We start from the raw sequence: 144,179 nt of genomic DNA, 5'->3' as shown, positions 1-144,179 counted from the left end.
CGTTTATTATGTTCATAAACGAGACCGCATATTTTTTTATATTAATATAAAAAGAATTTACTTATTTACTGTTGTTATAAAAGGGTAAAATGGATTTGGGTTTGTATTACTGTACACATAGATTCGAAAAAATTGTCAAAAAACAAATATATAACAAATAAATGTTATCAAAGGCAAGATAAGTTACTTTCCTACCAAACTGGATATATTTTTCGTGTTTTTATTCAATGTAACATGTTTATTCAGCTCGAAAAACATACAGTGTTTACCGATGTATTGGACAATTCAAAATAGCGGCCGACTCTCTCTTAAACACAGTAAGTTCGGGAATAGGTGTTATAAATAATAAACTAGACAAAATACTATTAAAAAAACACCGAATATATGTCAACCTATGTCACGGTAATATATATTGAGCGAATTTCTAACAGTATTTTGTCTAGTTTATTATTTTTCGAATCTATGTGTACAGTAATACAAACCAAAATTTTAATATTTTTTGAAATATAATTTAGAGAGGGGGGGTTATATCTCCCTCGGAAAAACAACCAACAAAAAATGAAATTAAAAAGATTCTTGATAAATGATAGCGGAGTTTTCAATAAAATTGATTAATAAATTTATTTAGTGATTACTTTTTCTCTGAATGATTAGCAGTGTCAGAAATTTCGTGAAAATAGTGAATAATTCCACCCCATCTTTCCAAGCTTATAACTCCTCGAAAAATGTAATTCAAGCCCTAATTTTTTTTTCAATTAAAGGAGCAAGGACCAAGGTTTTATTAAAAAAAAAACAAAACAAAACAATGTGTGTTTTTTTTTTTAAAAAGGTTTTAAACTTCGGACTTTACAGGTAAATTTCTAAAAAAGCGATTTGTTTTTTTGTTTTAAATTTGAATATATTATTTATTGACCTTTTCTCTTCAATTTGTGATATATAAAACTCCACGACATAAATTAATTATTTACTTTTTAATAGACATTTCAAAATGAGAGGCGTGAATTATTCGACCCCCTATCTTTCTAAGCTTATAACTCCTCGAAAAATGTAATTCAAGCCCTAATTTTTTTTTCAATTAAAGGAGCAAGGACCAAGGTTTCATTAAAAAAAAAAAAAAGACAAAAAGAAACAATGTGTTCTTATAAAATAAGGTTTTAAACTTCGGACTTTACAGGTAAATTTCTAAAAAAGCGATTTTTTTTTTGTTTTAAATTTGAATATATTATTTATTGACCTTTTCTCTTCAATTTGTGATATATAAAACTCCACGACATAAATTAATTATTTACTTTTTAAGAGAAAGTTGAAAATGGGTGACACTTGGGGGGGCGTGAATTTAAAAAAAACGTTTGTCTAAAATATTATATTCAGTTTATTGGAAAGAACATAAAATTTCACATTGACCCTGAAAATATCGTAAAAATAGAATCAATAGAAAAATTTTGATAGATTTTTAAAATTTAAAAATTTTAAAATATTGAGTTTAAAAATTGAAAAATATTGAGTTCGGAAAATTCATTACTGTTTAAAAAAAAAAAAATTATTACTTTTAAAACAACTGTAATAGTTTATTTTGGAAGTATAATCCATAAAGAAAATAAATAACCCACTTTTAACAGAGAAATTACGAGATTTTTATATTGTATTCGCAGTTTCGTGTTAGGGGTGTCAAAAATTCCTACAAAAATTCTGATACTGCTACTGAATGATTGATTTTAGAATTTTGAAGTAAAAATTAAAAAAATTAAAAATGAGTTAACGAGAGATTGTTAGCACATTGCATCTCTCGCGCCAAAAAATATTTCGCTTTTGATTTATTAGTTAATTTTTGCAAAATTTGACAGGACGACAATAAATGTTGATAATTGATAGAATTATAATTTTAAATAACGCATGAGTGCATTGCATTTGGTATGAGAGAAAACGAAAACATAACAACAAAAAACTATCATAATTAAAAAAAACAAAACAAAAAAGTAACGCTCCCATTTTTTAATTTTTTTGTTTTGTTTTTTATTATTGTTTTTATGACTCCAAAAAACATCGTTAAAATAAGAACCAAAAATTTTTTTAATTAACTTTGTATGAACATAATAAACGCTTTAAAATAAGTGAAACCATTAATAACTTAGCCAGTTAGGTAGAAAAAAAAACAAAAAAAAACATTAAACAAATAAAAATATTTTTTTAAAATATTATGGGGGGGGGGGGCTATAGTCTATTTTAAAAAGCAATATCTCCTTCAGGAACGATCATAAAATGTGTTTTCAATCGATATTTATTCAATACGGGACCAGTTTTCCTACCTAGCGAAAGGGGACGAGTTTTCCGGAGACGAGTTTTCCGGAGACGAGTTTTCCGGAGACGAGTTTTCCCGAGACGAGTTTTCCCGGGACGAGTTTTCCTAAATTCATTAATATAGATTGAACTTTATCGATTTTTTCTAAAAGTTGCAAAAAGAGAGAGAAGGCGGGGAATCAAATTACAGACACGTTTCTGCAACTTATCAAGAACCCTGAAATGAGACAGAGATATCCGAAATGTGTTTCACATTATAAATAATCCGGGATGAAAAAAAAGGACAAACGACTGACTTTTTGTGTTTTGTTATATTCTAATGTACCACTTATCGCAATAACTCATCATTAAAAAGTTTAAAAAGCAAACAAAAAAAAAAGCATGTTTCGCTCCCCAGCTTTCTATATCATCTCCGTTTGACAAAGTTTTAACATTCAATACATTAAATCAACAGCTATAATTTATATGAATTGTCCTTGTATTTAGCTTGACTTTCTCAATTCAAATTGAGATTCGCCATTTTGATCTCAGGCAAAGAACAATTTTATTAGCGTAATGGTGCGCAGATCGGGGTGGCGACAAAAAGTCGACTGTCGGCATTCTTGTCCCTTTGAAGAAGAACTAAGTTTTGAAAAAGTTCAGTTTGAAATGGATTTCTGTTTTCAACGCACGTGCAAGGCTGGCCGATAAGAATAACAATACAAATAATAACAATGATTATTATCTTCTACAACTAGTTTATCGACAGTAGACACTTTCACTGAGTTTATGTGTGTGTGTATGTGTGTATTTGTGTGTGTGTGTGTGTGTGTGTGTGTGTGTGTGTGTATGTGCTTCGTTAACATTCGAAAAGTCGATTTTAAAATCGTTCGGGTATGCTGAAAACGAATAACGCAAGGAAAACTAGCACAGACAAATAGTTTTCGAGATATTAATGCATGTATTTTGAAATGTAAATCACTGGCGACTATGTTTGAACAAGCGGTATATGAAAGGGGCTATGGCAACCAGGGAGATAGAGACGGAGTGAGAAAAAAAGAAGAGAGAGAGAGACACACAGACAGGGGGGGGGGGAATATGTGTTACTACGCTCTTCCCACCCTGCTTCCACGTCAACGAGAGGAGGGAGAATAAACAGACAGAAGAAGCGCACACACTAACACACTCGCATAAACACACACAGTTTCATAAACACACACACACACACACACTCGCATAAACACACATACTTTCATAAACACACACACACACACACTCGCATAAACACACATATACACAAATACACACGTACTCACAAATACTCAAACACACCAACACAAATCAACTTTCCGTTAAAAGGGGTGAGAGGTGGGTGTATAAGTGTCAATCGAATTTGAAAGTTTGTTAACGAAATGGATTTCATTTCAACTTCGTTTGACCGTGGCAGGCACGTGCCATTCTCCTTCCCTTTACCACCCCGCCTCTCTCTTTACTAAGACATTTCAGGTTGGGGTGTTTATACTACGCTGGGGTAGGTCGTAAAAATAACAGGTTCTTTTCTTCGTTATTAAATTGTAATGTTTCAAGAAAAGATAAGAAAGCCATTCTTAATGTAGGGAGTGGCATGTTAACTATTCTGTACTTTCATCCAATAATATGATAATCAAAAGATATGATAAAAATTGAAGGTACTGGTCGCGGTAAGAGTTCCCTGCCGAACACCCTCCAAAAACAACGATGTCTCCCGTTTCTCGCGCAGCCGCAAAGGACATGTTTTAGTTGCCATAGTAACAACACTTTTTATCGACATTGTTTTACTGTTTAAAGACAGTACTACACAATTATTAATAATATCTCACTTTTAATCACTTTTATCGACTTTTTAAAACTTTTTTTTTACTCTTTTTAAATGACAACGTTAATGTTTATGAATATTGAAATAAAACATTATGTTTATGAATATTGAAATAAAACATTACTACACATTTATTAATAATATCTTTTTTTTTTTTACTGTTTTACTGTTTGTGTCACTTTTATCGACTTTTTCTTTTATGAAACTTATCGGCGGTTCTTGAAATTTACTTACCACAAAACTTGTCGGCGGTTCTTGAAATTTACTTACCACAAAACTTGTCGGCGGTTCTTGAAATTTACTTACCACAAAATGATGATAGAATAATAAATTTACTTACGTTTAATCAATGTTATTTTCTTTTTTAAATAGCATTTTCTTTTTAAATGACGACGTTTTTACTGTTTATGAATATTAAAAGAAAAATAATTACTAAACATTTATTAATAAGAAAATGGGTGCTAGTGCACTTATGATCCGCGCTATATTTTAAATCGTATTTCTAAGCTTAAAGTTTAATGTTTTTTTATTCAATTGTAAGGTTAAAGTAGAGAATAGGTACAAAACACCCTCCCCGTGTTAAGAATGGCTTTTTAAATAATAACGTTATTTCAACACGGATCAATAAGTGCACTAGTACCACAAAATGGTGATAGAATAATACATTTAGGGTTTGTATTACTGTACACATAGATTCGAAAAAGTTGTCAAAAAACAAATATATAACAGATAAATGTTATCAAAGGCAAGATAATTTACTTTTCTGCCAAACTGGATATATTTTTTGTGTTTTTATTCAATGTAACATATTTATTCAGCTCGAAAAACATAATCTTTACCGATGTATTCGAAAATTATTATTGATCCGTGCTGAAATAACGTTATTATTTAAAAAGCTATTCTTAACACGGGGAGGGTGTTTTGTACCTATTCTCTACTTTAACCTTACAATTGAATAAAAAAACATTAAACTTTAAGCTTAGAAATACGATTTAAAATATAGCGCGGATCATAAGTGCACTAGCACCCATTTTCTTATTAATAAATGTTTAGTAATTATTTTTCTTTTAATATTCATAAACAGTAAAAACGTCGTCATTTAAAAAGAAAATGCTATTTAAAAAAGAAAATAACATTGATTAAACGTAAGTAAATTTATTATTCTATCATCATTTTGTGGTAAGTAAATTTCAAGAACCGCCGACAAGTTTTGTGGTAAGTAAATTTCAAGAACCGCCGACAAGTTTTGTGGTAAGTAAATTTCAAGAACCGCCGACAAGTTTTGTGGTAAGTAAATTTCAAGAACCGCCGACAAGTTTTGTGGAAAGTAAATTTCAAGAACCGCCGACAAGTTTTGTGGTAAGTAAATTTCAAGAACCGCCGATAAGTTTCATAAAAGAAAAAGTCGATAAAAGTGACACAAACAGTAAAACAGTAAAAAAAAAAAAAAAAAAGATATTATTAATAAATGTGTAGTAATGTTTTATTTCAATATTCATAAACATAATGTTTTATTTCAATATTCATAAACATTAACGTTGTCATTTAAAAAGAGTAAAAAAAAAAGTTTTAAAAAGTCGATAAAAGTGATTAAAAGTGAGATATTATTAATAAATGTGTAGTACTGTCTTTAAACAGTAAAACAATGTCGATAAAAAGTGTTGTTACTATGGCAACTAAAACATGTCCTTTGCGGCTGCGCGAGAAACGGGAGGCATCGTTGTTTTTGGAGGGTGTTCGGTAGGGAACTCTTACCGCGACCAGTACCAAAATTGAATTTAACTTGAAAATTTCATCCAAAAATATCATAGAAGTTTTCTTTGATATTTTTTTTTTACAAGCTGCTCCAGCGTAGTATTAACACCTCCAATTCTCCATGATAAGAACGGCTTTCTGAAAAAAACAAAAACAAATAAAAGCAACCTAAAAACCAGTTCTTAACATGGAGAGATTTGGGGGGGGGGGACAGCATTCCGAAATTTGTTCTTGAAATGGGTAGAGGAGGCCTTTTTGTAGATATTCCGTACTTTCACCTAACAATTTAATAAAAAACATCAAATGTTAAATATAAATAAATAAAAATAAGATAAATAAAAATAAAAAACATCAAATCAAATAAAAAAAAACGATCAATGTATAGTATCTGTTAACGAAAATATTTTTTTAGAATTATTAGCAAATAATTCAAAGTGTAGTATCTGTTTTATTCTATCGCAGTATAATAAAAAAAAAAAAGAGGCGGAGCAGAAATCGTTTTTATTTTTGTTCCAATTCAAAATACCCCTTTGTTGGGTTTTTTTTTTCACATGAAAAAAAAAAAAGGCTGTGTTTTATTTAACTCTTCCCTCGAGAAGAGGCAAGAAAACATTAACAATCAAGTAAACCTGACGATCAATCAGCACTTTTATCCGTTACGCCTCGGACTCCAAACTATTTTCTACTTTTTGACTCCGTAGAAGTGCCGACTGTCAATTATATGGTTGTAGATTCGGTTCCTAGCGCGGATTGCTGTTAGTTTTTTTTTTTTTTTTTTTCAAGTTCATTATTCCTTTTCGATCCGTCCCCTCCCCCGTGACGCAGGTAGGTCCCGTTTGTTGTACAAATGTATATGTGTGTTTCTGTGTTTTATAAATTAAAGTTTCAAATGCAGAAGCCAATCATTATGGCCCCTTCGTGCTCGTCAACCGCGGGGACGATGACGATGGAAACCGTAAAGGATGTCTTCCTTCACCGCCGGCGCCGCCGACGACGACGCCAACACGTGTGTTTCTCTGACACTTTAAAATAATTCGTTTTAACTAAAGGGACCCGCGGAAATTCCACGGCGAATATTTCGCAGCAGTTAACAACAACAAAACGAAAACGGACCCAGCAAAGGTAAATTACTCTTCTACCTACCTACTTAAGTTTTTTGTTGTGTCATCTGATTTCAACAGTTTATTTACTTTGTAATAAAATTAGTGTCGAGTCTTAAGTTGGAAGAAGAAAAAACCGCCTGACAGTCATATGGTGTGCTCTATCATAGCTCAAAATTAGAAAGTCGAGCAAAATGCGGTTAGAAAATCACCTGATAAATGTCACGGTAACAAGGGTATGTTTCTAACAGAATTTTGTTTTATTGTCTATTTTTGACACATTATCGAGACTCCAATGATGTTAACTGCATCGTCATCATTTTCAATCCACTCATGTCGAACGCACGTGAGAAGTAAAATAGATGGCCCATCAAGCCAGAAATAAATTAACGACAGTTTAAAGGCTTCAAAATCACGTTCGAATTGTCTATGACATGATCGTGCTTTTCTACTCCCTCCTCATAACATTCAACATCAACTGTCGATTTATCCGTCGCATTAACTCGCATCCCAGACTTGATTTAACCCGGTGCTCGGTAAAAATGGCACCGGTAGAAATGGCACCGGTAAAAATGGCACCGGTAAAAATGGCACCGGTAAAAATGGCACCGGTAAAATTGGCACCGGTAAAAATGGCACAAGTGAATAACTAGGTAAAAATGGCACCAAAAGGTGCTACTGAAGCTATGGGGTCCCAAATTCTAACCTCATTTTGGGTTTTGTAAAAGTTCTTATTTTCTTGCCGTCAACGAGGGCAGAGTTAGACACAAGGTCGATTTTTAATATCCAGCCCCCCCCCCAAAAAAGGGACAGTTTTCATCGGAACAAAAGATTACAATTACCTCAGTTTAGAAGCATTGTTTATCTAAAGGTTCTTATTTAATTGCACCCCGCTAGGGCAAAGTTAGACACAAGGTTGGTTTTAAATCTGGGGAATATCCAGCTCCCCAAAAAGGGGCATTTTCGGTCGGAACAAAAAATTGCAATTACCTCAGTTTAGAAGCATTGTTTATCTAAAGGTTCTTATTTAATTGCACCCCGCGAGGGCAAAGTTAGACATAATGTCGGTTTTTAATCTGGTGACTATCTAGCTCCCCAAAATGGGGTACTTAGGACTAATGAATCGCAACTTATCAAGGATAAAACACACTCGAGGATATGGGTTAATGTGGAAGTTTTTAATTACACTAAACAAAATGCATCTTTTCTGGACAAGTTGTAGTTGTATTTTTGGGTTCTTTTTTCATAATGAATCGCTAGTTATCAAGGATAAAACACACACGGGGATAAGTTTTTTTCCCTAAAACAAAACAAAATAAAAATGATCCAGAAAAGATGCACTTTGTTTAGTGTAATTAAAAGCTCCCTGGTTGACACTTATCCTCGACTGGCTTTTATCTTTGATAAAAGAAAAAACTAATTTTGGTGCACTCTAAATTTATTTTATCATTGAATGTATTTTATCGTTGATAAGTTGGGCTTTGCCATTTTTTCTTATTTATCCAAAATTGCTATTATTGAAGAAATATTGAACTCTGGAATGTTTCTGTTGAACTCGAGAATCTGCACAGAATATCTGTCGGAGGTTGCATCGACTGATACGTTAACAAAGTGTAGTATCACTTCTGATGCTACACTCCACCTATTATCACCCCGTTCAATGAAGAATTAATAAATCCTTTCAGACAATTTAAATTAATAATAATTAATAAATCCTTTCAGAGACAATTTTAATTTTTGTTCTGATCCAGAGTTCCTCTTGTAGGAGAGCTGGATATTGCCCACATAAAAAAACGACCTTGTGTCTAACTTTGCCCTCTTGGGGAAGCAAGTAAATAGGAATACTCAAGATGAGAATAGTAGTCCAAAGCTGGAATGGGAACAATAACACAAAATTCTCAAACCTAACTGTATCAATGTTGTTAATTACCAAAAATAGTTTTATTGCCTTATTAACAAATTCAACAGACACATAAACTAAAGTGAAAGATAACACGTGTTGTCGCGTATACGTGCGAAAAGGTTTTATGACCTATTCATCTCACAGTTTCATGCTCACAGTTGAGTATGAAACCGTTCTGGGGACATTTCTGGGGTCAATCGGTCACTGAGTATATTTCTGACATAAAGTTATAAACTGATTCCAATATAAATAACAGTAAAATAGGTACTTATACATGTTTGACACCCCGAGAGCACAAACAACGTTGAAATAATAACTATTTAGAAAGCCATTCTTAACATGGAGGTGGGGTGAACTATTTTGCACTTTCACCTAACAATTTAATGAAATAAAAGTAACATTATTTTTTAAAGTTCATATTTCTTTCGGTATCAAACATCCATAAGTACAATACGTTCGTTTGTTTACAAAATAAAAAAGTTTATTTCCGCACCAAGGGGAGAGGTCATTGAATATTTAGGCTGAATATTGACTATTTAGGTTGAATATTAAGACTCAACGCACAAGGAGTACTTAATTTTAAAGTATAAAAATGTATCGAACTATAATTTTAAAGTTTTAATATTTCTTTTTATGAGTGATTCATAATTGAAAAAAAAAATATGCTAAAAACATTTATAGATTGTTTTTAGTATTTTTTTTTTTTTTTGGTTTTTACATTAAGGTTGTATAAAATGTATCAAAATATAATTTTAATTCATCAATGTAGTAATTTAAAAAACATGAAATATTTATGAAGAAACTTCTTTATATTTGAGTTTCATAAAGGGGTCGATAACTCGTCTCCATTGCCGACATGTTGCAATGCAGGAGTTCCATAAAAAAGGAACAACACTAAGTGTACATAAATTACGAGGAACGAATAACATAATGTTGATTTCTGATTTCAATATCAGAAGCCGTGTATTTTTGAAAAATATATAAACTGCTTATTTTTATTTTATTTTTACTTTTAGCATATCTTGCGTTTGGTAGCATTTATTTGTTGTATATTTTACTTTTTCATTTTGTTGTCTATAGTAATAAATGTTCGATAATTCTTATTTTTAAGGCATTTATTAGTATAGACATCGAATCGAATATATGGTAAAGAAACAAATAAATAGAAGTAACTAATTAAAATAAAAGGAACTTGTTTGTAAATAAGGGAGATTTTTTAAAATTTATTTCTGCCCAGAGTTCAACTTATAATAGGGGAGAAGAGGTGAATGAATTACCACACAGATGAAAAAAGTTATTTCTGACACCTGTGACGTAATAGCACTTTGGGAAATCTCAAAAACGAGATTCGCATTTAGGATCTATTTAAATTTGACAAACTTCTCATTATTTTCTGTAACACCGGTGACGTCGCAGTACATGACCTAACTTTTGGAAAACTCAAAACGAGGGTAAAATTTGAGACCAAATCGGTCGTCTAGCACCCTTTTTAATTCGACAAATTTCGCACATTTTCCCATTTTAATATACTGTGAGATATTCATGCATGTTCTCGTTTTGTCATTTTTCTCATTAATCCATTACGTGCCATTTTTACCGGTGCCATTTTTACCTATTTATTCACTTGTGCCATTTTTACCAGTGCCATTTTTACCAGTGCCATTTTTACCGGTGCCATTTTTACCGGTGCTATTTTTACCTAAATTCTGATGTCCTTCCAACAAAATGCAATTTGAAATAGGCCGGGGACGAAAAAAATTTTTTTCAAGTTCATTAATCATTTTCGCTCCCTCTCTTGGGACACAGGTAGGTCCAGTTTGTTGTACAAATGTATATGTGTGTGTCTGTGTTTTATAAATTAAAGTTTCAAATGTAGAAGCCAATCATTATGGCTCCTTTGTGCTCGTCAACCAAAGGCAAAAAGCAGGGACGACGACGAAGACGATGACGGCATTTTTATGCTGAGCCAAAAAAACAAAAAACATGAAAGGAGGATTTATGGGTCCAATTGAATTATTTTATTGGTAAATTATGGCAAACAAAGGAAATAACCAAGAGTTTCCTTACTTTTATTGCCTTAGGATAGCTTTTGAAATGCTCACACTTGTTTTAGTACCTAGGTGATAAAAATCAATAAAAGTTACCCCTCAGAGTTCACAGTTTAATTAAAAGGGATAAGCCTCTCTAAGTTTTATTTAAATTTTTTTCTAGCACTGGCCTGGTCTCATGTTGTCTGGAGCAGTGGAGGGAGCGGTCATCTTTAAAATAATCCTACGTTTTGGAATAAACACCCGTAACCTCCTCATGTTAAGAACGGCTGTCGCAATAAACACCGTCAACCTCTCCATGTTAAAAACGGCTTTCTGAATAAACACCCTAAACCTCCCCATGTTAAAAACGGCTTTTGGAATAAACACCCCAACCCAACCTCTCCCATGTTAAGAACGGCTTTCCAGCTTTCTAAATAAACACCCTCAACCCTCACATGTTAAGAACGGCGTTCGGAATAAACAACCTTTATCTCTACATGTTAAGAACGGCTATTTTCTTGTGGTTCTGTTTGTGTGTGTGTATGTGTATGTGTGTGTGTGCGTGTACTTGCGTGTGTGTTTGTTTGTGTGACTGTATGTGCGTTTTTGAGTACGTGTGTCTGTGTTAGCGCGCGTGAGTTTGTGTAAAGAATTTTTTGCGTGTGTGTGTGTGTGTGTGTGTGTTTCGCTCCCCAGCTTTCTCTATAATCTCCGTTTGACAAAGTTTTAACATTCAATACATTAAATCAACAGCTATAATTTATATGAATTGTCCTTGTATTTAGCTTGACTTTCTCAATTCAAATTGAGATTCGACATTTTGATTCCAGGCAAAGAACAATTTTATTAGTGTAAATGGTGCGCAGATCGGGGTGGCGACAAAAAGTCGAGTGTCGGCATTCTTGTCCCTTTGAAGACGAACTAAGTTTTGAAAAAGTTCAGTTTGAAATGGATTTCCGTTTTCAACGCACGTGCAAGGCTGGCCGATAAGAATAACAATACAAATAATAACAATAATTATTATCTTCAAGTTTCTTCTTAAAGGAGCTTTTCCTTTACGAATTTACAACTAGTTAATCGACAGTCGACACTTTCACTGAGTTTGCCAAACAGACGGACTGTTCCGCTGTATCAAACTTATTAAGTGTGGTTAGAATAAAACTCCTCAGAGCCAGTAATCTAATTTACAACTAGCTTATCGACAGTAGACACTTTCACTGAGTTTACGTGTGTGTTTGTGTTTGTTTGTGTGTGTGTGTGTGTGTGTGTGTGTGTGTGTGTGTGTGTGTGTGTGTGTGTGTGTGCTTCGTTAACATTCGAAAAGTCGATTTTAAAATCGTCCGGGTATGCTGAAAACGAATATCGCAAGGAAAATTAGCACAGACAAATAGCTTTCGAAATATTAATGTCTGCATTTTGAAATGTAAATCACTGGCGACTATGTTTGAGCAGGCGGCATATGAAAGGGGCAAACCATCAGTTTGTTCAAGTATGCTGAAAACGAATAACACAAGGAAAATTAGCACAGCCAAATAGTTTTCGAGATATTAATGCGTGTATTTTGAAATGTAAATCACTGGCGACCATGTTTGAACAGGCGGCATATGAAAGGGGCAAACCCTCAGTTTGTTTAGATATGCTGAAAACGAATATCGCAAGGAAAATCAGCACATACAAATAGTTTTCGAGATATCAATGCGTGTATTTTGAAATGTAAATCACTGGCGACCATGTTTGAACAGGCGGCATATGAAAGGGACAAACCCTCAGTTTGTTCAGGTATGCTGAAAACGAATATCGCAAGGAAAATTAGCAGAGACAAATAGATTTCGAGATAGTTTTATTAGTGCGTGTATTTTGAAATGTAAATCACTGGCGACCATGTTTGAACAGGCGGCATATGAAAGGGGCAAACCCTCAGTCTGTTCAGGTATGTTGAAAACGAATATCGCAAGGAAAATTAGCACAGACAGACAGACAGACAAATAGTTTTCGAGATATTAATGCGTGTATTTTGAAATGTAAATCACTGGCGACCATGTTTGAACAGGCGGCATATGAAAGGGGCAAACCCTCAGTTTGTTCAGGTATGTTGAAAACAAATATCGCAAGGAAAATTAGCACAGACAGACAGACAGACAAATAGTTTTCGAGATATTAATGCGTGTATTTTGAAATGTAAATCACTGGCGACCATGTTTGAACAGGCGGCATATGAAAGGGGCCAATCCTCAGTTTGTTCAGGTATGCTGAAAACGAATATCGCAAGGAAAATTAGCACAGACAAATAGTTTTCGAGATATTATTGTTTGTATTTTTAAATGTAAATATTGCGATATTCGTTTTCAGCATATCTAAACAAACTGAGGGTTTGCCCCTTTCATATGCCGCCTGTTCAAACATGGTCGCCAGTGATTTACATTTCAAAATACACGCATTAATATCTCGAAAACTATTTGGCTGTGCTAATTTTCCTTGTGTTATTCGTTTTCAGCATACTTGAACAAACTGATGGTTTGCCCCTTTCATATGCCGCCTGCTCAAACATAGTCGCCAGTGATTTACATTTCAAAATACAGACATTAATATTTCGAAAGCTATTTGTCTGTGCTAATTTTCCTTGCGATATTCGTTTTCAGCATACCCGAACGATTTTAAAATCGACTTTTCGGATGTTAACGAAGCACACACACACACACACACACACACACACACACACACACACACACACACACGCACACACACACAAACACACACACAAACACAAACACACACGTACACACACACTTTCATAAACACACACATTCGCATAAACACACACAAACACACACGTACTCACAAATACACACCAACACCAACATAAATAAACTTTCCGCTAAAAACTGTCATGAGGTGGGGAGGGGTGGGTGTCATAAGTGTCAAGCGAATTTGAAAGTTAACGAAATGGATTTCATTTCAACTTCGTTTGACCTTGGCACGTGCCAATTCTCTCCCCCCCCCCCCACCTGCATCTCTCTTTCGGGTTGGGGTGTTTGTAGGTCGTAAAAATAACCTTTTTTTTTGTTATTAAATTGTAATTTTTAAGAAATCGTTACCTTAAAAATTAAGAAAGCCATTCTTAATGTAGAGAGGGGCATGTTAACTATTCTGTACTTTCATCCAATAATTTAATAAACAGAAGATATGATAAAAATTCAATTTAAATTGAAAATTTCATCCAAAAATATCGCAGAAGTTTTCTTTGATATTTTTTATTTTACAAGCTGCCCCAGCGTAGTATTAACACCTCCAATCTCTCCATGATAAAAACGGCTTTCTGAAAAAACACCCCAACCTAGAAAGCCGTTCTTAACATGGAGAGATTGGGGGAGGGGCATTCCGAAAGTCGTTCTTAAAATGGGGAGAGGAGGGCGTTTTGTAACTATTCCGTACTTTCAACTAACGATTAAATAAAAAACATCAAATGTTAAATAAAAATAAGATAAATAAAAAATAAATAAAAATGAAAAACACCAAATCAAATAAAAAAACCCATCAATGTATAGTATCTGTTAACGAAAATATTTTTTTAATTATTAGCAAATAATTCAAAGTGTAGTATAAAAAAAAGAGAGAGGTGGAGGAGAAATCATTTTTATTTTTATTCCAATTCAAAATACCCTTTTTTGGAAAGTTGGGGTTTCTTCACATGAAAAAAAACAAAAAACAAAAATTAAAGTTTCAAATCATTATGGCTCCTTTGTGCTCGTCAACGAAAGGAAAAAGCGGGGACGACGACGACGACGACGACGTGCCAATGGAAACAGTAAAAGATGTCCCCACCGCCGCTGCCGACGGCGCCAACAGCACGTCTGTTTCTTTGACCCTTTAAAATAATTCGTTTTAACTAAGGGAACCCGCGGAAATTCCACGTTGAATATTTCGCAGCAGTTAAAGACAACAAAACGAAAACGTGGCCATCAAACAAATATATAACAAATAAATGTTAGCAAAGATAAATTACTCTTCTACCTACCTAATTAAGTTTTTTGTTGTGTCATCTGATTTCAACAGTTTATTTACTTTGTAATAAAATTAATGTCGAGTCTTAAGTTGGAAGAAGAAAAATACGCCTTACAGTCATATGGTGTGCTCGATCATAGCTCAAAACTCGAAAGTCAAGCAAAATACGGTTAGAAAATCACCTGATAAATGTCACAGTAACTTTTAAAGAATACGTTTCTAACAGAATTTTGTTTTGTTGTCTATTTTTTACCGATTATCTAGACTCCAAGTATGTAAGAGTCACAAAAAACCAGGACTGCGTCATCATTTTCAACCCACTCATGTCGAACGCACGTGAGAAGTAAAATAGATGGCCCATCAAGCCAGAAATAAATTAATGACAGTTTAAAGGATTCAAAATCACTTTCGAGTCAACTGTCGCATTAACTCGCATTCTAGATTTCCGAAATCTCGTCCCAATAGTGTAGAAGCGCTCATTTCAACCTAATAACATGGATTTCAAATTGATAAAACAACTATCTAATAAAAAAAATGTAATAATTTTTATGAAAATACAGAAAAAAGAACAGTTACTACGTTTTGATCTTAAGCCAGAAAGAAATAATTAGTAATTATGCATTTATTTTACCGTGTTTTTGTGTTTGAATTTCATTTTTGGTTTTGTTTTTAGTATTTTCATTTAAAATTCAAGTTTCACGACAACTTGATTAAAATGTTAAATGAAAGTACAAAGAATAGATTTCTAAATAATACCGCTTTTATTTCGGCACGGTAGCATAACTGCATAGGATGTATATGTTTTTTTAACGTTTTTGTTTTTTTTTCCTATTATAATTATACGTATATTTTCTTGTGTCTATGACGTAAATGTTCCTTACTTTGTCTTTATCAATGTTACAGCATATTCCAAATATCACATAAATCTATAGAGTGGTTTATTTAAGTGATATTTTAAGTTTTAATTAAAGAAAAAAAAAACAGATACTACAGTTCGATTTTGTCCAAAATGTATGGATAGAAATATTTCTTTCCACGTGGCTGTAGTAAATTTCTTCTCATAATATATATATATATATATATATATATATATATATATAATTTAGGAAAACTCGTCCCGGGAAAACTCGTCTCGAAAAAACTCGTCTCGGGAAAACTCGCCTCCGGAAAACTCGTCTCCGGAAAACTCGTTCCCTTTCGCTAGGTAGGAAAACTGGTCACTTATTGAATAAATGTCGATTGAAAACACATTTTATGATCGTTCTTGAAGGAGATATTGTTTTTTTAAAATAGACTATAACCCCCATAATATTAAAAAAATATATATATATTTTTACTTGTTTAATGTTTGTTTTTTTTTTTAAAATAAAATCGATTTTCTAAGTGTCCGTTTTCTACCTAACTGGTTAAGTTCTTACTGGGGATTTGTATTACTGTACACATAGATTCGAAAAAGTTGTCAAAAAACAAATATATAACAAATAAATGTTATCAAAGGCAAGATAAATTACTTTTCAACCAAACTGGATATAATTTTCGTGTTTTTATTCAATTTAACATGTTTATTCAGCTCGAAAAGCATACAGTGTTTACCGATGTATTGGAAAATTTAAAATGGCGGCCGACTCTCTCTTTAACACGGTAAGTTCGGAAAAAGGTGTAATAAATAATAAACTAGACAAAATACTGTTAGAAATTTTCTCAATATATGTTACCGTGACATAACTTGACATATATTCGGTGGTTTTTTAATAGTATGTCCGGTATATCACATATTAGGGGTCTTGATAATCGCTAAAAATAGAAAATTAAAGAAATTACTGAGGGAGAATTGGTTTTAAAAAGAAAATAATCAATTTTAATATTTTTTAAAATATAATTTACAGAGAGAGAGAGAGAGAGAGAGAGAGAGAGAGTGGGGGGGGGGTAAAAACTATATCTCCCTCCGAAAAACAACCAACAAAAAATGAAATTAAAAAGATTCTTGATATTACAGGAAAACTCGTCCCGGGAAAACTCGTCTCGGGAAAACTCGTCTCCGGAAAACTCGTCTCCGGAAAACTCGACCCCGGAAAACTCGTCCCCTTTCGCTAGGTAGGAAAACTGGTCCCGTATTGAATAAATATCGATTGAAACACATTTTATGATCATTCTTGAAGGAGATATTGTTTTTTAAAATAGACTATAGCTCCCCATAATATTTTTAAAAAATATTTTTTCTTGTTTAATGTTTTTTTTTTTATTTTTTAATAAAATCAATTTTCTAAGTGTCCGCTTTCTACCTAACTGGTGCCGGGAAAACTCGTCCCGGGAAAACTCGTCTCGGGAAAACTCGTCTCCGGAAAACTCGTCTCCGGAAAACTCGTCTCCGGAAAACTCGTCTCGGGAAAACTCGTCCCCTTTCGCTAGGTAGGAAAACTGGTCCCTTATTGAATAAATATCGATTGAAAACACATTTTATGATCGTTCTTGAAGGAGATATTGTTTTTTAAAATAAACTATAGCCCCCCCCCCCCATAATATTTTTTTAAAAATATTTTTACTTGTTTAATGTTTTTTTTTTGTTTTTAATAAAAGCGTTTATTATGTTCATAAACGAGACCGCATATTTTTTTTCATATTAATATAAAAAGAATTTACTTATATACTGTTGTTTATAAAAGGGTAAAATCGATTTTTATACCTCGCTGACTATGTTGTTTATTTAATTTATTTGGAATCGTTTATTTGGTAAAGAAAAAAAAACAGAAAACAAACAAAAAACATGTTGAGTTTTACGGGAGAACGAGAAATAATGCCCGGTATATCACATCTTAGGGGGTCTTGATAATCGCTAAAAAATAGAAAATTAAAGAAATTACTGAGGGAGATTTGGTTTTAAAAAGAAAATAATAAATTTTAATATTTTTTAAAATATAATTTAGAGAGAGAGGGGGGCCATAAAACCTATATCTCGCTTCGAAAAGCCACCAACAAAAAATGAAATTAAAAAGATTCTTGATAAACGATAGCGGAGTTTTCAATAAAATTGATTAATAAATTTATTTAGTGATTACTTTCTCTCTTAATGATTGATTTTAGAATTTTGAAGTAAAAATTAAAAATATTAAAAATGAGTTAACGAGAGATTGTTAGCACATGGCATCTCTCGCGCCAAAAAAATATTTCGCTTTTAATTTACTAGTTAATTTTTGCAAAATTTGACAGGACGACAATAAATGTTGATAATTGATAAAATCATAATTTTAAATAACGCATGAGTGCATTTGGTATGACAGAAAACAAAAACATAACAACAAAAAACTATCATAATTAAAAAACAAAACCAAAAGCGTAACGAAGAATCGAATCGCTCCCTGTTTTTTAATTTTTGGGTTTTGTCTTTTTATTGTTTTTATGACTCCAAAAACATCGTTAAAATAAGAACAAAAAAAAAATTTGTAATTAACTTTGTATGAACATAATAAACGCTTTAAAATAAGTTAAACCACTAAGAACTTAGCCAGTTAGGTAGAAAACGAACACTTAGAAAATCGATTTTATTTAAAAAAAAAAAACAAAAAAACATTAAACAAGTAAAAATATTTTTTTTTAAATATTATGGGGGGCTATAGTTTATTTTAAAAAACAATATCTCCTTCAAGAACGATCATAAAATGTGTTTTCAATCGATATTTATTCAATAAGGGACCAGTTTTCCTACCTAGCGAAAGGGGACGAGTTTTCCCGAGACGAGTTTTCCGGAGACGAGTTTTCCCGAGACGAGTTTTCCCGAGACGAGTTTTCCCGGGACGAGTTTTCCTAAATTCACCTAACTGGCTAAGTTCTTAGTGGTTTCACTTATTTTAAAGCGTTTATTATGTTCATAAACGAGACCGCATATTTTTTTAATATTAATATAAAAAAGAATTTACTTATTTACTGTTGTTTAATTTATTTGGAATCGTTTATTCGGTAAAGAAAAAAAACACAGAAAACAAACAAAAGTGTTACGTGAGAACGAGAAATAATGTCCGGTATGTCACATCTTAGGGGGTCTTGATAATCGCTAAAAAATAGAAAATTAAAGAAATTACTAAGGGAGATTTGGTTTTAAAAAGAAAATTTTAATATTTTTTTAAATATAATTTTGAGACGGGGGGGGGGGGTAAAAACTATATCTCCCTCCGAAAAACAACCAACAAAAAATGAAATTATAAAGATTCTTGATAAATGATAGCGGAGTTTTCAATAAAATTGATGAATAAATTTATTTAGTGATTACTTTTTCTCTTAATGATTGATTTTAGAATTTTGAAGTAAAAATTAAAAATGAGTTAACGAGAGATTGTTAGCACATGGCATCTCTCGCGTCAAAAAAATATTTCGCTTTTAATTTATTAGTTAATTTTTGCAAAATTTGACAGGACGACAATAAATGTTGATAATTGATAAAATCATAATTTTAAATAACGCATGAGTGCATTTGGTATGAGAGAAAACAAAAACATAACAACAAAAAAAACTACTATAATTAAAAAACCAAAACAAAAAAAGTAACGAAAAATCGAATCGCTCCCTGTTTTTAAATTTTTTTTTGTTTTGTTTTTTTTTTATTATTGTTTTTATGACTCTAAAAAACATCGTTAAAATAAGAACAAAAAAATTGTAATTAACTTTGTATGAACATAATAAACGCTTTAAAATAAGTGAAACCACTACCAGTTAGGTAGAAAATGGACACTTAGAAAATCAATTTTATTTAAAAAAAAACATTAAACAAGTAAAAATATTTTTTTTAAATATTATGAGGGGCTATAGTCTATTTTAAAAAACAATATCTCCTTCAAGAACGATCATAAAATGTGTTTTCAATCGATATTTATTCAATAAGGGACCAGTTTTCCTACCTAGCGAAAGGGGACGAGTTTTCCGGAGACGAGTTTTCCCGATGAAAATGAAATTAAAAAGATTCTTGATAAACGATAACGGAGTTTTCAATAAAATTGATTAATAAATTTATTTAGTGATTACTTTCTCTCTTAATGATTGATTTTAGAATTTTGAAGTAAAAATTAAAAATATTAAAAATGAGTTAACGAGAGATTGTTAGCACATGGCATCTCTCGCGCCAAAAAAATATTTCGCTTTTAATTTATTAGTTAATTTTTGCAAAATTTGACAGGACGACAATAAATGTTGATAATTGATAAAATCATAATTTTAAATAACGCATGAGTGCATTTGGTATGACAGAAAACAAAAACATAACAACAAAAAACTATCATAATTAACAAACAAAACCAAAAGCGTAACGAAGAATCGAATCGCTCCCTGTTTTTAAATTTTTTTTTTTTTTTTTTTTATGACTCCAAAAAACATCGTTAAAATAAGAACAAAAAAAATTGTAATTAACTTTGTATGAACATAATAAACGCTTTAAAATAAGTTAAACCACTAAGAACTTAGCCAGTTAGGTAGAAAACGGACACTTAGAAAATCGATTTTATTTAAAAAAAAAAAAAAAAAAAAACATTACACAAGTAAAAATATTTTTTTTTAAATATTATGGGAGGGGGGCTATAGTTTATTTTAAAAAAAACAATATCTCCTTCAAGAACGATCATAAAATGTGTTTTCAATCGATATTTATTCAATTAGGGACCAGTTTTCCTACCTAGCGAAAGGGGACGAGTTTTCCGGAGACGAGTTTTCCGGAGACGAGTTTTCCCGAGACGAGTTTTCCCGAGACGAGTTTTCCCGGGACGAGTTTTCCTAAATTCTAATTTCTGCCTACTTCTCTGATGTCAAACAAATTTAAGGTAACAAATTTTCCTCGTTTTAAAGTAGAAAAGTAGACGACGCATTTATTTCAGTTGTGTTAACTGCACAAGTGTTCAAATGATGTTGTTAGTATGCGCACCACACAGTTCATAAAGACGTCGAATTTCTTTTCAAATTTTGACACTTGTGTAGTTTACACGATTTTCACGTTTAACGTCTGTTTATATTTAATTTTATATTTTATTATACAAAATACTGTTAGAAAGCCAGCCAATAAATATTACCGTGACAATTGTGCAGTTTATAGACCATGCTTTTCTTGGATAAAATATTTTTAGTTTAAATCTAAATTAACGTCTTTTTATTTAATTTGTTAGATGAAAGTATGCATATAATATTATTTAAGGCCTGTCATTAAACTGTAGAATTACCGTTACAATTGTGCAGTTTATAGACCGTGCTTTTCTTGGATAAAATATTTTTTAATTTAAATCTAAATTAACGTCTTTTTATTTAATTTGTTAGATGAAATATGCATATAATATTATTTAAGGCCTGTCCATAAACTGTAGAATTACCGTGACAATTGTGCAGTTTGTAGACCGTGCGTTTCTATGATAAACTAGTTCTAATTTAAATCTAAATTAACGTCTTTTTATTCAATTTGTTAGATGAAAATAGGAATATAATATTATATAGGTAGTCCTCGACGGTCGCACATCTAAACAATATGATATAAATGCGGGAGTGCCCCAGGGTTCTATCCTTGGACCTCTATTGTTCCTGATATTCATAAATGACCTCCCCGACAACATTGCCTCTGAGATGGGTATATATGCTGATGACACTACACTCTATGGCAGACACGACAGGAAGACGAATGAACACATTTCTAAAGAAATGGCAGAAACACTAGAGGAAGACCTCCAATCTGTAGTGGAATGGGGACAAAAGTGGTTGGTCGCGTTCAATGCTGCCAAGACTAAACTAGTTTCATTCAATAATTACAAGAAACCCTCTCTACCACCAATAGCAATGGCCAACGACTCTTTATCTGAGAGTCCATCTTTCAAACTCCTTGGCCTAACGTTCACAGGAAACATGAGTTGGAACAATTACATTGAAGGCATTGCCAGGGCCGCTGCAAGAAAGGTAGGCTCTCTCTACCGTGCTAGAAACACCCGAAAGTATCCTGTACCTCTATAAGGCCACCATTCGCCCATGTATGGAGTATTGCTGCCACATCTGGGCTGGTGCATCTGCTACTAGTCTCTCGCTCCTTGACAAGGTTCAAAAGAGAGTCGCAAATCTGATAGGCCCTGAACTGGCATCTAAGCTTCAGCCTCTGTCCCATCGACGAAATGTTGCATCCCTCTGCCTGTTCTACAAGTATTTTAGTGGTGAATGCTCTGATGAACTGCAATCACTTGTGCCCCCACGACGCGAGCACCCTCGACAAACCCGACAGGCTACTAGATCCCACCCCCACACTGTAGAGGTCCCTAGATGTAAAAGATCTTTTTACTCCAATAGTTTCTTCCCCAGAACCGCAAGACTCTGGAATTCCATTCCAGGTCCCTGCTTCCCCAACAGTACTGACGTGCAGAAGTTCAAGTGTAACGTGAACCGACACCTTGCTGCCCAAATCCCTACATAGTACCCCAGTAGTTGTTGCCCCTGATAGTAGCCCCCTACACCAAAGTGGCAATTTGCCTTGTTTGGGGTGAAAATGTAATAAAAAAAAAAAAAAAATTTAAGCCTGTCCATAAACTGTAGAATTACCGTTACAATTGTGCAGTTTATAGACCGTGCTTTCTTGGATAAAATATTTAAATTTAAATCTAAATTAACGTCTTTTTATTTAATTTGTCAGATGAAAGTAGGCATATAATATTATTGAAGGCCTGTTCATAAACTGTAGAATTACCGTTACAATTGTGCAGTTTATAGACTGCAGACCGCCAAATTTCTCTAACGGTTTTGTTTTTAATTTATTTTTCTGTAACTTTCTTTGAAATGTTTTGTCATATTCCAATCGTCAAGTATTTTACTTATAGATATTTTAATTTACATATATTGGGTGGGTTTCTGGCAGTATTTTGTATAATTTTTTTAGTTTTAACTCCTTTTCCTATCCTTAATGTAAAGCACGCAATAGTAAGATTAGTAATTCTGGATGTGTATTTTCCCCCCTAAAGTCCAACCCTATCCTCACCGTGGTAGGGGGGTGTAACGTTGTAGTTTAACAGTTACACGGCTAAATGGGCTCTGGCAAAAAAAAAAAATCCAGAAAATGTCGGCATGAGGTTGGTGCGTCCGTCATCTAGTCGTCTTTTTATATGCTTGCAATTGGCGAGCAATAAGGCGTGAAGGGGGGAGGCTGAAAGGAGAACAATACCCGAAAGATGTAAACCGAACGAAAGAGAAAAATGGGCCTCCCTCCATGGCCCCGTGTTCTCCCCAGCCTGCTCCCAGTTTCCTCGACTTTGCATGCAACTGGTTTTGAGCTTTTCGAAAGCTCTTTTCTCAGTGTCGGGGTGTTGACTTCACTTCCAAGTTAACAAATAGCTGCAAGTCTGGGTACGGTCCGATTGGTTCTGAAGCTTTTCCGCTGTGAGGTGCGCTTTCGAATCCCTCGAAGGGGGCTACCCTCTACGCAGGCGACACGTGTTCGTGTTACTATGTAATGCATGCTTGCCTCGACTCGACTAAGGACGACTAGAGTTCGACTAGATTGTGTGCTCACAAGCCGCTTTAAGGCCGCTTTTATTATTCCTACTGTCTACGAACTCCGAAACGGTATGATAGTGCAATTATATATGACCGTCTTCCGATACGAAATGGTAGTGCAATTATATATGACGGTCCTCCGATATGATAGTAGGAATGCCAGTTTTGTGAGCGATCATCGCCGTCTTATGAACACAAACTAGTGGTATCTTTATGAATCCTGTTGGGTAGAGAGAACACCTCTGTTTTCTGCTCCACCTGTTATTCTGAGTAGAAACCACTTTTTAGGAGATGTTCGCAGCAAAGCTTATTTTTATATAGTGCCCCTCCTTTCGGGAGTTCATCACCTCGCTGCCCAGACGAGAGATTTCCCGAGCAGAACCTCTTTTTTTCTTTTTTTTTTCTTTTACTTTCCAGTTTAATGGCGAACGAACAGTCACCAGCAAGTGGTCTGCACCGACAGGAAGATGAGTATAGTATCACCCTTTCTTCTTTCTATTTCGATTTCAGTCTTTGTGATTTGAAAATTTAATTTAACTGTTTCCATTGTTCCAGCTTTCACACAGCAGTAGATTATCAACACTATAAATATCATCTCTTTTTTATAGATTGGAACAAGCAACGAAACCTAGCAGCATCACCGTTCCTGTCTGTCACATGTCTTGTGCACTTTGAATCAAGTATTTCTTTCTTTGCGTTCAAGCACATCTGGGTACAATCAAACTGTGTATGATGTATGTCTATCTGTTTCTTCCAACATTAGCATCTCGAAGTCTTGGCAGCAATTATTGTCATAGAAGTAGAGTAAGTATTCTTTTTCTTTCCTTCTGTGTGTATATTTTTGTAATTTCAGGTACCCTCTTGATCATGATAGAATTCTACTATCAGCTATTGTGCGAATTATGCGGATTGGAAAAAACATCTGAATCCAGCAGCATCAGCTATCCTAGCTGCCACATGTTTCCTGTAGTTACAGAAGTCCTCAAGTAAGTGTTTCTTTCTTTGTGTACATGCACATCTTGGTGTGACGTTGCAACGTGACCTTACACGACCTTGAACCTCTGATCGCGGCCCAGTTATGATCTGCACCCTGGTCGGTACAGTTATGATATGTCGAATGGGCAACCAGGTCTGCCAACCGTTAGTACGTCGCGTCACCCAGTGAGTTCTTCGTTAAGGCGTTGGGGATTCTTCTCGGATGCTCAGTCTTCAAGGCCTGTTCTCCGTGGATCGTGTAGTTATTCTGGGTGTTCGTTGACGGATACGGTGTCACAAATGGCAAATAAAGAAATATACACATATAGGGATCAACGCACATCAGCAACAAAACTCCGGAGGTTGGTTAATATTATATATATTTCGGAAATTCATAAAAGAAGTATTTACAGCATATGCATATAGTTGACAATTAATTCAAGCAAGCAGTTAGTTCTACAACTGAGCTTCTGTTGTTGAAATACCTGGTCGGTATCGCGGACTTTGCATAATTCTCGTTAAGTGATCGACACGTTATAAGCGTTGAGTTATCAGGCAACAAGCGAGGGGGAGAGAGAGGAGAGGTGATTCTGCCGAGACGGAACAACTCGACTTAGCTCTCTTTGACTCTGATTCCGGACTCTCTGACTTAATCTCTGATTTTTCATTCCTTTTATAATACAATTATGGAATGATGACGACACCCATGTGCGTCATCGACCAATCAAATTGCTTGATTATAATTCGACGGGGTCTTTTCTCATTGGTTGATTATACTTCGACAGGGCCCTTTTTCATTGGTCCATTTCCAAAATTGGATTGACTCCTCCTTTAATTAACGCCCAACTTACACGTTGTATCATTTAACTCCTCCCTGGCTTACTAATGGAATTTTTCCATATCCAGGAAAATTATTTTTCCTTTGACTTAAAGTAAATCACGCGATTTTATTTGTTTTAAAATTATCTATTGATCTCATTTTTCGCTTTGATAATTCAAAGGAATTTTAGTTTATCTTTGAATTAAGTTCTGGTTGTCGGCCATTCCATTATATAAGACATTTTGTTTACGTCAAAAGACCAAGAATGCATTTGTCGCTTTGAACTTATCGGACAACACATTTTCCCATCCGAGCAAAAATATTTCATAACTTCAATTTTCGTTCGACCTGATTCACCAAATGGCAATTCTCGTTACGTCATAAAAATATGTATTATTGTTTTGAAATTTCGGACAATTCATTTTTTTCCTATTCTTTGTTCTAAAACACAATGCCGAGTCACTGCGTGTGTTTCTCTCAGATCAAAAACAATCCGACTTTTTCAACTTGTCAAACTCCCAGATCAAACTTGGCTCATAGTTTTGCCAATTGCGGGTGTGCAATCCCCAACCCTCCGGCTCCTGCACAACTATGATTTCGGCCATTTCAGATCAAACGCCTGTGTATTTTGGCTAAAATATTTTATACATTCTTCCTCGCTTTTGAAGTTTAGAATGTGATTCAACTTTTCGCCACAAAGGCACCTCCGCCGCCGCCATCTCAACAACAGACCTAGCTCAGAATTTATTGACAAAAAAAAAATTAATAATAATTTTTATTCCTTCAAACCCGATCATCGTCCGGAAACAAAAAAAATACTTTTAACCAAAAGAAACGTCACATCAACCCTACAGGTCTGATGTGGCCTCTCTTTAGTGTTACATTGGTACAATCAAATTCTAAACTATTAGCTTTATTTAAATGAATGCAGTTCTGCTTGTATTTCTTCTCATCAGCTAACTTATGCAACTACAAAAAAAGTAGTACATGGGTGTTTGATCAGAGCCAGAAAGTTAAATATATCATTTTAAAAAAATCCATTAGTTATGTTGTCTCTCTTTATTATATAAATCAAAAAAAGTTTTTAAATAATTAAAAGAAAAAAAATCATCACAGCAAAAATTATATATATGTAACAAAGAACACAAATAAACATGAAATTGCCATGAGTTTCAGCAAGAAGCAGAAAAGAGAAAAAGTGGAGATAACACCTGGGAAGTAACAGGTAAGAATTTTCTTTATTTCTTTTATTTCTTGGATCGAATAGCACATAGATTTTTTTCATGTATCAATTAAAAAAATAACCCAAGTCAAATAATTGATGGAAAAACTAAGCATTAAAGTTCAATTAAGCATTAAAAAATAACTTCTAATAATTATGTGATCTATATACAAATTGTTTCCCTCATATATATAAGGGAGACAATTTGTATATAGATCACATAATTATTAGAAGTTATTTTTTTAATTGAAATAAATATATATATATATATATATATATATATATATATATATATATATATATATATAATGTACTAGCATGGGTTCCCGACGTAGCCCCGGTGTTTGGCGGTGTATGCTGCCCCCCTCCCCAAACCAAAAGAAAGCAAAAAAAAACGGTTAATTTTTAAAAATTTGACCCCCATTATGAACACTTAAAATTTATTGTTTTGAGCTCAAATCGAGATATTAAGTTAGATCCATGTCCAAGGAAACTATATCTAAAATTTCAAGTGTTTAGGCCCATAATTGTTGGAGGAGATTTGTAGAGTTCTCACAGGCCAAATCATTGAACTTTGACCCCTTAATCGCAAAATTTCTGTCCAAATACCAATCGCATAGATTTTCCAAAATCTCAGTACCCTGTATATCAAATTTTGAATCTGTAGACTAAAATTGACAGAGTTATTGTGTAGGGAAATGTACACACAGACAGACATTTTCACTTCTATAGATAGATAGATAGATAGATAGATAGATAGATAGATAGATAGATAGATAATGAGAGACAGAAAGATAAATATATACAATGATTAATGAATTAGTAGAGATAGTTGTTAAATTTTTGGAAATATGTATGGCAATTTAGATGGAAAGACTTACTGCTAGTGTTCAATGCATTAGTAGAGCTAACTGTTAAGATTTAAAATATATACATAGAAATTCAAATGACAGGACTTATATGTAGAGTGCTCAATACATCAGTAGAGCAAGGTAATAAGTTAAAAAATGCATACGTCAATTTAGATGACCACACTTTTTTGTATTCTTGTTTGAATATGACATATTATAATATAAATTTTAATAATTTTATTCAAAATGTTCTGGATTCTCAATGAAAAATCTAAAATGTCAATATTGCCCTATGTATTTTATCATACATAGAGCAATATTGACATTTTAGATTTTTCATTGCATTGGCATATAATTTTCTTTCAATAATATAGACGTTTGATAATATCAGCTCTTTCTAGTGATGAGCACTTATTTAAAGTGTAATTATTAAGTAAATATCTAAATAAAATGTCTTTATTGCTCTATGTCTCATTGAGCACTCTTATATAACTCTGGGTAAATCTTAATGTTTATTTATCCTGTAATAAAATAAACGTTTTATAATATCAGCTCTGTCTAGTTTTGAGCACTTTTTTAAAGTGTAATTATTAACTAAAAATCTAAAAAAATATATTTATTGCTCTATTTCTTATTCAGCACTCTTATATAACTCTAGTTAAATCTTAATATTTATATCTCTTGTAATAAAATAAACGTTTTATAATATCAGCTCTGTCTAGTGTTGAGCACTTATTTAGAGTGTAATCATTAAGTAAAAATCTAAATAAAATGCCTTTATTTCTCTATGTCTCATTGAGCACTTATATAACTCTGGGTGAATCTTAATGTTTATTTATCCTGTAATAAAATAAACGTTTTATAATATCAACTCTGTCTAGTGTGGAGCACTTATTTAGACTTTAATCTATATATCTATAAAAACAGAGATGTGTGTGCCACAGACGATTTCTGGTTGGTTAATCCAATAATCACATCTCCTAAAAAACTATGGTTCCTACGCTCTTAACTTTACCATAAAATATTATGGCCTTATTTATTGTCTATCTTGGAAGGGTTTAATTTTTTCCTAACTTGCTATTTACAAATTACAAAAATACGAAACTTACACAATCTAACAATCCAACCTCCGACACCACGTCCACCATTCTGGCGCTAGCCACACACATGTACACACAACACGAAAACAAATGCTGTCCTACCCAACACATGCGCACACACGCACGCACACACACACACACACACACACACACACACACACACACACACGTTCACTACCGTCTTCTTTAAAACATGTTCTTTTGAAGAGACGTTTTTTTTAAGCTGTTGACACACATGTTTTGAAAATCTAGCAAAAATTAATTTTCCTGAAATTTTTCAATATTTAAAAATAAATTATGCCGGCTGATAAAATTTTAAAACTTTTTTTTAAAGCTAGAAAGATAAAATTTAAAAATACTTATTTATATATATATATATATATATATATATATATATATATATATATATATATATATGAAACTAAACTAAAAAAACGCGCGTTAACTCGTGTTCATTTCGGGTTTGTATTACTGTACACATAGATGCGAAAAAGTTGTCAAAAAACAAATATATAACAAATAAATGTTATCAAAGGCAAGATAATTTACTTTTCTACCAAACTGGATATATTTTTCGTGTTTTTATTCAATGTAACATATTTATTCAGCTCAAAAACGGGTTTGTATTACTGTACACATAGATTCGAAAAAGTTGTCAAAAAACAAATATATAACAAATAAATGTTATCAAAGGCAAGATAAGTTACTTTTCTACCATACTGGATATATTTTTCGTGTTTTCATTCAATGTAACATGTTTATTCAGCTCGAAAACCATACAGTGTTTACCGATGTATTGGAAAATTCAAGATGGCGCCTCACTCCCTCTTTAACATTGTAAGTATGGGAAAAGGTGTTATAAATAAAAAACTAGAAAAAATATTATTAAAAATCCGCCAAATATATGTCAAGCTATGTCACGGTAACATATATTGAGCGAGTTTTTAACAGTATTTTATTTATTTACAAAATAAACGTTTTATAATATCAGCTCTGTCTAGTTTTGAGCACTTATTTAAAGTGTAATTATTAACTAAAAATCTAAAAAAATGTATTTATTGCTTTATTTCTTATTGAGCACTCTTATATAACTCTAGTTAAATCTTTATATTTATATCTCTTGTAATAAAATAAACGTTTTATAATATCAGCTCTGTCTAGTGTTGAGCACTGATTTAGAGTGTAATTATTAAGTAAAAATCTAAATAAAATAGGTTTATTGCTCTATGTCTTATTGAGCACTCTTATATATCTCTGGTTCAATCTTACTGTTTATTTATCCTGTAATAAAATAAATTTTTTATAGTATAAGCTCTGTCTAGTTTTGAGCACTATTTAAAGTGTAATTATTAAGTAAACATCTAAAGTAAATGTCTTTATTGCTCTATTTCTTATTCAGCACTCTTATATAACTCTAGTTAAATCTGAATGTTTATTTACCCTGTAATAAAATAAAGGTTTTATAATATCAGCTCTGTCTAGTGTTGAGCACTTATTTAAAGTGTAATTATTAACTAAAAATCTAAATAAAATGTCTTTATTGCTCTATGTCTCATTAAGCACTCTTATATAACTCTGGGTAAATCTTAAGGTTTATTTATCCTGTAATAAAATAAACGTTTTATAATATCAGCTCTGTCTAGTTTTGAGCACTTATTTAAAGGGTAATTATTAAGTAAAAATCTAAATAAAATGTCTTTATTGTTCTATGTCTCATTGAGCACTCTTATATAACTCTAGTTAAATCTTAATATTTATATCTCTTGTAATAAAATAAACGTTTTATAATATCAGCTCTGTCTAGTGTTGAGCACTTATTTAAAGTGTAATTATTAAGTAATAATCTAAATAAAATGTCTTTATTTCTCTATGTCTTATTGAGCACTCTTATATAACTCTGGTTAAATCTGAATGTTTATTTATCCTGTAATAAAATAAACGTTTTATAATATCAGCTCTGTCTAGTGTTGAGCACTTATTTAAAGTGTAATTATTAAGTAAAAATATAAATAAAATGTCTTTATTGCTCTATGTCTTATATAACGCTCGTTTATAGATATTTGAATAAAAGTAACCTGTAATAATATCAGCTCTTTTTTCGAAGCTTTGCATTTAGTTTTGAAAACATTTGTCATTTATAGCAGAGAAATTTCCCTTAAGAGTACTCAATGTATGAGTTAATATTTGGGGTTATTTGAAAAATATAAATTTCTGTTATGCTATCCAAAATTATCTTTGAGACTGCAAAATAGATAATAACAGCTCTGTAGTGAGTTTTAAAATTGTGTATTGCGAGTATGCTGGAAAAGTAATTACCAGGGTGCTTAATACTGTGGTAGTGTTCTGTGGAAAGATTTGAAAGAATTTTTCTCATTTATGCTAGACAAATTTACTTCGAGTAAAGCTCTTTTGTACGTTTAAACAATATATATATATGCCAATGATGCTTGCATGTGCTCCATAGTTTAATATAGCTGTGTAGTAAATTTAAAAATTGCGTTGTTTAATTATGCAAGACGATTTTACTTTGAGAGTGCTCAATGCATTTATAGAGCTTTGTAGTAAGATTTGGAAACATTTTGGCAATTATTTTAGACAAATCTACTTACAGAGTGCTCAATATATTAGTAGAGCTAAATAAAACATTTGAGAAACAGATATGGCATTTCAACTGCATAAATTTATTTTGACAGAGTTCAATACATTAGTAGAGCTAAATATAGACTTTCAAAAAACACGTATGGCAATTCAGCTACACGAATATACTTTGAGAGTGCTCAATACATTAGTAGACGAAAGCATAAAATTCAGAAAACATGAAGAGCTCTGCAGTATGTTTTGAAAACCTAAATGTCAATACGTAAGTATAGATATACTGTAAGTTTTTAAAATATATATTATATATATATATTTTATGACAAGTATTTGAAACAAGTTTCCTATTTGAGAGCTCTATGGTAACTTCAAAAAACATTTCAAAATTATGTTAGACAAATTGTCTTTGAGAGTGCTCATTTCTAAGTAGAGCTCTGTAGAAAATTTTTGAGACATATTCAGCAATTTAAGTTCATATCAGTTAATAAATAGAGCTATATAGTGAGTTTTGCAAATTTATATGGCACTTATCCTAGACAAGTTAACTCTTGTAGCTTTTGTAGAGTTCTGCATTAGTTTTGGGGTATGGTTCTCACTTTATTAGAGCAATAACTTGGACACCTTTTACTCTGGACAGATCAATTGAGGACAACCAAAGGTACCCTGTTTTTTTCCACTCTGCTGAATAAAACTCATCCGTCTTGGTTCACTCTTGTGACATTAAAACAAAAAAGGTGAAGAATTAAAAAAAAAGAATGCAAAAATGCCTTTGCAAGTCATTCATTTTCACTTTCATAACACAAAAACATCTGTAAGAACTTGATAAAAGAATGCACAAACAATAAAATACAACTTTGCTGTCTTGGAATCTGAAATCAGTAGAAACTTCCCCTACTGAAATTCCCGCACACCTCAAAAAAAAAAAAAGAATCCTTCCCAATGCAATACTTTTCAAGCAATTACAGTGTCAGACTTGGTACTGCAATGACTCTGTAAACTGAAAAAATATATATAAAGAAAAATGTTAAGCAAAATTGATTCATGTTAACACCTCTCCCAACACGACAGATTAACTACAAAAATACTTGACACAGCAAGACACAATTACAAATGTGTATGAAAAAAATAAAAATAAAAAAAATAAAAAAGATCAACCAAGCAATGGATCATGATTTTCTGGTGTTTGATGGAATGTGAGTAGGCATACAGCCTGGATAATTTTCCAAGGTAAGTGATGATATTCATTATTATTGTCTTTTTGGATTAGTTCAGATATATCTCATAACTATAATTGTTTTATGTATATATTTATATGTCTGGATGTTATGTGTGCTATTTGCATGTTCCCTATAGAGAAAGATCTACATAAAATCTAAAAGTGTATTCTGATGTAAAATTAACCAGTAAAAACAATGCCTGTGTTCCTGATACATCAACTATTTCTTATTAGCATATAAGTTGAATCATGAAATTTATCTCCCTTGCCTGTCTCTCTTTATACCTCTGTATTTATCTAGATCTGTCTATCTCTCTTTTCTTATTCTTTATCCCTATTCCCCGTCTTGCCATCCCCTATGTGCGAACTTATACATTTCAACATGTCTAGATGTATAAGCTTCTCATTTACCGGTACCTAACTCCCGTTTTGAAGTTAGAAGTTTTAACTTGAATACACGTTGATATGCCAAGGTAACAGTAGGCATCGATCGGGCACATCCAGACGCCACCCTACACGGTGCAGAGAAAGAACAGAAAAAAAACAAAGTCCCGATGTGCCTAGCAGATTAGAAGGCATTTTGTGACGCCTATATGTACCCAACATGGCAGTAGGGGTCGATCGGGCACTTCCAGACACTTACTTACACTGTTTTGAACTTGGAAATTTTCAATTGAATACACGTTGACATGTGTTGGTCTAGTAGCTCCTCATCTACCTATACCAACGTCCCCTCCTGTTTGGACTTTGAAATTTTCACTTGAATACACGCTGAGATGCCTTGGTCTATAGGATTCTCATCTACCTATACCTACATCCCCTCTTGTTTGGACTTAGAAATTTTCAATTGAATACACGGTGAGATGCCTGTGTCTATAGAATTCAAATCTACCTATTCCTACGTCCCCTCTTGAATGGACTTAGAAATTTTCATTTGAATACACGCTGACATGCCTTGGTCTATAAGAATCTCATCTACCTATACCTACATCCCCTCCTGTTTAGACTTTGAAATTTTCACTTCAATACACGCTGAGATGCCTTGGTCTATAGGATTCTAATCTACCTATACCTACATCCCCTCTTGTTTGGACTTAGAAAATTTCAATTGAATACACGCTGACATGCTTTGGTCTATAGGATTCTAATCTACCTATACCTACATCCCCTCTTGTATAGAGTTAGAAATTTCCATTTGAATACACGCTGACATAACTTGGTCTATAGGATTCTAATCTACCTATTCCTACGTCACCTCTTGTATGGACTTAGAAATGTTCAATTGAATACATGCTGAACTGCGTTGGTCTGTAGGATTCTTATCTACCTATACCTACATCCCCTCTTGTTTGGACTTTGAAATTTTCAATTGAATACAATCTGAGATGCCTTGGTCTATATTATTCTCATCTACCTATACCTACGTCCCCTCTTGTTTGGACTTAGAAATGTTCAATTGAATACACACTTAGATTCCTTGGTCTATAGGATTCTCATCTACCTATACCTACGTCCCCTCTTGTTTGGACTTAGAAATTTTCAATTGAATACACGCTGACATGCCTTGGTCGCTATTGTTCACATCTACCTATACTTACATCCCCTCTTGTTTGGACTTATAAATTTTCAATTGAATACACGCTGACATGCCTTGATCTATAGAATTCTCATCTACCTATACCTACATCCCCTCTTGTTTGGACTTGGAAATTTCATTTGAATACACGCTGACATGTCTTGGTCTATAGGATTCTAATCTACCTATTCCTACGTCCCCTCTTTTATGGACTTAGAAATTTTCAATTGAATACATGCTGACATGCGTTGGTCTATGGGATTCTTATCTACCTATACCTACATCTCCTCTTGTTTGGACTTAGAAATTCTCATTTGAATACACGTTGACTTGCCTTGGTTTATAGGTAGGTGTATCAGAAATTTCGTGAAAATAGTGAATAATTCCACCCCATCTCTCCAAGCTTATAACTCCTCGAAAAATGTAATTCAAGTCCTAATTCTTTTTCATTAATTGAAAAAAAATTAGGGCTTGAATTGGAGCAAGGACCAAGGTTTCATTAAAAAAAAAACAATGTGTGTGTTTTTTTTAAAAGGTTTTAAACTTCGGACTTTACAGGTAAATTTCTAAAAAAACGGGGGGGGGTTGTTTTAAATTTGAATATATTATTTATTGACCTTTTCTCTTCAATTTGTGATATATAAGACTTTGAAACATAAATTAATTATTTACTTTTTAATAGACATTTCAAAATGAGAGGCGTGAATTATTCGACCCCCTGTCTTTCCAAGCTTATAACTATTCGAAAAATGTAATTCAAGCCCTAATTTTTTTTTCAATTAAAGGAGCAAGGACCAAGGTTTCATTAAAAAAAAAAAAAAAAAACAATGTGTTTTTTTAAAAAAAAAGGTTTTAAACTTCGGACTTTACAGGTAAATTTCTAAAAAAACGTTTTTTTTTGTTTTAAATTTGAATGTATTATTTATTGACCTTTTCTCTTCAATTTGTGATATATAAGACTTTGAAACATAAATTAATTATTTACTTTTTAATAGAAACTTGAAAATGGGGGGGGGCGTGAATTTAAAAAAAAACGTTTGTCTAAAATATTATATTCGATTTATTGGAAAGAACATAAAATTTCACATTGACCCTGAAAATATCGTAAAAATAGAATCAATAGAAAAATTTTGATAGATTTTTAAAGTTTAAAAATTGAAAAATATTGAGTTCGGAAAATTCATTACTGTTTTAAAAAAAAATATTTCTATTACTTTTAAAACAACTTTAATAGTTTATTTTGGAAGTATAATCCATAAAGAAAATAAATAACCCACTTTTAACAGAGAAATTACGAGATTTTTATATTTTATTCGCAGTTTCGTGTTAGGGGCGTCAAAAATTCCTACAAAATTCTGATACACCTAGTCTATAGGATTGTCATCTACCTATACCTACGTCCGCTTTTGTTTGGACTTAGAAATTTTCATTTGAATACACGCTGAGATGCCTTGGTCTATAGGATTCTCATCTACCTATACCTACATCCCCTCTTGTTTGGACTTTGAAATTTTCAATTGAATACAATCTGAGATTCCTTGGTCTATAGGATTCTCATCATCCTATACCTACGTCCCCTCTTGTTTGGACTTAGAAATTTTCAATTGAATATAAACGCTGACATGCCTTGGTCTCCATTGTTCACATCTACCTATACCTACGTCCCCTCTTGTTTGGACTTTGAAATTTTCAATTGAACACACGCTGAGATTCCTTGGTCTATAGGATTGTCATCTACCTATACCTGCATCCCCTCTTGTTTGGACTTAGAAATGTTTATTTGAATACACGCTGACATGCCTTGGTCTACAGGATTGTCATCTACCTATACCTACACCCCCTCTTGTTTGGACTTAGACATTTTCATTTGAATACACGCTGACATGCCTTGGTCTATAAGAATCTCATCTACCTCTAATTACGTCTCCTCTTGTTTGGACTTAGAGATTTTCAATTGAATACGTGCTCACATGCGTTGGTCTATAGAATTCTCATCTACCTATACCAACATCCTCTCTTGTTTGGACTTAGAAATTTTCAATTGAATACACGCTGACATGCCTTGGTATATAGGATTGTCATCTACCTATACCTACATCCCCTCTTGTATAGAGTTAGAAATTTTCATTTGAATACTCGCTGACATGCCTTGGTCTATAGGATTCTCATCTACCTATTCCTACGCCCCCTCTTGTATGGACTTTGAAATTTTTAATTGAATACATTAGGCACCGCCAAAAATGGCCGAAAAATCAAGTTGTTGTTGTTTTTTAAAACGAAATTACATTTATTAAAATCCATTATTTCTGAGTAACTTTTTTTTTCCAGAAAGATAACACCCTGAATTTTATCATATAGAAAACAGAATAATGTAAAACTTTTTCTACTATTTTTAATTAAATTTTAAATGTTAAATTTTCCCAAAAAGTTAACAATTGACATTTTTTGTCTTGCACAAAAACGTATATAAATATTTAAAAAAAAGGTTTTTGAAATAATTTATTTATTTATTGTCTAACTAAGATTTAGGATGATTTTCTAAGAGAATATGCAAAAATATTATAATATAAGTACCTGAATTTCAAATAATTCCACTTATTCATATAGGTAACCAGATATTTCGCGTCGAACTAGAGTCTATATCGACACTGTTTACGTTTGCGTTTGATAAGAAGAAAACTATGGAAGACCAAACAGGCCCAAAAAACTTATTTTTCAGTGACGAAAATTTCAATGTATTATTAAGCTGAGGCTGGCCAGTACCAGATGGGTGACCATTTGTATGAGTTTGGTTTTTAATGTGTATGTGTGTGGGGGCCAGGCTCCCCAAAATGGGGGGGGCAATTTAAAGCAGAATAAAAAAAAATTATTTCAGCGCGTTTGGTCCACCGTAGTCGAAAGGTGGCAAACATTTTCAAACGGGATCGAAAAAAATGATGCTATTTTTAACACAAAGGGCACAATATTTATCGAATTTTTTTTGTATCGATCATTCAAAGCATGCCCTGTTTAATAATGGTCATGCATTATTCGGCTCGCTAAAAAAAAATTGTTAATTTATTTATCAAAAATTTTAAAATGGCTTTTTTCGTATAAATCTTTAAAAAAAGTACTGACCTGCCCCCCCCCACAGTTTTGCCGGTGCCTAGCTGACATGCCTTGGTCTATAGGATTCTCATCTACCTATACATACATCCCCTCTTGTTTGGACTTAGAAATTTTCAATTGAATACACGTTGTCATGTAATTGTATAGTAGCTTCTATTCTACTTGTACCTACATCCCCTGTTGTTTGGCCTTGGAAATTTTCATTTGAATACACGTTGACATGTCATGATCTATAAGGTTCTCGTTTACCTGTACCTACACTCCTCTTCTTTGGACTTGGACATTTTTATTTGAATACACGTTGTCATGTCATTGTATAGTAGCTTCTATTGTACCTATAGCTACATCCTCTTTTATTTGGACTTAGAAATTTTCATTTGAATACACGTTGACATGTCTTGGTCTATAAGCTTCTCATCTGCCTATACCTACCTCTCCTCTTGTTTTAACTTGGAAATTTTCATTTGAATAGACGTTGACTTGTCTTGGTCTATAGGATTCCCATCTACCTATACCTACATCCCCGCTTGTTTTAACTCGTAAATTTTCATTTGAATACACGTTGACATGTCTTGGGATATAAGCTTCTATTCTTACCTGTACCTACATCCTCTCTTGTTTGGATTTAGACATTTTCATTCGAATACACGTTGTCATGTCATTGTATTGTAGCTTCTATTCTAGGTGTACATACATCCTCTCTTGTTTAAACTAAGAATTTTTTTTATGAATACACGTTGTCATGTCATTGTATAGTCGCTTCTATTCTACCTTGAACTACATCCCCTCTTGTTTGGACTTAGACATTTTTATTTGAATACATGTTGTCATATCATTGTATAGTCGCTTCTATTCTACCGGTACCTACATCTCTTTTTTGAACTGAGAAATTTTCATTTAAATACATGTTTACATATCTTGGTATAGTAGCTTGTCACTTACCAGTACCTACATCCTCTATTGTTTGGACTTAGAATTTTCATTTGAATACACAATGACATGTCTTGGTCGATTAGCTTCTTACTTACCTGTACCTACATCCCCTCTTGTTTGGACTTAGAAATTTTCATTTGAATACACAATGACATGTCTCGGTCCATTATCTTCTAACTTATCAGTACATACATCCTCTATTGTTTGGACGTAGAAATTTTCATTTGAATACACAATGACATGTCTTGTTCTCTAAGCTTCTCATCTACTATACCTACCTTTTGTTTGAATTTGGAAAGTATTTATTCAAAATTCCGCGGATTAAGGACTATTCACTTTTTAAGTGTTTTCATTTCAGATTAAATATGTTTTTAACTCTTTTTCAAAGTATTTTTAAACAGTTTTGTTAACTATTTGCTCTTATTATAAGCTCTATCTCCTGTTTGTTTTTTTAGTTTTACATCTGCTTGAGATTACTTTATAAATATTAATTCTTTAATATTTATAATATAGTTTAGTGTTACCATCTTGGATCATTCTGGCAAATTTAAATGTAATCTTTATAAAAATGTATATAAGGAAAACTAGTGGAAATTCCACAGTAGTTGAAAAAAATCACCACATAGGTAAATAATAGAATCTCATTCAGTCCAATATTAGATCCGATCAGGCCGTGAATTAAAATAACAGATATGTATGTAAACAAATAGGGAGAACTTCTTGAGATATATTTTTACAAGAAATAGAACTATTGCGAGGCATCACTTTTTTCTAGAGATTATAATTTAATCAAAGTGAATTGAATCAAATATATATACATACATGTGTGTTAGTGATGTAAGTATCGGTGCTAGAATTTGAACAAAACTTAATTGCAAACAATCATTGGATATATGGTGTGACTTATAATTGAATTTTACACATAAATTTTAATGGGAATTCCTGCTTTAACGTTTTTTTTATATTTTCTACAAATAATCAATGATGCGAAGCCGAAAGTCACAAAATACGACGCTTCCTTGTATACATCATTCCCAAAACTAATGCACAGTCATTTTTTTTCAAAACGACTATTTTAAATGCTGAATTGCAAATGTTTTATCCAATGTTTTTAAGGTTAAAAAATATTGTCTTTTTGTTAATTGTAGAATTGTTGGTGAAAAAGATGCGATTCTTAATGAGTTTCCATTTCGGAAAACTCTGTGGACGCGTCCATAGTTTCTTTTGTCTTCTCCGCTGCTGTTCTTTTTAAATTTTTTTTATTGCCATCTTTTTCTAGGAATTCACGGTCAGCATGTATCCTTTCTTTATTCTCATCAGTCTGGAAGGATATTCAAAATATATGTTTATTATAAAAAATATTTTTGACACGAGTATCAAATATACAAAACATTTATACAAAATGTACTCAACTTGTCAACAGTCTAGAATGATAATTAAAATACATAGTAATGTTGACAAATACATACCCTATGCCGAAACATAGACGTTATGGTCACCAATGTGTCGCGTCACCCGTGTTTATATAAAAACGAAATAAGTTTTAGTTATAAAAACGCGATTCATTTTATAGAAACAATGGTTGATTAATAGAAACAGTTTTATTTTAAATCTAAGAAAACAAAATAAATTTCTTTATAGAAACAAAGTTTTGATGCTTCTTAAGATATAGTCGACAAATCGATTTTTTTTTAATATTTCGTTTTAATTAAAAACAATATTACGTACTTGATTGTCATCTCGAAAATAGTAATATATCCAAAAATTACGAAAAATCAGCGAGTTGGAGTTAAAATCAATTTTTACGGAAAATAGGGTAAAATTGTATTTTTCTTAGACGTTATAAAGTAGACAGTAATAAGAGTCTATACACAGGGGACATAACTCCGAAGTGAATATTTTAGATTACTGGTGTCATGGCTGCAATATTTGTTGTCTATAGCGATAATTTTTATGAAAAACACAATAACTGTTGTTCTATTCGATGAATTTTCGTAATTTTTGGATATATTACTATTTTCGACATGACAAGTAAGTACGTAATATTGTTTTAATGAAATCGATATGTATAAAAAATTGATTTGTCGACTCTATCTTAACAAGCACCATTTTTTTTTATTTAAAGCAAAGGAAGTTTCATTCCTACCTTTTCAATACCTCATACGATTGTGATAAACAAATTCCGCTGGTTCATCTTCGGGGAAAAAAAATGATATTATTTACAAAAAAATAATTTATTCATGAAAAATATGATTTTATTGATCAAATTTCAATAAAAACAAATAACAAAATTGTACATGTACTGGCAGGGACCCCGAAATTGCCCGGGATTGAATGAGGATCAATGAATGTTAAACACTTCTAATACTTTATCGTCATCGAAATCAGTGAAATCGACCATTTTTCATTCAAATCGATTGTGGACCCATTGAACTGCACCCGGAGGAAGCTTCACAGGCCTCCCCACAGTGATTTAGTCCACAGTCTACATTGCACTGTAGAGAACCTCTTATTTTTTATGTAATGCTTGAATTTTAAAATACAAAAGTCAAGTATCATGATTCAATTGTGTTCTAAACAAACACACTCCTGTCCTATCAAACAACCTACTGTTACTTGTGCGGTGATAAAATTTCTCAAATGCACTTGTGATATTAGGCTGTATAAAGGTCAAAATCGGACTATTCCTTTTTTAATTTTTTTTCAAATTATCGATTTTCAATACTTTTTTTCAATTATCGATTTTCAATACTCATTGGAAGCATTTCGACAGAAAGACTATTTAAGAACACTTCCAGACACATAAAGTACATTTGTGTAAAATTTTACAAAATTGGCCCAGCCGTTTCGAAGTTCATAGGGAACGAACTCACATACACACACATTGCTTTTTATATATAAGTACATATGTTCTTTATAGGAACGGGCAATTTAATGGCTACTTCCGTAGGGGGGGGCATGTTTTTAACGCCGGTTAATCATAATAATTTTTAAAATTTTCGAGTACTCTTTTATTGTATTCGAAGGATAATAGTTTAAAGTTAATTTCTTAAAGACAAAAAAGCGTGTGAAATAAAAAATACATGGAATAATTTTATCTCAAATCTGAAAAAAAAACCTAGATTTCACGTAAAAATTCATGATAACAAAAATCGCGTTTACATTTTTCTGGCAAGGAAGATATAAGTTTTCTGGAATTATTTCCAAGTTAAGTATTAAGTTAAAGTCTTAAGATAATGGATTAATACAATGAATGTACTTAACTTTTGCTAAAATGTAATAATTACCCAAAAATGTATCACTGGTTGGACCCAGGTATCCAAAAAAAAACTCTGGCGGCAATATTCAAATATGTATAGAAGGACAAATTAGACATAATTTATGACTTTATTTAACATTATTTTGTCATACCGAACGCCTTTTTTTTAGTTGCAAACCCTCCTTCCTTCATTTAAAAAAATCAGAAATGTTAATTAAATTAATTAATTATGCTACTGACAATTTATTCTTTGAAAAAATAGTTAGCACCATTATTTATTAATATTATTACAGAATTACAATGGGTTAAGAAAACAATGTATAACCATTGAGAGAATTACACACTAAAAAATACAAACTTACGTTAAAATTTATCAAAATGCTTACGTGAAATTTAAAGTTGATGAACACAAACAGGCATGTAGTTGAAAAGAGGAGGAGGGTGGGCAAAAGACTGGTTTTCTTTTCAATTCTGCGCATCCGTACTTACCGACATGGAACGTTCGTATAATTTTTGCCATTTTTTTTATTAAATTATTTTTCTATGTTCCTGTTTTTCGATTTAATTTTTTTTACTTTATTTTCCAAGATTATATGAACATTATTTTACGTTGATAATTATACGTTCTTGCGTGCAATGGAAATATTAGAATATTACATGTTAAGATTACGTTAAAAATGTAAGCGTAAAAAGAAGTAGAAATATTTTTTGCAATTATAATTTTTTGTGTGAAATTATATTAAATAAACAATGCTTAATTCAATGATAATATTGGTAGTTCGGGAAATTAATTTTTCTTCGAATTATATCGAATTCATTAATACGGACTTCAGGGGCTTTTTTTCATAATGTTCCTGTAAAAATTATTTTTTTTTATTGTTACAAATAACGATGCTTTATTTACATAAAAAAGCAAAAATAAATTCTTGCGTTTTTTATTTACTACAGAAAGGCATAGCTTTAGTAAAGGTAAGTTTTGTTTAAACAAAATAATACATTTGCACTAAGATTTAAATAAAAAAATAATTAGTTCATTATATTCCGCGATCATTATTTGATAAATACTAAAAATTTCATTAAAATTAGTTGATTTCCTGATTTTTGGCGAATTTTTAAGTAAAGGGAGGGGGTCAAAATGTTTATACATTTTGAGCATCATTTTGCCCGTACCTAGTTCTTTAATTTTAGCATTTAAGAAGTAGTATTTTTTTAAAACTGCTTTATCGTTATTTTCATGGCAAGTACTCGTCTGAGCTCCAATCTATGGTCCCCCCTCGCCAAACTTTCACAAGAAACACTCGTCTAGCTGAAAACATTATCAATAATTTCCCCCACTCTTTATCTGTGCCTAAACCTAAATGTAGATTCCATGAGCAAAGTTTCTCTCTTAGAACTGCACGCCTGTGGAACTGTCTTCCATTTTCCTGCTTTCCAGCTGTCTATAATATGGTTGTCTTCAAGTTCAACATAAACCAGTTCTTGATGAGCCGTTCCACTTACGTTAACAAATTTACTGAATTTCCATTACTAATGATTACTATATTGTCCAATTGAGTACTGTACACTATTTAACCCTTATCCTCGAGTGGTCTCTGGGCTTTGATAAGTGGTGATGCCTATGCAAAAAAAGTTGAGGCACACAATCCCTTGCCAGTGGGGTCCCAGTTTAAACTATTACGATAATCCCACCTGCTCTGGACCGAATTCTGATTTAAACTCTTATGACCGATCGGATCCAAATGGGCAGTTCCTAATGACAAACGAAGGAAAATTGCTAGGTAACATCTAAATAAGATCAGCTAAACGACGAGAGGTTTACCCAGATTTGGTGGCATGTGGACAGGAAATATTTGGAGAGCAGATGATAGCCCTACCGAAACATCAAGTATTCAGCAAGATTTGAATTACACTGCAAACTCTTTAGCTTCAGCCAAATGGCGGGTAGTTCATGCCTCGAAAGGTGTAGTTTGATCTCGGCTGCGGCCACATACGACAACGTTATATTGTCCTTTAGTCCTCACATTTCATCAGCAATGTAGACATTGTTTTTTAATCTATATATCTATAAAAACAGAGATGTGTGTGCCACAGACGATTTCTGATTGGTTAATCCAATAATCACATCTAAAAAACTATGGTTCTTACGCTCTTAAATTTACCATAAAATATTATGGCCTTATTTATTGTCAATCTTGGAAGGGTTTATGTTTTTTCTTACTTGCCATTTACAAATTACAAAATTACGAAACTTCCAACCTCCGACACCACATCCGCCATTCTGGCGCTAGCCGCAAACACGTACACACAACACGAAAACAAACGCTGTCGCACACACGCACACACACACACACGTTGACTACCGTCCTCTTTAAACCATGTTCTTTTGAAGAGACGATTTTTTAAAGCTGTTGATACACATGTTTTGAAAATCTAGCAAAAATTAATTTTCCTGAAATTTTTCAATATTTAAAAATAAATTATGCCGGCTGATAAAATTTTAAAACTTTTTTTTAAAGCTAGAAAGATGAAATTTAAAAATACTTATCTTTATATATATATATATATATACGAAACTAAACTAAAAAAAAAACGCGCGTTCACTCGTGGTCTTAAGTTCATTTCGGGTTTGTATTACTGTACACATAGATTCGAAAAAGTTATCAAAAAACAAATATATAACAAATAAATGTTATCAAAGGCAAGATAAGTTACTTTTCTACCAAACTGGATATATTTTTCGTGTTTTTATTCAATGTAACATATTTATTCAGCTCGAAAAACGGGTTTGTATTACTGTACACATAGATTCGATAAAGGTGTCAAAAAACAAATATATAACAAATACATGTTATCAAAGGCAAGATAAGTTACTTTTCTACCATACTGGATATATTTTTCGTGTTTTTATTCAATGTAACATGTTTATTCAGCTCGAAAACCATACAGTGTTTACCGATGTATTCGAAAATTCAAGATGGCGCCTCACTCCCTCTTTAACACGGTAAGTATGGAAAAGGTGTTATAAATAAAAAACTAGAAAAAATACTATTAAAAACCCGCCGAATATATGTCAAGCTATGTCACGGTAACATATATTGGGCGAGTTTTTAACAGTATTTTATCCAGTTTTTTTATTTATAACACCTTTTCCCAAACTTACCGTGTTAAAGAGGGAGTCAGACGCCATCTTGAATTTTCCAATACATCGGTAAACACTGTATGGTTTTCGAGCCGAATAAACATGTTACATTGAATAAAAATACGAAAAATATATCCAGTTTGGTAGAAAAGTAACTTATCTTGCCTTTGATAACATTTATTTGTTATATATTTGTTTTTTGACAACTTTTTCGAATCTATGTGTACAGTAATACAAACCCACATTCATTTTGATTTTAAAAAAATTCATTTTGATTAAAAATATAGTTTAATTTTAATATTTGTTTATTGTCTTAACTCATATCAAATGTTTTGCTTGTGTTCTGCTTCAAATATTCATAAATCTTACATGCATAATTTTCATTTAATTATATTAAATAAACCTCAAGTTTACTACAAATCAAATCGTGTTCCTTCACTTTTTTAAAATGTAATTTATAAGTAATTAAAGAACGCATTCTAATCTTTAAAATCTATAATACAACGAAATATTCAATTGCTTATAATACTTCAACAAATAACTTGTGTTTTTTTATGTTTTTTTTTATTATTAATATTAGATGAGTTTCAATATAAATCATCCTGTTCTTTATTTCAATCCAATTTTGAAGTTTTGTAACGCTGTCTGTAAAAATTACTGTTCATTATTGACAGTCTAAGAGTTCTACATATCTTGCTTGTTGGGACCTCGGCGATGACGTCATTTTTTCAGCTGGCCGGCCATCTTTATAACGAAGGCCACGCCACCATCCCCCCACCAAAAGGGGAAGCCTGGTATTTTCTCACCCGAAAGGGGGGAGCTTGGCAGTTTCTCCCCCAAAGGAAGGAGCCGGTGTCCCCCCCAAGGGTGGGGGGGCGAGGAGGCCAGGGGGAGGTGACTTTTTTCTTTGGTGGTGGGGGGGAGAAGCCTCCAGGCACCCTCCTCCCTGAAGGTGGGGTTGGGGATTATCTCTCCCTGAAGGGGGGAGGCCGGCACCAAGCATGTAAATCCAGAGGGGTGACTTTTTTGTTACCCCTCGGAGTGGGAAGGGGGCCGATCACCCAGGCAACGCCGAGTAACCCCTGCTAGTTTACTACTTATATATACATTTTTTCCTAGTCACGTGGTAATTTGTTACAATTTAGGTGGGCGGACTTTTTATATATATATATATATATATATATATATATATATATATATATATATATATATATATGTGTGTGTGTGTGTGTATAGAGAGAGAGAGAGAGAGAGAGAGAGAGAGAGAGAGATGTCGGTGTATGATATAAGTTGAAGAACAGCTCTTTAATCTGTCCTTAATTCCTTTGATTATATATGAGTCAGAGTTATCTGCCCTTAATTGCTTCTGGGCTTTTTATGTATGTGATTGCAATAGTGTAATTTTGGCAAAAGCTCTTAGAAGAATCTTTTGAAATTTTGAATAAACTTAACTTTTTTATTAATAATTTCAGGTAGTAAAATATCTATCATCAGAGAAAGTGTTTTGTTTTTCTAATGATGTCAGAAGAAGAGGAAATCTAGAGAGTACAGGAAGATGTGTGCAGAGCAGGAGATTTTGATGGTCTTGTCATATGGAAAGAATGAATAAGAGTATTTGGGTTAACAGATGTAGAACAGTTGATACAGCAGCAAGTCATTGAAAATATCAGACAATCTGATAAAAATGGACTTGAAAGAAAGAGGGTTAAATAAAGTCCTGACCAGAGATAGGTTAGTTTAGAAATGTTGAAGTAGTCTAAATCATTCCACCATGTAAAACAGGTGTTATCTTGTGGTGGTGGTGGTGGTGGTGGTGGTGGTGGTTGTGGTGGTGGTGGTGATGATGTCTGTAATGAACGTTACGAGACCCACAGTAGTCGATGCTGATGACGACAACGACTCAGGTTACCTTTTAGAAATAATTATTTATTATTTCAATTATCAAAAATGTATAAAATCAATAATTTTTTTTTGTAGATCAATTTATGCTTACCAGATTGAAAAGCACGATTTTGATTTGCAATCTTTTTCTTCGCTGTAAATAAAAAATAACAAAAAGAAAATATGAAATCGCATGATAACACATCACTTTTTAATGGGAGATAATGCCTAGGAGGATGCGATCATAATGAATGAACATATAGCTTTTTGCTTCACTTTAAAGATTAATGAAAATAAAGCCTAAGATTGCATTATGCTGGAGTGTGGTTTCTGTTTTACAGGTGTTTGAACTGAGTCAGGTGTGAAATGGAGTGTTGAATGTCGAGCCAGTTTTTGTATTTGAAAGGACGCACACCACAGGAGACTTTTGATGAAATGAAAGAAACTTATGGTGATAATGCCCATCATATGACCTTGTAAAACGCTGGCATCGTGAATTCAAACATGGCCGGAAGTCTGTGGAAACAGCTCCTAGACCTGGTCGCCCCCCCCTTCTGCTATTGATGAGGCATCTGTGCGCCAAGTTCAAGCTGCCATTTTGGAAGATCGGCGCATTACTATTTGCCAAATAGCCCAAGATATCAAAATTAGTACGGTGTCTGTGGAAACTATCATTCATGATCATTTGCATATGCATGAGGTGTCTGCCAGATGGATTCCCAGGTTGCTCACACCATTCAAGAAGCGAGAACACGTCGAGTGCTCGAGGATGAATTTGGAGATGTGCCAAGAAGATGAGTCAAAGTTTTTCAAAAGACTGATTACACAGGATGAAATCTGGGTCCATCACTATGATCCACATACCAAAGCCCAGTCAATGCAGTGGAAGCACTTGGACACACCAGCTCCAAAGACGACAAAGGTGCAGCCTTCCGCTGGCAAAGTCATGCTTACAGTCTTCTGGGACCAGGATGGAGTAGTGATGACATATTTCTTGGCAAAGGGTACCACAATTACAGGAGCCTATTATGCTTCACTTTTGAGGAAATTAAGGGAAGATATCAGAATCAAGAGGCAGGACAAGATCACCAAAGGTACTTTCCTCTTGCAGGACAACACTCCAGTTCACAACTCGCATGTCGCCAGATCAGAAGCACGTGCGTGTGGTTATGAAATCCTCCCCATCCTCCCTACTCTCCTGACCTTGCACCTCTGACTTTCACCTCTTCCCAGCCATGAGGTTGTTTTTGAAAGGAAAACGTTTCCCAGATGATGCAGCCTTGATTTCTGAAGTCACGTCGTGGTTGGAGGATCAACCTGGGGTGTTCTACGTAAAGGTCTCCAGAGCTGCATCAAACGATGGGAGAAATGCATAACTCTGGGTAGTTTCTATGTAGAGAAAGACTAATAACTGTGCCAAGTTTCGTTGCTCTACTTCTATGGGAAGTGGGTCAGGGGCATTACTTATTGCACGCCCATCGTAATTAAATATCTTTTATTTACAAACTCAGATGTGATTGGTGAAGGCACGCAGCTTACCTAATCATACATTATGTCAAAGAAAATATGGGAGGTGATAAAATTGGATTTAAAAGAAAGACGGATAAATAAAGTCCTGGCCAGGGATAGGTTAGTTTAGAAGTGTTAAGCGGTCTAAATTATTCCACCATGTAAAACAGGTGTTAAACCGATGATGATGATGATGATGATGACGACGACGACATCTGTAGTACAAGACCCAGAGTAGTCGATGATGATGATGACAAAGACTCAGATTACCTTTTAGAAATATCTAGCGGGGGGGGGGGGTACCCGGCGATGCCCGGGTGTTTTCAGGTGTGTGTGGTTTTGGGTAAATCAAAACTCCGGGGGTGGCTGGGGGTTAAAATAAAAAAGTTTTGGTAGGTGAGTATGAGGATCGAACCCGAACCCTTGAGGCAAAGTTGGAAATAAAAAAAATACTAATTAAGGAGGTCAAATAGAGGTCACGCAGTTAACTTTTGCTGCAAGGCAGCTTTTGGGTTTGTTTACCAAACTTTGACTGGTTTTTTTCCCCCAACAGATGTTGGGGAGGGAAAAGCCAGCTCCTCATTGTCTAGATTGAATAGCAATTATTTGATATAAGAGGAGTTTGTCCCACCATTGATCAAATCTGATTGCTTCTGGACGTTTCCCTGAGTACGCACGGATTGAATTTAGTTTCACTTTATTTATACTGAAGAGCAAGACAAACAGGCGACAGAGCGAAATAGCGCGAATCTCATAAAAGTCGATGTAAATAAATCTAGACGCTACACGCATTCCCAAATCATAGATATTATATAGGGGGTATATAAACAGTTCTAACTATTAGTAACCCCCCCGGGAGCATGTGCGAAAGAAGCCTTTGCGAGACATGCACGAAATGGTCACACACATTTTGCATTTTATATATATAGACTAGCGGGGGTACCCGGCATTGACCGGGTGTTTGTAGGTGTGTGTGGTGTTAAATAAAAAAGAAACCGGGAGGTGGGTAGGATCGAACCCGAAGCCCTGAGGCGAAGTTTGAAAATAAAATCGGCCAGCCAGAATTAGTTAGTGAAAGATGTTTGAATTTATTTAAGTAAGAACCAAATTGACAGGTGCGTGCACGGAAGTCGTAGAGCAATAGCTATTCACCAAATGAAGTCACTGACCAAGTTTGTTTGTTATAAGCGAAGTAAAACAAGAAAACAACGTTTAAACTTAAGCGGGGGGGTAATCAAAACATCGAAAAAAACACAAAAAACTAACGTAAGGCAAATGAACGATGTTAAATGTAAAAATTGAAAAAAACAGAAATGGCTTAAATACGTCTGTTTCGATATTAAAATCTTAAAATTCGGTGGGTACCCGGATGTTTTTGGGTGTGTGGTCGGTGGTGGATAAGCGAAGTAAACAAAAAAAAAAACAGAAAAACGAACGTTACGTGAAAAATGGCTTAAATAACACTGGTTCAATATTTAAATTTAAAAAATCGAAAAAAAAGACATCTCACACCACGATTCGAACCCAAAACGTTTAGATACCGAACAAACGCGCTAATCAACTGACCTAAAGCAACGTACAAGAAATTTGTTCAGTTTTTCAACTATTTAAAGTAAATCATGTCATGAAGTCATCTGGCGCATGCGTAGAACCGCTCTTGTTGACCTCCCTCTGTCGAAAAATGTCGATTTCGGGGTGAAAAAATGAACGTTTTTGGGCAATTTTTCGATAGTTTTCGTGCGAAAGATGGGGCTTCGATATGATACCGGGTTTGTGAATTTTTGTCGTGTCTGTCGAAAGTTGTTCGCGGACACACAAAAACACATACAAACATACATACACACATTTTCGCTTTTATATTTATAGATTATTTATTATTTCAGTTATCAAAAATGTATAAAAATCAATAAAATCAATAATTTTTTTTTTTTTGAAGATCAATTTATACTTACCAGATCGAAAATCACGATTTTGATTTGCAATCTTTTTCTTCGCTGTAAATAAAGAATAACGAAAAGAAAATATGAAATCGCATGATAACACATCACTTTTTAATGGGAGATAATGCCTAGGAGCATGCGATCATAATGAATGAACATATAGCTTTTTGCTTCACTTTTAATGAAGAATATAATAAATGACTCTACCTAATTTGACCAGCTAAGAAGAAAAAGTTCAGCTAGCAAAGCAATAAGTGCTAATTGTCTTTCAATTTTCTCTCAAGGATTTCGATTTTGTTGATACTTGGATGCAAAAATTAAAGAGATGCGAGTTGATAATGAAAGTTTCCAATATGACGTCTAACAAACCCGAAGGACGTGACTTAAAAAAAAGTCAGATCATAAGAAGCAAATAAAGGATATTATCATTTGACCCGTTAAAGTATATCTAAAGCTACTTGAACTTACTTGAGTAACAGTGGTATTTGAAAGAAAAATTCCAACACCTATAACAATAATAGGTGCAATAATCATAAGACCAACTATTAATCATTTCTGGACATCTCTTCACCTTATCCTGGTCCTGGATATGACCTTAAACTATATCTGATGGTGAGAACCCAGCTTGCGGGCTTTGGAGAGTGTGGAGCCACCCTTTAATTGGCATTGCTCCCAGTCCACTCTGACTCGGAGTGGTAGTACCTGTTAGGGTCTCAACTATGAGTTAAATAGAAACCGACTTTTTAAAAAAAAAACAAAAAACAAATATATTCTATTAAAAGAATTTTCTTCAAAATCACTGTATTCGGCATTAAATAACCTGAAAAGGGTGGATATGCCGTAAAACAACCAACAAATCCAAATGGCAACTTATCCTGCCTTCACAGAGTTCAAAATATACTTCATAGCCTAATAGGTGATGCCCTTTTCTCTTCCCTGCAACCTCTTTCCCACAGAGATGTTGCGAGCCTGTCTCTGCTCTATCGGTATTTTTATAACAAGTGCTCGCCTGAGCTTTAATCTGTTATCTCCCTTTGCAAAACTTTCAGGATAAATACTCGTCTAGCTGAAACCACTATCAATAATTTCACCCACTTTTTATTTGTACCTTAACTTGAATGTGCATTCTATGAACAAAGCACGCTCATGGAACTGCCTTCCAACTGGCTACAATATGGTCGTCTTCAAGTCCAAAGTAAACAAGTTCTTGATGAGCGGTCCCCTTAAATAATCCAATTTACCAAATTTGCACTACTCACAATTACTACGATATTGTCCCATTGACTACCGTACACTCATTAACCCTTATCTTCGAGTCTGGATAAGTGGCGACTCCTTTGTAAAAAAAAAAAACTTACTTGAGTAACTTTGATATTTGATACAAAGAATTCCAACAGCTATAATAAAAAGGAGTGCTGCAACCGTAGCAACCACTATTAACCATATATGGATATCATTCTCGTCACTTTCTTCATTAGCTGAAACAAAAAAGAAACATTAAGAACTCGAAAACATAACATGAATTTTATTAACAATTTAACATAAAAAATAAAATATTGTAGCATTAGGATTTTTTTTTAAATTCAATTTATAACATTATATAATCAATTCTTAACACTGCAATATTTTATGCTATAAATTTATTATATTTTTTACTATAATATCTTGTCATTTCCTTTTCCAGTTTTAACAACTAGTCCTTTACTTTTCATGTTTAAGCTTAACCATATTACTTTTCATACTAGCAAGAGAGGAAATACTTGCCTTCTGGGAGGGGGCTGTACCATCAAATCGATGGTTTACCAAGCCAAAGTCATTTCTGGCGGTAACTCCAATAAAAAGGAGATTTACATTGAGATGACTTAGGGTACTTTTAAGCAGAGGCTATATGCCTACAATTCCTCCTTTAAATACTATAAAAAGATATTCTATACTTCTTTAGTAACCAACATTTGGTCACTCAAGGAATTCAACACACTTTATAAAATTGAATGGAAAATCATTGATGTAAAATTATGACCTTACATCCAAGACCTGTCCGTTATGCAGTACTGAAAAATACAGAATACATCAGGCAATGAATAACCCATCCACAGCTTGTATGAACATCAAAATAAGATTTTTAAACAATGTCTCCATAAAAGAAAATTTCTCCTTGCAAAATGGCCTAGCAATAACATAACCTAATCCACCCCCCACATACATTCTATATATAACTACTTCATTTACTCACATAAATTAATATACGAAAGTATAAATTTATGCGTAAACTTTAAGTATTTACTTCAACAGTGCTCAATACGTAGGTAGAGCTAGTTAGTAAGTTATAAAATATATATGGCCATTAAGCTACACTGAATATTCCACATTTCATCCACTCTAGGATTCTTCAGGCTTATGCGAGAATTTTGTCATTGTTTTGCGTTTTTATATACGCACATTCTATTGAGTTTTTTGTTAGCCAATCAGCTTTCTAGTATCCATCGCACCCTTCCTAATCAGCCAATTAGCAGGCACTTACAGGACAAAGCCCCATTTGACCTCTGATATAACCTATTCATGTTGATATATATATATATATATATATATATATATATATATATAAAGAGAGCGAAAGAGATGTTCATTCTTGCAGAATACAAGACCTTTACTCCTGACCTGAGATAGTAGACTTACATAAAATCGTTGGAAAAATGGTTGCGTCATTATCGATCTATACGGTATCTAACTGCCGACGCAGTTAGTATTCTATGTAAGAGTAAGATACATCATAAAATGGAGTACTGTTGCCATATCTGGGTGGGAGCTACACAGAGCACCATATTCTACCTTGATAAAGTTCAAAACCGGCTCCGATGTTTTTACTGCGAGTGCATATTCATTAATTGCATAAATTGTATTTCAAAAATAAATTGTATGTATTTTAAAATAGAGAATTATTTTTCAATCACCGTATATATATATATATATATATATATATATATATATATATATATATATATATATATATATTAAACATGAATAGGTTAGATAAAGTAATTAAGAATAGGAAACTAGATCTAATATTTGTAACATATTTTTCCTGAGATTAAGGGAGGTGGTGTTTGATCAACACTGCTGGGGAGCCATGATGTAATATACTGTTTTGCTTTTAAATCCCCGAAACAGTGTTTCATGGTAAACACCTGCTGATCCTTTAAAAAAGAAATTATTACTGGTACTATAGTGAATTCGAGAGAACAAGTTAATGTAATGATTGCAGGTGATTGAATGACTTACTGACTGAATAGGTTTTCTAACGAATGATAAAAAATATTTTCTTTTGTATAGTTTTAAAGGTTAAAAACTTACAAGACTATATATATATATATATACATATATATATATATATATATATATGGTTACTTCATTTAATCACATAAATTAATAAAGATATTATTTTATGCGTAAATTTTTCAGTATTTACTTCAGCAGTGCTCAATACATAGGTAGAGCTAGGTAGTAAGTTATGAAAATATATATGGCAATTAAGCTACACAGAATATTCCGTGTTTGATTCTTGTGAGAATTTCTCAGGCTTATGCAAGCGTAAGCCTGCCGAATTCTCACGAGAATCAAACGCGGAATATTCTGTGTAGCTTAATTGCCATATATATTTTCATAACTAATTCTCTCTCTCTCTCTCTCTCTCTCTCTCTCTCTCTCTCTCTCTCTCTCTCTCTCTCTCTCTCTCTCTCTCTCTACGGCATAATTATGTTGACTGATCGGTTCTCATTAGACCACCAAAGTTGAACTTGGCTAATTCCAGATGAGTGACTATTGGGGAATTCTGGGCGCTGGTTATCTCGGTATTGATTTCAGTCGCCCTGAACCTCCATCCGTCACTGGTATTTTACAATTCTAACTCAGGAGAGGTATGGTTGAAGATTGCGCAAGTCTTGCCACAAAAAAATTCATGCGTAGACACCCTTACAGGAGTATCCATAGTCTGTCAAGACTGAAGGAAGCTAATAAATAGATAGATAGATAGATAGATAGAGATAGAGAGAGAGATTTGAGCAGAGCATATTGATAAAATTGAGACAAAAAATACAATACGAGATTAACTTTTTAGTTCAAGATGAATGTGTCAACATGATGTTTCAAAAACTGAAGCAAAAAATCACTTACATTGAATATTTAGTTTATACGTGGTAAATTCATTTTTACAAGCATGTACTCCTTCACATCGACAATCGCGGCTCATCTCGCGAGTTACAGTTTCTGTGATCATAACAGAATCTTTCTTTGTTTTCGTCGCGGAAAGGCAATTTAGAGTAACAGAAGCACTTGGCTGACCACCTCGCCATTCACATGTAATATTGGTTTGGTTACCAGGAAATCTTTCAGAATTGCTCACGGTGATGACTGGCTTTCCTGGTGGTGGATCTATCGATAAAATGTCAACAGGAAAAGAGTGTCAATACATGTTTCAACAACACACAAAATAAAAAGAATTATATAATAGGTTATGAAGTTGTGTGCGTGAAGAAATAAAATGGATGAAAACGATTCCATTTACACGCGTAGCAATCATCATCATCATCATCATCATCATCATCATCATCATCATCAAGTTGACTGCTATTGTTTTCCATCTCTCTCTCTCTCTCTCTCTCTCTCTCTCTCTCTCTGCATTCATGAATTCATTGTTGCTCATCAGATTGTCAACGTTGTTTCTTGCTGTGGTTCTCTGCTTCTTCTACCCACGATCTTTCCTATCAAGCTAAACTGTTCTATTCCGCTTTTTTTTAGACATGGCCCATAAATCTCATTTGTCTTTTTCGTACTGTTCTTATTAGAGACCTTTCTGTGTTTGCCATTTCTAATACCTTCTGATTTGTTTGCTTTTTTTTCTGTCCAGGATATCTTCAAAATTCTTCTCAGGTACCAAGTTTCAGTTGCCTCCAGTCTTTTCCTCGCGGTGTTGGTGATTGTCCAGCACTAACAACTGTATAATAGAATAGACCATACATACGTTTGGAGTATTCTGAATTTGGTGTCTATTTCAATGTTTCTGTTGGTCATGGTCAATGACCATCTCCTGAAAGTTACTTTAGTTGCAAATATTGTCACAATACATAATAGCAATAATGATTTAGTGTACAAGTTATTATCGAAGAAATTACTTTGAAATGAAGAGATTTGCTAAATAATGTCAGTAAGCGTCTGTTTGCATTTTCTATTAATATTGTGACGAGCAAGCGCAGAAGTGCTCAAGAAGTGTATATCAACGTCTTAGTTGGGCCTACCCACGGCGAAAATGAGTTCGCCCAACGGCTATAAAAAGCCGATACGAGAGTCTTGCCAAGGTTGCTCTGGTAATGTGTCATGTTGAATCGTTTCAACGGAGTCGTTCAAGATCGTGTCATCGAATCAATGGAGGTGTTTGAATTCGAATCGACAGAAATGTTCGAGATCATGTCATGTCGAATCGATGGAGGTTTTTGGGTCCGAACTGACAGAGTTGTTCAGGATTGTATCGTGTCGAATCGACAGAGGTGTTCGGGTTAAAATCGACGAAATTGTTAAGGATCGTGCTGGGGCGTGGTGACGTAATTGTTGAGTCATATATACAACATCATTCGGTCTCCGTTTATCATCCATTTGACTTGATGGTTGGCGCAGTTGTGCTGCTGCATGTTTTTTTCTTTTATCTCTTTTCCTTCGTGAAGCAACAGATATTATCTGTGAAAAATTTAGGGGCAGATAACTAATGCTTCAAAATGCTTTTTGGAGCAAGGGAAATAATTTAAAGGTAAAATATATTCATCTTTAAACACTATGGTTTTATTGGGGTGGTTGTCGGGGTTGATCGTGATATTTGTTTGGGTTGTCATTTCATGACGTTTTTGTTTAATTTCAGGTTTGAGGGGAAGAGTGTTGGGTAAAGTGGGCCAGTTTTGACGCCAAGTAGTCCATTAGTCGAGTCCTGCCCAAGAAGTTGTAGCCTTGTGAAAGTCCACCAGAAATGACTCAAACATTTTAAACTTTCATTCCAGCCATTATATATATATATATATATATATATATATATATATATATATATATATATATATATATATATATATAATCCACAGTAGGTTCTCTATTGTGCAATGTAGGCTATAATGCATTGTGAACTAATCACTATGTGAAGCTTCCTTTCGGTGCACTGTGATGGGTCCTCAACTATGACGTCATCAAGTATGAACGAGGAGAAAATTAAAAATATAACAAGGTTTACAGATGTTTAGTAGTATCTAGATAAAGATATGTTCTCCTATGCGTTAAGCACTCTGGCATAGAAAATGATGTTTTCCCCCTTACATAAAAAAACAAGATAGTTTCATTAAAAAATTGAATCCTCTTCTCTTGTTGTTTTTTATTTTTACATAGTTGTGAGCCACTATGCAGCTCTCGGCAGTTCCCAAAGTGAGAGACGATGACACGACCAGAAGAGAATATGAAGGAAAAAACATTATTAAGGTAAGCGGCTGCGTTGTTGATAATAAGTAGAGCATTTAGTTGTCATTATAGGTAGCAACTTATGCGCACGATTCGGATTTCATGATTAATGTACTTACTATGTCTAGCTACTATGATGTAGAAAAGATGGGACACATTTTTGTGCATAACTACATATGAAATAAATAGATAGATGGACAGAGAGATAGATGCCTAAATAGATTTGGGTATAAAATTGAAACAAAAATAAAACAAAAACAAGGTGTGTATGTTTTATTTTTTATTACCGTTTTATCTGTTTGGTTACATATGTTTCAGATGTTGGACCACGTTTACAGTCTAACAGGCTCGTCAGACCTTCTGTTAGGTCTGACGAGCCTGTTAGACTGTAAACGTGGTCCAACATCTGAAACATGATGTTTTGCATTTAGTTTATCATCGACGGCCGCTTTCTCTCTCTCTCTCTCTCTCTCTCTCTCTCTCTCTTTCTTTCTTTCTTTCTCTAAAAACCTAACGAAGGAGAGGGGCGGTTAAGTTTCGCTACCTGCTATAACAAAACACCCACAAAGGTATTGTTCTCCTCTCTCTCCCTCCTCTCTCTCTCTCTCTTTCTTGCAACAATGAGTGTGTTTCCTTATATACTTTGAAAGTAACAAACATTAACCATACCAAGGAAGAACGTAAAAGAACAACATTTTTACGTTATTCACTTTAGAGGTGTGGGGGGAATTTCTTAACCGTCCGTCCAACGTTCCTTTTTGGATGGGGGGGGGTTGTTAATGCTTGCAGAGTTAAGTTTACTGGAACTTATTTTTTATGGAGAGGGGGCTATATTTCTTTTGTTTCTTTTGTCCACTTTACGGCTTCTACAACTTTTTTGCGGGGTGGGTGATTGGAGAGGAATTTTTACATTAAATCAAACTCCAAAATTTCCTTGAGTACGACGAGTTTTACAAATTTTCCAGTATACTCATTAAGACAATGTTATTTATATTTTGCACAGACAGGTATCTTTCAAGAAATAAATACCTGCATTCTGCACTGTAATTCACTTGCGGAGGTTGGCGGTGTCTATTCCGACAGCCGTTTTTTCCATGGGGAGGTTGAGCGGCGGTCTATTCCGAAAACGGTACTTAACATGGGTAGGTTGGGGGGACCCCAACAACAACCATACTTTACTTTTTAATGCTTTCACCGGGCAACGCCGGATGACGGGTCCTGCTGGTATATATATTCAGTAAACATGATGCACACACATTTCAAAACAAAATGATAGATAGATAGATAGATAGATAGGAAGTTTCATCAGAGCATAAAGATAAAATTAAGACAAAAATTCAATAATAAATTAATTTTTAGTTTGAGATGAATCTCTAAACATGATATTTCAAAACAGAAAAAAAATTCACTTACATTGCATGTTTAGCTTATACGTGGTAAATTCATTTCTACAAGCATGTACTCCTTCACATCGACATTGATGGCTCATCCCACGAGTCACAGTTTCGATTATCGTCACAGAATCTTTGTTTGTTTTCGTCACAGAAAGGCAATTTAGATTTACAGAAGCATTCGGCTGACCACCTCGCCATTCGCACGTAGCTGTTATTTGTTCGCCAACACATATTTGGGGTTTGTTGACGGTGATGACAGGTTTGTCTGCTGGTGGATCTGTCAACCAAAAATTCAAAATTAAAAGAGTATCAACACATGTTCTAAAAGCACACAAATAAAATGACAAGTTGAAGATTTAAATCACCAAAACTATGAAGTTAATAGTTCAAAGGTTTTGGAAAACAGATTAATGATCTCGATCCTGTGCATAAAAAATCAAAATTATTGAATAACTCTATTCCAAGAAGGAGAGACAATCTTAATTAAATAAAGATAACAGGTAATTGTATTTATTTTTAAATGGCTTATTCTGCAAGAGAGATAACCATGAAATATACCCAATTCAGCAGTAAATAAAAAGATTTCTAAAAAATATATTATATTTAGAATTAGGCATAAAGTGAAGAAGATATTGAGAATTTAATAAAAGAATTAATTAATTTAATAATAGTCTTGATTACTTCCTCCAATATATGGCTAAATTAATGTTCAATATATTTATAAAAGTAGTCGAAGGACAATTATCTAAATATTGCATTTAAAGATTAATATACGAGGTAATTTTTCTAGAAATCCACAACTCTACCTGACTATTTGACCAAGATGGGCCTCAAGAAAGTTCCTCACCCTCACTATAGTTCAGACCTGTGACTTTTGGTTCTTCTCTAAGGTAAAAGAAAACCTTAGAGGCTGTCGTTATGATACAATTGAGGAGATGAAAGAGGACTTCCATAAGGTCTTCCCGAAGTTGTTTAAACGGTACAACCAGTTCTTTGCAGCTGAGGGAGATGATTTCGAAAGGGGCTAGAATTTTATGTGTGTAAAAGTGACTATACGAACAAAAGCCTGGAAACTTATTGAAAGCACCTTGTATATTAATTTTGACATCATAAGCTATATTTGATATTTTTATTCACTCTTAGTTTTCATAAGAGGAAGATTTTTAGGTGTTCTAAAGTAATTCGTGTGAATGGTGAGACACAAATATGAAGAAATAAAATGGATGAAAACGAGAACGCATCTGGCTAAAACCCCTACCAACAATTTCCCCCACTATCTAACCGTGCCTAAATAAAAACGCAAATTCCATGAACAAAGCTTTTTTTCTAAAACTGCCCCTCTGTAGTACTCTGTTTTGCTGGCTTGATTTCAAGCTAACTAAAACATGGTCGTCTTAAAGTTCAATGCAAACAAATTTTTGTTGAGTCTCCGCCTTAAAGAATCAAATTCTACACAATTTCCACCATTAATGATCACTGCCACCTTACACTCATCAACTCTTTTCCACAAGTAACCTTGTAAAAGAAAATGGTTTTGGCGAAAAGATAATTGATAGGAAGTTGTTTATAAAGGCGGACGAAAAGAAGCCGAAATGGTATGTCCTGTAACGTTACATTTCAACCACTCTGATGTAGAAAAGATGAAACATGTGTTTGTGCATAAGTACATGTTAGATAGATAGATAGATAGATAGATAGATAGATTGACTGGTTGAGGCATTTTTTTAATCAACCGTGTCATTACATTTCAACTACTTGTACCTGCACATTGTCTGAGAATTCGCCATAAAAGAACACAACAAAAATAAATAAAAATAAAAATCTAACTTAGCTTTTTAAGCACAAATGAAATGCATTTATTCGTGATACTTTCAACAATAACGCGTTTCATTATCTTTCAAAAGTCTTTTCACACATCATCATCAGCAGCAATCACTCTTGACGAGTATGATTGTTCTCCCGTCGGTGATATTAGGTGTGATCATTTGTGGGTCCTCAGATGGCCGTGGAGGCCGATCCTTCACCTACAGACTTTATTGCAGTGGGGGTATGTGTGGGTGGTCGTCTGGGTAGTGGAAGAGGCGAAAGGAGCTGTGTTGGTAGTAGATCTCTCCTTTCTCTGCTTCCTCTTGTTTTCTGCAGCTCTGTGGAGGTCCTTTTCTGAATGAATCGTGTCTTCATGGACCCTCTTGCTCCACATGTCCCTCTGGAGAGCAGCATCCTCCTAACTGGTGAGGCTGAAGTGACACTGTCTCAGGTGGGTCTTTATATTGTCCTTATATCTCTTTTTATGTCCTCCTTGGGATCGCTTTCCCTCTTTTAGCTGACCGTAGAGCATTTGCTTTGGGAGGCAGTTGTCAGGCATGTGCACAACATGGCTCATCCATTGCAACTGCTGTCGGATGATGGTTGTGGTGATGGAAGGTATGTTCGCCTCCCTCAGGACGCTTACGTTTGTTTGTCGATTCTTCCATCCAATCCTGAGGATCTTGCAGAGACAATGCTGGTGATACTGTTCCAGGGCCTTCAGATATATGCTGTAGGTGGTCCAGCTGTCGGCCCTATAGAGAAGAGTGGGCAAGATAACTGCTTTACAGACAAGCAGTTTGACCCTGCTCAGTATGTCTCGATTCTCAAACACCCGTTTCCGTAGCCTGGCAAAGGCTGCACTGGCGCATCTGATGCGGTGGTGAATCTCTGTCTTGATGATAGATCTTGTGGAGAGAAGACTGCAAAGGTGGGCAAATTGATCCACAAATTGGGGGCGAAGCTGTTTCCTTGTGTTCTCCTCCTTCTCATCTTGATGTTCATGGTAGAGCGGATGAGGCGGTGGTCAGTTCAGGATTCGTCCGCACTGATCATGGCCTTGGTGATGTTGACATCTCTGCAATCTCGAGCCCTGACAATCACATAGTCGATGAGATGCCAGCGCTTCATTCGGGGATGCAGTCAGGAGGTTTTGTGTCGGTTTCTCTGACGGAAGAAGGTGTTTGTGATCACAAGCTCATGTTCTGCACATTTAGACAGTAGGAGGGGTCCGTTGGTATTGACATTCCCCACACCCTCCCTGCCTAGAGTGCCTTTCCAGAGGTTCTGATCCCTGTCAACCCTGGCATTGAAATCCCGGAGTAGAAGGATCTTGTCTTCCTTTGGGATGTTTGATAGCACCTGGTACAAGGGTTGCATAAAATGTCTCCTTTTTCTCATTCTGTGAGTCCGAAGTTGGAGCATAGGCACTCACAGCCGTGGCCATATCGTTGTTTGAAAGACTAAGTCGTAGAGTTATGAGACGATCATTGATGCCTACTGGAGATTCGGAAAATTGGGAAATGAGTTGGTTCTTGATGGCAAACCCCACACCATGGGTTCTGAGCTTTATAGCTGCTTTTCCCTTGCAGAAGAAAGTGTATCCACCTTTCTCCTCTTTTAGTTGCCGCTCCTCTGCCAGGCGTGTCTCTGACAAGGTGGCAATGTCGATTTCGAACCACTTCCGCTCCCTGGCAATGATCGTAGTTCTTCTTTATGGACAATCGCTGGATGCACTGTCCATAAGTGTCCTTATATTCCATATTCCAAAGTTCATTTTCTTCTGTTTTCGACTGCTAGGAGGTGAACCCACTTGGCGTCGTATTCCAGGCAGGCTATTTTTAGGGTGCCTTTTCTAGCCCATTCCCCACGTGGGGTAAGCAGAGCGGATCCTAAATAGGACTGCTCAGGCGTGGGCGCTGTTGCCGAGATGCTCTTTCTGCCTCGGTCCATGTGCCAGTGCATGGGTAGAAGCTCCCACGCCATAGGACTTTGGGGGGGGTAATAGTGGGTTCTTCGGGAGAACGCCTGTGCGTGGAATATTTTAGAGTGCAGTGACGGGTGCACAGACACCCACCAGATTGTCTTTGGCAAAAGACCAGACCAGGATCCAATGGCGTGGAGACCAGGACAATTGGGGCCCATCTTTGCTGCAGCCTTCTTCCATCTTTGTGACCGTTGTGGAGCTCGCCCTGCTACCATCATCCGGCCACTCCGCCGTTGAGGTCTTTTTGGATCGCTCTTAGTCTGGAACCTCCTCTTCAACCTTACCGCCATGGGTGAACCTACCAGGAGCATTAACCTCCAGACGGCATCGCTCACAGGCTCATTGGGACACACAAGGCTCTCCACCTCGTCGCGGACAACAGAGAGCTTTTGTTTAGTTATACTTTTTTTATTATTTCAATTTTCTGGTGATGTTTTTTGTGTGTAGGTATTAACATCTAACTATGACACATAGATGTTTTTTGTGCGTAGGTATTAACATCTAACTATGACACATAGATGTTTTTTGTGTGTAGGTATTAACATCTAAGTATGACACATAGATGTTTTTTATCTTTGAAGCATATCATTATCTTTTTGCTTTTCGTCTTTCATCACTGTTTCGGAACTTTAAAAAAACACAATCACAAATAGTAATACCCATCATCATCAAAATCTCAATACAATTTACGTTTTTTACTGCAACCAGATGCAACCAGGATTTAAATTGGAAAAAAGCCAATAAAAAATATTATTCATTCCTCCATTGCTAACAATAACCTTAGACTCATTATAAAATATTAAAAACCCAAACCCTAGTTGTAAAAAAAAACGATTCCCCTAAAACCACTAGAATGAACCAACGTCATCTATAAGTTTTAATGCTCCCTGGGGGAGTGTAACTCCTATAGTAACACACAAAAAAACAAATAAAACAGTAGTTACGTTGGTTACGTCGATTACATACCGACCACATTACCCGTCACCTTACCATGCATTATGTAGAATATAGTGCTATAGTACAACATTTACAAGAAAAAACATAACTCCCCACTTCCGAAATTAGAAATATTTTCCTCTTACGATATGAAGAAATTATGATTTATTACACAAATATAATATTACTTATCCACATAATAACATATAATAAAAATAAATTATGATAATAATAATAATATTATTATTAATTATAATAAAATAAAATACTTAACATATTAAATAATAATAATAATAATAATAATAATAATAAAATTATAAAAATTACTTAATTAAAAGGAAATTACAATAAAAGATTATATAAAATAATATAAAAAGTATTACTTAATAATTTGAATGTAAAACGGGGTTTTAGCGTCTCTGGAGATTTTAAAAACATGGAGCAAAAAATATTCTGGACGGTTTGTTCCAGAACCTTTTCTAGCGATAAATAGCGAACGAGCGCAAATTATAATCGGTTATAACATGATGTAGGGACGCAAAGAGAGGCGACCATCAATGACATCAAATCAACTCTTATTGGAAGTCCAGCTCTTGCTACCCCAGATTTCTCCAAACAGTTTAAATTACAAATTGATGCCAGTGATGTGGGCATGGGTGGAATTCTCATCCAAGAAGATGAAGAAGGCTTCGATAAAGCTATTGGTTATTTCTCAAGAAAATTCAACAAATACCAAAAGAATTATTCCACTGTTGAAAATGAATTTTTAGTTTTATTATCAGCCATAAAACACTTTGACTTTTCTCTCAATTTGAGTGTTTTAGTCCGCACTGATTACAATCCACTTATCTTCTTACACAAAATGGTTAATAAAAATCAAAGGCTAACGAGGTGGACTCTACTCTTACAAAAATATAACATCATTATCGAACACACAAAAGGTAGAGAAAACATTATTGCCGATGCTCTATCTAAAACATAATCTTCACAAAAATACACACATACATAAAAAGTACACACAACACACAACACACACACACACAAAAATAAAATTTACAAGTGTATATATATTGAAAATAATATCATCCACATTTCTCATTTTCAGATGAACAAAAATGAAGAAAAACTTTATAAACTTTCTTCCTATTTTAATTTCTTTATATTATATTTTCTTTCACATTCAATTTTACATACCACACCATAGATCAACTTCTAGGGTTAAAAGTTTTGATATCTGGATATCAAACCTTTCCTTTGAAGGAGGGGAGTGTCATGGGATGATATATTTTCCTCTTACGATATGAAGAAATTATGATTTATTACACAAAGATAATATCAATTATCCGAATAATAACATATAATAAAAATAAAATATAATAAAAATAATTAATAATATTATTATTAATTATAACAAAATAAAAATACTTAACATATTATATAATAATAATAAAAATAATAAATTACTTAATTAAAAAGAAATAACAATAAAAGATTATATAAAATAATATAAAAGTATTACTTAAGAATTCGGACGCAAAGAGAGGCAACCATCTATTATAACTCCGACCGAAGGAAAACACAAGAAAACTCGATTCGTTAAAATAACAGGTGAACCAAACAAGATACAGAGGAAAATCTCTGTCATCAAAAAAAAAAACTGGTAAATATAGACTTTTCTGAATTATACTTGACCAAAAAAGCATTTATGTCTAAAGATAAAAACAAACATTACTATAAAAACCATTTACTTCTATTAAAAGGGAAATAACCAGAGAACAGAATTACTTTCCCTTGCATTATAAACAGCTTATTAGACATTTGTTTCTTTTCTATATTTTTGATTTTGATTTTCTTTTCTTTCTTTGTAATAAAAATTTGTTTTCTTTTCAAATTATCTTTTTTTTCTAATCTTTTATTTTTCAATATGTTTGCGGCGTTCCGTTAACCCCTAGACTAGGAACGAAACCGTAACGCTACTACTAACCACCATCCACCCGTCAGTGCAACTGAATCTTACACATTTTCCTGGCGATGTCTTGATGAAAGACGAGACGCAAAAATGTTGCGGCATACTTTTAAAATTAAAAAAAATCTAAGTATGGCAAATTTATTAATTCATACACGCACACACAAAAAGCATTATCAGAAAAATTGAAAAAATAAGGTTTAATAAGGAGAGATACACTGACAAATAGATAGATAGATAGATAGATAGATTTCGGCGAGCATAATAAAATCAAGACAATAAATAAAATTTAAACTATGTAACCATAATGCACAAACATTTCTAAAACGAATATTTTTCATTTTACCCTTCAGTGACGTCATCATTTTCATGACGTCATCAAGCATGCATGGAGATTAGTTAAAAACATACAAGATCAACAGAGTTTTAGTAGTATCTAAATAAAGATATGCTCCCCTATGTGTTGAACACTCTGATGCAGTGAGTGTGGATTTTCCTCTTACGTAAAAAGTAAGATAGTTCCATTATAAAAATTGAACCCTCTGTGGTATCAGCATCGAATATAGAATAAACAAATGAACACAAAAATTCGTGTAAAGGCAAAGTATATTTCTTCCATTATCAGCAGGCAAGTTAGCTGAGAGTAGAGCGTTAGGTTTTCATTACCGTTAGGGATTAATGTCAAGTCTTCAGATCTGGAGATTATATCTAGCCACACTGATGAATCTTGAAAAGACGAAAGATGTGTTTGTAAGTGACTACGTGTTAAATAGAGAGATTAGGATGAGGCATAACAATAAAATTGAGACAAAAATAAAATAAGAATTAATTGTTCAATTGCAGATGATTCTGTACACATGATATACAAATATTTAAAAAAAAAATATCAGATAGATAGATAGATAGATGGATAGATAGATAGATAGAAAGTTATATCTACTATATCTGTAAACAAACAAAATGTCAGATAGATAGATAGATAGATAGATAGATAAGTAGATTTGAGCAGAACATAATAGTAAAATTAAGACAAAAATACAAGATGAAATTAATTTTTAGTTTGAGATGAATCTCTAAACATGATATTTCAAAACTGAAAAAAAATTCACTTACATATTATATTTATATTATACGTATTAAATTCATTTCTACAAGCATGTACTCCTTCACATCGACATTGATGGCTCATCCCACGAGTCACAGTTTCGGTTATCGTCACAGAATCTTTGTTTGTTTTCGTCACAGAAAGGCAATTTAGATTTACAGAAGCATTCGGCTGACCACCTCGCCATTCGCACGTAGCTGTTATTTGTTCGCCAACACATATTTGGGGTTTGTTGACGGTGATGACAGGTTTGTCTGCTGGTGGATCTGTCAACCAAAAATTCAAAATTAAGAGTATCAACACATGTTCTAAAAGCACACAAATAAAATGACAAGTTGAAGATTTAAATCACAAAAACTATGAAGTCAATAGTTCAAAGGTTTTGGAAAACAGACTAATGATCTCGATCCTGTGCATAAAAAATCAAAATTATTGAATAACTCTATTCCAAGAAGGGGAGACAATCTTAAATAAAGATAACAGGTAATTGTATTTATTTTTAAATGACTTATTCTGCAAGAGAGATAACCATGAACTATACCCAATTCAGCAGTAAATAAAAAGATTTCTAAAAAATATATATTTAGAATTATCCATAAAGTGAAGAAGATATTGAGAATTGAACAATATATATATATATATATATATATATATATATATATATATATATATATATATATATATATATATGTTACGACGTATCCCAGTCCTACTGGGTTACGTAACAAAATATATTTAAAAAAAAAATAAAGTTTCCCAGGTTCCTTGATAATGCGTTAAGGGAATGGGACAACCGTCCCGAAGACAACAATAAAATGACACGAAATCACATAAGAAATAACGAAGACAAATATCATCGAAAAATTAACAAACTTTTATTTATATAAAAAAAATGAAATAGAAGTCAATTCAAGGAAAGAAAATTAAATATGCTTAACTAAATGAAATGATTTAATGAATTCAAATTTTACCGAGAGAAAATATATTAACAGACAATGTTCACATAAAACAAGAAATCGTCTGCTCAATTAGATACAGGGTGAGAGAGAGATGTTGGAGAAATGAAAGTTTTGATTGAAAAACTCACTTAATGTCCTTTGAAATGTGACCTTTCTTTCGTCTCCTTTTTTTATATATATATTTCTTTCATGTAAATTGTTTATGTTTGATTACGCGCGCGCAGGTTAATTTTCATATTTTTGTCCTTCGGATGATTTATGTTTCATTACGCGCGTGCGTGTTGATTACTCCAAGTATTTGTTTTCCGAAGCTCATCGAAGTCCTTGATTTACAGTAACAGTTTCACTGATCTATGATTCCTGCCTTCGCTGGGTTCATTCTTTTATTCGGTCAATATTCTAACTTTGACCGCTGATCATCGGTTGACGTCGTTGATATTTACCTCCGCGACGCCGCTATCACGTCGTCGCCGCTTTCGCCGATCGCCAACCCGACCTTCGCTGACTTACGTCTTAGCGGTTTGAAGCGCGACGCTCCACTGCCTGCTGACAACTTTTTTCAGGCCCCTCTCTATATATACGATCTATAGCTCTCTTTCTCTACACAGTTTCTCTCTATATATACGGTTTATTTCTCTTTCTTTTCTCTTTCCTTTTCCACTCTTCGTTCACAGTATCTGTCTCTCCCTTCTCCTCCCGTTCGCAGGCCTCCTCCAACCGCTTTTTTTTTCTTCTGTTTTGTTTACAAAATGTGACCGAGCAGACGTGAATTGATCCTCGGCGCGAAAAATGATACAGTGAATAAAATATACTGAAATTATATCTCCTCTCGGCTAAAAGTCAATAAAATAATTTATTATACATTTTAATAAATGTATCATAATATATATATATATATATATATATATATATATATATATATATATATATATATATATATATATATATATATATATATATATTAAGACAATGTAATTTATATTTTGCACAGACAGGTATCTTTCAAGATATAAATACCTGCATTCTGCACTGTAATTCACTTGCGGAGGTTGGGGGTGTCTATTCCGACAGCTGTTTTTTCCATGGGGAGGTTGAGCGGGGATCGATTCTGAAAACGGTTCTTAACATGGGTAGGTTGGGGGGACCCCAACAACAACCATACTTTACTTTTTAATGCTTTCACCGGGCAACGCCGGATGACGGGTCCTGCTAGTATATATATTCAGTAAACATGATGCACACACATTTCAAAACAAAATGATAGATAGATAGATAGATATATAGATAGGAAGTTTCATCAGAGCATAATGATAAAATTAAGACAAAAAATTCAATAATAAATTAATTTTTAGTTTGAGATGAATCTCTAAACATGATATTTCAAAACGGAAAAAAAATTCACTTACATTGCGTGTTTAGCTTATACGTGGTGAATTCATTTCTACAAGCATGTACTCCTTCACATCGACATTGATGGCTCATCCCACGAGTCACAGTTTCGGTTATCGTCACAGAATCTTTGTTTGTTTTCGTCACAGAAAGGCAATTTAGATTTACAGAAGCATTCGGCTGACCACCTCGCCATTCGCACGTAGCTGTTATTTGTTCGCCAACACATATTTGGGGTTTGTTGACGGTGATGACAGGTTTGTCTGCTGGTGGATCTGTCAACCAAAAATTCAAAATTAAAAGAATGTCAACACATGTTCTTAAAGCACACAAATAAAATGACAAGTTGAAGATTTAAATCACAAAAACTATGAAGTTAATAATTCAAAGGTTTTGGAAAACAGACTAATGATCTCGATCCTGTGCATAAAAAATCAAAATTATTGAATAACTCTATTCCAAGAAGGGGAGACAATCTTAAATAAATAAAGATAACAGGTAATTGTATTTATTTTTAAATGACTTATTCTGCAAGAGATATAACCATGAAATATACCCAATTCAGCAGTAAATAAAAAGATTTCTAAAAAATATATATTTAGAATTATCCATAAAGTGAAGAAGATATTGAGAATTGAACAATATATATATATATATATATATATATATATATATATATATATATATATATATATATATATTTGTTACGACGTATCCCAGTCCTACTGGGTGACGTAACAAAATATATTAAAAAAAAATAAAGTTTCCCAGGTTCCTTGATAATGCGTTAAGGGAATGGGACAACCGTCCCGAAGACAACAATAAAATGAAACGAAATCACATAAGAAATAACGAAGACAAATATCATCGAAAAATTAACAAACTTTTATGTATATAAAAAAATAAAATAAAATTCAATTCAAGGAAAGAAAATTAAATATGCTTAACTAAATTAAATGATTTAATGAATTCAAATTTTACCGAGAGAAAATATATTAACAGTCAATGTTCACATAAAACAAGAAATCGTCTGCTCAATTAGATACAGGGTGAGAGAGATGTTGGAGAAATGAAAGTTTTGATTGAAAAACTCACTTAATGTCCTTTGAAATGTGACCTTTCTTTCGTCTCCTTTTTTTATATATATATTTCTTTCATGTAAATTGTTTATGTTTGATTACGCGCGCGCAGGTTAATTTTCATATTTTTGTCCTTCGGATGATTTATGTTTCATTACGCGCGTGCGTGTTGATTACTCCAAGTATTTGTTTTCCGAAGCTCATCGAAGTCCTTGATTTACAGTAACAGTTTCACTGATCTATGATTCCTGCCTTCGCTGGGTTCATTCTTTTATTCGGTCAATATTCTAACTTTGACCGCTGATCATCGGTTGACGTCGTTGATATTTACCTCCGCGACGCCGCTATCACGTCGTCGCCGCTTTCGCCGATCGCCAACCCGACCTTCGCTGACTTACGTCTTAGCGGTTTGAAGCGCGACGCTCCACTGCCTGCTGACAACTTTTTTCAGGCCCCTCTCTATATATACGATCTATAGCTCTCTTTCTCTACACAGTTTCTCTCTATATATACGGTTTATTTCTCTTTCTTTTCTCTTTCCTTTTCCACTCTTCGTTCACAGTATCTGTCTCTCCCTTTCTCCTCCCGTTCGCAGGCCTCCTCCAACCGCTTTTTTTTTCTTCTGTTTTGTTTACAAAATGTGACCGAGCAGACGTGAATTGATCCTCGGCGCGAAAAATGATACAGTGAATAAAATATACTGAAATTATATCTCCTCTCGGCTAAAAGTCAATAAAATAATTTATTATACATTTTAATAAATGTATCATAATATATATATATATATATATATATATATATATATATATATATATATTAAGACAATGTAATTTATATTTTGCACAGACAGGTATCTTTCAAGATATAAATACCTGCATTCTGCACTGTAATTCACTTGCGGAGGTTGGGGGTGTCTATTCCGACAGCTGTTTTTTCCATGGGGAGGTTGAGCGGGGATCGATTCTGAAAACGGTTCTTAACATGGGTAGGTTGGGGGGACCCCAACAACAACCATACTTTACATGTTAATGCTTTCACCGGGCAACGCCGGATGACGGGTCCTGCTAGTATATATATTCAGTAAACATGATGCACACACATTTCAAAACAAAATGATAGATAGATAGATAGATAGATAGATAGGAAGTTTCATCAGAGCATAATGATAAAATTAAGACAAAAAATTCAATAATAAATTAATTTTTAGTTTGAGATGAATCTCTAAACATGATATTTCAAAACGGAAAAAAAATTCACTTACATTGCGTGTTTAGCTTATACGTGGTGAATTCATTTCTACAAGCATGTACTCCTTCACATCGACATTGATGGCTCATCCCACGAGTCACAGTTTCGGTTATCGTCACAGAATCTTTGTTTGTTTTCGTCACAGAAAGGCAATTTAGATTTACAGAAGCATTCGGCTGACCACCTCGCCATTCGCACGTAGCTGTTATTTGTTCGCCAACACATATTTGGGGTTTGTTGACGGTGATGACAGGTTTGTCTGCTGGTGGATCTGTCAACCAAAAATTCAAAATTAAAAGAATGTCAACACATGTTCTAAAAGCACACAAATAAAATGACAAGTTGAAGATTTAAATCACCAAAACTATGAAGTTAATAGTTCAAAGGTTTTGGAAAACAGACTAATGATCTCGATCCTGTGCATAAAAAATCAAAATTATTGAATAACTCTATTCCAAGAAGGGGAGACAATCTTAAATAAATAAAGATAACAGGTAATTGTATTTATTTTTAAATGACTTATTCTGCAAGAGATATAACCATGAAATATACCCAATTCAGCAGTAAATAAAAAGATTTCTAAAAAATATATATTTAGAATTATCCATAAAGTGAAGAAGATATTGAGAATTGAACAATATATATATATATATATATATATATATATATATATATATATATATATATATATATATATTTGTTACGACGTATCCCAGTCCTACTGGGTGACGTAACAAAATATATTAAAAAAAAATAAAGTTTCCCAGGTTCCTTGATAATGCGTTAAGGGAATGGGACAACCGTCCCGAAGACAACAATAAAATGAAACGAAATCACATAAGAAATAACGAAGACAAATATCATCGAAAAATTAACAAACTTTTATGTATATAAAAAAATAAAATAAAATTCAATTCAAGGAAAGAAAATTAAATATGCTTAACTAAATTAAATGATTTAATGAATTCAAATTTTACCGAGAGAAAATATATTAACAGTCAATGTTCACATAAAACAAGAAATCGTCTGCTCAATTAGATACAGGGTGAGAGAGAGATGTTGGAGAAATGAAAGTTTTGATTGAAAAACTCACTTAATGTCCTTTGAAATGTGACCTTTCTTTCGTCTCCTTTTTTTATATATATATTTCTTTCATGTAAATTGTTTATGTTTGATTACGCGCGCGCAGGTTAATTTTCATATTTTTGTCCTTCGGATGATTTATGTTTCATTACGCGCGTGCGTGTTGATTACTCCAAGTATTTGTTTTCCGAAGCTCATCGAAGTTCTTGATTTACAGTAACAGTTTCACTGATCTATGATTCCTGCCTTCGCTGGGTTCATTCTTTTATTCGGTCAATATTCTAACTTTGACCGCTGATCATCGGTTGACGTCGTTGATATTTACATCCGCGACGCCGCTATCACGTCGTCGCCGCTTTTGCCGATCGCCAACCCGACCTTCGCTGACTTACGTCTTAGCGGTTTGAAGCACGACGCTCCACCTCCTGCTGACAACTTTTTTCAGGCCCCTCTCTATATATACGATCTATAGCTCTCTTTCTCTACACAGTTTCTCTCTATATATACGGTTTATTTCTCTTTCTTTTCTCTTTCCTTTTCCACTCTTCGTTCACAGTATCTGTCTCTCCCTTCTCCTCCCGTTCGCAGGCCTCCTCCAACCGTTTTTTTTTTCTTCTGTTTTGTTTACAAAATGTGACCGAGCAGACGTGAATTGATCCTCGGCGCGAAAAATGATACAGTGAATAAAATATACTGAAATTATATCTCCTCTCGGCTAAAAGTCAATAAAATAATTTATTATACATTTTAATAAATGTATCATAATATATATATATATATATATATATATATATTAAGACAATGTAATTTATATTTTGCACAGACAGGTATCTTTCAAGATATAAATACCTGCATTCTGCACTGTAATTCACTTGCGGAGGTTGGGGGTGTCTATTCCGACAGCTGTTTTTTCCATGGGGAGGTTGAGCGGGGGTCGATTCTGAAAACGGTTCTTAACATGGGTAGGTTGGGGGGGACCCCAACAACAACCATACTTTACTTTTAATGCTTCCACCGGGCAATGCCGGATGACGGGTCCTGCTAGTATATATATTCAGTAAACATGATGCACACACATTTCAAAACAAAATGATAGATAGATAGATAGATAGGAAGTTTCATCAGAGCATAAAGATAAAATTAAGACAAAAAATTCAATAATAAATTAATTTTTAGTTTGAGATGAATCTCTAAACATGATATTTCAAAACAGAAAAAAAATTCACTTACATTGCATGTTTAGCTCATACGTGGTAAATTCATTTCTACAATCATGTACTCCTTCACATCGACATTGATGGCTCATCCCACCAGTCACGGTTTCGGTGATTGTCACAGAATCTTTGTTTGTTTTCGTCACAGAAAGGCAATTTAGATTTACAGAAGCACCCGGCTGACCACCACGCCATTCGCACGTAGCTGTTATTTGTTCGCCAACACATATTTGGGGTTTGTTGACGGTGATGACAGGTTTGTCTTCTGGTGGGACTGTCAACCAAAAATTCAAAATTAAAAGAATGTCAACACATGTTCCAACAACAAACAAAATAAAATGATCAAAATATTGGAGAAAGTTCCAAAAGTAAGAGTCACCAAAATTATGAAGCTTAAAGATATTGGAAAACAGGCTACTGGTGTCCATCCTTTACATAAAATTCAACATTATTTAATAAATAGCAGGACCCATTTACTGGCGTTGCCCGGTGGAAGCCTAATCCCCCTCCCTCGCAAAAAAGTAAACTATGATTGTTGTTGGTGATCACTGTCGTCAGTGAATAATTGCGGCCGTGATCGAAATGAAATAATCTCGTTTTCATTTCAATTAGTGATGGTTTGGATAAATCAATTCACGTCTGCTCGGTCACATTTTGTAAACAAAACAGAAAAAAAACGGGAGGAGGATGCCTGCGAACGGGAGGAGAAGGGAGAGACAGATACTGTGAAATCAGTATGAATTAATAAAATTATGAAAAATAATCCATTAGAAGAATAATGGGAAGTAAAAATAGAAGTTTTAGAAGTTGGGGATTCTCACTATATATTGATTGTTTAGAGCAATGGTTCTCATATATTAAATTTGGAAAAATATCGAGAAGACTAGAAAATAGTGAAATGGATAATATATTAAACAGAAAATACAAAAACGAACTGAAGTTACGACTCTCTCTCTCTCTCTCTCTCTCTCTCTCTCTCTCTCTCTCTCTCAGGTTCTGACTGCTGAAAATCAGAACCTGGTCACCGGAAGTGACGTCAAGAATAGTCCACTGTAAGAATCTGTAGAAGTGCCACCTCAATAATAATTTTATTCTAAAGAAGGGAGAGGGAATCTTAATTAAATAAAGCAACATGCACTTGAATTCATTTTTAAATGACTTATTGTGCAAGAGAGATAATAAATAAAAAGATTTCTAAAAATATATTATATTTAGAATTATGCATAAAGTGAAGAAAATATTGTGAATTGAATAAAATATTTGATTAATTAATTAATTCATTGATTAATTTAATAGTTGTCTTCATTACTTCCTCAAAATAGATGGGTAAATTAATATTCAAAATATTTATGAATGTGATTCAAAGACAATTATTAAAATGTTGGATTTAAGGATTAATATATATTAATATTTACATCATAAGTTATATTTGATAGCTTTATTCAGTGTTGTATATTGAAGCAACAGCTTCCGGTATTTAATTAGAAATGAAGTAATTAAGTTCAAAGATAATTATTATTAAAAGAGAATGCTGGAATCGAACTCAATTGTTAAAAGTTAAAATGAGTACATATTGTCATTTAGATACGATTCCAGGAATGGAGTGGATTTATCCATTGTAGTTAGAAATAACTATAAAAACTAAGTTAGTTTAGAGGAATAATGATCAATCAAATTAAGGAATGTTCGTTGTGTCGTCAGGACACGTGTTGGAAGCATATGCAATATCCACGTGCAAAACATGCACATGTTGGTCACGTTCTGACGTCACAAAGAAATATAGATTCAGTCTATACAGTTAAGTGGGAAGACCAAATGTAGAAATCTAAACCGGCATCGAATTCTCATCGTTCTCATCACCAGCTGAAAATAAATGTCTTCATATTGATATATAAGCCTTTGTCTTCGTTTGTCATCAACCGCAAGGTAATGTGTTTTTGTCTTCTGTTATTATATAACATCACGCTGTCTCATCATCTTGTAAAATGAAAGTTATATGAAACCCCTTCCAAAGTGTTGATTGTATCCCCCTCATCAATAATGTATATCTCCTTAGTGTTTAAAGAACTGTTCATGACATGTCTCTCTTCATAACTCTTGTCTCTTCACCAACATAAGATATCTCCTATCATAAATGAAACCCCTCTCTATACAACATCTACTGCCGATTTGGCAGCCGTGACCAATTTTATTATTCCAAGAATAAAGAAAGAACTGATTTACCACGGACAAAACATTGAAAAAAAAGGCAAAAATAAAACAAACAAATTAGAAATAAAAGAAGGGTCACAGAAGAAAAATACATAAATAAATCTTAAAGACGTAAAGAAGAAATGGACAATGAAGACAAAGAAAAAAATTCTAAAATGAAAAAGGAAGCACAGACACACACAAACAGACACACACGCACAGACACACACACACACACACTTACACACAGACACACACGTACACACACACATACACACAGACACACACACAGACAAACACACTGACACACACGTACACACAGACACACACACACACAGACACACACACAGACACACACACATAAGAAAAACGACGATATGCTGTAGCCGGCTATGGAAAATACGTTGGTGAAGTAAGAAAAAGAAAATGTGTTAATTTTATGTAAAAAAAAAGAAAGAAAAAACATGTATGATGTGCGCTTTTAATAGGAAATAGGAAAAGAGAAAAGAGTTGAGACAGAAAAAACATGGATACCCATGGAGAAAAAACATGGATACCCATGGAGAAAAAACATGGATACCCATGGAGAAAAACAAAAATGTATTTGTTATAATAGGGGCCCATTTACATGATCTGTTGCAAAGTTTTGTTACAAAACAGGACTGAGTGGATCTTTTTTTTATTCTGAAACGGTGGGATGTGAATGACTTTTTTTATTCTGAAACGATGGGATTTGAATGACTTTTTTTTTATTCTGAAACGATGGGATGTGAATGACTTTTTTTATTCTGAAACGATGGGATGTGAATGATTTTTTTTTATTCTGAAACGATGGGATGTGAATGACTTTTTTTTTATTCTGAAACGATGGGATGTGAATGACTTTTTTTTTTATTCTGAAACGATGGGATGTGAATGATTTTTTTTATTCTGAAACGATGGGATGTGAATGACTTTTTTTTGTTCTGAAACGATGGGATATGAATGATTTTTTTTTATTCTGAAACGATGGGATGTGAATGACTTTTTTTTTATTCTGAAACGATGGCCTGTGAATGACTTTTTTTTATTCTGAAACGATGGGATGTGAATGATGTTTTTTTTTTATTCTGAAACGATGGGATGTGAATGACTTTTTTTTATTCTGAAACGATGGGATGTGAATGACTTTTTTTTTATTCTGAAACGATGGGATGTGAATGATTTTTTTTATTCTGAAACGATGGGATGTGAATGATTTTTTTTTATTCTGAAACGATGGGATGTGAATGACTTTTTTTTTTATTCTGAAACGATGGGATGTGAATGACTTTTTTTTTTATTCTGAAACGATTGGATATGAATGACTTTTTTTTATTCTGAAACGATGGGATGTGAATGATTTTTTTTTATTCTGAAACGATGGGATGTGAATGACCTTTAAAAACCGATTCCTGAATTCTTTTGTTGAAATATTTGTTGCGATTTTTTTGTTTGGCTGTTGTTAAAAAAATGTGGAATTGGGAATTGATGATGTGGAAATTTGGTACCACGTGACTGTTGTTTTTTTATTGTTTTGGACTTTGTGAAATGACTGTATATCAAGTCTTGACTGAAGAGAATTGATTTTATTTTTATTATTTTTTGAAACACCATTTTGATAGTTTTTTGTTGGTTTTTTATTTGTTTTTGTCATAACGTATTATTGTCACAAGACGGAGGAATCGAGTGTCTGGCTTGTGGGCTTATTTAAATAATTAATAATTTTTAAAATAATAAAAAGATATTAATTTAAAAAAAAATAGAAAAAGAATAGAAATGAAAAATAATTGTGTACCGAGGGAGGAAATAGAAAAAAAAGACAAACTATGGGATTATAAGATGTAAGAGTCAGCAAGAGATTAAAATTTGAATAGTAGGGTTTTTGTAATGGCGGCAACATTTTTTTTTATGTTTTCGGAGAGAATTGCAATAATCTTTTAGGGGCGGATTATTTTTGATATTCCATCGATAACGAGTAGTGTCAATAGGGAACAAGGAAGCTCCTTGCATTAGTGATCTGTATTCTGTGTGCTGTGAGCTAGAAAGGGCTAGCTGCGGTTACCGGCTGGGGTATTTGATTGCTCCAGACAGACTTATCCCGGTCAACGTGCACTTCGTGGCGAATTGGGAAGAATCAATTTTGGGGGCATAAGGATCCCTAAATAGGTTGGAGGGGAGGAGTGATGATGGTTGAAGTCCATCATGATGCAATCACTGGAGTACAGTGAGGAGGTGTGTTAGTGATGAGAAGATTCCAATATTTTTATGATTCCGATACAATTACCGATTCCGATTCTTTATAAATCTCTAATTATTTTAATTTAAAATTGTTATTTCCCCCAATTTTCACAAAAAAAAACCTGTTAAATATGCAGGTATTTTCCTAAATGTCAAAATACACTTGTGGAGGATGGTCTATCGATTTTAACTTTACTGGTAATTTATAATCAATAAATATTTATTATTTGTTCATTATTACCAGCAATGGAAGATTTTGGTTTAAACAAAATCAAATAAAAAAAGACAATTAAAAGAATCGTTTTGACATCGGAAAATAGGAATCAATTTTTCCAATTCTAATACCGATTCTGATACCCCCAAATTTTCTGATTTTTCCGATTCCTGATTCCGACGTTTTGCTAGTTAAGCCGTATAGTAAAGGATATATCGGATCTAAGAATGCTGGCCACCAGATAGAGTAGAACAAGTTTTCTGTTGTGTAAGGCCTGGAATGTTGAAGTTTTTTTTTGCTGCCAACCGTGAAAAGAAGAGCTTTTCTGTAAAGCCAGTGACGATGATTGTCCGTATTGCTAAGGCAGACAGCCTCAAATTTTGTTGTTTTGGCTGATTGGCAGGGATTTTATTGACCACATGTAGTGTCGACGGGAGTAAACGATGCTCCTGGAATTGAAATTTGGGTTTATTAAGAGGTCATAAGGACACGGGGACTGAGTTGATTTTCGACATGATGCAAGGATTAGCGCCACTTGGATGTTATTATATTTTATTATATATATATATATATATATATATATATATATATATATATATATATATATTCTATTATATCTCTATTCTTTTTCTTCTTCTATCTATTCTTTCTCTATATAAATAAAATGAACTCATTTTTTCCCGTGGTATTTTGACCTTAATAGGATTAAAAATCAAGATATTTCATGCAAATACATTATGCACAAACGGCAGAACAATATCTGAGGTTTGTTATAGGCTTATTAGTTCTCAAATTCCTCGATAATCTTAGATTTCTATACTTTTTCTGCTGAGAAGTCACGGCCAAAATCGGTTAAGATCAATGGAAGTGGTAAAATATTTTCTCTCTAAAAAATTCCTCCTCCCCCTGTCACCACTTAACACCGTTTGGACATCGTTCACAAGGAACAGTTGAGAAGAGAACACCGGTTTGGCTTCGTAGTTCTATCATGTGAAGTTATTTAAAATCACAAAACAAAGCTGCAGTGCTCTGTGGCGTAGTGGTTAGGGTGCTGGACAATTCACATTATATTTTACCGTTCGCGCCGACCTACCATAGTGTTTTTTTTTTTCCTAAACAACTGGAATGGACTTTTCTTGGTGGCCGAACTGTTAACGTTGCAGATGTTTTTTGTTTTTTTTTCACACTTTATTTTCCTACTTTTACTCATGACTCCGGGTTTGATCCTTCCTACTTACCTACCATAACATTTTTTAAAACTCCCCCCCGTCCCGGAAACAAACACTCGGGCAACGCCGGGTACCCCCGCTAGTATTATATATAATATATAATATTATTTATTCGATTATGGTATGACAGTTTTCTTTGCCAGTCGAGTGGGCGTAACTAGTTCCTTTTAGTTTAAATGTGAATAGTAGAAAATGTATGGCTAAAGGAACAGAGGAGAAATTATCTCTTATTTGTCTAAATATCAGTTTATCTAATTATTGGTGTGCCTATCTATTTATCTATTTTTCTATCTATCGATTTATCTATCTACTATCTACGAAGTAAATAAGAAATGTGATCTATGTTTGGATAATGTTATCGAAACATGTCAGACCTTGTCAAACTGAACAGCTGACCGGAAGGACATGCCGTCTGTCATGTGTTCTGGTTTGCTGGATGTACCGTTGAATTGGATTCCAGACATCAAACAGCACAGATGAGTTAACGGATTGTCTTCTCCCACTCTCAGAGGAAGGTGACTTGTCTCAAAATGGAGATTAGAGAAACCCCAAAGGACAGAATATTCACTTTCCATTCTTCTGCGTATCGACACCTGGGAAGTGAAATAAAACAAATATATATAATGTAAAACAAATCATCGTCTTGGACCATTTGAAACATCTTCATCCAACAGGTTCCAGTTCCTTCAAGAACAGATGAAATTCTCATGGAGACCAAAAGACAAAGGACAAAAGATGCAATTGAAAAGGTATGTCAAAAATACATGTCTGACACAGACACGCATCAGCACTTAGACTGATAACACTCTGTATACACATATTCATTAGAAGAACGTTTTATATACATCCATCCGTGTCCCCCACATAACATAACATTAGTTTTCATAATATGAATATTTTTTGCATTATGAAGTGATTAGTATAAATCGTGATATACAAATATGAAGAAATAAAATGGATGAAAACGAGCACTTGTCTAACTACAACCCCTACCCACAATTTCCCCCACTATCTAAGTGTGCCTAAATCTAAAGGCAAATTTAATGAACAAAGCTTCTTTCCTAACACTGTCCTCCTGTAGAACTCTGTTCTGCTGGTTTGCTTTCAAACTAACTACAACAAGGTCGTCCTCAAGTCCAATGCAAACAAATTTTTGTTGAGTCTCCGCCTTAAAGAATCAAATTCTACACAATTTCCACCATTAATGATCACCACCACACTCATCAACTCTTTTCCACAAGTAAACTTCGAGCTTTGATATCTGGCGAGCTCCTTGTAAAAGAAAATGGTTATAGTGAAAGGATAATTGATAGGAAGTTGTTTATGAAGGTACACAAAAAGAAGCTCAAATGGTATGGCTTGTAACGTGGCCGTCACTCTCGAACCGTCTCGTTACATTGCCACCACTCTGATGTAGAAAGACGAAACACATGTTTGTGTATAAATACATGCTAGATAGATAGATAGATAGGTAAACAGACAGATTGCGACAAAAATAAAATAAAAAGGATTTTTTCAAACTGTGAGAAATGTGTAAAAATGATATACAAATATTTCAAAAGTTAGGTTGGTGCGTTCACTATATCTAGCCACACTGATGAGTCTTGAAAAGATATTTGTAAGTTACTAAATGTTATATATATATATATATATATATATATATATATATATATATATATACAGTATATACATATTACCGTTTTAGCTGCTTAGTTACACATGTTTCGGTTACCAAATCGTATCAATATATATATATATATATATGTATGTATATATATATATATATATATTCATGCATATACATATATTTATACATGACGATTGCAACGTCTTGTCAGACGAGTGCTGCTCCCTCAGACGCTTAAAGTCCATGAGCCCCAAAATTACTTCGTTTTATTTTTAGTCCTACCAGTGAATTCACACAAGCAGGCACGCTAAAGACGGTCATTGAGATCAATTATTACATGCTTCCAGCATTTCAAGCTTCCACACGTCACAACTTTTCCATCGCTACAGGACCATTTTTATAGACAAATGCCTTAGGGAGTATCTATACACAGATGACGTTACAGAGTCTTAGCTTTGTACGACAGCTAAGTCCCTCTCTCGGTTCAAAATGTTGAGATCCAGCAACAATCAAGAGCAAGATAGCCAGCAACAAGTTAAACTGCAGACCAGCTTAATACGGGTACTGGTCTCCCGTTTTATGTTTTTTTTTAATTAGAGATTTGCTTCTCCTAGAAAGGTTGCCTTCACCACGGCTTACGGGAGCCCTCTCCACCCCAACGCACACATACATACACACAAACACACACGGTGCTAGTTGGCCGTTGACCCCCAAAAAGGGTTCATTCGCCCTTTGGAATATTTAGCCACACTGATGTGTCATGAAAACACGAAACATACATGACTACATGTTAGATAGATAGATAGATAGATAAATAGATAGATAGATAGATAGATAGATAAATAGATTGATTGATTGATTGATTTGTGGGCGAGCATAACTATAAAATTTGAAGTAAAATAAAAATTGGTTCTATAAAAATGGAACACAAATATTTAAAAAAATAAAATATATCAACTTACATCGAATATTTATGTTAGACACTGTAGATTCATATTTAAGAGTATGTGTTCCTTCACATCGACAATTACTGCTCATCTGACGAGTCACGGTTTCTGTGATTGTAACAGAATCCTTGTTTGTTTCCGTCTTCGAAAGGCAAGTTAAACTTACGGACGCACTCGGCTGACCACCTCGCCATTCACACGTAATTGTCATTTGTTCGCCAACACATATTTGGGGTTTGTTGGCGGTGATGACCGGCTTTTCTGGTGGTGGACTTTCCTCTAGAATTACAAAAGAATAAGGTATTAGAAAATCTTGCAACAAAACAAAAACAAAACAAGCTCCTGGGTTTGACCTTTACTCCTGATCTGAAATGGAACATGTATATCAAGTCTGTTGCCCGGTCCGCTGGGAAAATGGTGGGATCCTTCTACCGCTCCAGAAGATATCTCACTACTGATGTAATTCTCTATCTGTATAAAAGCCAAGTACGTCCAAAGATGGAGTTCTGCTGCCACATCTGGGCTGGAGCTTCTAAAAACAGCCTATCCTGCCTTGACAAAGTACAAAATAGACTTTATGGCTTAGAAGGGGATGCCCTTTTCTCTTCCCTGCAACTTCTCTCTCACAGAAGAGACGTTGTGAGACTGTCTTTGTTTTATCTTTATTTCCATGGCAAGTGTTCGTCCGAGCTCCAATCTCTGGTCTCCCCTCGCCAATCTTTCACGATAAACGCCCGTCTAGCTAAAATCACTGCCAGTAATTTCCCCCACTCTTTATCTGTGCCTAAATCAAAACGTAGATTCCATGAACAAAGTTTCTTTCTGGGAAGTGCACGCCTGTGGAATTCTCTTCCGTTTGCCTGTTTCCGACCTGACTACAACTTGGATGTCTTCAAGTCCAACATAAACAAATTCCTGATAAACTGCCCCCTTAAGTAAGACACTTTATCAAATCTCCATTACTAACGATTACTACGATATTATCCCATTGATTAATGTACACGCAATAACCCTTATCCCCGAGTGGCTTCCGGGCCTTGATAAGTGGTGATCCCTCATGTAAAAAAAGCACAAAATAAAATGATCCGAATATTGAAGAATGTTGCAAAGGCGAAATCAGTAAAAAATTATTTCGAAGGCATCAGAAAACAGGCTAATAACCACCATTTTTTGACATCAAAATTATTAAAGAATTAGTAGGTGGCGGCGGGGGGCAATCTTGATTGAATAAAGATAACAGAGTGGAATTCATTTTTCAGTTACTCATGTGAAAGGGAGATAACTACGAATTATACCTAATTCAATAGTAAAGATAAAGATGTCTAAAAATATGATATACTAGCAGGCCGCCCGGCGTTGCTCTGTCGTAAAATACGCACAAATATTATATTTTAATCATACAGAAACTGAGACATATGCATGCGAGTATTATGTTTTTTCTAGACAGTTCATTTCTTATAAGTAAAAAAAAAATACTCGAACTGAGATCGAAACCAAAACCTAAAAACATTGAGTCAAGTTCGATAATCATTAGACCAGCTTGCTACGATCTTTAAAAAGTGTTTTCAAACCTACTTATTCTTAACATAAGGAATATGTCATTTGAATGATTCACGCAGTTAACAAACAAATAAAAATCCGATGACTCCTTTTTGACCCCTTAGCAGCCCTATTTTGGGATAAAAATGGATTAAAAAAATTTCCACGTGTCTGAATACCCTATATACCAAAGTTGAAATCTGTATGTAAAAAAATTGTTGAGTATATAGGTTGAGAAGTGTCTCCTCGCACACGCACACACACACACACACACACACACACTTTTATAGTAAATAGATTATACTTGCAGGACCTGTGGAAACTCCACAGAATGAGAAATATATTTAATCAACAAATATGTTTTGATGAAACTGATATTTTTCTGGATAGTACAAAAAATTATATTTTTGGACAAAAAAAAACAATAACACGTAGCAAATACATTTCTATGAAAATAGTATCTATTATATTTTAAATATAGAACTGATTCAACTGAGATGAATTAATAAATACTAATAAATACTCAGAAAGTAATTTTGTGCTACATAGTTCACTACAAATAATAAAATCACACCGTAAGAAAAAATATTTAATTTGCTCCTTCAGTCCAGCACCTCTTAGCAGACAATGTTCTTTTTTGCCCTGTTTCTTTCGAATGTTTCATTTTCACATAACTTTTTGCTTCTTTCTTCATTGAAGAATCACTGTATGTCGAAATTACTACAAACTCCCTTCTTACACCATTATAACAATGATCATATATTATTATTATTATTATTATTATTATTATTATTATTATTATTATTATAGTGACATTTGAGGTCACTCTCATATTCATATATTATTATGATAGTGATATGTGAGGTCACTCTCATATTTTTGCCCACAGTTGCCTGATTAACCCTTTTAAAACTAAATTTCACGAATTTGGCTTCTTTTTTTTTAAACCTTCAAAATGTTGTATTTGGCCCTTTTCAAATTTTCTTTTAGCCATCAGCTGATCATCGCTGCAATAGAGTGAAGGTCAGAAAAGTTTCGACATATATTTATAATACGAAAAGATAATCAATTCAACATGGATATTTTTTTCTTTTTGTTTTATTTTAATGAACAGAACCAAAGAACGAATAGGTAATATATACAAAATTCAGAAGATGATAATATATATTTAAATTCATAAGTCTTATTTTTCTTCTTTTTCCTTGAGCTCCCAATAACGAATCAAAACGGATTCACAACCCCCCTCAAAATAAATTACAGAGTTCTTCCCTTTTAATCATTTATTTTTCTTTTATAACTCTTAATGGTTGATTTGCTATTTTTCCCTTTCATGCGATAGACTTTTCTTTTTTTTAAGAGATCCAATATTTCCTTTATAATTGAGAAATGGAAAGAGTGAAAGATGAACCAGCCTTTATTTTATGCTTTTCTTTTCATCTTTCTCGCGATGTTGATTTTATCGGCGGAGCTAAGCTACTGCTCAGACGTGTTTTTTCTTTGGACTCCCGTCTGCAACTGATTAGCGTTTGAAATTCTTAACTGTAACTTTTGTCGAACGTTTTTTTCTGAATTTTAAATATATCAGCGTTTTTTTCTTTCTTCATTTTTGTTTTATTCCTCGATATCGCTGTCGTTGCTATGGTAACGGCTTACTTGTCTCGCGTTTTGGAATTTTAACCATTAAATTTATTTGTTTTTTTTTATTAATACGATATTGATATATCCCAATATCGTGACACACTTGTACGTTTTATCATTTTTTCTTTCCAATTCTACGTATTTATAACTCAATCAATTTTTTACTGAATAATTCTTACTGACATTCTCTTTATTCAGAAATAGAAAATGAAATTATTAATATTAAAAAAATATATAATTTTTTAAATACTTCATATCTTCTTTACAATCGAATTACATGGGTCAAAATTATTAATATTTACTTACCAATGACGTTGAAAGTAACAAATTCAATATAATTTCCGGTATTATCCGAACACGACCATTTGTTTTGATCTTGTTGCACCTCTTTTATGATGAGAGTCATGTTATAACCATTTCTTGAAAGCTCGAATCTAGAATCCTCTTGACAAGTTGTTAGATTCCTACATCGAAGTGTATTACCATTTTTCACATTTTCCCATTGTAAACGATTGAATATAGGATCAGCAGGGAAGATACAGTTTAGTGCTGCGGGGCTTCCTTCCAGAAAATCGGTGGCATTTGCAGAAAAAATGATTCCTGAAAAAAAAATAAATAAATAATAAAATAAAATAAAAAAAATGGATTCAATGGATTAAATGCAATATTTTGAAGCATATGATTTTAAAATATGATATTCTTATATATATATATATATATATATATATATATATATATATAATATATAAATGCGAGATTTTGAAGCAAATGATTTTAAAATATCATGTACTTATATATAATGTATATATATACATTATATATATGTATAAGTTGGATTTTTAATTGAGACCTAAATAGCATCACATCTGACAAACTAATGTTTGATTCTACCTAGCCAGTTTGTCTTTGGTTTTCTACTTCCCAGCATGTTTTTTACAATCTAAAAATCTTTCTCAATCCTTTTCTTTGAAAAATACTTATTCTGACAAGAAAGATTATTACAATATTTTTACATAACAATATTTTACATAACCCTCAAATTTTCATTAATGACCTAAAAATTCATTATTCACACACACATACACACACACACACACACACACACATATATATATATATATATATATATATATATATATATATATATATATGAGCAAACAGTTAATAAAATATGTTAAAAAACACTTTGAAATGAGTTAAAAACATATTTAATCTGAAAAGGAAACACTAGATAAATAGATAGTCCTTAATCCGCGGAGTTTCGAAGAAATACTCTCCTTCTCATCAGAGGGTAAGAATTAGCAAAATGCGGGATCGGATTTTGCATGCAGAAGTATTTGATGAAACAACAAGTAAGTCAAAGATCTTACTTGAAAACAAAATAAGTTAAGCAGAAGGAATATGGTAAAGAAAAAGGTGATTACACATGAATGGATAGTCTGGTGGAAGATAAAAAATCCAGTGACGATAAAATCCAAATGTAAAACTTCAAGAAAGTTAAGAGAATTTCCATTTGTACAAGTAAAATCCAAAGAAATTCCGTAATTGGAAGAAGATGGGCCATAATAATCCAAAGGCAGAAATCCATGGAATAATTCACAAAAATGTGTACAAGGAAAAAAATAATATTAATAAAAGAAAAATAAGATGTGCTTTTCACTCTACTTCCGAGACATAACTATAAATAAAAAATCTGGGAAGAGAAAGGAGAGAAAAAAATGATAAAGTTAAATATAAAGGCGGCTTCTTAAAGGCAATAGCCCAGGCTTGCTATTTAGACGTCAACAGGGAGGAGGAGAAGTGATGATTTGAGCTGGTATTATTGGAAGTGAGATTGTTGGTCCTTTTCTTGTCCCTGATTGTGTCAAAATGAATTCTGTGAACTACTGCAAGTTTTTGGAAGCAAATTTATTACCCTGATTGAATTCACAAAATGATGCTCTCAACCAGAATCTAAATATCCAACAAGACAATGCCCAAGCTATGCTTCTCGGTTCACAAAAGCCTGGCTTTCAGACAAGGGGATCTCTGGTGAACGTCTGACGGTCTGGCCCTCTCAGAGCCCGGATTTGAATCCGATAGAGAACCTCTAGTCGATTCTGAAGAGGAAGGTTTACGAAAACGGGCATCAATTCCATAAAAAGACATTTGGGAGAGCATCAAGAAGGTATTTTCTGAAATCACACCTCAGCAAGTGAAATCACACCTCAGCAAGTGAAATCACACCTCAGCAAGTGAAATCACACCTCAGCAAGTGCATACATTAACATCCTCTGTTGATAGGAGGCTGATTGATTTGATTAAAAATGGAGGAAAGTGAATAAAGGGTTAAATAGTTTCATAAATTCGTATTGTCCTGTTAATTGTTATTTGAGTAATAACTGTTGTTTTCTTGTAATATGTTATCAATATATGGTACTATAATCATCATGTCACAATTTTTCGAATTATATCATGTTTAAAATGGTATTTATTGCGGATAAATGAGTGCTTGCAAACTCTTTGGGCCCATATTCCTTCCTAAAATCATTTAAAAATCCATACCCACCCCCAGAATATGATTATTTGGTTTTCGTTTCTATGAATTTACTTCACATATTTGCATATCAAACAGTGAGTAACATAGTTATTATATTGGAAAATATTGAAGCATAAATTTATCAATTTATACAATTTGCAAACACTTTTGACCCCCACTGTATATGCATCATCTTTGTCGATATTAAAATATTTGCAAACTAATTTTCAATCTTTATTTATTAATTTTATTATTGCCATCCGTAGTTGTTGTTGTGAGGCGATAGCAACTATGGATGGCAATAATTGATGTAATGCAATGAGGAGATTTGGAGTTCCAATCCCGTTGCGGTTACCACCTGATGAAGATCAAAGGAATAGTTGGTCGAAACGTCGTGAAACAACAACTAAGAAAGATGAGGATGATAGTCCGCAACAAATAAATAAATTGATAAATAATACTCATCTCAATAATAAATTCCAATTAAACAATAAAGAAATCTTTATTATTTAGCATTTTCGTTTGGAGTATTTGAAATAGCAAACATTTGCAAAGCGATATTAAACAGGCAAAGTTGTGATAAATTTAGTATTAGGGTTAGGGTTAGGGTTAGGGTTAGGGTTAGGGTTAAGATTGCATAAGGTGGAACATTGTTTTCATTTACATGAATAATAGTCGCAGTTCCAAGCTGGCCAATAAACTAATTCAGAGAGTCTGCAAATGTTCACCTCTAATCTTAAACCCTAAATCCAGCCGTGAACCTCTTCCCTGGAATAGTTTAGAGGTTATTTGACAGATATTTTTTATGAGATACAGAAAGAAGATGTCATATTCCAAAAATTATATAAATTGATTACATAGTTTTTTTTATATAGAAAATATTTTTTTACGAATTTTAACGATTTTATTAGAAAACTGTATCCATTACAAGGTTGATTGTAATCTCAGTAGTTCGAATTGAGTTCTCTTTCCCCTTATTTATAAAAAACATTACAGACCAAAACATGAACTCTTAGTTAAAAAAGACTACTTGATCAATTTACGTGACTTTTGGAATATGACATATTCGTTGCGTGACGGGTATGGACATGATAAAGTTTTTAGATTTTTCTGTATTTTTGTTTTGAAGATAGGTTTAATTCTAAAATAAGCACCAATTTTTTCTTTGAAATAATCAGAAAAATACAAATTTGGCCTTCGGTTTAGGATCACATCTAATCAGACGATAACGAAAGTGTCCTTGACGCCATTCCAAGTCATTTGAAGTGAAGAGTAGCAGCAATATGATTGAAATCAAATTTCAATAATATTGTCTAACAACACATTGTCTGCGCAAAACGTTTTAACAACCACTCACATAGCTCTCGACAAAGAGGTACATATTGAAGCATATCATTAAATAGCAATAAAGCAAAGACTGTTGGGCATTCATGAATGAAACTTGGTGGTCAAGTTAAACATAGACGTCAGTTTATTTGTACTAATGTAGAGTTGAATGTAATAATCAAAGAAGCAAGCGCCCATATGTATGTGTGCATTGTGTGGCCATACGACTTACCTTCAGGTGGGATCTGAGAGAGAGAGAGACAGACAGAGAGAGATTAAATATGTCGACCCTGGCTTTATAACGTGTAGTCTCGTAGAATTGCACGAGATCATACTGCACACATATGCAAATGAATTGCAGTCAGTTTTTTTTTAATAAACACCTGTTGGCAGAGGTGAGAGGGACAGACGTGTGCTGGAAGGCGAGAGAAAATTGTGAGGAAAAGGAAATACAGCGATTCGTGAACTTTTGTGTTTTTTTGTTTCTTTTTTTTCCCTCCCAAAATATCAGCCCATTTAACTGCAACCAAACATATTTGAATTGCAGCAAGGACTGTGAATTTAATCAATCATTCCATGATTGACATTTCTTGGAGAAAACTGTATTTTGTCAAAAAAAAAAAAAAAATTGAGACTTAAAAGCAACCTCCACAAATCTCTACTTTTGTCCGAATTTCAAAATAATAATACACTAAATATTTTTTCTATTTTTAAAGGAAAGTAACTTTACTCTTATCTCCCTTGCTCTAAAAGCATTTTTGAAACACGAGTTATCTGCCCCTGACTTAGGACTAGACATTAATGAGATGCTAAATAGGAAAACATTAAATGGACGTTCGCTCTGCGACAGACAATTAAATGCCACCTCATTTCACAGTAATTTCTTTTTAACTGCTATTTATATAATAAATAATTATTGTTGTTTACCTACAGAATCGTTTTCATCCAAATTATTTCTTCATATTTTTGTTTTATCACTTAAAAATGTCAGTATTTTTGTATGAAGCTCCAGAAATTGATTAATAAGTATGAGAAATTAAATAGATAAAGCTAAAAGAATAAAAAATAATTTAAAAAATAACATACTGAAAGACTCCGTCAAGTGGATCATGCTTGCTATTATTATTATTATTATCCTGGAAAAGAGAACAAAACTATTTTAATTAAAATCGGAAATTTCAAATGGATACAGAAGTGATTAACACATTTGGTTGTGGGTCTGACGTCAAGGAGTAGAAAGCCGCAGAAAATTATAAAACAAAAATTAAGGTCAAAATACAAAGACGAAAATAAAACATAAGTGGGAAAGCAGAAACATTTCTTTGTTGATGACGTCATTGGGTTGAAATGTTGTTATATGTAAATGTGGTTGGAAGTTAGGCCACAAATAGAAACGACAAGAACTGACATCAAATGACGTAAACAATTGTTATTTAACAGAAGGAATACGAGTCCAAGCAGATTGTTGTTGCAAAATGAAAAAGTGACCCCTTCTTGTAAAAAACTGCTCAGTTGAGGGTGAAGGAATTAATGTCTTTGGCTAATTTTTCGATATTTGTTGTCTGAAAGATCAAGGTTAAAAACGATACTTGTTCCGACATACAAACACACACGCACACACACGCACATTTTGATTGGGTGTGTTGCGGTGGTGTAGTAAGTCTATTTTGAACTCTATCAAGGTAGGATGTCCTTTCTAGCAGTTCCTTCCCAGATATGGCTACAGTACTCCATCCTTGGATGTACCTGGCTCTTATAAAGGTAGAGAATTACATCAGCAGTGAGATATCTACTGGATCGGTAGAAGGATCTCACCATTTTTCCAACAACCTTATATACTAGTCGATCTTCTTGTTCAATATCCAACATTCACTAAAAGATGATTTAATTGTCTTTTGTATTCCATATGTATGTTGCGGAATGAGATTTTTTTAGATCCTGTTAAATTTCACCGATACATATCTGAAGACAATTCATTGGTCAATATATATATTTGCATTAGATAGGGGGGGGTCAAAGGGAGACAGAGACCAAAATTACTAATTAATTATATCTTATTAGTCCATGCTCTTACACGGCTGACATCCACATTGCATGCTTCTAAACAGATTATCTTTTCTATCACCTTCTCTCTTTGAGTCATGTGTTGTCATGTCCGTTTCTTGTCCTTTTTCACAGCCTAAACAATTTTAAATTCAGGATCATCAAGTATACCTCTTGTTATTTTCAACTAACTAAATTATATGCCAGTGAATCGTTCAATATTTAACCAATAAACCAGCTCCCAATAAAAATGGGAGTGTCCATAGCAATAGGAGCAATAGAATAGTTTCATTTTATTTATACGAAAAAGTCAAACGACACGCGACAGAATGAAATAGTGCAAATTTTATAAAAGTCAATCAAATAAATCTAGACATGACGTCCCATTTGCAAATTATAGATATTACAATCTAGGAGGTATATAAACAGTTCTAAGAAATAGTGACCCCCCCCCCAGAGAACCCCGGCAAAAAAGCCTTTGCTGCACATATAAAAATGCACACACCGCTTTTGCCTTATATATATATATATATATATATATATATATATATATATATATATATATATATGTCCTGACACGTTTGACACCCACATTTCATGCTTCCAAACAGACTATCTTTTCTATCATCCTCTCTCTTTGACTCATGTGTTGTCATATCCGTTTCTTGTACATTTTCACAGCCTAAACAATTTTAAACTTAGAATTATCAAGTATAACTCAGTTTCTATTTCTTGTTATTTTCAACTAAATTATATGCTAGTGGATCATTCAATATCTAACATTTAAAGGTGATTTTATTTTCATTACATTTCCCACATACGTTGATCAACGATATTATCACTATGACGAACACGTATAAGTATTTTCAAAAGTCAAGAATCTCAGTAGAATGTTTGGTGCTATGCATGAATTATTAAAAATTTGTGTCAAGAGGGTTTGTATATTTGCAAGTGTCAACAACAACAAAAAAAGCAATTCATTAAAAAGATTAAACAAACCTGATCGTCGTTTCCATGGTGATTGCAGCTTAATTATCTTCAGAGAAAATATTTCTTGCTGAAATAATTAAATAATTAATTAATTAAAATTTAAATTAATTTAAGTTAAAAGAATTCAACATTAAAAAATTCACCATTAAAAAATAAATTCATCATAAATTCATATTTTTCATTGAGAACTCAAAGTTTTTTCTGTGTCTGAGGCGTCTTTCCCCCCCCCCTCTCTCTCTCTCTCTCTCTCTTTGTCTGCCTGTCTGTCTGCCTGCCTGCCTGCCTGTCTGTTTCTGAGCATTTGATGTGATTCAAAATCATTGCATGAAATTTTCGTATTGTCTGGGATGGAAAATTCTTTCTCTTTTTATATCCACGAGTATTCGTCCAAACAAAACAATGCTCATTTGCATAAGTGTACTCTTGGCATCACGCACACAAAAAAACAAGATATTTTCATCTTAAATGTAAATAAAACACTCTGGGTTCAATACCCAATCAACAACATATGACACAACCCTAACTCTTTTCCTCATAAATCTCATGATGGCTGCTAACTCAGCCTCCTATCTCTTGACTAAATATGATGCAGAATAGCAGTGGATATCTGGTTCACGTGCTTCTTTGAAGTGGAACGTGCACCATAGTTTCTGTTTTTGTTTTCTTCAATAAAATTTCTGCTTCCAAATCATCCAACAAGATGCGTAGCTCCATTTCCATAAGAATCACTGGCACCAGCCATTTACAGCTCAGTACTAGGTTACTCATCCATTTCCTCATCTTTTTTTTACATAGGAGTCACCACTTATTAAGTCCCAGAGGCCACTCGAGGATAAGGGTTAAAGAGAGTACAGTAGTCAATGGGACAATATCGTAGTAATCGGTAGTAGTGGATATTTTATAAATTGGATTACTTAAGGGGAAACGGCTCATCAACAACTTGTTTATGTTGGACTTGAAGACAACCAGATTGTAGTTAGCTGGAAAGCAGGCAAATGGAAGCCAATTCCACAGGTGTGTAGTTCTAAGGAAGAAGCTTTGTTCATGGAATCTACGTTTAGGTTTTTTTTTTACATAGGCATCACCACATTATCAAGGCCAAGAGGCCACTCAAGGATAAGGGTTAAAGAGTGTACAGTAGAAATTGGACAATATAGTAATCATTAGTAAAGAAAATTTGGTAAATTTGATAACTTATATGAAACGGCTCATAAAGAACTTATTTACGTTAGACTTGAACACAACCATATTGTAGTCAGCCGGAAAGCAGGAAACCGGAAGACAATTCCACAGGCGTGCAGTTCTAAGAAAGAAGCTTTGCTCATGGAATCTACGTTTAGGTTTAGGCACAGATGAAGAGTGGGGGGAATTATTGATAGTGTTTACAGCTAGACGAGTGTTTCTTGTGAAAGTTTGGCGAGGGGGACCATAGATTGAAGCTCAGTCGAACACTTTCCATGAAAATAACGATACATCAGAGACAAACTCGCAACATCTCTTCTGTGAGATAGAGGTTGCAGCGAAGAGAAAAGGACATCTCCTACGAGGCTACGAAGTCTATTTTGAACTCTATCAAGGCAGGACAAGTCCTTTCTAGCAGCTCCTGCCCAGATGTGGCAACAGTATTCCATCCTTGGACGTACCTGGTTCTTATATAGATAGAGAATAGCATCAGCAGTGAGATATCTACCGGATCGATAGAAAGATCCCACCATTTTTCCAGCGGCCTTGGCAACAGATTTGATGTACGTGTTCCATTTAAGATGAGGAGTAATGGTCAAGCCCAGAAGCTTGTCAAAACTTGAGGCCTCCTGAAGACGAGAGCCATTCATTTCAATTGATGCCAGATGTGGATCAGAATGTTGATGATGTAAAGAGAGAAGCTTGGTTTTAGATGCATTAAAAGTAACCAGCCACTCCTTACCCCATTGTACTACGTGCTCAAGATCAGAGGAGAGAGAATTGGAGAGAACTTGGTCGTTTACTGTCTTAGATGTGCTACCATAAATGGTAGTGTCGTCAGCATAGATGTCTACAAATGATATAAGGATGTGATTTGGAAGATCATTAATATAGATCAGGAAAAGAGTTGGGCCCAGGATGGATCCCTGAGGGACACCGGCATTAATACTGTGAGCTTCTGATTTTTGCCCCTCAACTACTACTCTTATGAACCTATCAGAAAGAAATGATTTAATAATTGAGACGACATTTCCAGCAATACCATAGCTAGAGATCTTATGAAGTAAACCTTTATGCCATACCCTATCAAAGGCCTTAGATATGTCAAGAGCAATTGCCCTAGAAAGTTTGCCTCCGTCGAGAGATTTGCTAATCTTATGAGATATAACTGTAAGCACATCTGCTGTAGATCTAGCAGAACGGAAACCATATTGAGTGTCACTAAGAAGGTTATTTTTGTTGAGATGGTTGATTACTTCTGTATTTAACACAGATTCCAGCAACTTACTCATGACGCACAGGAGACTTATTGGCTTGTACTGAGAGGGGGATGAGCGATCACCTGAATTCTTAAATACAGGGCATACTGATGAAATTTTCCAGGGAGATGGGAAACTATTCTCCTTAAGACAACGTTTAAACAGTTTTGTAAGTATGGGCGCTAGTTCAGGTTGAAGTTTTTTGAGTACTATAATTGGAATACCGTCAGGGCCAGTTGCTTTACTGGAATCAAGGTTTTTGATTAGCTTGGCAACATCACGTACAGATATACGTATTTCACATAGCGTGTTTTCTGATACAGGAGGAAATATTGGGGGTTGGCAGCCTTGATCGCAAAGGGTAGAATTAGATGCAAAGTTCTTGACAAAGAGTTTGGCTTTGTCTGATGCTGACGAGATTACCTCAGGTCCATTGATAATGGTTGGGATGGAGCACACGCTTCTGTTCAGGATTCTGTTTGCTCCAAAACTGTTGGGAACCAAGCCGCTGCTCAGCTACTTTGGACTGAACAGGTTGAGCATACAACTCTCTTGCATTCTTTATTACTTTCTTACAATGGTTGCTGGCAGTCCTGAAAGCGGCTTTAGTTTTCATACATCTATTACGTTGGAAACAGTGGAAAAAGTGATTTCTGTGCGCAATGGCAGCAGCACATTCTGGAGAGAACCATGGCTGGCTGTTAGGTTTTTGCTGAAACTTTTTAGAGGGTATGAAACGGTCAATACCTACAATTAACCATTCCGTCAGGTCTAATACTATAGAGGACACATCCTTTTTAAACATGGAATGCAGAGGTAGATCAGATATAAATGTACGAAAGCTATCCCAGTCAGCCTTAGTGTATCGATATACTGTACGATGGAGAGGTACGTCTGGGGACTTATTACATTTCATTTTTATCTTAATTGATACAACAGAATGGTCGGAATATCCAAGAGGCGACAGAACAGAAACTGAACATAGTTCAGGGCAAGTTGTGAGAAAAAGGTCTAGTAGGCTCGCATACTGGCCGTCATTGTCGGGCACACGAGTGGGTTCCTGAACAATCTGAGTGAGGTCATAGGCAATGGAGAAATCATGACAGAACCTCCCCTCATCATCGGTCTTGTTAGAGTGGGTCAACCATTCGACGTTGTGAACATTGAAGTCACCACATACGTGAATGTTAGCTGAAGGATAAGCAGATAGGACTTGGTCAATTTTCTCAGATATGCTTTGAAAGATAGTAACTCCGCTGTTATGGGGGCGATAGAGAGTAAATATAAATGCCGTAGTGTGAGCTAAAGCAACCCAGAAGCACATATAGGGTAAGTTAGGATCTTCCCTGGAGATGTCCCTACCACATGGAAAGTTATCCCTAATATAGGCACATATTCCATGCCCATGGCGATCTTGGGGGTCAGATTTAGAAGTTAAGTTAGAGTATCCTTTAATTGCGAACTCTTCTAGGGAAATAGCCTGTCCAATGCCAGTTTCACTTAAAAATAAAAGGTCTGGTTTAGTCTCCTGTAATTGGGTTTCAACCTCTGGAAGGTTAGAACGTAGACCCCTGATGTTGGAGAAGGAGACATGGTAGTAGGGGTCTACGTTCGAAGTTGGAGAACCGGGTTTAATCGTGTATTTTTTCTTGAAACTTGTCATGATGAATTTTTGGAAATGGTCTAGTGGTCGTCAGATTTACTTAGAGCAGGACAGAGAGGGGAAACTAAGAGAGAAAAAGAAACGAATTTTTTTATTATTTGTAGCTAATGATAAGGTAAAGCCGTAACAATTACCCACTAGTATGGCATCGAGAGGCCCCACCAGAAGCTACTGCATGGTCCAGAATCCATTCACCAAATGGCAATACAGCAGCTCCAGTACTTTGCACCTGCTGATAGGACAGCCTCCTTGGTGGTTAATCCAAGGTTCGGGTCCCTGACTATCAGGCGGATAACGTCAGCCCAGACAAAACGTTTACCTCCAGCACCCTTACTAGTGACATGGCTACAAGGATAGACATAGAAACAGAAAATTTCCGCCATCTCTGCCAACTGTTCGCGCAAAATACTGCCAACCTAGAAAACAGCTTTTTCTTCTCCCTTTGTCAGAAAAATCACTCATTAAAAAATGAGGACTGAGGGATAAATAAGAAGAAGCGAGAGTAACAGGAGCTGCCGATAACGCATCCACAATGCGTTTTCTACTCTCCATTAAAAAAAAACAAAAAAAAACTATTAAGTATTCTACTTAATAAAAGTCCAACGGACGTGTTTAAGGGAAAATATGGTGATAGATTCCCCTCTCAGGAATTAAGAATGAGTACAAATTCGTAATCTATTTTTGCAATCGACTTGGTAGATAAATAAACATTTATGGACGAGAAAAAAAAGCTAACATTTGATAAAACAGAAATACATAAATTAAATACTGAAATAAAATGGAGTTATTAATATTTGAATCTAAAAATAAAAAGTATGATTAAAATTGAAATCACTTATCTCAACAAAAGCACGTCCGTCTCCATAATGTAAACTGAAATGAGGAATTTAAGTTAATAATAATAATAAAATAAGTGCAATTCTAAATATGCACTGAATTTGTTTAAAAAAAAGAAGAAAGAAAAAGAACATATTGTTTTATTAAACTTATTGGTTAAATAATTTGACTTTGCCCATTAAAAAAATAATGGCTTAAAAGACATTTTTCACTCAATAATAAGCCTTAGAAGATTGTTAGTGAAAGAAATACAATCACTAAAAGATAAGTGTTTTATTATTTTTAGTAGCCACTTTGAAAAATCACTCGTAAATGCGACTGTTTCATTCGCAATGAAAATTCCTGCACATTACAGTCACCATTAAATTGTGGAATTTAATTTTTTTTTCATTTGCTGATGATGTGAATCAAAACACATATTTCTTGTAGGCAGGTTTAGGCACAGATAAAGAGTGGGGAAAATTATTGATAGTGTTTTCAGCTAGATGTGTGTTCTTCATGAAAGTTTGGTGAGGGGGACTATAGATTGGAGCTCAGACGAGAACTTACCATGTAACAGTAAAGCAGAGACAGGCTTGCAACGTCGTTTTCCGTGAGAAAGAGGTTGCAGGGAAGAGAAAAGGCCATCCCCCTACTAGACTATGAAGTTTATTTTGAACTTTGTCAAGGCAGGATAAGATCTTCCTAGCAGCTCCTGCCCAGATGTAGCAACAGTACTTCATCCTTGGATGTACCTGGCTCTTATATGGGTAGAGAATTGCACCAGCAGTGAGATATCTACTGGAGCGATAAAAGGATCCACCATTTTCCTAGCGAGCTTGGCAACAGATTTGATGTACGTGTTCCATTTCAGATCAGGAGTGAAGGTCAAGTCCAGAAGCTTGTCAAAACATGGAGCCTCTCCAAGACGAGAGCCATTCATTTCAATTTTCAGTCATTGAAGAGTCTGCTCCCAAAGCATGGTGTAAATCGCATACTAGACATGGAATTCCATCAACAATAACAGATTGCTGGACCACATTAGTCACTTGTCCCAGTTTTAATCTAGTGGCATATCGATAGCCTGGCATTTTCACCAAGTGGTTCTACCTAGACGTGATCTACTACAGTATGGCCTGTCCATCAAGTAACTGTGTCAAGTCATTCCTTTTTACTTGAGTCTGGTGTATGTAGATGACATTTGCAGGTGTAGTCGATGGGGACACACCATTCTTTGTCTAGACAGGAAACGAAATACGTAATTTAATAAACACTAATGTGAAGTAAAACAAAAAAAATAAAATACTGCTACGTCATCTCGTAACGCTCCCGCGATGACCTCATTTAGTGGCTATCTGTCAATCAAACCTCTTTCACTCGCTTTATAAGCCTTATTTTAACACTATAATCAATTCCTCTTACTCTTGGCCTACACGGTTAAGTGGTTGGAGTTTGTTTCACCTCCGCGTCAAGGCTCTCGGGTTCAATCCAGCCTCACGACCAAAACTATTATTTTTTTCGTTTACATCTTTAAACACCCGGGCAACGTTTCTTTATTTTTTTTTACTTCGTTTATTCTTTAGTTTACTTCCCCCTCCCCTATACACACAGCGTTTTTTTCGACATGCGGGCAACATTTCTTTATTTTTTTTTACTTCGCTTATTCTTTAGTTTACTCCCCCCTATGCACACAGCGGTTTTTTTTTCGCTGTTTTTTTTTTTGGGGGGGGGTCCGATTTTTTTAACATCGTTTCAGAGTTATTACTTATCCCCCCATACACACACCTACAAACACCCGGGCAACGCCGGGTACCCCCCGCTAGTCTAATAAGAAAACAGAAAAAAAACAAACAAACAGTGAATAAAAGTTTGTTTTTAAAGGAATATGCAAATTAGTATTCCTTTTTAAGTTGCTAGTATATTCACGCATATCTATCTATCTATCTCTCACTCTCTCTCTCTCTCTCTCTCTCTCTCTCTATATATATATATATATATATATATATATATATATATATATATATATATATAAGAAAGCTGTATTTATTTTAAAATAGAAAAGTGGGCTTTTAATATCAAAACTATTTGTGGAAATTTAAGTAGGATGACCTTTGAAGTAAATGTGGTATTATGGTAATTGGTGATTCTAGTTAAAAGTAAAATATATATTTTTTTAATTATGGTGAGAAAAGATGGATAATGGTACCCATTTTCTCACACTTTTGTGTGGCCTTGTGCCTAATTTTTTTCAAATATTTAAAATGTAAAGTTTTTTGTTTTCTTCAAATAATTCAAGAGTATTTGTACAGTTTAATCAAGACATTAAAAAATGAAAATATCGAAAAAGGTTATATTTTACGCATCCATTTTGGACTGAAGATCTCCAGAAAAATATTTCACTTAATTTGATCGAGTAGTTTTTTTTTTTTTTTTTTTTTTACAGCGGAAAAACGCGTTTTTATGAGAGCGCATTGAGGTTAATCATCTTGGAAATTTTTGAATATGCCACGGGGAGATAATTTAAACCGCCGACAATCCCTCCCCATCTTGAATACTTGCTTTTCTTCCTAAAAATCTAACCTTTTGCTCGGTATCATAACAAATTGTTTTTTCACTATAAAAAAAAAAAACTACTTGATGAAATTAAGTGAATTTTTTTTTCGAAGGACTTCGTTCCATAGCTGATATGTACAATATAACCTTTTTTCGATATTTTGATTTTTTTAATGTCTTGATTAAACTGTACAAGTGCCATTCAAAGTGTAGTATCTGTTCGCAGCATCTCAACTACTTCAGCCGTTTTATTTTTTACAAAAAATTTAATGATAGAAAATGCGCTCTATAAAATATATTATAGTTCTGGGATTGAGTAATGTATAAACAAAATTCCATTTTAATTGATCTAGTTAGTTATGATTATGTGTTATTCAAATGTAAAATATAATAGACTGGCAAAAATGCTAACTTAAACATTGTTTTTGTTTTACGCCATATTAGCCCTTTTCAGATTATTTAATGCGAAATCTAATAATCTTCAAGAAAAAATTTTTTTTAATAGAATTAAAAAAAAAAAATTCAAGTCGGTTTCTATTTAACCAATAGTTGGGACCCTAACATATACTACCACCTCAGGTTAGAGTGGACCTGGGAGCAATGGTAATTAAGAGGTGGCTCCACACTCCCCAAAGCCCCACAAACTATTGGATATAGTTTCAAGTCATATCCAGGACCGATAACTTAAACATTAGAGATTGATGAAAAAGCAATTTCACATTTACGTAAGACAGATTAATGCACACATTATTTCAAAGTTAAGTTTTACAGTTTATTTAAAATGTTGAAGCTGTATTCCTTAATTTTTTTTTTTTTTTTTGCAAATAAATAATTCAATATCAGTACGGCAAATAACTCAACTTATATATGTATGGGAAACGGGGTACGATTATGAATATCTCCAGTATCAAATACGCCTTATACAATGTGAGATTTACTTTATGTATGAAAACCAAGATATAACACATGAGAAATATTTGGAATCAAGTCTCCCCTTGATGTTATTTCAGGTCATTTGAAATGATAGTAGCAAGTTTTTGTCTCCCCTCAATCAAGGTCAAAGGTTTTGGGAAAATATAAGATATTTTGTAATTCATATGCAAAACTAGGAAAACAAATGATTGAAGTATTGGTAAAGGTGGAGTATCTTTGCACACACGAAAAATCCTTTAAAATTACTGAAAATTAGAGGGGGTTTTTTTGGGGGGGGTGATGAACACGACAATAATAATAAAAAATTCCAGGAAATAAGTAGTTTCCAAGATATGAATAAATTACAGTTTTAAAAAGTGGGAGATCACTTTTCTATATTAATTTAATGTAAAATGAACATCCACTTTATAGCCAAGGTGACCGTAAAGTGGGTGTTCATTTTACGTTAAATCTTTATCTATCTATCTATCTATCTATCTATATTCCTATAAATTCGTTTTTCCTTTGTGTGTATTGATATTCATATTAAAACCCTTTTTTATTTATTTAAAAAAAATACAATTTTCTCATATATGGGTTGTGGAATTGCATTCACGAGCAAAAAAATCTAGCCAATTTGCATATTATTTTAAACATTCATTTTAATTAATCCCCTATTAGTTTTTTCGGTTCTTTAATGCGATAATCATCTTTAGTTAACTATTACGTATAATTATATTCATGCAGATATTCTATATGATTTATACTTGCCTAATATTTGCGTAAGAAGTTTATGGTAACCACAAAATTGTTTCCATATATATTTATGTATACGGATATATTTTTGTTTAACAAATTTTACCTACCAAACCCCTCCTAGAGTTTTTGGTCTACAGACATGAAACTTCATATATAAAGTATTTGAATCCATGCAAAACTTTATATTTGTGTTTTAGCCAGGAAAAATCGGTGCAAAAGTGTGAAAATTAAAAAAAATGAAATTTGCAGGTGAAAGTCGAACGCCGGCATTACGAATGCATCACGTCGTAGCTATTGGTTCATGTTTTAATTTTTAGCTTTGCAGTCAACATGTTTTCATAGCCCAGTCATTGAAGGCAGAGGTAAAATAAATTTTGAGCTGAATGTTTTGGTTTCGATTCTCGGTGGTGGCGCATGAGTCTTTTTTTTATACTTTTTAAATCATTGCATCCAATCTATCTATCTATATCTATAAAAGTGAAAATGTCTGTCGGTCTTTTCTCTATGGTAGTTAAGGATGAGCATTATACAGACAGGCATTACTTTACATATTCACACTTTTTAATATATACATATGCACATAATCTTGTAAACAGTACATAGGACCCCAGCAAAGCCGGGCGGAACTGCTAGTCTATCTATCTTCTATCTATACTCCTATGAATTCGTTTCTCTTTTGTTTGTATTGATATTCATATTCAAAACACGCTTTTCTATTTATTTAAAAAGAAAATACAATTTTCTTATATATGGGTCGTAGAATTGCATTCACTAGCAAAAGATCTAGCTAATTTGCATATTCTTTTAAACATTCATTTTAATTAATTCCTTATTAGTTTTTTTCGGTTTTCTTGTGGAATGATTATCTTTAGTTAACTATTACGTGTAATTATATTCATGCAGATATTCTACATGATTTATACTTGCATAATATTTGCGTAAAAAGTGTGGAGTAAACACCAAATTGTTTCCATATATATATTTATCTATACGTATATATTTTTGTTTTTCTATCTATCTATCTATCTATCTATCTATCTATCTATCTATCTGTCTATCTACCTATCTATCTATGTATATATATATATCTATAAAAGTGAAAGTGTCTGTGTATCTGTGCGTCTGTGTACATTTTCCTTCGCAATAACTCTGTTAATTTTCAATCAACAGACACGAAATTTGATATACAGGGTATGGAGATTTGGGAAAATCAATGTGATCGGTTTTCAGCCCCAAATTTCGCTGTTAAGGGGTCAAAGTTCAACGAGTTGACCTTTGAGAACTCTACCAAACTCCTCCAACAATTTTGGATCTACACACTTGAAATTTTAGATATAGGTTCCCTGGGCATGGATCTAACTTAATAACTTGATTTGAGTCTAAAACAACAAATGTTAAGGGGTCATAATAGGGGTCAAAGTTTTAAAAAAAATTGACCACTACGGTCTCTACCTAATTACTCAGACAATTTCTGGTCTAAACATTTGAAATTTCACATAGAGGGTATTCAGAGATAGGGGGAGCTTTTTCATCAGTTTGGGTTGAAAATTCTTAGTTACCAATATATAAATGTATGTATGTATGTCTGTTTGCAGATCTGCCAAAAACTTTCGACAGACGCGACGGATTTTACCAAGATCATTATCGTTTTGAAGTTCGACCTTTAATACGACAATTATTGAAAATTTGGCTAAAAACATTCACATCTTAACCTTCAATTACGCACTTTTCAACAGGGGGGGTCGTTTTTTTTTCGCGGATATTTTGAAAGATATCCTCCCCTTTCGATTGTGTAACCTTAATGTGAACGTAAGTCACTTCAAGGTGGTCATAACCGCAAAGACGTCAGGTTTGTTTCCCCGTTCTCTTCCTCCTTTGCGGTACGGGTTCGAGCCTGCCTTCCTACTACCACTTTTTTTTTTGCTCAACATACACATCCAAACACCCGGGCAACGCCAGCTTAAATGCTAGTGTATCTATAAAAGTGAACGTGTCTGTGTGTCTGTGTGTGTATATTTCCCTACGCAATTACTCTGCCAATTTTAGTCTACAGACTCGAAATTTGATATACAGGGTACTGAGATTTGGAAAAATCTTTCTGATCGGTTTTCGGCCAGAAATTTGACCGTTAAGGGGTCAAAGTTCAACGATTTGACATTTGAGAACTCTATCAAACTCCTCCAACAATTTTGGGTCTAAACACTTGAAATTTTAGATATAGGTTCGGTGAACATGGATCTTACTTAATAACTCCACTTGAACCGAAAACAATAAATTTTAAGGGGTCATAATAAGGTTCAAATTAAAAAAATTGACTTTTTTTTTTTTTGCTCAGCATACACCTCCAAACACCCGGGCAACGCCGGGCACCCATGCCAGTATATCTATAAAAATGAAAATGTCTATGTGCATGTACGTGTGTATCTGTGTGTGTGTACATTTCCTTACCAAACTACTCTGTCAATTTTCAGTCTACAGACACGAGATTTGACATACGGGGTATTGAGATTTGGGAAAATCTTTTTGATCGGTTTTTCGTCAGAAAGTTGGCTGTGAAGGGGTTAAAGTTCAACGATTTGACCTTTGAAAACTCTAACAAACTCCTCCACCAATTTTGGGTCTAAACACTTGAAATTTTAGATGTAGGTTACTTGGACATTGATCAAACTTTTTAATTTGTATTTGAGCCTAGAACAATAAATGTTAACGGGTCAAAATTGGGGTCAAAGTTAAAAACAATTTGACCTCTGCGATCTCTACCAAATTACTCAGTCAATTTTTGGTGTAAACATTTGAAATTTTTCATAAAGTTTATTCAGACGTAGGGCAAGCTTTTTAATCGGTTTTGGCCGAAAATATTGCTGCCAAGTAGTCAAAGTTTAAAAGATTTGACCTTTGCCGTCTCTAACAAACTATTCAGCCAATTTTGGGTTTAAACATTTGAAATTACATAAAAGGTATTCAGACATGCAGCAAGGTTTTTAATCAGTTTTCAGACGAAAATTTGGCTGCCAATAGATCCAAGGTGAACACGTTGACCTTTGCAGACTCTACCAAACCCCTCCGCCAATTTTGGGTCTAAACACTTGAAATTTTTGATGTAGGTTATCTGGAAATGAGTCAAACATTTTAATATAAAAGTACATATGCACATAAAGGTATGCACAGTACACAGGGCCCAAGCAAAGCCGGGCTGAACAGCTAGTTACTATAGAAAACTGATTCCCCACTTTTTGAAGCAGTAATGTGCGATCTTAAGGGCAAATGTCACATAGCTCATTGCTTAATGTCTGGAAAAGTACTTGTTTGAGGCAAATTTAAATACGATATTCTTTTTCAGCATCCCCCAAAACTTGTATAAGTCATCATATTTAAGGTGATTGTTAAAGTGGAAAGTACGTAAACATTTGCCATCAATTTCAACAATAAGCAATCTACCTAATCATCCTGCATTATTACATGTACTTTGTACGAATAGATGATTGTGTGACATCCACCATTAAAGACCGACTGAATTACTTCCCTTGACTTAATACTATTAGTTTATATAGGCACTTGAATTTTTTTTTTTCGAAAACTGTTTTTATTAATAATTAATTTTCTATCTCATCGTTTTTCGTAATTTTTGCATATTTTCATTACTGCGACATGACAATTCAATATTTCATTTTTCGAATTTATCTACAATAACAATAAAAGAACTTTTAACATTCTTGGCCTTCGGGACAAGATCAAAGTGTACGAACTTGTACGAACTTTTCCGGCATAAAGAACATACCAGGCGCTTCTGTCCGTGCTGTGACGAACGCGAGCCCGAAACAATCGAGCACGCATTTTTTAGTTGAAGCCGGATACAGCCCCTATTAAAGTACGTCGAGGGGGTAACAGCTCGCATCGATGCCGAGTGTCCGCTTGATCTCGACGTAGGAACTTTTGTGTACAACATGGAGCCGCCGTTCCCCAGGGAGGAAAGTTTGGTTTTCCTGGCGATCCTAGCAGTAGCGCGCATGACCATTTGGATCACGCGCCTCAAGTTGGTCCGCGAAGGGACATCTGTTCCTGATCGGGATCTGATCGTTTACTTTAAACATTTGCTTAAAGTAAAGATCAGATGCGATTGGAAGAGGTTGCCTAGAGTGGAATTTGACAAGAGGTGGGTGCACAGCACTAGTTTGTGCATCCGTCGAGGAGCCAAGTTTCAATACGTGTTCCCTCCTTAGGCATGGCATGGGCGGTGCTGGGTCCTACGGAACCCATCCCACCTAGGTTAGCATTATAAGTTCAGTAAAGTAACTCTTGACTGGTGGTACAAATGAGATCCTGTTCCTGATTTTATTTTTTGGTATTAGAGAACCTCTGAGTCTGCCCAACCCCCCTGCTCCTCATCTTTATTTTCTGATGCCCCCGGTCATCCCCCTACTCAGAGGTCACCTTCCTACCCCCTCCATCCGTTGCTTTATTTTCTCCCACCTCCATTAAGGCGACTTCCCCAAACCCCATTAGGGATGCTCTGCTTGTTTTCGGTTCCCCGGAAAACAGTGGGGGATCTAGCCACATAGAATAGTACAGGGGGGGTCTTACTAACAACACATTAGTAGTTTTTTCCTTATTTTTGAAATGAACATTTTCATTAGTTTTTTCCCCCTCCACGAACATTTTATGCCAATTAATTCAAGAACTCTTTCTAATGAAATCGAACTTTATTTTCTCACACATACACAAAAAAAAAAAAAAAAAAAAAATGCACACACAACATACAGAAATGAATATACAAATTGTACATAGTTAAATTTTACATTGAACGCTGGGGTTATTAGTTAGATTAGGATCCACAGAGTGATTGAGGTATTTTGGTAAATGTTGCCAGTCAAGAGTAAGACTTCAAAGTCTCATCTGTTACATAGTCAAAAAGACCCTGTACCCTCCCCCTCCCAATTTCTTGTGGGGCCTTGTGCCTAATTTTGTTGAATTGAATTTTTTGTACGTTTTTTATGTTCAATTTTTTCTTTCTCAATAAAATATATAAACAAGATCAAAGTGTAGTATCTGTTCTTCAGATGCTACACTTCAATTTCTTGTTCTTTGTCAGTGGAGGAGAAATCCTTCACGACTGAGACAATTTTATTTTTGTTCCTTTTCTCCACGTTAAAAAACGACCCTGGTGTCTAACTCTGTCCCGTGTGGAGGCATTGTAAATAGGAACAATAAAAGAACTTTTACATTTACGTTTGGCTTCTATTTATGTGAATGAATTCAGCACGATATGGGTTCCATGTAAAAATAAATATGTAAATTTAACCATAACATTCCTACACATAGTTCTTTTTTGTCCTTGTTAATCGACAGATCGATTTTTTAAAACATGTCGTTTTAAGCAACAACAATATTACGTACTTAATTGGCATGTCGATAATATTAATATATCCAACAATAACGAAAATTCGTCGAGTAGAACAACTGCTATTGTGTTTTAAGTAAACAAACAAAAAAACGTCTATCGTTATAGATTACAAATATAGGTGTAATCTAAGCCTTATGTTCCGAGTTATGTTCCCTGTGTATGGACTCTTCATTGTCTACTTTAAAATGCAATTTTACCCAATTTTCAGTAAAATTACTTTTAAGTCTAAATAACTTTCGGTAATCATGAAGAAAGAGAGAGCCTGTTTCCTGCGTTTGCCTATAGGTGGCGTTAATGTCTGTCCACCCAGTTACGGAAGCACAAAATGTATATAATGGCACCGTTGAAATAAAAATAAATGTTTTTATTATATTTTAATTTTAAACATGTTTTTTTTTTTTTTTTTTTTTTTTTTTGCAAACATATTCAAGTTTTATTTTGTTTTGTTTTCGCAAACATATTTAAGTTTTATTTTTCCAAACATTTACGTTTTGTTGCTGGTTTATTTTCAAACATTTACGTTATTTTTGTTTTAATTTAAATTTTTTTTTTTTTTTTTTTTGCAAGCATAAATTAAATGTTTTTGCTATATTTTTCTTTTAAACATATTTATGGGTACAACCGTTTTTCCGCGAGTATTTTTTATGTTCTTATAATAAAAAAAGTCAACGTTTTTTCTTTTATCTTTTTTTTTTATGGACCCCCCCCTCTTTTTTCTTAATTTTTCTGGACTTATTTTACTTTTTCCGCGAGTATTTATATATATATTTGAAAAGGGATATTGTAAAACCTGAATATTACTTGAAACTACTATAAAAAAAATTTTTTAAAATAGCGCGGTTCAATAAGTGCATAAGCAAACTTTTCTAAAAGAAAAATATTTCAAAAATATTTAGTTTATGCCTGCAAAAAACAACAAAAAAAAACTAAAAACAAAAAAAAACGTAAATGTTTGAAAATAAACTAGCAACAAAACGTAAATGTTTGGAAAAATAACACTTAAATATGTTTGCAAAAACAACAACAAAAAAAAACAAACGTAAATATGTTTGAAAAAACAAAACAAAAACAAACTTAAATATGTGTGCAAAAAACAAACAAACAAAAAAAACATGTTTAAAATTAAACATTTATTTTTATTTCAACGGTGCCATTATATACATTTTGTGCTTCCGTAACTGGGTGGACAGACATTAACGCCACCTATAGTCAAACGGAGGAAACAGGCTCTCTCTTTCTTCACGATTACCTAACTTTCTACTCGATAAATTTTCGTAATTCTTGAATGTATTACTATTCTCGACATGACAGTTACGTACGTAATATTGTTTTCTTTTTGCTTAAACGAAATGTTTTTTAATCGATCTGTCGATTTTATCTTAACAAGTACCTTTTTTAATATTGAAGTATAAAATTTAACGCAAAAATTAAAATCAACGCAGAAAAAAATTAGAAACTTACTTTGTTTTGATTGTTCAATCATTTAAGCTTCATCTTAAGTGGGTAATGTGGTTGCCAATCGGATTATGATGAATAAAAAAAATGAAAGAAACTTAGTTTTCTTTTTGTGGGTTTTTTTCCTGTCATAATTTTTCTTTATTTTTTTTTTAAATTTTAAAACTTCCTGCTTTACCTGTATTCAGGTGTTTTGTCAATTGATCGTTTATACACAATTGAATATTATGACAGAGGGTAAACCCGAGAATTATAGTCTACCTTGCTCAGTGTCTCAATTTTTAGGTCGATCTGATTCGGTCCAGTCCTAAAAGGCAATCTTTCTAACTATCACTTTGGTATACAATCTTCCTATATTAATAAAGAATATTAATATATCTATCTATCTATCTATCTATCTCTGTGTGTATATATATATATATATATATATATATACTAGTAGTTCAATCCGGCTTTGCTCGGGCCCTATGTACTGTTCAGAACTTTATGTGCATATGTATATATATATATATACTAAAACGTTTGACTCATGCCCAGGTAATCTACATCTAAAATTTCAAGTGTTTAGACCTAAAATTGGCGGAGGAGTTTGGTAGAGTCTGCAAAGGTCAACTCTTTCAACACTTGGCAGTAAAATTTTCGCCTCAAAACTCATTAAAAGCTTGCTGCATGTCTAAATACCCCTTATGTAAAATTTCAAATGTTAAGATCCAAAATTGGCTGAATAGTTAGCTAGAGACCACAAAAGGTCAAATCTTTTGAACTTTGACCCCTTAGCAGCCAAATTTTCGGCCCAAACCAATTAAAACGCTTGCCCTATGTCTGAATACACTTTATGTAAAATGTCAAATGTTTAGACTAAAAATTGGCTGAGTAATTTGGTAGAGACCGCAGAGGTCAAACTTATTTTTAACTTTGACCCCAATTTTAACCCGTTAACATTTATTGTTTTGGGCTACAATAAGATTAAAAAGTTTGATCCATGTCCAAGTAACCTACATCTAAACCTTCAACTGTTTAGACCCAAAATTGGCGCAAGAGTTTGGCAGAGTCTTCAAAGGTCAAATCATTGAACTTTGATCCCTTGACTGCCAAATTTCTGACGAAAACCCGATTAAAAATATTTTCCCAAATCTCAATACCCTTTATGTCAAATCTCAAGTCTGTAGACTAAAAATTGAAAGAGTAGTTTGGTAGGGAAATGTATACACATACAGACGCACACATACACAGACAGACAGATAATTTTACTTTTATATATATATATATATATATATATATATATATAACCCCATATATATATATACATATATATATATATATATATAACCCCATATATATATATATATATATATAACCCTATATATATATATATATATATATATATATATATATATATATATATATATATATATATATAACCCCATAAGCATAAGACACAAGAATGCTGACATGTAGCAGCCCGGCGATGGAATTTTTTTCCCCTAAACACTCATCATGTAAAAAACAACCTTTTGTTGTTAACATCAAATGGAAACATCACCTGACGAGTTGGAACCATAAATCATAAATTACCATCCCACTAACGAAACGGTTTTAATGAAAAAAATCCAGGATGAAATAAACAAAAGTTATAAAAAAGAAAAAAATGTAAGTTTTTTAATTTCAACATAGTTCAGCAATATATATATATATATATATATATATATATATATATATATATATATATATATATATAAGTGAACGTGTGTGTGTGTGTCTGTGTACATTTCCCTACGCAATTACTCTGTCAATGTTTAGTTTACAGACTCGAAATTTGATATACAGGGTACTGAGATTTGGGAAAATCGATCGTGATCGGTTTTTGGCCTGAAATTATTGCGATTAAGGGGTCAAAGTTCAACGATTTGACTTTTGAGAACTCTACCAAACTCCTCCGACAATTTTGGATCTACGCACTTGAAATTTTAGATATATGTTCCCTGGACATGGATCTAACTTAATAACTTGATTGGAGCCAAAAACAATAAATTTTAAGGGGTCATAATAGGGGTCAAAGTTTTTAAAAAATTCACCTCTACGGTCTCTTCGAAATTACTCAGACAATTTCTGGTCTAAATATTTGAAATTTTACATAAAGGGTATTCAGAGATAGGGCAAGCTTTTTCATCAGTTTGGGTCGAAAATTTTTTGTTACCAATATATAAATGTATGAATGTATGTCTATTTGCATGTCTGCCTTAAACTTTCAATAGAGGCGACGGATTTTACCAAGATCAGTATCGTTTTAAAGTTCGACTTTTCATACGACAAATATCGAAAAATTGGCTAAAAACATTAATATCTTCACCTTCAACTAGGCACTTTTCTACGGGGGGGGGGTCACTTTTTTCGCAGATATTTTCGAAAGTTATCCTCTCCTTTAGATTGCCTAGCCTTAATTTTTAAAAATGTCGCTTCCGGTTTGGCGGTTGTTGTAACAGCATAAACGTTAGGTTTTACCCCGTTCTTTTCCTCCATTGCGGTACGGGTTCGAGCCTGCCTTCCTACTACCATTTTTTTTCTCAACATACACATCCAAACACCCGGGCATGGCTGGACTGAAATGCTAGTATATATATATATATATATATATATATATATATATATATATATATATATATACTTCATTTAATCACATAAATGAATATACGAAATTATTATTTTATGCGTAAACTTTAAGTATATACTTCAACAGTGCTTAATACATAGGTAGAGCTAGGTAGTAAGTTATAAACATATATATGGCAATTAAGGTACACAGAATATTCTGCGTTTCATCCACGCTCGGATTCGTCAGGCTTATGCGTGGATGAAACGCGGAATATTCTGTGTAGCTTAATTGCCATATATATTTTATAACTTACTAAAAATATATATATATATATATATATATATATATATATATATATATATATATATATATTATTTCAACCTCGGTGATTTTTACTGAGATCATTACAAGTTGTTTCAATAGATAGGAAAATAAATCATGCTATCGATCTCGTCAGACGATCTAAGCCAAAATAATTGAGAAGGAAAAGATTTTTGTAAATTACGTATGGATATAAAAAAACCCAAGAGTGAAGTGTTGGAAAGAGAGGGGAGAGGGGAGAGTGAGAGAAAAGGGATGAGGGGGAGAAATATGGATTATATTTAACACTAGCGGGGGTACCCGAGTTGCCCGAGTGTTTGTTTCCGGGACGGGGGGGGGGAGTTTTAAAAAATGTTATGGTAGGTAAGTAGGAAGGATCAAACCCGGAGTCATGAGTAAAAGTAGGAAAATAAAGTGTGAAAAAAAAACCATCTGCAACGTTAACAGTTCGGCCACCAAGAAAAGTCCATTCCAGTTGTTTAGGAAAAAAAAAAAACGACTACGGTAGGTCGGCGCGAACGTGAAAATATAATGTGAATTGTCCAGCACGCTAACCACTACGCCACAGAGCACTGCAGCTTAGTTTAGTGATTTTAAATAACTTCACATGAAAGAACTACGAAGCCAAACCGGTGTTCTCTTCTCAACTGTTCCTTGTGAACGACCCCCAAACGGTGTTAAGTGGTGGCAGGGGGAGGAGGAATTTATTAGAGAGAAAATATTTTACCACTTCCATTGATCTTAACCGATTTTGGCCGTGACTTCTCAGCAGAAAAAGTATAGAAATCTAAGATTATCGAGGAATTTGAGAAATAATAAGCCTATAACACACCTCAGATATTGTTCTGCCGTTTGTGCATATTATATTTGCATGAAATATCTTGATTTTTAATCCTATTAAGGTCAAAATCCCACGGGAAAAAATGAGTTCATTTTATTTATATAGAAAAGATAGAATAGATAGAAGAAGAAAGAAGATAGAAGAAGAAAAGATAGAAGAATAGATAGAAGAAGAAGAAGAAGATAGAAGATAGAAGAGAAGAAGAAAAGAAGATAGAAGAAGAAGAAATAGAAGAAGAGAAGATTAGAATTGAAATAAAAAATAAGAATAGAAGGAAAGAAATTAAAATGAATTAAAATGAAGAGAGGAGATTGTTTGTTAAAAAAAAAAAGATTAATAGCATATAATAAAAAAATCTACCTATCTATACATATATCTATCAATCTCTCTCTCTCTCTCTCTCTATATATATATATATATATATATATATATAAGTGAGCGTGTCTCTGTGTGTTTCTGTGTACATTTCCCTACGCAATAACTCTGTCAATCTTTAGTCTACAGACTCGAAATATGATATACACGGTACTGAGATTTGGGAAAATCTTTCTGGTCGGTTTTTAGCCAGAAATTTTGCTGTTAAGGGAGTCAAAGTTCAACGATATGACATTTGAGAACTCTACCAAACTCCACCGCCAATTTTGGGTCTAAACACTTGAAATTTTTGATATAGGTTCGTTCGACATGGATCTAACTTAATAACTTGATTTGATCCCAAAACAATAAATGTTAAGGCGTCATAATAGGGGTCAAAGTTAAAAAACATTGACCGCTTTTTTTTTTTTTTTTGCTCAAGATACACCTCCAAACCCCCGGGCAACACCGGGCTGAAATGCTGGTATAAATAACACAAAGTAAACGTAAAAAAAGAAAGGGAAAATATGACGAAATTAGAAAGAGAGGCAGAAGGGGATAAATAACGAAGAAAAGTAAGTCCATAACAACGCAATAAATATATTACTTCTCATTTATTCGACAACCTTTACTTTTATAATTATAAATCTATAATTAGTATCCCTTTCATCTCTATATATATACAAAAAAGAAAACTTATATTTATTTTATTGGACACATGTATTTACCTTTTGAACTGGGCGTATCTTTGCTCTATCTGCCGTTATCTACCGTAGCTGGAGACCACAGAAACTCTAAGCGAATTATGGCTTTGTTGACACACGCAAATTACTGCTGCTTTCTCTTGACACGTTTAAAAAGTTCCGTGCTTATGAAGATAGAGTCGAGAGATCATTTTGTTTTAATGTCTTTTTAAACAAAAAACAACAACAGTACTTAACTTGTCATGTCGGAAATAGTAATATATCCAAAAATTACGAAAATTCTTCGAATATATATTTTATAAATTACTAACTAGCTCTACCTACGTATTGAGCAATTTGTGTGTGTGTGTGTGTGTGTGTGTGTGTGTGTGTGTGTGTGTGTGTGTGTGTGTGTGTGTGTGATCAGGGGATATCTGCGTTCCAAGAGTATGTTATTTTTGTTTAAATTAATGTGGCTTCAGTATGGTAAGGGGGCCAAGTTGTATATTGCGGATGGAGGGGCTGCAAGGCACATTCTGCAGGGGAGGGGGACGGCAATGATGCTAAGCACGACACTGGCAAAGATAGTCAGTGCTTTGGCATGCAGTAGACATGGACAGGGGAGAGACAGAGGACGTCTTTCCTTGTTGCTTTCAGGAATCTCTCTAGATACATTCTGTGATTCATAAAGAGGCTGAAGTAGTCTTTTATGGAACTGATGAAATAAAAGCACTCTGCAGCACAAACAAAAAAGAAAAGAATAAAATAAGAATATATATTTAGGTTTATAGAAGGCAAAACAATGCAAAAGTGCGACGGATAGACTCAAACTGACACATCTTAAGATATAATGGTGGAATCAGCTATGCAGTTTCATTTTTATTGATAGTACACACACATAAATTTTAGTCCCTTCAAAGTAATCTCCTCTGGCTGCAATGCACTTGTTATACCATCCCAACAACTTCTGGAAGGCGCCATGAAAGTCCTCTTGTATCAATGACCCTCACCACAGTCTCTTTCATCTCCTCAATTGCCTCATAACGACAGTCTCTGAGGTTTTCTTTAAGCTTAGGGAATAACTAAAAGTCACAGGGAGCAAGTCTGGATTATAGGGAGGGCGAGGAACTGTCTTGATGCTCATCTTGATCAAATAGTCTGTGGCAAAGATGGAGTTGTGAACTGGTGCATTGTCTTGGTGGAAATGCCACTGACCTAATTTGAAGAGTGCTGGCCTCTTCCGACGGAATCTCTTCCTGAACTTGGTTTTCGCAGTGAGATTCGTTGAATTTTCTTTTTTAATTGTTGTCGTGAAATGAACGTGTTTAAATGCGATTCGGTCGACTTGTATGTAACAAGTCGTGGTTTTAAATGAAAAATGTACAATGAAATTCGGTTGCATTTGTCGGAAAAAAAGTTGCCGCTTTTAAAAGAAGTTAAAAGTAGATTCGGTTGGATTCCTAGAAAAAGTTGTTGCTTCAAAATGAAGATTTTTTTAAAATGCGATTCGGTTGTTTTTTCTTTTCTTTTTTTCCTTAAAATGTCCTCGCTTTTAAATGAAGAACTGGAAATGCGATTCGGTTGTGTTGTATAAAGAAAGAGTCGTCACTTTTAAGTGAGGGCTAGCTGTGTGCTTAGCCGTTTAATCAGGGCTAGCTGTGTGCTTAGCTGTTTAGTGGGGGCTAACTATGTGCTTAGACGTTTAGTGAGAGCTAGCTGTGTGCTTAAACGTTCAGTGAGAGCTAGCTGTGTGCTTAGCCGTTTAGAGAGGGCTAAATGTGTGCTTAGACGTTCAGTAAGTGCTAGCTGTGTGTTTAGCCGTTTAGAGAGGGCTAACTGTGTGCTTAGCCGAGTATCATGGACTAGTTGTGTCTAGCCGAGCAGAGCGGGCTAGTAGGGAGACTAGCAAGGATCTTAGTGGGCTAGTAGGGTTTTAAGTTTATGAGGAGGAGAATGTAGTTTGATGTGATTTGCATATCAATGAGGCTACACGCTGGAATGGAGTAACATACGACCGGCAGTCAGGATGGTGAGGGTCGAGTCCAGATTTTAGTGTGCAATTTGAAAAGTGATAAGGAGTACGACCTGGAAATGTTTGCAGGTCATGCGCCAACAAAGTTTACAAAAATAGAAAGTTAAGATGTCAACAACACTTTTTTATTTACTAAAAGTCTAAAATTTGCAGTTAAAATAGAAGAGAAAGTAATATGATTCGCACAGGCAGTCGACCATGACACAGAGAAGCATTTTAAATACGAAGATAGTGTTTATAGTTTTGCTTTAATTTGATTTGGAACAAGTATGGTAAGTCACTGGAAACAAATACGCTTCAGCTAAGAAAAAGAAAATATCTGGGCACGCTTCATTGAACATTGTACAACAGAAGTAGGGTCGTTAAAATTCAACACAAAAACTGGTAAGACGACCATGATTGATGTATACATTGTGTGATTTCCACCTGTTGCTTAACATCAATGTGTCGCAGCCTGCCTGGATCGCTCAAGCATCCTCAACACACTTCACATGCGACTAGTGCAAAGATTTCAACCACTTTTGGTAGAGACTTTGTATCGTATAGTCGAGAGTATATGTATAAACGAGGTGCACATGACAGGATCTATTAAACGAATATCTCTTTAACGTTGTGACGTGTTGATATATGTATTTATACGTATCTTAACATTTTGTGATCTTCTAGTTTCTTGAATGTGATTGACTGATTGGTTGGTGGTTTTACGGCATATCAACCCTTTTCGGGCTATTTAATGCCGAATCCAAAGGTTTTGAAGACAATTATTTTAATAGAATATATTTGTTGTTTTCAATTCGGTTTCTATTTAACTCATAGTTGGGACCCTAACAGGTACTACCACTCCGGGTCAGAGTGGATCTGAGAGCAATGGCAATTACAGGGTGGCTCCACACTCCCCAAAGCCCGCAAACTGGGGCCTCACCACTGGATATAGTTTAAGGTCATATCCATATGTGAGTATAACGTCCTTATATAGACCCTATATAACATGCACCGACCCACACACACACACACACACACACACATATACATATATATATATATATATATATATATATATACATATACTAGCAGATCAGTCCTGTTTTACTCAGGCTCTATGCACTGTTCATAACTATATTTGCCTATATATATATATATATATATATATATATATATATATATATATATATATATAAAGTTTGACTTATGTCCAGGTAACGTACATCTAAAATTCCAAGTGTTTAGACTCAGAATTGGCGGAGGAATTTGGTAGAGTCTTTTGAACTTTTACCCCCTTAGCAGCCAAATTATCGGCCAAAAGCCCATTAAAAAGCTTGTCCCATGTCTAAATAGACTTTATGAGAAATTTCAAATGTTTAAACAAAAAAAAATGGCTGAATAATTTGGTAGAGAACACGGTTTGTTCCTTTTTATTTCTCTATATTTCATAAATTCACAAATTATAATAAAATGAAAATTTATTGAGGAAATTCATAAAGAATACTGAAAATTGTTTTTATTTTACATGTTTGATCATCTCATGATCATCTCTTTTCAACTTAAAAAAATAACAAACATACAAGGTGTCTTCAATAAGTTTCCAGACTTTTTTTGCATGGACACTTTTATTGATAGTAAACAAATGAAATTCTAGTCCCCTTCGAAGTAATCTCCTCCGGTTGCAATGCACTTTTTGTAACATTCCAACAACTTATTGAAGGCCCCTAGAAGTCTTCTTGTGTGAGCATGTCAATAACCCTCATCACAGTCTCTTTCATCTCCTCAACTGCCTGGTAATAGAAGCCTCTAAGGTTTTCCTTGAGCTTAGGGAATAACCAAAAGTCACAGACAGCAAGGTCTGAGCTATAGAAAGAGTGAGGAACTGTCTTGATGCCTATGACAACGTCTTTCTTTCTGATATTCTTTGAGCACCACTGAGACAAACTTTGCGCAAATCTTCAGTTCCTCGCAAATAATTGTGTGTACAGTTCCCACACTGACATCAAACTATGCACTTATTGTCTATAGACACATTTATGTCCTTATCCATGAAATTCTTTATTTGGCCAATCAACTCTGGTGTTCTGATTTCCTTACTCCTGCCACACCTCTCGTCATTCCTTACAGACTCACTCCAAAACTTATGTTCGCTTCATGCAAAATGATCCAAAGAAAGTCTGAACCCTTCCATACGTTTCTGTGGTATTTTTTTTTTCAAATTTAAAACAGAATTTTATTGCATATTGTTCTTCTAAAGTGTCCTCAAGTCCAGATTGCATTTTTGAAATTCACCAGTTGTGATAATCAGGTTTTAGTGGAGTGTATTTCAATTCCTGCTGTGGCTGTTAATTTGAACCTGAAATCATAAAAATTGGTCAGTCATCTCATAAGATCTATAACAATAACATACTGAATTTTCAAGAGTCTACGACAATTATAATGCTTGTGTAAAAATAGTCTGGAAACTTATTGAAGGCACCGCATATTTTTTTAATTGTGTAAATTTTACATAATATAAATGTTTACATTTTTTCTCTGCACAAACAAATGAAAATACCCGTAAAAATACATATTTTACTCACAAATCTTTTTAGAAATTATTTTTTATAAAAAAAAGTTGCAATTTACTTTATTTCTCATCAGAGCAAAATAAGACACGGGGTCTGCTTTTTAATGCACAGAACAATTTATTTTAAGTGGGGAGGGGGTTGGCGGAGAGAGACATATTTAGATATTTATTTTCAAAATCGGCTTATTAATGTAGCTCTCCAAAAAGGTTGCTGTTGTTGGGTTCTATTTGTTTGCGTGGGGATGTTTTTAGCTCATCCTGCTGGTTTTGCTTGGGTTGTTAGGGTTTCTGTTGGTGTTGTCATTTCGACTATTCGAGTTGTTGATAGGATACATGTTTATGTTGTGGATGGATTTATTGTATGGGTTGTTGGAGTTGCTATCGCAGTTGTAATTTGAGTTGTTGAAATTGTCTTGGTGTCGTTGCAGTTGTCGTTTAGTTTGTTGGGATTGATTTCTTTGAGGGGGTTCTTGCCGGTGTTATTTGGCTTGGTGGAATTGTTTCTTGGGGGCGTTGTTGCGGTTATCATTTGGTTTGTTGTAGTTGATTTTCTGAGGTGTTATTATTATTGTCATTAGGCTTGTTGGGATTGGTTTTGGGGGTAAGTATTATTTCGGTTATCATTTGGCTTGTTGAGTTTGTTCTTTTCAGAAGGTGTTGATGCAGTTGTCATTTGGCCTGTAATTTTTTTTTGGGGGGGGGGGGCGGGTGTTGTTGCAGTTATTATGAAGGGTGTTGGAATTGTTTCTGTGAAGAGGTGGTTTTGCGGTTATCATTTGGATTGTTGGAATTTTTTTAAGGTTGTTGTTGGAGTGTTCATATGGCTTGTTGAAATTGTTTTTATGGAGTGTTATTGCTGTTGTAATTTGTCTTATTGGGATTGTTTTATTGTGGGGAGAAAGCGCAGTTTTTAGGGGATGTTTTGCAGTTGTCATTTGGTTCGTTGGAATTGTTGGTTTTTTTTTTAGAGGATGGCAGTTATTATGTAGCTTGGTTGGATTGTTTTCAGGTTTGTAGCAGTTGTAATTTGTTTGGATTAGTTTCTTTTGGAAGATGTTGTTGTAGTTGTCATTTAGCATGTTAGGATAATATTTTGGGAGGGGTTTTGTTGTAGTTTTCATTTACATTTTTGGGATTCATTTCTTTTGGGGGGTGTAGTTGTCAATTGAGCTTATTGGTATGGTTTATTTAGGGGGTGTTGTAGTTGTCATTTGGCTTGTTGGAATTGTTGTTGGGGGGGGGGTTGCATTTGTCATTTAAATTATTTTACATTTAAATTATAACGTGGGGTCGAGTTAATTAATGTAATTTATAGGAGTTTATTCGGAACTTGTGTCTTGTATATTTTTTTTTTTTACAATTTTCTTGTTTCGATTTTTTAAGAATTCCTTTTAAATTAAGAAAATTCTGGAAAAAAAAATGTATGATTTAAATCTAATAAAATAAAATTTCTTTAAATCCGAAAATGTTTCGCATAACTTTTAGTCCAAACAAAACAAATAAACTAAAGTAATACAATGCAATAAATATTAATTATTTGAATATTTATTAAATTGAAATAAAATTAAGATATTGTGAAATTAATTAAACTCGTCATTCTATTAAAATGTATGACTTTTACAATTAATGAATTGTTTTGTGCAGTCATTATTGAAGTATGTGTGATTTTTTGGAGAAAACGAATTTTTGTTGATTTTATTTTAATTCAATATATGTTTTATTTTGTGTTTTTAGAATTTTACTAATTTTATTTAAATTCAATTAATATTCAGATAATTAATGTTTTATTTTGTGTTATTACAATTTTCTTAAATTTATTTTAAATCAAAAAATGTTTAGATAATTAATGTTTAATTTTATATTATTAGAATTTTTTAGTTTCATTTTAATTCAGAAATGTTCAGGTAATTAAAGTTTTTTTTGCGATTGTCATTTTGCTTGTTAGAATTGCTTATTGGTGGTTTATTGCGGTTGTAATTTTGCTTGTTGGAATTGTTTTTTGGGGGGAGGGTATTGCCGTGGCCATTTTGCTCATTAGAATTGTTTTTGGGTGGTGTTGTTGCGGTTATAATTTAGCTTGTTGGAATTATTTTTTGAGGGGGGTGTTGCGGTTGTCATTTGGCTTGTTGGAATTGTTTTAGTGGTGTTGTAGTGGTCATTTTGCTTGTTATAATAGTTTTTGGGTGGTGTTACGGTTGTCATCTGGGTTATTGGATTTGTTTTTTAGTGTTGTTGTGGTTATAATTTTGCTTGTTGGAATTATTTGTTGGTGGTGTTGTTGGGGCTCTCATTTAGCTTGTTGGAATTGTTTTTTTTTTAGGGGTATTGTTGTGACTGTCATTTTGCCTGTTGAATTTTTTTTTGTTTTTGTGGTTATTTTGCTTGTTGGAATTATTTGTTGGTGTTGTTGTTGAAGTGGTCATTTAACTTGATTGAATTGTTTTTTTTTTGGGTGTTGTTGTGGTTAGTATTTTGCTTGTTTGAATTGTTTGTGGTGTTGTTGCAGTTGTCATTTAGCTTGTTGGAATTGTGTTTTGGGTGTTGTTGTCGTAGTTATTTTTCTTGTTGAAATTATTTGTAGGTGGTGTTATTGCGACTGTAATTTGATATGTTGGAATTATTTTTGGTGGTGTAGTTGTGGTTGTTATTTTGCTTGTTTGAATTTTTTGGGAGGTGTTTTTGCGGTTGTCATTTTTATGTTGGAATTGTTTTCTGGTGGGTTGTTGCTGCTGTCATTTAGCTTGTTGGAATTGTTCTTTGGGTGTTGTAATTGTTATTTTGCTTATCGTAATTGATTTTGGATGCATATTGTTGTAATTGTCATTAGGTATTTTGGAATTGTTTTCTTTGGAGGTGTTGTTGCGGTTGTCTTATTGGAATTATGTTTTCGTGGTTGTCATTTGACTTGTTGAAATTATGTGTATTTGGGTGGGGTGTTGTTGCAGTTGTCATCTTGTTAAAATTGTTTTCTTTTTTTTTGTTGTGTGTTGTAGTTGTATTCATTTAGCTTGTTGAAATTGTTATTTTTGTAGGTATTGTTGCGATTGTCATTTGATTTGTTGCGATTGTCATTTATTATGGTTGTTATTGTGTTTCGGTTTTCGTTGGAGTTGTTGTAGTTGAATTGGGGGCTTGTGGCAGAGACGTCTGTACAGCACGTTCAGTTGACGTGTTAATGCTGGTTCTGCTATAAGTTTTCGGTGAATGCATGTTAATCAATCCCCCTGAAATGGAATAGAAAGTCGAAATGTTTGTATTAATAAGAAAACAGTTTATTACATTTAATTCATAACAAAATAAGCAAATCCATTTTCATGTACATAGCTCCAGACAAGATATGGAGCTATTTGATGTAAGGATCTAAAATATCTACTAATGGGTTAGGGTTAGGGTTAGGGTTAGGGTGAAATGATAAAATTGTTACCATGGAAAAGATGACATGATTCCATTCCCGTTCGATGAAAACTGGTTTTCTATTTTTGCTGCAGACCATCAACTAGTTGGCTAGTTGTGTACATGTAATGCAAGAGGTCATCAAGTACGATTTTTTACTCTTTGGCATGATACAACCGAGGATTGAACCCGGGTCTCCCCGTCCATTAGTTGGCGCTCTAACCATTATGACAAATCTTAATTTACAACAAAGAAGACGTCTTTAGCATTTATTATTACTACCTGTGGAAATTCCTACTGTTGATTTTATATGTTGGGTCCTTCTGCTTGTCGGGTGATAAAGCCTCAAATGTACATGTGATGTTGGGCTGTATAAGAGCGTTAACTTATTGGAGGCATTCCGATAAAAAAAAACCATAAAAATACTTGAAATTAAAAAGAAAACTGGCTTAGCCATTTTGGTGTTCATAAGAAACGAACGCCGTAGGAAACGAACGCGTTTTGGTGTCCATAGGAAACAAACACACAGATGTCTTTTATATATAAGCAGAGATACAATACCGACTTCAATGTTTTTTTTTTATTTACAACCGTTCTTATTTAATGTTTAATGTAAAGCATTGTAAGCAGTTCGCCGATTTTAATAATAAAGCGCTTCTTTACACAATAGAAACATCTATATGAATTTACTTGCCTCCCCACAAGGTCGGATTTTAATGTGGAAGTAAACCCAGCCTCCCAAAAAAGGTCCCTCTGGATTGAGACAAAAATTGTGTAAAGTTGCTTTTAAAAAAATCGCTTCTTCACTGAACGAGAATAAAACAGACAAAGAACAAAACAGTATAGAGACGTGTTGTGAAACTGCTATTCAAGCCTACCTCGCACACACATGGGCACAATGCACAACACCATCAAGTTGGAGACACATATGGTTATCGCTCCTTATTTCCAGAGTTGCATGTTTAAACCGGTAGGTGGCGATATCAACTTCCTTCCTCTCTTTTTCTTTCTCAGCTTCTTTTCACCTGGTAGGTCATCTGGTATGTGGAGATTTCTCTCCCCCTATTCTCTTCTTATAAACAGGTCTTTTACCAGTCGCATGTAATAAATTAACGTGGTTTGTAAGTTACATATTTTGGTAGGCGTTCTTTCTTTTATTGTTGTTCATCCGCTATGTTTGTCTTTCTCGATGTGGTTGACAGCATTTAACAACGTCCACAACAACAGGTACAACACTTTGCTCCTAGAAGTCTATTCAATTCTTAATTTATATAAGGATCGCTCCAAAAGTAAAGCCTCCTATTTTTTTATTAAAAAGTTGAAGAGCTAGGAAGACAAGAGTAGTACCATTAAAGCGAGCAACCTTTTGTGATTTAGAATTTATTTTTCTACATAGTCACCACCATTTTCAATACATTTTTACCAGGAATTCAATGACGCATCTCTGCTTCTGACGCACATCAAGTTGCTTTTTTAGAGTCTCAGACCATCAATATCTGCTTCAAAGAGATTAAACTTTCAGATCATGAATGCATAAGTTCAGTGATCATAACAATGTGATTTGTAATCTACTCTGATCTATTCAGACGAAATAAAAAAAATAGGAGACATTACTTGTGGTATAACCCTCATAGTAATAACTAGGGCTAGGACAACAGCATATTCTTTTCATTGTTTTGATTCTCGAGTGTGTATTCGTTGATATCTTGTATGCTTTTATATTTTGTATTTTGTGTACAGAAAGTTGTTAGATGAGATAAGTCATTGGTACCGTCGGTTTCAAGCCCGATAATTAGGACCGTTTTAGATATCCATATCAAGCTTTCTTCAGCCAATCCTCATCAGTTTTGAGATCTTATATGCTTTTATATAGAGCAATGAAAAGAACATGCTGTTATCATAGTCCTAATAATAAGACACTTTTGCCATAGCAATGTATACCCAAGTTTATTTTAAAGCAGAGTATATACTTTTCTATTTTATAGCAGTGTCTGTCCTTCTCTATTTACAAAAAATTATGCTTCACCGATGTCCGCACTATAAGATAACGTCTCATATAAGATAACGTCTCATATAACGTCTCGATCAGTAAAGTTAAAAAAGAAATAAGAACAAAAAAAATCATTTACTTACGATTTTCTCTCAAATACAAGCCGAAGTAAAGCACTGCAATGTTTTTGCAACTGAACAGCACAAAGAATGGTAAAAATACTGGAAAAGTGACAACAAAAAGTAAGCGAGGGTCGAGGACATGCGTTGCATGGAGAGAAATGATACGAGAATGAGATAATGGATTTGAAATGTGAGTTTTCTCACATTTCAGCATATAATAGGACAACAAAATTGCAAATATATAACATCAAACATTTTTTACTCTTCTTCACCCTAAACGAGGCATATTCCCACTTCGATGCAAGGAGCTATTATTTGAGATAATCTCTAACAGAAGCTTGAAGGGAGTTGAATAGTAAGTTATTTGTTCACATTACATTTAAACTTCTGCATGTTAGTGGAATCAGGAAAGCAAGAAATAGGGAGGGAATTCCAAAGACTAGCAGTCTAGGGGAAGAATCTATTAGAGTAGAAGTCTAAGAGAGAGAGAGAGAGAGAGAAAGAGAGAAAGAGAGAGAGAGAGAGACTTGTAGTAGGCAACTAGTAATAGGCAACAGTCAAAAAACATTATTTTTCATAAAGAAAGATTGTGTGAAATTTGCATTTTTAAAAATCAATTCCCAATGTCAATCAGATTGTGTAAAAATTACAGAAAGATATCATAAAAAATAAAGGATATATTAAAGATCCAACCCGTTCAGTAACTGTTTGTCCACCCTATACAATATTTAAAAATACAATGTTGTTGATCTAAATAATGATCCTAATTGATGGTGATAAATTTAAGATGTTTACACTTATTCGTTTAGAAGACAGGTAACAAAGGTTTGGGTTCATCCCGTTTGGAGGGTGATGGTTGGAAAATCGGTAGTACCATAACATACCTATTGAAACAAATTTCCAATTTATTGTCCACAGAAAGAGCAGGATGCCAGTATCAACGAGTAAAATACCGAAATACCACAACGCAAATTTCCAGTAGACTGAAATTAAACAATAAAAATAATTACGATTCAAACAAAGATTTTCTGTTTTTAATATGTTTTTATGTTTCATAATTTGACAAGAAGGTCCACAAGTTCAAAAAGTTCCAAAATTAGAAAAGATGCACCTGAAAGAGATCAGAGGTTACATCGGCCGAAATGTCATGAATATAATAACTAATGTTATATAGCGGGAATGGTTGTATATAAACGTACGTGTGATATGCGTGTTAGTATAGATGTGTGGGCGTTTCCATAACTTTGTTCACATTGTAACAAACATATGTACATGGGACAATCTTTTACAACAATGAATAACCATCTTTGTCCACTTGATCCAGACAAAGGAAAAACATACCTTTTTCATGGAGACTAATAGGTCTTTCACTTTTCTGATCTGTTTCTTGCAGTCCTGAAACAATTGTCACTCTTCGCAGGAACGCTAAATACCAAGTTCATTTTATATAAATTTTATTCTGGACTTTCCATTGAAGCTGATATATTCCGTGCTAACTTGTCCAACTCCTCCATTCTGACTAACCCTACTCTAAATTTCTGACTACATTTCTAAACCATCTCATTACGTCATCAACTAATCCATCTTTGTCACATATTTTGTTTATCTAAAAAATTACGAGAATAATTGATTTTCCTCTCGTGCACAAAGAGAAAGAAGCACAGAAAGCGGGACATAAGAGTGCCAGGGCGTTCGACATTATATAAAATAAGAACGACTGGTCACATATATACTGAAATTTAAAAGAAACGTAGATCAGTGAATAGAAAACTCTTTATCTATGAACCCCTTTCTCACAGAAAAGATGTTGCGACTTTGTCTCTGCTTTATCGTTATTTTCATGGCAAGTGCTCGGCTGAGCTCCAATCTATGGTCCCCCTCGTCAAACTTTCACAAGAAACACCCGTCTAGCAGAAAACACTACCACTAATTTCCCCACACTTTATCTGTGCCTAAACATAAACGTATATTCCATGAGCAAAGCTTCTTTCTTAGAACTGCACGCCTATGGAATTGTCTTCCGTTTTTCTGCTTTCCAGCTGACTACAATATGATTGTCATCAAGTCTAACGTAAACAAGTTTTTGAAGAGCCGTTCCATATAAGTTAACAAAACTTTCTTTGTAGTCATTTAGTTAACATTCCTGTTTGTTTTAATATTCCTGTGTTACATTTCTACTGTAAATAATTTTCTTTGTAAAATACCTACTGTTTTTTTACATAGGCGTCGCCACTTATCAAGGCCGATAGCGCACTCAAGGATAAGGGTTAAAGAGTGTAGAGTAGTCAAAAGGACAATATAGTAATCGATAGTAATGGAAGTTCGGTAAATTTGTTAACTTAAGTGGAACGGCTCATCAGAAACTTGTTCACGTTGGACTTGAAGACAACTATATTCCACAGGCGTGCAGTTCTAAGAAAGAAGCTTTGATAATGGAATCTATGTTTAGGTTTAGGCACAGATAAAGAGTGGGGGGAATTATTGATGTCTTCTGTGAGATAGAGGTTGCAGCGAAGAGAAAAGGACATCTCCCACCAGGCCATGGAGTCTATTTTGAACCCTATCAAGGCAGGACAAGTCTTTTCTAGCAGCTCCTGCCCATATGTGGCAACATTATTCCATCGTTGGACGTATCTGGCTCTTATATAGATAGAGAATTACATCAGCAGTGAGATATCTACTGGATCGATAGAAGGATCCGACCATTTTTCCAGCGGCCTTGGCAACAGATTTGATGTACGTATTCCATTTAAGATCAGGAGTAAAGGTCAAGCCCAGAAGCCTGTCAAAACTTGAGGCCTCCCCAAGACAAGAGCCATTCATTTTAGTTGATGCCAGATGGGGATCAGAACGTTGATGATGTAAAGATAGAAGCTTGGTTTTAGATGCATTAAAAGTAACCAGCCACTCCTTTCCCCATTGTACAACGTGATCAAGATCAGAGGAGAGAGAACCTACTTCGTCTCGATACATATTTTCTTACATTCTATTTTCCAAACATCAACAACGATCATAATAATCGTTCAGGTTACTTGGCGTTGCCCCGGCAGTGCTCCATATAACACTAAGATAAGACTAGTGCTCCGTCTAACCTGAATAATATAAATTATCTTTTCATTTTCTGCAGTGAAATCATTTAAAGAACATTTTCTATTTCAGTTTTTAGTTTGATAAGAAAAAAGAATAATTTCACAAGAAACCTTTTTTGCTTGTATTTAAAAGACTTGCTCTTGCTTTGGGTTGATTTAGTAGGGTTAAAACATTGTTTATAAAACATTGCTTTCTGAGTGGAAAGTATACTGTTCAAGCACAGTAGTGGTTTCGTGGGTTTAAACCAGGATTATGGAGTTGCAAGATACAACATCCAACTCTGACTCCAATGATTTAAAAAATTCTGACTCCAACACCTAACACATTACTCAATAAATCCCGGGCTTGCCGTATAGATGTTATCACAGATAAAAAAATCTATATGATTTTATAAAGTACTAACCTTCATTTATGATGTATCAAAATTTGAGCCTAATTTGATTATTAGTTTACAAATTAATTATTTAAGTGGAGCTACTGTTGTAGTGGAAAAATCTGAATTTCGTGTGTTTATAAAGCATTATTTTCTTATGGGAAAATATACTGTTCAAGCAGAGTAGTGGCTTCATATAACTTATTTGACATCTGTTCTGCTGAAACAATGGTTATGAGGTGACATGTTATTTAACAGATTATTTAACGGACTATTGTCCTCAGATCCCATAATGCTTATTTACTTAACAGCCCATGACTCGTCTAGTAGTCGTGGGTGTGTTATGTGTCAGATTCGCTGACCGTCCTTAGGGGAGCTGGAACATATTTAAAGGAAACATTTCAAGACATGGTGACAGATACAAATGATGCTGAATGCTCAAGTTGTCTAAATTCAACAGTTGTCCTGGAAAACAAAAAAAGTCCACAAACTGGTTTTAGTCAATCATAAATTCAAGTTGCATAAGATAGTAAATAATTTGAAGATATAAGAAGGCAGTATATTAACCGTTGATGATGACGATGATGATGTTGATGGTGGTGGCAATGGTGGGGGTGATATTGATGATAATGTAAGGAAATGGTATCAGTTTAATACACACATTTATTTGTGGATATTGATAAAGAAGAAATCTGTTTTCTTTCATGGTAATTTCTGTTGAGATAAATGGCCATTAAAAAAAGAACACTAGCTGAAAACGTTATGTTCCAATACAAAGATATCTAAAAAAAATAAAATGTCAGAAATGTCGCCTTTTTGTGATTTGATACGTTTATCTGAATAGGCCACCTCTGTAAAGAAAAGGCAGTTAATCAAATTCTGGGTAGTCAAAAATTATTATTGGGTCACCCGAAATATAGGTCAGAGGTTATGAGTTTCTTTGGATAAGGAAAAGCAAGATGGTGGATTCAAAGTTAAGTGTCTATTAATTATTGTCCGGGGGAACTTGATCAACCCCCAAAAGAGAACCAAATTATTTATTTTTTACTCATACGGAATGGCACTTGGAAAAACCCCCTTGGTTATGCAAATGATGGATGGGCCCTCCCACATGAGTGATGGTGAAAGGTAGAGTCCCAATGAAGTGAAAGCAATGAACCCTCTGTCAGAAGTGGCAGTCAGAGATGCAGATTAAGATAGAAAAGAAGAAAAAATTTCTAGAGCTTGAGAATTTACAAAAACTGCCTATGATTGGTTTTATAGAATTGTGAAATGGAATTCTGGGAATTGGAGGTGGAGTTAAGCTCACTTGATTCTCAATATAATGAAGGGCAAAAATAGCCTCGAGAACTTTGACAACTGCCTGAGGCTTTCACACCAGTCAGAGAGGAACCCCTGACTTAAGACACATTCTGATAGCCGCCTAGGATTTTCATACCAGTCACAGAGAAACCCCTGACTTAAGTCTCACCCTATTCTAAGCCCATGAATCTACACTGTGTAGAGACAACTCCCTGGACTTAGGGTTATTTGCCATAACTTTACTAATGGAAGCTGCCAACCCCCAAAGCATTTGTATTTAGTCACAACTTATGAATGATCAGAGTCTTGTAACTTTCATGAATAATTATTTTTTAATTTATAAGAAAATGACCACTGGCTTGTCTTTATTTGTTTATTGCCTGTCGAATTAAAGGGGCAGTTAATTTCAGATTTACCCTGACTCCCAGACGGTGAAGTCATAGACCAAGCCATTGTGAGGAAAGAACTCAGCACAAAGTCGAAGCAACGTACGGCCAGCCAAAGTAAACAGTGGTGCCAAACAGACTAAAGGTTGTGCACGTTTTGTGGAAAATTATATTTGCTACATGTAAAATAATGAAGTATATATGTTTACATTGTCAAAGAACTCTCGTCAGAAATTGCTAAGGAAATAGTGACTATTCTACAAAATCACTCTGTAGCTTGCTACATGTTTTGCTGGTGTATATGAATCGGAAGAGAGTGAGTTGCACAAAGAACTGAATATATCTCTAGTCGAAGTCAGACCACCCAAGAGATATTTTCTTTGTTTATAAATAAAAGTATTACCTTGAATGGGGAGAGTATGCTGGAATCGGCCTTTGTGGAAAAATATATTTCCCAAAGGTTATTTGCATCTCTGACTAGAATTGAAGATATATTTTATTTGTTTAAAAATATGAGTACTTTATTGAACGAGGAAGTCATGCTCGGACCGACTTGCTTGGGAAAGTAATTTTCATGAACAGGCTCAAGATAAACCTTTATGAATAGGTACCATCTGAATGTTGTTTTTTGATCAACCTCTGGGTGGTCGAATTGTCATCGTTAACACAAGACAACAATGAATAACCATATTTGTCCGCTTGGTCCAGACAAAGGAAAAACATACCTTTTTAATAGAGACAAATAGGTCTGTCACTCTTCTGATCTATTTCTTCCAATTGTCTCTCTTTGCAAGACTGCTAAATACCAAGTCCATTTTATATAAACTCTATTCTCGACTTCCCATTGGAGCTGATATATTCCGTGCTAACTTATCCAACTCCTCCATTCTGACTTACTCAACTCTAAAATGAATAGGCACCATCTGGATGTTGTTTCCTGATCTCTGGGTGGTTGAATTGTCACAAATAACATAAGACCAGAATAAGTCAGGGTTAAAAAGATTCCAAGTTTTGAGTTGTAAGATACTTTAGTTTCAGAATAGAAGAGAAAACTTGCTCCAAACCAAGTGGCAGTATCAATCCAGAGAAGCTTTGGATTGTAAAAGCTAACACGAAGATGAAGAATTAGCTAATCCGAAGAAGTCTTGAGTGGAGTTCGTTCTCATATGAAGACAAACAACTGTGTGAGAATTCTTAAGACATTCTGTATATTTGTGGAGTGATTCCGGTTTCTGATTGTTTGCTAGCAGGGCGCGGCACCATTTGATTGTTCAGTTCCTAACACCCCTGTCTATAAGTAGAATCTTCCAATATTTTATAATCATGCCCTCATTATAAAACAAATATATTGCCACATCAGGAGATGGGAAGATAAGCGGTCATAACCAGCTTTCCGGAGGGGGAGGAGGAGGAGAACTAAAAATGGGAGTTAGAGCTGAACGTTTTAGACAGTTTATTTTATTCAGAGCTGCCAAGAAGTTAGGCCGATGTACCTCTCTGGGTAGATCAGATTCCTTGGGGCTCTTGGCTGAAATACTGTATCAGTTTCATTTGTGGGTTCTGCCTGGTTAGGCCAAACTCTTATTTCGAAAGTCGGCTAATCCACATTGGGAAATGTAAAACCACTTGAAACATCCTAAGAACTGTTTATTTATTAGCTTTCCACAGAAGAGGCATTGCGAGTTTGTCTCTGCTTTATCATTATTTTCATGGCAAGTGCTTATCTGATCTCCAATCTATAGTATCCTCTTGTCAGACTTTCACAAAAAACACTCAACTAACTACAACCACTATCAACAATTTCCCTCGCTGTCTGTCTGTGCATAAATCTAAATGCAGATTCCATGAATAAAGCTTATTTCCTAGAACTTCCCATCTGTAGAACACTGTTCCGCTGGGATGCTTCCTGGCCGACTACAATATCGTAGCCTTAAAGTCCAATGTAAACAAATTCTTATTAAACCGTCTTCTTAAATAATGAAATTCTATTCAACTTACACCATTAACGATTACTAAACTACTACCTAATATTGATTAATCGTTATCCTCAAGTGACACTTGAGCCTTGATAAGTGGTAAAAAACTTTTGGAAAGAAAATGAAAATCCAAAATAGGGAATCCCTTGGAATTTGAGTCTTTTGTTTTTCGTCATCAGTAAGAGCATTAAATCCGTCTTCCAACCGCAGCCTGAATCACTCTCCATTAATTTTTTTTTTTTTTTGAAAAGTTATAGTGGAATCTGATTGTGGCCCAAGATGTTCACATTCCTAAAATTTGAGTTTATTAATATATATATATATATATATATATATATATATATATATATATATATATATATATATTTGAGTTTATTACAATATATATATATATATATATATATATATCAGTAAGACGACTAAATTCTGTTTCCAATAAACTTTTTTGTATGTGTTACTGTTTTACTGACTTTCTTCAGTGAAGAGCTGCTATACATCGAAATTACAAAGCGGTCTTTTCTCGCACCCTCATAACAATGATCATATATTGCTATAAATATGTCTGAATACCAATAATAAAATTACATTGTAAGAAGCAATCTTTAATTTACTCTTTGAGTCCAGCATCTCTTTGCAGACAATTTTATTTTTCCGTTTCTTTCGAATGTCCCCCTTTTTATGTAACATTTTACTGACTTTCTTTGAAGAACTGCTGTACATCGAAATACAAGTTCCTTTCTCATGCCATTACAAAAATCATTATTTATGTATATATATATATATATATATATATATATATATATATATATATATATATATATATATATATATGAACTCTCCCGTCGATTTCGACATATGAGATTTCGCCACAACAACTAAGTTACTCGGAAATCCACACAGATGATTTGTTTATAGTGGTGAAGGCTTTGTGTAGAACCATCCACATTTTTGGTATTACTGCTATTAGAGGGAGAATTCCATCATTGCAGAGCTGACAACAATCTTTTGATAGCACAATGAGTGTAAAGATCACAGCCAGTGTAGTCAATTATGGGATTATTGGATTAAAATAAGGACAGCTTAAAAGGACACAAGAAAGACTGAAATTGGGTCATTGCATTAAAATAAGTAAAACCCAAAATCGAACTTGAAATTGGATTATTGGATTAAAATAAGGAAAACCTATAGACACACACACACACACAAACACACACACACACACACAACAAAAAAAACAATTTGAAATTGAATTATTGAACTAAAATAAGGAAAACACAAAAACACAAAAACTTGAAATTGGGTTATTGGATTAAAATAAAGTAAACCTACACACACACCAACCCACACACAACACACACACACATACACACACACACACACACACACAAAACAAAAAAACAACTTTAAATTGGATTATTGGATTAAAATAATGAAAACCCAAAGAGACATAATAGAACTTGAAATTAGATTATCAAATTAAAATAAGAAAAACCCAAAGAGACACACAAAAAACTTTAAAATTGGATTATCGGATTAAAATAACGAAAACACATTACAAAAAGAAATGAAAATACTTACTTGCATATTTTATTGTACCTGAAAATAAAATAATACAAATTTTATTTCGGCATTTTTCATGATAAACAGCAAATCTCAATATTTACATTATCACTTGTTATGTTTGATGACCTTGAAACCGTTTCAAGGTCATCCCTAGTAAAACACCAACTGTGTAAAGAGTCGGAAAATGGAAATAAAAAATCTTGATAGTAGTGTCTCCCACACAAAAGTTGTGTTATGGGCGGAAATAAATGAAATATTGAGATAATAGAAAGGTCACCAGGTAGCAGGTGCTACCTAAAACATAAACAGATTTTCGTAAATGCAAAAACTGAGAAAAACGAAATTTTTTAACAAATCATTTTATACAAGAGATAACAATATAAAAGTGGCTTCCAGTCATTTGTACAAACAAAGAAAGTTGGTATATATATATTATTTAATTGAAATATATATATATTATTTAATTGAAATATATATATTATTTAATTGAAATATATATATTATTTAATTGAAATATATATATTATTTAATTGAAATATATATATTATTTAATTGAAATATATATGTTATTTAATTGAAATATATATATATTATTTAATTGAAATATATATATATTATTTAATTGAAATATATATATTATTTAATTGAAATATATATATATATTATTTAATTGAAATATATATATATTATTTAATTGAAATATATATATATTATTTAATTGAAATATATATATTATTTAATTGAAATATATATATTATTTAATTGAAATATATATATATTATTTAATTGAAATATATATATTATTTAATTGAAATATATATATATTATTTAATTGAAATATATATATATTATTTAATTGAAATATATATATATTATTTAATTGAAATATATATATTATTTAATTGAAATATATATATTATTTAATTGAAATATATATATTATTTAATTGAAATATATATATTATTTAATTGAAATATATATATTATTTAATTGAAATATATATATTATTTAATTGAAATATATATATATTATTTAATTGAAATATATATATATTATTTAATTGAAATATATATATTATTTAATTGAAATATATATATACTATTTAATTGAAATATATATATTATTTAATTGAAATATATATATATTATTTAATTGAAATATATATATATTATTTAATTGAAATATATATATTATTTAATAGAAATATATATATATTATTTAATTGAAATATATATATTATTTAATTGAAATATATATATATTATTTAATTGAAATATATATATATATTATTTAATTGAAATATATATATATTATTTAATTGAAATATATATATATTATTTAATTGAAATATATATATATTACTTAATTGAAATATATATATTATTTAATTGAAATATATATATATTATTTAATTGAAATATATATATTATTTAATTGAAATATATATATTATTTAATTGAAATATATATATATTATTTAATTGAAATATATATATAATTCAATTAAAAAATATATATTATTTAATTGGAATATATATATATTATTTAATTGAAATATATATATTATTAAATTGAAATATATATATTATTTAATTGAAATATATATATATTATTTAATTGAAATATATATATATTATTAAATTAAAATATATATATATTATTTAATTGAAATATATATATATTACTTAATTGAAATATATATATTATTTAATTGAAATATATATATATTATTTAATTGAAATATATATATTATTCAATTAAAAAATATATATTATTTGATTGGAATATATATATATTATTTAATTGAAATATATATATTATTTAATTGAAATATATATATATTATTTAATTGAAATATATATATATTATTTAATTGAAATATATATATATTATTTAATTGAAATATATATATATTATTTAATTGAAATATATATATATTACTTAATTGAAATATATATATTATTTAATTGAAATATATATATATTATTTAATTGAAATATATATATTATTTAATTGAAATATATATATTATTTAATTGAAATATATATATTATTTAATTGAAATATATATATATTATTTAATTGAAATATATATATTATTTAATTGAAATATATATATTATTTAATTGAAATATATATATTATTTAATTGAAATATATATATATTATTTAATTGAAATATATATATTATTTAATTGAAATATATATATTATTTAATTGAAATATATATATATTATTTAATTGAAATATATATATATTATTTAATTGAAATATATATATTATTTAATTGAAATATATATATATTATTTAATTGAAATATATATATATTATTTAATTGAAATATATATATATTATTTAATTGAAATATATATATTATTTAATTGAAATATATATATTATTTAATTGAAATATATATATTATTTAATTGAAATATATATATTATTTAATTGAAATATATATATTATGTAATTGAAATATATATATATTATTTAATTGAAATATATATATTATTTAATTGAAATATATATATTATTTAATTGAAATATATATATTATTTAATTGAAATATATATATATTTTTTAATTGAAATATATATATTATTTAATTGAAATATATATATTATTTAATTGAAATATATATATTATTTAATTGAAATATATATATATTATTTAATTGAAATATATATATTATTTAATTGAAATATATATATTATTTAATTGAAATATATATATTATTTAATTGAAATATATATATTATTTAATTGAAATATATATATTATTTAATTGAAATATATATATTATTTAATTGAAATATATATATTATTTAATTGAAATATATATATTATTTAATTGAAATATATATATATTATTTAATTGAAATATATATATTATTTAATTGAAATATATATATTATTTAATTGAAATATATATATTATTTAATTGAAATATATATATATTATTTAATTGAAATATATATATTATTTCATTGAAATATATATATTATTTAATTGAAATATATATATTATTTAATTGAAATATATATATATTATTTAATTTAAATATATATATTATTTAATTGAAATATATATATATTATTTAATTGAAATATATATATTATTTAATTGAAATATATATATTATTTAATTGAAATATATATATTATTTAATTGAAATATATATATTATTTAATTGAAATATATATATATTATTTAATTGAAATATATATATTATTTAATTGAAATATATATATATTATTTAATTGAAATATATATATTATTTAATTGAAATATATATATTATTTAATTGAAATATATATATTATTTAATTGAAATATATATATATTATTTAATTGAAATATATATATTATTTAATTGAAATATATATATTATTTAATTGAAATATATATATTATTTAATTGAAATATATATATATTATTTAATTGAAATATATATATTATTTAATTGAAATATATATATTATTTAATTGAAATATATATATATTATTTAATTGAAATATATATATTATTTAATTGAAATATATATATTATTTAATTGAAATATATATATTATTTAATTGAAATATATATATATTATTTAATTGAAATATATATATTATTTAATTGAAATATATATATATTATTTAATTGAAATATATATATTATTCAATTAAAAAATATATATTATTTAATTGGAATTCATTATTGAGATGAGTATTATTTATTAATTTATTTTATTGCGAACTATTATCCTCATCTTATCACCTGACGAAGGCCAGAGAAATAGTTGGCCGAAACGTCGTGAAACAACATCTAAGTAAGATGAGAATAATAGTCTGCAATAAAATAAAACAAGGAAAGTTGGGTTAGTATTGTCACGTGCAAGAACGTGTCTAGACAATATATATTGGAAAAAAAATTAAAAGAAGTTAAGGAGAAAAATAAAAGAATTTATTGAACAGGTAAACAGTAAAAACAAGGGAGATAAATCCGGCTTTAGGTTAATCTAGCTTTTACTCAGTGTAAGTAACAATCATGTTTGAGAAATAATAATATTACTTTAGTCAAAACATAAGATCAGAAAATCAATATTTACCAAGAGCCCAGTTCTTTGTGAGGGCGTTTGCAATTGGCGTGTTTCAGAAATTCTTTATGGCTAGATTTATCCCAGGAAAAATAAGCCAGAATCATAAATAGTTGAAAGATTGCCCTAAAATAGCGTTCATTCTGAGAGCTGATTTCATAACTGAAGTTATGACACTATTAGCGCCTATTTACAGTCATTGAAAATGAAACATTCTAGAATTTCTAAAATGGAACAGTACAACTTGGTACTTTCTGGGGCCCTTGCAAAAAAACCCAACACTTTTCTGTTCGATTATAGAACTCTCCAGGAACGCTTAAAAAGAATCAATTTATTTTCTAATTATCATGTAATGTATTTTAATAGTAAAAGTTTTATATTATTATACAGGGTCTCCCAATAGAAGCTGATGATTAAAAAAATAATAATAATTTTCTTAATTTTTTATATATATTTTTTTATTTTTTCAAATCATCTAGATTAACCCTTCCAAGGTCGTCATGAGTCGTTACACTCCCGACGAGCCAATATTAATTGTAGAGTCGTATTTTCGGTTGAATGAGTCAATATCAGAAACTCAGAGAATTTCGACGAAATCAACACAAGAAATTCCCCTTCTCCCAATGCAATAAAAGCTATGGTGGCTCGATTTCATGAGCAAGGGTCTGTATGTGACCTCCCGTAATCTGGTAGACCCTGTACGGCAAGAAGTGATGAGAATCGTCAGAGATTAGCAGAAAGTGTGGCCGAGGATTCATCCACATCAGTAAGAAGGAGATCAAGTAAAATTGGGGTCTCTCGATCAATTCCAGCAGGACGGTGCAACGGTGCATACGGCACGAAAAACATTAAATCTACTCCAGGACATATTCAGCAACCGAATAATTTCTAGTGGCTGTGAGATAAATTGGCCACCCCGCTCGCCAGATCTCACATGTGCAGATTTCTTCCTTTGAGGTTACTTCAAAGAACGGGTATACGCAAACAAACCAGCCACAATAAATGCCCTTAAAATAATATAGAGGAGGAAATTAGGACCATAAGCCTTGAAACATTAAGTGATCTGCTGGACAATGCCCTGCAGAGAGCACAAGAGTGTGAAAATGAAAATGGTGGACATTAGACCTTGTGAAAAACATACCCTAGATTAAGTTGCGGAAATAAAATTAGAATAAGTAGACTATGATATCGTAGTATATCTCAAAAAATCACGGAGAAGCTCATCTACCTACATATGAAAATTGGTAAGCATAACTTAAATATTGAGGAAGTTAATCAAATTTTAAATCCGTCAGCTTCTTTTGGCAAACCCTGTATATTATAAAAATATTTTGTATAATATAAAATATGTTATATCATATAATATATTATAATATTCATTCTATATTATTTATATTTGTATATTTTTTATATTTATATTATATTTTATATTATTAATTATGTAATTGTTACTTCTTAATATTTTAAAGAGGAAAATGTGCTGTTTATTTCATGGGAGTTTCTAAATTGGGGTTGGCTTACTATATTCACATATATGTGTTACTTTCGGGATTTAGGATGATTTTCATTGGTTGAAAATATTTTTTAGTTCACACGTTTCTGTGAAAACTTCCTTGAGGAGTGAAGAAGAAAGTTAATTCAAACAAAGCAGAGAAGGAGAGAGTATGGCAATTATGCCATTTCTTTTTTAGCGTTCGTAGGAATCAAGATTCATTCACCACAAACTTACTTTTTCAATTGAATTATATAATAGGAATTGTCTACCTTAAATATGCAAATAAATAAAAATCAAAAACGAAAATGAAGGCTGCATGAGGCTATAACATAGATAAGATATATTTTACTAAAGCTACTATAAATGCTATAAAGAACTAAAAGATACTACAAAGTACTATATAGTATCAAAAGATATCATAGGTACAATCTATATAATTATAAAACTCAAATAACCTTGTAACGGGTGTTGTACCCCAACATTTGGTTTATAACTTCCGGTTGCGCATGCGTACATAAACAAATAATCAACGCGACAATAGAATTATTGTTTTACTGTGTACGTTTTCAGCGTCCCAATTGTTTTTTTTTTCGCGTTTAAATTATGCAAATAAACAATCGTTAATACTTTCTGCAGTTTTTACATTGTTCATTTCCATATTACGTTTAATTTATTTCAACGCAATTTTCTTACAAATAAATTTACTTTACTCGGTTGACAACCATAAGAGCATTTTGCAACGGCGATTTATCCACCGCCTTCATTTTTTTTATAATTTATTTTCCATTTTTAATACACCTTTCTTTAAAAACATTCATACATTTTCTTCTACACTACCAACATAAATAGATTACCCCGAAAATGTTTTTTTTAATTTTCGTTACAAATGAATAATCAATGCGACAATAAAACGTATTGTTTTATTATGTATGTTTTCAGTGTCCCAATTGTTTGTTTTTTTTGCGTTTAAATTAAAAGATATATCAAAATTTAACTTTAAGTATTATGGTATCTGTTCAGTGCACATTTACCTATAAGTATGGCAAACCACTTATAATTCAATGGCTGTAAGTTTGTTTGTTTTTTTTCAAAAATTATAAGCAGGACGACTCATAGTAATCTATCTATATACTTTTGTCATTTAAGTATACTTTCATAGAAATGTTTCCATTATGTCACAAAAAACTATTTTCTTTACATCACAAGTGTCACGCTCATACACTAATTCCATAGCTAATATAACATACTGACCCAACGGGTCACGGGTAGTCTAGTAAAGTACTAAATCTTTTAGTACTAGAAGTGCTAAACGCACTATTATGAATTAAAACGTATGATAAATACTATAAAAAACTAAAAAGTCCAAAAAGGTAGTATAAAATACTAAAAGGCACTAAATCTATCCATATATATTAAAGGCAAAATGTGTGTGTGTGTGTGTGTGTGTGTGTGTGTGTGTGTGTGTGTGTGTGTGTTTCGCAAAGACTTTCGACAGAGGCGACGGATTTTCACCAGATATATATCATTTTGAAGCTCGAACCTTCGGACGACAAATATCGAAAAATTGGCTAAAAACATTTATTCCTTTACCCTCAACGGGCACTTTTCTACAGGGAGGGTTAGCGTTCCTTCATTACAATCTAGGCAAATACGCATGCGCAAAAGACGCTGGTTTTTGAATTAGTTTAAATATTATAAAAAGCGACCTAGATGCGGTCATGACACAATTTTAAAAGTGGCAGCTTTGTTATCTTTAGATTGCAGGTTCGATCTCAGGTATCAGATAATTTATTTTTCGATTTTTAAACTTTTATTACTGAAAAAGGGTTATTTATGCCATTTTTCGCCTTCGCTATTTTTTTGTTTTTTGATTAAGAAGTTTTAACATCGTTCGTTTTGCATCACATTCATTTTTTTTTTAGTTTTTTTCCCCCGCCACGTTCGCGTTTTTTTGTTTTTGTTTTTCCAATTTTAAGAAATTTTAACATCGTTCGTTTGCATTACGTTAGTTTTTTGGGGTTTTCTTTTTGCTGTTTTTCCGATTTTTAAAGAAGTTTTAACATTGATTTTTTATATATAATATTTAAACACGCTTATTCTTTATGTTCCATTGCGTTTTGATTTACCCCTCCCCCAACACACACCTCTAAACACCTAGGCAACGCCGGGTACCCTCGATAGTCTATAATATAAAAGCAAAAATGTGTGTGCTTGTGTGTGTGTGTGCATTTTTTGTATATGTCCGGCAAAGGCTTTTCCTGGGGAGTGCTCGGTGTGGTCACTCATTCTTAAAACTTTTTATATACTGTCTGGATTATAATATCCAAGATTTACGAAACGAGCTCGCGTGTATCTTTAATTTCGACGACTTTTACACGCTATTTTCGCGATATTTCTTGTTTGGCTTTTCCGTATAAAAGCGAAACTGAGCCCGTAGCAAAAGAAGCCCCCTGGCTTTCGGCAAGGGAGATCCAGAAAAGCAATGAGGGTTGATATCGGACAATTGCTATTCATTTAGCCACTTCCCAATTAATGGGGAGCCAACATCTTATGGGAAACGCAGAAACTGGTTTGCAGTATAGCGTGATGTTTGACCTCATTAAATTCACACACCTGTCATTTAACTTTTTAATCATCAAATTAAATCAGTTTTCACTTCCTTTCCCTTCGTGGACGAGCGGGGTAAGATATCATTTTTTACCTCTTTCTTTTCCACCTTCGCGTCAAGGCTTCGGTTTTGAGTCTACCTACCTACCAAAACTTTTTTTCTTTCACACCGACAAACACACGAGCAACGCCGGTCACTAGTCTATAAATATAAAAGCGAAAATGTTTGTGTGTGTGTGCGGTTTTGTGTATGTCCAAGAAAGGCTTTTTTCCGAGAAGCGATTAGTCGTCTCACAACTTCTTAAAACTAAATGATAATATCTACGAGTTAACAACCGGCGTCGCCTCTCTATTTAATTTGCCCGACTTTGAAAAGATAAATATTCAACAATTTTCGATCGCCGCATGTGCATTAAGCTTTTTCGTATAAAAAAGAAGCGAAAGATTCGCGGTAAACAAAACACTGTCCCGCACTCAAAGTTAACGTCATTAACTCGTCAAAAACGGGAACCCGCCAAGTCGCACTTTTTTTCACACTTTATTATTTTCTAACTGTGCGTCAAGGCTTCGTTTTTTTAACAAACACTTAAGACACCCGGCCAACGATTTTTCTTTTCATTTACTCAAAAACACACACACCTACAAACACCCGGGCAACGACGGGTATCCCCGCTACTATATATATATAAAGGGCAAAATGTGTGTGTGTGTGTGTGTGTGTGTGTGTGTGTGTGTGTGTGTGTGTGTGTTCGTATGTCAACCAAAAATTTCTGACAGACACGTTGGAATGTGACAAAACAAGTATCGTTTTAAACCTCGATCTTTCGGACGACAAATATCATTAATTCTTTCACCTTCAAGTGGCCAGTTTTCTACAAGGAGGGGTCGGTTTTTGCGTCGCTATTTTCACAAGTAATCCTATCGGTTGGATTAACTACGCTTAATTTCAACGTTCGGAACTTCCGGTCGGGCGATGAAGACATCGGTTAAGACGTCACGTTTTTTTAAACCTATTTTTCTCCGCCAGTCTGCTACCACGTTTTTTTAACACCTCTGCCTACTGTTGTTTTGATCCCCCCTGGCTATTTTTTTTGGGGGGGGTCCTTACTACACCACTTACACACACCCAGTTGCTATAGTTGTCTTGACGCCCTCCCCTTATGGATCCTTACTACACCACCGAAAAACCCAGGCAACACCGAACACCCCCACTAGTCTACTTATAAAGTACAAAAGGCATTACCATGAACTAAAAGGTATCATGGTCCTGGATATGACCTAAAACTATATCCGATGGTGAGGCCCCACCTTGCGGGCCTTGGGGAGTGTGGAGCCACCCTTTAATTGCCATTGCTCCAGGTCCACTCTGACCCGGAGTGGTAGTACCTGTTAGGGTCCCAACTATGGGTGAAATAGAATCCGACTTAAAAAAACAAATATACTCCATTACAAATCGTTCCACAAAATAACTAGATTCGGCATTAAATAACCTGAAAAAGGTTGATATGCCGTAAAACAAAAACAACCAACCAACCTAAAAGGTATAATAAAGTATTAAAAGTCCTATAAATACTATAAGATAGTAAACATTTTTGTGCAAGAGAAAAGAATATAAACGTTACTTTCAGTCATTTATAAAACCTTTTGAAATAGAATTTTTAAAGAAATTCAGAGTCAGAGCCAATTCTTACCAATTTTGAAGAGATAAGTAATCACGGCGGTGCCAACACACATGAGGCCAATGACCACTTGGAATCCTCCTATCGCATAATACTCAACTGAAAAAAAAAGAAGAAACAGTTGTTTATTCAAACAAAAAGGTGTGATACTACACAAATGATGGCATGACATTCTTGTGACATTGTTGTGACATAGGTGTGACATTGTTGTGACATAGGTGTGACATAGGTGGAGATCTTGTGGTTAGAGTTATACCCAGGTATAAAATTTCAAAATAAAAAAGAAATGAAATTGCTGTGACATAGTTGGCGATGTTGTGGTTAAGGTTAAGGCATATAATTTAAAAAAAAGAAAAGAAATTGTTGTAACGTGGCTCGTAACATAACGTTCAGGCCATCTTTGCTTGGGCCCTACGTACCGTTCATAACTTTATGTGCATATGTATATATATTAATATTTTTTACTCATGTCCAAGTAACCTACATCTAAAATTTCAAGTGTTTAGATCCAAAATTGGCGGAGGAGTTTGGTAGAGTCTGCAAAAGTCAACTCTTTCAACTTTGACCTCTTGAAAATCAAATTTGCGCCCAAACACTGATTAAAAAGCTTCCTGCATGTCTGAATACCCTTTATGTAAATTTTCAAAATTGGCTGAATAGTTTGCTAGAGACCGCAAAGTTAAAATCTTTTGAACTTTGACTACTTGTCAGCCAGATTTTCAACCAAAAACCGATTAAAAAGCTTGCCCTATGTCTGAATACACTTTATGTAAAATTTTAAATGTTTAGACGAAAAATTGGTTGAGTAATTTGGTAGAGATCACAGAGGTCACATTTTTTAAAACTTTGACCCTAATTTTGAATCCTAAACATTTATTGTTTTGGGCTCAAATCAAATTAAAAAGTTTGAGCCAAGTACAAGTAATCTACATCTAAAATTTCAAGTGTTTAGACCTAAAATTGGCAGAGGAGTTTGGTAGAGTTTTCAAGGGTCAAATCATTGAACTTTGACCCATTTACAGCCAAATTTCTGACCGAAAGCCTCTTAAAAAGATTTTCCCAAATCTCAATACCCCTTATGTCAACTCTCGAGTCTGTAGACTGAAAATTGACAAAGTAGTTTGGTAGAGAAATGTACACACACGGACACACACAGAGACATTTTCACTTTTATAGATATATAGATAAATATACGTGTCCGTATCTGTGTATCGTCTAGTGCTATAAAATGTTCTAATAAATGTGTGTACACAGAGTGTATATATGTTTGTATATACGTGTCACGGTCATCTATATGACGTGTATATATGTGTTCGTTTATGACCGTCTAACATTGTGATCTTCTAATCTGGTTTTTCTATTGTTCATTGTATTGATGCGTGTGCAACACTTACAACATTCGTGATATATTAACAGATGCAGTTTAACAACAGAAATGCAGCATTTACAATAGCAAATAACTCCCTGCGGTTTTACATCGACTAATGGAGAAACATACCTAGACCATTCTTGGTCTTTATTTAATGGGTCCTCAGAAAAGCTGCAATTAAAGATTCGTACAACTCAAAGTCTCGGTGGTACTTACAACAACTTCATTCCAGATGTTTGCCCCAGTGGAAAGTCGCAAATCTAGTCCCAGACTCTTACATTCGACACCTTCCCTTACTGTGAACCATTACCGTGGACAGTCTTTCTCCCCATGGCCACCGACTCGGTCTACTCTGTCTGACTCTCAACTCTTTCCTGTTAGTATTACATAATTATCTTTTAGTACTTTTTAGTATTTTATAGTATTTATAGGATATTAAGGACTTTATGATATCATTTAGTTCATAATAATACATTTTGTAGTTTATAAGCATTTTATAGTATTTATAGGATATTAAGGACTTTATGATATCATTTAGTTCATAATAATACATTTTGTAGTTTATAAGCATTTTATAGTATTTATAGGATATTAAGGACTTTATGATATCATTTAGTTCATAATAATACATTTTGTAGTTTATAAGCATTTTATAGTATTTATAGGATATTAAGGACTTTATGATATCATTTAGTTCATAATAATACATTATGTAGTTTATAAGCATTTTATAGTATTTATAGGATATTAAGGACTTTATGATATCATTTAGTTCATAATAATACATTTTGTAGTCTATAAGCATTTTATAGTATTTATAGGAAATTAAGGATTTTATGATATCATTTAGTTCATAATAATACATTTTGTAGTCTATAAGCATTTTATAGTATTTATAGGATATTAAGGACTTTATGATACCATTTAGTTTATAATAATACATTTTGTAGTTTATAAGTATTTTATAGTATTTATAGGATATTAAGGACTTTATGATATCATTTAGTTCATAATAATACATTTTGTAGTTTATAAGTATTTTATAGTATTTATAGGATATTAAGGATTTTATGATATCATTTAGTTCATAATAATACATTTTGTAGTCTATAAGCATTTTATAGTATTTATAGGATATTAAGGACTTTATGATATCATTTAGTTTATAATAATACATTTTGTAGTTTATAAGTATTTTATAGTATTTATAGGATATTAAGGGCTTTATGATACAATTTAGTTCATAATAATACATTTTGTAGTTTATAAGTATTTATAGTATTTATAGGATATTAAGGACTTTATGATACCATTTAGTTCATAATAATATATTTTGTAGTTTATAAGTATTTTATAGTATTTATACGATATTAAGGGCTTTATGATACCATTTAGTTTATAATAATATATTTTGTAGTTTATAAGTATTTATAGGATATTAAGGACTTTATGATACCATTTAGTTCATAATAATATATTTTGTAGTTTATAAGTAGATTAAATTGCTATTAGTATTTATTTAAATAATCTTTTAGTACATTTTAATGTTTTGTAGTATGTATAGGATATTTGGGACATTATGATACATGTAAGTTTATGATAGTACATTTGGTAGTTTGAAAGTAGATAATAAAGTATTTTATAATATTTGTAGGATATTTAGTACTTTATGATACCTATTAGTTCATATTCGTGCCATTAGTTTAAAAGTAGATTTGGTTCCTATTAGTATTTTTAACAATCGTTTAATACTTTTTAGTATTTTTTAGCATTTAAAGAACATTTAATATTTATTATACCTTTTAGTTTATAATAGTACCTTTGGTTGTTTATAAACAGATTTAGTGCCTATTAGTATTTTATAATAATCTTTAAGTTCTTTCTTGTATTTGATAGTATTTATATGGTATTTAGTAATTTTTGATACCTTTTAGTCCATACTAGTACTTTTCGTAGTTTTAAAGTAAAGTTATTTTAATAAACTTTTAGTATTTAGTATTTTATAGTATTTAGAAGATATTTAGTACTTTATGATACCTTTAAGTTTATAATAGTACTTTTGGTAGATTATAAATAGATTTAGTGCCTATTAGTATTTTTAAATAAACTTTTTAGTATTTTATATTATTTATAGGAAATTAAGTACTTTAAGATACTTTTAAGTTCATTATAGTAGCTTTGGTAGTTTAAAAATAGATTTAGTATTTATTAGTATTTTGTAATAGTTTTTTGTATTTTTTAGTATTTTAAATATAAATAAATTAGTATTTTATAGTATTTATATGACATTTAGTATTCATGATACCTTTTAATTCCAAATAGTACCATTGATTATTTATAAGTAGATTAAGTGCCTGTTAGTAATTTATAATTTTCTTTTATATAACATTTGGTACGTTATATACCTTTTAGTCTATAATAGTACCTTTGGTAGTTTAAAAGTAAATTTATAAATCATTTTGTACTTTATAATACTTTTATTTCGAAATAGCACTTTTGGAAATTTATGAGTAGATTTAGTGCCTATTAATATTTCATAATAATCTTTTAGTACATTTTGTTATTTTAAGGACATTTACTCTTTATGATTGATATCTTTTAGTTAAAATATTACCCTTCGTAAGTTATCAGTAGAATTAATGCCTATTAATACTTTTAGTATTTTATTATTTAT

At 33.1% G+C, this 144,179-nt stretch overlaps 2 protein-coding genes across 7 annotated transcripts; both read right to left on the bottom strand.

The window, feature by feature from the left end:
- Positions 1 to 38,574: 38,574 nt before the first annotated feature.
- LOC145248979 (uncharacterized) lies at positions 38,575 to 106,851 on the bottom strand. 6 transcript variants are annotated; one of them, XM_080110795.1, is made up of 16 exons: positions 106,718 to 106,851; positions 90,721 to 90,778; positions 88,765 to 88,814; positions 84,141 to 84,434; positions 80,673 to 80,936; positions 72,208 to 72,465; positions 69,908 to 70,165; positions 67,585 to 67,842; positions 65,228 to 65,485; positions 57,439 to 57,696; positions 53,710 to 53,967; positions 50,898 to 51,017; positions 49,552 to 49,593; positions 46,203 to 46,244; positions 39,958 to 40,005; positions 38,575 to 39,132 (listed from the first exon to the last, which is right to left on the bottom strand). In XM_080110795.1, exons 2-15 carry the CDS (start codon positions 90,735 to 90,737, stop codon positions 39,962 to 39,964), a joined length of 2,421 nt encoding a protein of 806 aa, XP_079966921.1. In that variant the 5' UTR covers positions 90,738 to 90,778; positions 106,718 to 106,851; the 3' UTR covers positions 38,575 to 39,132; positions 39,958 to 39,961. The 6 variants fall into 6 exon arrangements, with proteins under 6 accessions (XP_079966921.1, XP_079966922.1, XP_079966923.1 ...); XM_080110796.1 differs by lacking the exon at positions 39,958 to 40,005; XM_080110797.1 differs by lacking the exon at positions 57,439 to 57,696.
- A 9,251-nt stretch (positions 106,852 to 116,102) lies between these two features.
- Positions 116,103 to 141,812, bottom strand: LOC145248740 (uncharacterized). Its single transcript, XM_080110387.1, has 6 exons — positions 141,803 to 141,812; positions 140,149 to 140,235; positions 130,297 to 130,314; positions 122,476 to 122,574; positions 121,613 to 121,690; positions 116,103 to 119,310 (listed from the first exon to the last, which is right to left on the bottom strand). Exons 1-6 carry the CDS (start codon positions 141,810 to 141,812, stop codon positions 119,171 to 119,173), a joined length of 432 nt encoding a protein of 143 aa, XP_079966513.1. The 3' UTR covers positions 116,103 to 119,170.
- Between the last annotated feature and the right edge of the window lie 2,367 nt (positions 141,813 to 144,179).

The sequence above is a fragment of the Euprymna scolopes genome, chromosome 27, assembly GCF_053919585.1.
Source record: "Euprymna scolopes isolate OS-2025 chromosome 27, ASM5391958v1, whole genome shotgun sequence".
Classification (NCBI taxonomy): Eukaryota; Metazoa; Mollusca; class Cephalopoda; order Sepiida; family Sepiolidae; genus Euprymna; species Euprymna scolopes.
Note: the sequence above shows the minus strand (reverse complement) of the source record. Positions and strands in the feature narration are given on the sequence as shown.

Excerpts from the sequence above, each read along its gene's own strand:
- LOC145248740 (XM_080110387.1), bottom strand. Across the intron at positions 121,691-122,475 it reads TTGGAAATTTGTTTCAATAG|TATTTTTACCATTCTTTGTG; the intron begins GTATGTTATGGT and ends TCACTTTTCCAG. Across the intron at positions 119,311-121,612 it reads CTTGTATTTGAGAGAAAATC|GGGGATTGATTAACATGCAT; the intron begins GTAAGTAAATGA and ends ATTCCATTTCAG.
- LOC145248979 (XM_080110795.1), bottom strand. Across the intron at positions 84,435-88,764 it reads CCACTTGACGGAGTCTTTCA|GAATCATTTTTTCTGCAAAT; the intron begins GTATGTTATTTT and ends TTTTTTTTTCAG. Across the intron at positions 67,843-69,907 it reads GTATAAGCTAAACACGCAAT|ATCCACCAGCAGACAAACCT; the intron begins GTAAGTGAATTT and ends TTTGGTTGACAG.